Raw genomic sequence first — 139126 nt, 5'->3', positions numbered from 1 at the left:
TTACTTGAAGAGGACTTTGACTCTTTGAAGTCATTGGAACTACTGTTAGAGCACTAGATAAGACTAATTCTGTTTTTTTCTTAGCAAGTATGGTATTTTATTCCCCATTTACTGACCAATGAAAAATATGACAATATTTTTGGCCTTACTCTCGTGCTGGAAAAGTAATCCTGACAGGCACTCTAGCCTCTGGCCACGGTGGATTTCTGATTCTCCTTCAGGTATTCAGAGCTGGGACAGTCTCCTTGACACTGCACAGCCTGTTCCCTCTGCTTGGAATGCCCTGCTCCATTTTCTTCCTAGCAGATGCCTTCAAGTGCCAACTTAAATGTCACCTCAGCTATGAAGTCTTTCCTGACTCCTCTAAAATGTGGAGTCAAGAATAATTTTGAAATCGTGTTTATTCAAATATTTTCTTTGATGAGCCCGTTTCTGAAAAGCGTCACCAGCTTCCATCTAACTTCTGCCTTTCTGAAGTTTTCTGGATGGCTTCCACGTTTTCTGACTGACTCAGTGAGAATGAGCTGACTCAATAAAAAAAAGTGATGAGATTCTAGAAAGAGCTAGCTGGCTGGCTGACTGGCTAGAAAAAAAAAAAGCCAGCAAGGAGTTTGGAATATATTAGTCTTTAATGGGTTAGTTCTGCTCCCTTTAAAGGAGACTGAAAGAAGGCAGGTAGATGAGTAAGAAAAAGCATCCGAGTTTTCTCTCTGATGTTTCTTGAAGTGAATATGCCTTTTCATGTTAGTATTATTAATGATGACGGGGTTAAGGTGTGCAGTGCTTTGAAGGAGTCTATTTATGTCAGGGTCGTCATTTTGTGCTGCCCACAAAATGTTTCCAGCCCTCCCCTGCCTAGGCACATGACAGGACTGCACTCTCGTGATTGGGGTAGGGCCATGTGAGAGGAGCTCAGGCCAATGAGTTGTGAGCAGAAACGATGTGTGTTGCTTCCAGGCTGAAATAGCCAACCGCCTGTGCAATACCCAGCAGAGCTCTCTTTCCCTTTGCCATGGCAACCGTCTGCTTTCAAGATCCATCATCCTGCATCCCGGAGTGAGAAGACATGGAGCAGAACCCTAGCCAACCTTTACTGGACCTGGAGCATAAGTGAGAAATAAACTTTTCTCCCTAAACTTTTATTGTGAAAAATGTTGAAATAGGCAGAAAAATTGAAAGAAGTGTACAACAGAAATCCACAACCCATCACCTGGATTTTATAGTTAACATTTTGCTATCATTGCTTTATCACTTATCTATCCATCCATCCATTCCTCTGTGCTACATCAATCCTTCTTTTTGGAGGGGGGAAGAATGAGAAACTATTGTATAACACTACTGAGATTTGGGGGTTGTTTATTATCACAACATAATCCAGCCTTTCCTTCTCTACAGCATCTGAGTTGCCCCGGCCAGCTACTCTCTTTTTCTGCTGAGGACCCTATAGTGGAACTACTCCAAAAAGAAAAATTGTTTTAAGTTGGTTTTAATTGTTTTAAGTTAGTTCTAAGAAATCATTTCCTGCCAGGGAAAGTTAAAAATCCTGGGATGAGTTAGGAGAAAGATTAAGCCATCTTTTTTCTCTTATGGGCTTAAAAATAAGATAAACTCTGACTGAGCTAGTTTGGATAGGGTTCTGTTTAGAGGCGGGTTGGGGGGGATGGATTAAATGGGGAAAAGAAACACAAAAAATCACATTCACTGTGCGCCTGTTTTGTGGCAGATATTCTATGTATAGGATCTTGTGACATCCTTCAAACCACCCCATAATATACATAAGATTTTCATTGTTAACATGAGGATATTAAGCTCAGAGAGGTTAGGCAGCCTGCTCAAAGTCACACAGCTAGTGTGAGTGGAAGAGGCAGAATGAAAACCCAAATGATTCCAATACATTTATCCTCCACTAGAAGTCAAGGAGGTATGGGGATATAGGTATACGTATAGCTGATTCACTTTGTTATAAAGCAGAAACTAACACACCATTGTAAAGCAATTACACTCCAATAAAGATGTTAAAAAAAAAAAAAAAGAAGTCTAGGAACCCTTGATCTCTGACAGCCCCAGAAACTGACATTTCCCTCCCACTGAAAAGGCTGTCCACAGAGAGACATGGCCCATGAGCTAAGTAACTCTTGCTTGTCTGAGTAGGAAGGGAGAGCTGAGCCAACTTGCTTGGGAAGACAACCTAAGAACCCATTTAGAACTTGGGATTGTGAGAATCTGTCCTCATCCTGTAGAAGTAATTCAATCCTGAATGACCATTCCCTTCAAATATTGAACACAGGTTATCTTCTTTAACCTTGCTATGGAGTTTAACCTTTCCCTAGTGATCTTTATGAGATTTAAGGCCTTAAAATAAAACTTGGATACTCAAAGGGACAGCATGAGGGAGTTTCCTAGGTGATGGAATTGTTCTGTATCCTGGTAGTGGTGGTATTTGCATGAATCTATAAAGGTGTTAAAACTCATAGAAATGGACGCAACACACACATACATACACAGAGTTAATTTTACTGTATGTTTACTTTTTTAAAACCTGAAGACACTGATGCAAAAGGGCCCCTGAGACTAGAAATCAAGCTGTCAGGGTCAAACCATCTCCACAAAGCATCAGGGAATAAAATTTCAGAGGGCAGACCACTGAACAGACTTCCAAGGGGTAGGTGCCAGTGCAGTCCTCTCCTCTTTCCTTCATTTATATAAATCCTTCCGGAAAACTGACAAGTCAAATGTTCCTCATAAACCATCGGAGAAGAGTTCACTGTTTTCCACAGATGGTCTGCTGATCCTCTGTGTGTCTTCATCGAGGCTGGAGTCATGAGGCTGAAGACCAGGCAGGCCAAGGAGGCCATGCCTGAGAAGGCAGGACCTAGCAAGTGTGGGTCAGAGAAGAACCTAAATCAGAAACTGGGTTAATTCAACTGGGTTAACCTCAGCGGATCTGAGGAAGTCAGAGTCTGTAGAGCTGAGAGGCGTTTACCAGAAGGAAAGTCACGGGAATGAGAAGTCAGGGCAAGTCTAGGCAGATCCACGTGGCCGAGGCTGGAACGCCTGGGCTCCCGGAGAACTGGAGCTCCGCCCCCGGTGGACATCTGCTGCCTGAAAGTCCCACCTCTGCACAGGAGCCGAAGCTGTTTCCACCTCTGTCTCTGCAAGAGCCCTTTGGTTAGTGGTTTCGAGCCTTCACTTTGGCCAAATACATGTGGTCCTTGGTAGTCCCGCACTGTCTAGAGCCTGTGAATCTTTTCGGCGCTCATTTATCTCAGGAGGGAAATTGCCTGAGCAGACTTGAAGGCAGGGCTGGGAGCCACCTGCTGCAGACACCAGGGAGCGTTTGGCAGGGTGGGTGGGGAAAGGAGCCGGAACAGAGGAGAGGGGGCTGGGAGCTATCCCACTCTTTCCCTCCCTCCTGCATCTGGTGCCCCAGGAGCTGCTCTGAGCAATGCCTCTCGAATGCGTTGGCGTGAACTTGTACTTGTTCCTCCCTCAGGGAATGAGAGAAGACAGGCTGAAAGCTGCTAAAATGCTTGGAGAACATCCAAGGAGAGACTTGTCAGAAATGCAATATATTAATGAAAACAGCTTGGGCCTGGCTAAATAGTGACTCTCGGAACAAAACAAACAGATGGGAGTTGACGACAATTGATCTGAAAAAGAAAGAGTCCAGCCCTTGTATACATAGAGCCTGGTGCTTCATGAGAGTCTTCACGGAGTTCACTGCACCCTGGTCTTCTTCAGCTTAGGCTAGTATTCATTTATTCTCAGGAGCGCCAACAACCACTATATCAAGGCATCCCTTATGGGCATAAGCACATTCTCCAGTGTCTGCCATCTCCAGGAACAAAGGTTCTTTTCTTTTTCTTTTCTTTTTTTCAGATTATTTGCTTTGCATTAATAATCTGCAAAGGGCCTCTCACAGGCCATCGGAGTGATCTCAGATGCTTGTTAAAATGTAGATTCCTGAGCTCTGCATTTTCACACCTGACAAATTAGGTGGACTCTCTGAGAGTAATTCCAAAGCATCTGCACGGTGGTTACCAAGGGGGAGGGGGTCGGGGGAGGGATGGAGTAGGAGATTGGGGTTAGCAGATGTAAGATATTTTGTATGCAGTGGATAAACAGCAAGGTCCTAGCACAGAGAACTATATTCAGTATCCTATGATAAACCATAAAGGAAAAGAATATTTTAAAAAAGAATGTATATATATATATATATATATATATATATATCTGAATCACTTTGCTGTACAGCAGAAATTAACCCAACATTGTAAATCAGCTATACTTCAATAAGAATAAAAAGCATCTGCATTTTAACAAGCACCTTCATGATCCTTATCGCAGTAAAGTTTAGAAACCACTGCCCTAAGGTCTATTGACTGTAGTCCTTCTTTCTTTAATGTTCATTTACTTGTTCAACAAAACTTCATGTGCCATCTACTCTGTGGGACAGGAAACGGTGAGGGAACTACGGTAAATATTCCAGTTGCTCATCGCCAAATAGTTATAATTAAATGTGGTAAACGCTCTACTGGAAGGGGATACAAAATACATGAAAGGATAGAGGAGGAGCCTGCAGGAGTTGAAGGCGGCTTCGTAGATGGTATTTGAGCTGCATCTTGACAAACGATTCTCTTCAGGAGGATGAGAGAAAGCACATCTGGGGCATAGAGGGGGTGTGACAGGTGAAGGCATATGATCCGCTCCAGAAGAAGGGATTCTGGAGCACAGGGAATGGTGGAGGAGGAAAGAGGCACAGCCCTGACTGTGAGGCGCTTTGCACAGATGCTGAGCAGCTTTGGCTTTGCCCAGGCCGCGGGATGGAGAGGTAGAGGGGCTGGAGCTCAGGACAGGGAACGAGGTTGGTACACATTCAGCAGGGCACGTGATAATGGCCATTCTGAGTCAAGAAGCTCATCCAAGGGAAGGTACTTTCAGTGCTCACATAACTCCTCCAGCTCAGAATTTGAAAGCCAACCTGACACTGGAGCTTGTGAGCATATTGTCATGTCTGGGCCCTTTGGTGATAGTTTCTGCTGTGCTAGGGAATAGGTTTAAAGATATCTGGTAAGTCAGACAACAAGGTCCCACTGTATAGCACAGGGAACTATAGTCAATATCCTGAGATAAACCATAATGGAAAAGAATATGAAGAAGAATGTACCTACATATATGTATAACTGAGTCACTTTGCTGTACAGCAGAAATTAACAAAACATTGTAAATCAACTCTACTTCAATTAAAAAAGATATCTGGGAAGTGGAAAAAATCACCCCATAATATTTAGTTTGATTCCATTTCTGTTTCTAAAAACTAAGTGCAGGGAGACAGACAGATTGGGAGAGAGACAGAGAGAAGGAGAAAGAGAGAGAGAGACAGAGAGAGAAGTCGGGATTTGAGGAAATACACAGCAAAGGCAGGTTACTATTAATAAGGAAGAGCAGTGGGGTTGGGAGAGGGAACAGAAGGACCCTTGACAATTTACTCTGAATTCTTGCGCATTTTTAAACTGTTCTTAACAATGAGTTCTTACTCTGAATTCTTGCACATTTTTAAACTGTTCTTAACAATGAGTTCTATCCATGTATGCTTTTTGTAACTTTTTACAGCAATTTTTAAAAAGATACTTACACATGTTCTTGGCTGCCACTAGGTGGTACCGGCGGCAGGACAGACTGGATGACCTTGAAGCTTCTTGGGCTCGTCCATGACACCTGAATGCGGGTCAAACTTCCTAACTTCAAAGAGTGAAATAAATTAATGCACCAACTATTAGAGCTCAGGGATCCAAGCCCCAGACTTCCCTCTTATTCCTCTTTAGATGTGAGAAGAGGATTTTCTATTTAATTGGTATAAAAATATTTTCAAGTAAAAAAAAAGTTCTTTCCGTATCAATCTAAGTTGTACACAGTTTGGTTCACATATATTCAGTTCATCTCAAGATCTCCACCATACAATGATATTCCCAAGTCAAATCTTAATCAGATGCATAAAAATAATCGAACTCTTCTCTGTGATGCAACCTCATTACCCAAGGTTCCGTAATTCCAGAACCAGGCCTTTCTTTCCATCCACTTACCCTTAATTCTCTTGGGCAGTCACATCTTTCATCACCTCAACTGATGTGGGCAGGAGACAGAAATGTTACACTTATCTTCTTTCTCCATCCCACGATAACGCAGCATTTGTTATTTCAACAGGGCTCTTCAGCAGGGCTTATCTCCTCTCCTATCCTGGACTGGTCTGAACTAGCTAATGTTTTGTTCTTTGTTCTAAAGCAATATTTCATTCCAAAACCACGTGCCTAAGATTCCCAATCCCCAAGATAGCATAGCCTAGCAGGAAGCAGTGAAAATACTCACGTGCTCTCTTCAGGACACCAATGAGGCCAGCCTGGCACACAGAAGCTACTCAGTCCCAAAGGGTGGACTGCCAAGAGGTGTCTGCAGTGGCTCTCGCTTGGCTAAGGCATGTTCCTGGTCGTAATCCCCACTGCACCTGGCATGATTTTTCACCTCTTTACCCCCAACTCCCACCCCATCCTTCCCGCAGGGGCATTGTGCTGAGTTGGTCTCTGGCTAAAACCCAGGAAGAAGGGCACCAAGGTTACAGAGTTGTACTTGACACTCCCTGTGTGGCCAGTTGAGCCACAGATAAATAACAGAGGGCAGAGTCAGGAACATTCCATGCAAAGGACACTAGATATTAAATGAATATTAGCCACTATCCATCATTAATAATCGTAAAGACTACTATTCATTCGAGTTCTTGCTATTTGCCAAACCCTGTGCTAAGTATTTCATACATTTCATCTTTTTTAAAAAATTTTTATTTATTTATTTATTATTTATGGCTGTGTTGGGTCTTCGTTTCTGTGCGAGGGCCTTCTCTAGTTGTGGCAAGCGGGGGCCACTCCTCATCGTGGTGCGCGGGCCTCTCACTATCGCGGCCTCTCTTGTTGCAGAGCACAGGCTCCAGACGCGCAGGCTCAGTAGTTGTGGCTCACGGGTCTAGTTGCTCCGTGGCCTGTGGGATCTTCCCAGACCAGGGCTCGAACCCGTGTCCCCTGCATTGGCAGGCAGATTCTCAACCACTGTGCCACCAGGGAAGCCCCATTACATTTCATCTTATTTGATTTCCTCAACCACCCTGTGGTTGAGCATTATTGCTCCATTTTACAGATAAGGGAACAGAGACTTGGAAACTTTCAAGTGACAGGCTCAGGTTCATCTATTTTCAAAGCTTGTCTTCTTAATCCTTATCCTGTTCTGAAGCTAGTGAAGGGCTCTGATTGTTCAGAGATCTGTTTACACCCCATTTGAGAGACTACTGAGAACCCCGAGTCTTCCTCTTCCCGACCCTGCAGTTCATTATCCTCTCCAAGGGGAGAGAAAATGTCAAGGCGAGAAAGTGAATGTAAACAACCACGTGCTTTGTACTAATATTTAGACTTCGTCATACACTTTTTAAAGGTAAGAACTATGCTTTTCCGTTACTTCTTGTCTCCCCTCGGCACCTCCCAATATGCTCCACCCACAACAGTTTTTTAATACTGTGTTGCCTCAGGGACTGGCTTGCCTCTTGTTCACATCTGGGGTCAAGAAGGTTAGTGATGGGGTATAACCCAAGGTTTGTGATTTTCTGTGGCTCAAGATTATTTTCCCCATCTGTTTTCCCTTACCATGAATCCTTGAAAATGAAATGTCATTTGGTTTCCAAATTGAAATATTTCATCTAATCAGATGAGTCTAATTTCATTATTTTAAGAAAAACTTATCAAGTGTGGTCGGTTGAAAGGAGTAAACAAGAATAAATCTACCACTACCTTCTCTTTCCTAGGAACTTGGAGCTGGAGCTTGTTTTCATGATATAATTAGGCAGGGACTTCTGTGACTTAATTTAAAAGCCTGAAGAGTATAATCACCTTTTTTTTTGTTTGTTTCAAAACAGTTTTCTTCTCTGCTACCCTCGGGTGAACCTGGCTCTGCTTTTCCAAATTCAGGGATGTCAGGTCAGCAGGGAGCAAATTTGAGACTGTACAATTCCCATCAGCTATTAGCTGGGGACATCTTTCTGTCCCTAAGGTCTAAGTTAGTTCTAAAGGACAGGTTTTCTTTTCAACAAATGTGGTTATCCCTATTAACGGTAATGGGTGTTTCACGTGAATGGGCAGAAGACTCCGTACCCCTAAGTTTTTCCCAAGCGTGAATTACGTGAGGCCAGATTAAACACAGTTTGAATCTTTGGCTCCGTTCTCCTTTGTGTTCAGATAAATGTTGATACTCGAATAAGATTCTAAGTAATGAAATGCCAACACATGTGGCTTCTGCATCTGTCATCTAAAGGATGTGCCTTTAAAAATGGATTCCTTTCTTCTCTGTTTAATTCTTGGCCTGGTAAACCACTGTAACCCTGCGAGAGAGGCAAGGAGACATTTCTGAACAGTTTTTTTCTGCTCCAACATCAAAAAAACTTGTGCCAGTGAGTGAGATATACCCAGTACCGCATTAACATCCTATTCTGAAATGCTTGTACCCTAGGCTACCTCCATTGATTTGATCAGTATCAGATACTCTGACGTCATGAAATGAAAAACAGGCATGAAAAAAAAAAAGCGACTGAAATATGAATAACAAACTGTTCAAGAGGAGACAGCCAGTTCTAGAGGGCTGGCTCCACTCGCTTAGAGGTGTGTACCAACGCCAAATAAGACGAAATAAGAGGCAGCCTTGTTTGTGTAGTACTTAATAGGCCCCAGAGGGGAAAGGGACAGCTCAATGAAACAATCTTGCCTAATTTTTTCTTAGGTTCTTTACTCTATTGCATGTAACTCATGATTTAGAAAGGCCTCTAAAATATGACGGTTGTAAGAACATCAATTGGCCAAGGCTCTTAAAATGTACGTTAACAGCTTTGACCTCGTTGTCTACGAAGCTATCTATCGAAGCAATGGCATTTCACATGTATTTAAACTCAGTAACTTCTACAAAGGAAGGCCTTTACTGGCATTTATAAACTCTTCACCGGAAAAAAAGCCAGAAATAATATGATTAATAGTGAGCTGAAGACTTTCATTTCTTCTGAAATTATTTTTAAGGATATAAACAACTCACCCCCTTCTTTGCTGGTATTAACCTACAAAACACAAAAAGTCAACTTGTGGTTATTTTTTCATGACGGTTGACCTCAATTCCTGGCTCAGGAGACAATATAAAGCAGTTCAACTGGTTTTGTCTTGTTTGAGAAACTAAAATTAAAATCTCAGGAGTTATTTATTTTAACCCACAAACAGGAAAGAAAGCGGTCTGTGAGAAAAAGTCATAAAGACAATTTCCCAAATGTGTGGATCTTTGTAACTTAGTACCAATCTAAAAAAAAAAAGTGCTTTTTAAAAATATTTTTAATGTGGGTTTTTTATGGCTCTCTCTAGTTGCAACTGGACACTTTAGGTTTTAAAATCTCATCTTTCAGCTACTGGCATGTCATAATCTACTCTAGGGAATAACTGCTTAAATTACTATATCCATAAATATTCTAGTGGAAAACATTTGCAAGGTTTATTTTCAGAAGTTTGCTGCAGTACCTCGACGCTGAATCCTAGCTCATAAGACCAAATTCAATAAATGAGGAGAAAAAAAAAAAAGACCAAATTCAATTCTATTTTTCTGTATTATAGTCAACAATTTCCAGGTGTTATTTTGAACATGGAAACTCCAAAAGTATAACAGAAAAGAGTTATATGGGTGCTACATAAACCAATATTGCAGTTTATTATGGAAAAAACCCTACCCATTGATGGTGATTTCCATCTTTCATAGTACCCAATACTGATGATCAAGTACCCTCTGTTATTTACTCTTGGCTAGGATAAGTGATTTTTTTGGAAAACAAAATTTGGACAATGTATGTTTTTCTGACTCTTGACACATTCAATCTCTTTCTGTTTTTAAAAAGTCATAAATCAGACTCCTGGTGTCAAAGTTTTAGCTTTAGAAGAAGAAATCACACGAGGTATTTATTTATCAAAGTTAACTGAGCTGAAGTCATAATGGCTAATTCTGGCTCATTCTTCTAATCACAAATTACTTGGTTAAACCAGTAAATGTGTTTTATTAATTGAATATTTGAATAAGTAGCTGTGTATACACTGTGTTATCAATTATAAAACTTTCTATACTAGTCACTGGTCGATCTATAACTGGGAGGGGTATCTGTGTTTCAACCAATAAGTCTTTATTGAGTGCCCTTTAAACACTCAGAAGAGGAGATTGTAAAATAATCTGTGGGTTACCTTACAAGTTACAATGTTGAGCCAAAAATGTAAAAGTAAACCACAATAAACATGTAAATCACTTATCTGCTTAGGGAGAAGATCTTTTATTTTCTTTGTTGCTTTTGATTTTTATTGTTTTTATTCAATTCCATTTTTTTTTTTTTTTTTTTTTAAGGTAGATGCTGGAGTATCTATTTATTTATTTATTTATTATTTATTTATGGCTGTGTTGGGTCTTTGTTTCTGTGCGAGGGCTCTCTCTAGCTACGGCAAGCGGGGGCCACTCTTCATCGCGGTGCGTGGGCCTCTCATCATCGCAGCCTCTCCCGTTGTGGAGCAGAGGCTCCAGACGCACAGGCTCAGCAATTGTGGCCCACGGGCCCAGCTGCTCTGCGGCATGTGGGATCTTCCCAGACCAGGGCTGGAACCCGTGTCCCCTGCATTAGCAGGCAGACTCTCAACCACTGCGCCACCAGGGAAGCCCCTCAATTCCATTTTTAATCCATTTATAGGAACAATTTGAAATTTACTAAGTAAATTTAGATCTCAAAGTTGGAAGTGTTAGTACTACCAACACATGATTTGTGATTGCAGGTCCTGGAAACAAATAGCTAACATTTTTGAGAGTCTCAGGAGGACACATAAACCACTCTCCCTCAACTATATCAATCTAAAGAGAAGCAGAAATGTTTTTATATATAAGGAACGAGTCTCTTCTTAAGTTGTAAACACACAGGGCTCTGATTCCAACCTTCTCTGATTCTCTTTTCTGGCTGGGCAACTTCTTCCACATATCCCCAGGGTAAGTCACTTGGCCTCATGGAATCTTTGTCTCCCTGCCTGTTAAAAGGGGAGGAGGGGTAATAAAGCTGTTACCACAGGGTGTTGGTAAAAATTAATTAATGTTTATAACGTGCTCCATTAATGTCCTCAGGTAATTCATAACTCAGAATTATATGGCACTTGATCACTGCTTAAAGTTTTTAAAACCATCCTTGGTTTTTCGATTCAGGCAAAAAGTATAACAAATCTTTATACTTCCAACAGTAGGATTAAGCGTAGGAACATTTGTCTTTCCTAGGAACAATTATTTTCCTGAGGTGAAAATATTAGCATGTTACAAAAGCTTATTTCCTCAGCTTTAGACTATGAATAGAGTAGCTTTCATTTATAGTTGATAAAAGCCAAAGGAAGAAGGTTTTTTTTTTTATAAAACCCATTTTAATAGCTTATTCTGCCATCTTTGGGGATGTTTTCAAATACTTACTATTGAAAGGGAATTGGTTCATCTATTTTACAATAATTTAAGTCTAGCATTTAAAGGACATCCAAGGGGTTGTTTGGTTGATGTCTCCTGCCTGCAGTAATGGTATTGAGCACCTACTCTGCAAAGTCACATTCTCATATTAGAGATGAGGAAACCGAGGCTCGGTGAGCTTAAATAACAGAGCAGAGATTGAAACCTGCACAATTGGACAGTCCATGCTCTTTTCACCACCTCAAACAGCCACTTCCTAGAAGTTATACCAAAAGCTCCCCTGCTCTGTACAGACATGCGCTTCTTCTCTGTCCCCATCGTCTCTCTGAACTTAAAAATTAAACTAAGATATTCTAACAGAACTTCAGTCCGATCCCCAGAGAGCCCAAGAGCACCTCCAAATCATGTGGTAAAACTTATTTTGAAGGATAGACAGTTTATCACTTTAAAAAAGACACTTTTATAAATTTTTATTGAAGGAAAAAAAAAGCTACTTATATCCTTTCTTGAGAATTGACTTAGTTCACTCAGTCTTAGTAATTTCTTATACCGAATCAAAATGCATGTTATATTATCAAAGTCTTTAAACTTTGTACTGAAGTATAATACACATATAGAAATGAAGTATACTTAATTTTTGAAATGTCTAAAACCCATCCCATCTTCACCTTGTGAAGACAAGATGCCATTTCACATCTCAGAAAAATGTATATAAGGAATAATGAGCTCTAATAATGTATAAATTACCTCATATACCTAAGAGTGCTTTGAAAGGTTAAGCTCATTATTTATATTAAGGATTATTGGTAAAGCATTATTATAATTGTGATTATCACTTAAATGATAATAATATATTTTCTTATGTCTTTGGACAGCAGGCAAGACAAGATAAAGATAATTAAACAGTTGTAGGCACACTATCACTATCTTTAAACAGTGATTAACAACCTATACAATGTATAAATATGCACAAAATTTACCTCCACATAAATGGAATAAATCATCTTCATTGCCTATTATTGGAATGATATGGCCTTAAAGTCCAGAAGTACCTAAGCATTTGAATAGCAATTGAGAGAAGTCAGTCTTAAGTAGATATTCATCTTTGTCCTTTCATTTTGACTCATATTCCTGTTTAACATTCACTCACAGTAAAATGGGTGGAGAGCCTTTATCAAACTCACATCACTGTTCTAAGCTGGTAAATATCAGACCCCCAATTATGGAGACTCAGTGATGCTGCTGGGCTGGGAACACATATTTATTGAAAGATTACCCATGAGCAGAGGTCTTTTATTGTAGTTGGTTGCACTCGTCTTTTCTCTGGACAATGAATCAACTCAGCCCTACCTTTAACTTAAGTAGAAGGACATAGGCCACCAAATATCCTGCCCCATGCCAAGACTCAAATTAAATGAAAACAGAGTAGCCATTCCCCATATATTACCTTGAAAGATTGGCTTGGACTTAATCCCTATTCTCAGTGTCTATTGTGGCAGGTACAACAGCTAAGCGGCCCTCTGGGTACCACGCCTCAGCTGTGCAGCTCCCTTCTGGTCACGGGGCTCTGGCACCATTAGCAGAAAACACCCCGAGGAGATGCCCTGAGGGCCTGAATTCAGCTTTTGTCTGCCTGGTGAAAAACATAATTCTTCTCCAACAATTCCCCTAGGGTTTTCCCCAGGGAGTAACATATAACACTAAACCAACTCAATTTGAAGGACAAGTTAGCTAGATGAGAAAGAAAACAATGTTCCATAAACTCACTGACTGAAACCTCAGTAGTTTGAATTTAACCTGCTATTAGAAGTTGATTAATTATACTCATAGCACTAAATCCTGGCTGTAAGATTTCAGGGGAAAAAAATCATATTTTTAAAGAGTATTAAATATAAATGCAGGTATTTAAAAGATCATAACTTTTTTATTTAAGAGCTTTGTTGAGAGTAACTTATTTATGAAATTTATAGTCCAATATAATGACTTATTTAAATCATTCGATTTTCTAACTTCTCTTTAGAGTTGAAATTTTTACACTGTTTCAGTTCCCCCCAAAATGTATTTATATAGAAATAGGTTTGGGACTTCCCTGGTGGTGCAGTGGTTAAGAATCTGCCTACCAATTCAGGGGACACGGGTTCAAGCCCTGGTCTGGGAAGATCCCACATGCCGCGGAGCAACTAAGCCGATGCGCCACAACTACTGAGCCTGCGCTCTAGAGCCTGCGAGGCACAACTACTGAGCCCACGCACCACAACTACTGAAGCCCGCGCGCCTGAAGCCCGTGCTCCGCAACAAGAGAGAAACCACTGCAAGGAGAAGCCTGCGCACCGCGAGGAGAAACCACTGCAAGGAGAAGCAACAGAGTAGCCCCCGCTCACAGCAACGAGAGAAAGCCTGCGCGCAGCAACGAAGACCCAATGCAGCCAAAAATAAATAAATAAAAGAAAAAGAAATAGGTTTAAAGGTCTTCATTTTGTAAACATTATATGGTCGAAGAATTTAAAAAATAAAACAAATAGCCAATTTAAAAAAGAAGTTACGGGGTGAGGGGTGGAGAGGAATTAGAATTAATCCATTGGTCATATAATACGTCCTCCTGCTAATCAGACAGAGAAATTCCAGGTCAGTGGATAAAAAAGCTATTCCAATTTCCCTTATAAATGCTTGCTATCACTTTAACAAATCCCATGGTGGGTAAGCGCTTTCAAGTATCCAAAATCAATGATCAAGAATGAGGGGTCATTATCTGCAAAGAAACACTGTATTTTTGGTACAATTAACTCAAAAATGAAATTCATAAAGAAACTAAAAATAAGTAAACAAAAAGTCTTTATGGATCTATTTCAGAGACAAGTCTTTTGACTAGTTCAGAAAGTATTGGTCTTCCCTCCCCTTCCAACACTCACTTGATTTCCTTAACTCATCTAGTTACATAACTGATTCTAAGACTTGTAAACAAACAGCCCCATTGCTTGACAATTCTGGATCTGTGGGTTTGTACTGCTGTTTCCCTGTGGAGGTTGAGAGCTGCGTAATGATTTATTCTTTCCCCGCCCCTGCCTTCTTTTCCTATTTTGCTACTTTTTTTTTTTTTTTGTCAAAGTAGGTTAAAAAAAAAAAATCCAGGGGAACTAAGTAAGTGTGGAAACAAACCCTGGTGCTGTAGGATTGAGGCCACCAATTTAAACACCCTAGGCGCAAGGAATGCAAAACGTGAGGGTCTCATACTCAGATGAGCTCCCCAGAAAGAGACTACTAATATGTAGTGTTTTTCAGCATCCCCTGGACTCCAAAGCATATGCTTTTGTATAAGGCAGCTTTGATTCCCCTGATTTCCCACGCATGAAGCTCTCACAGCTTCAAAGAGAGCTCTGCATGCAAAAGGTACATGGGGGTGTAGTTCAGGAGGAGAATGGGGCTAGTAGGCAGAACGTGGGTGAATTAACATTCGCGTCTATGCTTTAATTCCAGTGCTACCTTCCAGTGGTGTACCCCAGCTGTAACACTGACTGCTGCCAAATTAGAAGTTCTTTATTTTGATAATTAGACCTAATCAATTACCTGGAATTAAAACACACCTAATTCCACCATAAAGAAGTTAGATTCCAGATTGGTTCTTAGGTTGTGGATTCGATTTATTTTTGATAGCATAGATTAAGAACAATTTATACTATGGCATGTGTGCCATGCACACACTGTGTCGCTGATGGAATCTTCAGGAAACATTTTCATTGCGTAATAATTTAATACAGATAAAGTAAATACAGAATAAATTAAGTATTTTGAGTTTTTAAAAATCTAGAAATGTATGCAGGCTTAAGTGAAGGAAGACAACAGAGCCTTTAAATACCTTAAGTGATTACATGAAATTTTAACTAATTCTCCTTTTGTGTGTGCTATTTTAGGAGATCTTTATTTATAAATAAACAGATTTTCAAACTGTTTTCTCTCCCATTTATCACCTACTCTTCTAGTAGTACGGGCATTGTAAATTATTTCTACGCCAAAGATTCTCTTGGAACATTAGAGTCTAATCTACTAGTAGACTTTCTTCTTTAAAAAAGCTCCAGGGGACTTCCCTGGTGGTGCAGTGGTTAAGAATCTGCCTGCCAGTTCAGGGGGCCCAGCTTCGATCCCTAGTCAGGGAACTAGATCCCACACGCCACAACTAAGACTTGGTGCAGCCAAATAAATAAATAAATATTTTTTTAAAAAATTATTTTGTCATGGGAACTTTCTTCTATCAGTATATTCCCTAGCTTTAGTTTTAAAATTTATTTTCAGGTGTATATCCTGAATAAGAATGCCTGATTCTCTCTGACTTTGATCCATGTGATCCTGGTTGAAATGAAAGTGGCAGGTCCCAGTTTTGCAGCCGCTAAAATGAGATTCTGAAGTGAAATAGTTACTGAGCCCAAGAAATGAAGAGGAGCCTCTTTGTTCTCTCAGAGGCTGCAGTTGGAGCTTGCTGGGTTTTGTTCTGGCAGGTTTGCAAGGTCTGTTAGAAACAATGGAAGCATAGACCTTTAGAGCTGGAAGGAATGAGGCTTAGTCCTCATTTATTCTAAATCCTTCATGTTAGAGATGTGAAAATGCATCCCAGATAGGAATTGTGATCTTGAGAGGCATGTTTTCTATTTTTATTTTTCTAAAGCCATTTTTAAAATTCCAGTTCATTTCAACAATATCTATACCCTACTAACACACAGGGACCCCCAAATTTGTTGTGATTACTCCATCCACATGGTGGAGGAATTGGAGGGAAGGACTATTTCGCTCCCCTGAAAAAAGAGAGCAAATGCAGAGCAAAACTCTGGATAAAACTTAAGGACCTGGATCTGATTCACCAACCTCCATATTAATAAAATACACTCTCTGATGTACTTTATATAATCACAAACTCCAAACATGAAATATAAAAATAAAACAGTATTATGGAGGACAACATGTTCAAGCAAGGAAACCATAGCTGGGTTTAAAATGAAAAAAAGATAGTTTAAAAATTCACTTTCTTCATATATCTGCTTCCTGTGTATCTTGGAAACACATTTATTTACTGTATAAACAAAGTTGTAATTTTTTTAAAGTTTACTGTTACATATGATTATCTAATAGGTAGAAACACTAGTTGAGAAGACAGTGGAGAAGATTATATTTCCGCTATTTCTACATAATACCCTATTCCAAATGAGAAAATCATTCCAAATGAGAAAAAGTTGGTGAGTCTGTGGTCATGAATGTTCCCAAATGTATCCATGATTTGGCTGTTTTCACAAAGTCAGAGAAGTTGGACCATTGTCTTTCCCCTCATCTCAGCTTCTGGGCTTGCTATCTGACAGACTAAAGGCTCAAGTCATCGGTAGCTTTAGTATGGCCTTCTGGGATGATTCTTTATAGAGGGAATTGACCTTTGTTTAAATATGCTTCTTAGGCTTAGGGTTGGGGCCCTGGAACCATTGTTACCAGAGCTCTCCAAAGCCTAGTGTGTTACATGAACAAAAGAGTTACAAGACAGAATGACCTTATTTTATTTGATTATTATTTTTTAAATTTTTTATTGGGGTATAGTTGATTTACAATGTTGTGCTAGTTTCTGCTGTACAGCAAAGTGATTCAGTTATACATATACATATATCCACTCTTTTTAGATTCTTTTCCCATATAGGTCATTACAGGTATTGAGTAGAGTTCCCTGTGCTATATAGTAGGTCCTTATTAGTTATCTGTTTTATATAAAGTAGTGTGTAAATATCAATCCCAATCTCCCAATTTATCCCTCCCCTCCTTTCCCCCTTGGTGACCATAACTTTGCTTTCTATATCTGTGACTCTATTTCTGTTTTGTAAATAAGTTCATTTGTACCATTTTTTTAGATTCCACATATAAGTGATATCACATGATATGTTTTTCTCTGTCTGAATAACTTCACTTAGTATGATAATCTCTAGGTCCATCCATGTTGCTGCAAATGGCATTATTTCATTCTTTTTATGGCTGACCATTGTGTGTGTGTGTGTGTGTGTATATATATATATATATATATATATATATATATATATATAGACATACACTGCATCTTCTTTATCAATTCATTTGTCAATGGACATTTAGGTTACTTCCATGTCTTGGCTATTGTAAACACTCCTGCAATGAACGCTGCGGTGCATGTATCCTTTCAGATTACGGTTTTCTCAGATATATGCCCAGGAGTGGGATTGCTGGATCATATGGTATTTATATTTTTAGTTTTTTAAGGAACCTCCGTACTGTTCTTCATAGTGGCTGCACCAATTTACATTCACACCAACAGTGTGGGAGGGTTCCCTTTTCTCCACACCCTCTCCAGCATTTAGATCCTATTTTATTTATTTTTTGATAAATTAATTAATTAATTAATTAATTAATTAATTAATTTATGGCTGCGTTGGGTCTTTGTTGCTGCGCACGGGCTTTCTTTAGTTGCAGCGAGCGGGGCTACTCTTCGTTGCGGTGCACGGGCTTCTCATAGCGGTGGCTTCTCTTGTTGCGGAGCACAGGCTCTAGGGGTGCGGGCTTCAGTAGTTGTGGCTCGTGGGCTCAGTAGCTATGGCTCACGAGCTCTAGAGCACAGGCTCAGTAGTTGTGGCGCACGGGCTTAGCTGCTCCGCGGCATGCGGGATCTTCCCGGACCAGGGATCAAACCCGTGTCCCCTGCATTGGCAGGTGGATTCTTAACCACTGCGCCACTAGGGAAGCCTAGTTACTATTTTATTTTAAAAGGAAAATCAAGCACATAAAAACGGTGCATGTGTGCATACACACACACACACACACACACACACACACACACTCACACAGGCATACACCATGGTTATGCACCAAACAGCAGTATAACATAGTGGTGAAAAGCTTGAGTTTTGGAGTCACACAGACCTGAGTTCTACTTCCAGGCCCAGAACTTGATCTCCACTCTTCTTAGACCCACAAAATTATTTTCAGTCAACTAAAAAGATTAAAAATATGGTACGAGTTTCAAAGTGCTTAAGTTTGTATCTCTATAAATTGTTCATACTCATTCCCACGCCCTTCCAGTAACACCTGTGATTCTCTATACCCTGCTAGCCAGCCAAGCTCAGATCCCTCTTTGCTTCACCAACGCTTGGTACTGGAGCACTCTTTTGGGGTTCACAGTTCCTAAACTCAGTCTTTATAGTGCCTAATCCTTCCACCCACCACTGTGTAAACATCCTGCAGACCCTGCCTGTCCGATGCCTATTCACTCTATGACAGGAACATGCGCACTTCAGCCACTAGTTGATTTGAGTCTGCTGAGCCCCCTTTCCTGATCTCAACCCCCTAAGTCCTTACTCTTAAACACACACCCTTTGATCACCAGGATCACTTGTCTTCGTCCTCCAAAGACCCGTCTTTTCCTCAAGGCATCTGCTAAAGGCAAATGATGAATTTCAACATCTCTGGTGTCCCGATGAATGAGGTTTTATTCTACACTGAAAATATCCATTACTAATCAGATCTTGAACATGCACATATTTAGCTAACTTAAAATGACTACTATTATGCAAAAAGTTTTCATTTTATCAAACCTTTCTTTATCCTATATCATTAAGAAGAGTTTCCTGTATTGCTGCATAATTTAGAAAAGGTAAAAATGAGAGATAGAGTCATAGTTTAAAAGGACCACAGGGTTTCAGACTTCTCTGTTAGAAGAAAGTCTTTCTTCTATAGCATCAAGATCGTTTTGTAGTGAATAGCAGATTAAAATATATCATGATGGGTTGTGCTCTTACTTTGCAATTTATTCAACTGCATGACGGACAGAAGGAGGTTCTGTTCAGTCATAGCCAAGTATTTCCCCAGCATTTAGACATCGCAATCAATTTTAAAGAACTTTCTGTAACCTGCTTTCTGCAAATAAAACCATCCTTTGGCTCTTGGGTGGATACATTCTAATTGCTAATTTTAGTGTTTTATAGAATCCCATCAAAGGAAACAAGGAAACAGGGAGACCCAGGGACTGAGCATGGGTTGGAAGAGAGTATAAGGTGAGGATATCAAAGCTCAGAGCTTGGGCTTCCCTGGTGGCGCAGTGGTTGAGAATGTGCCTGCCACTGCAGGGGACACGGGTTCGAGCCCTGGTCTGGGAAGATCCCACATGCCGCGGAGCGTCTGGGCCCGTGAGCCACAATTACTGAGCCTGCGCATCTGGAGCCTGTGCTCTGCAGCAAGAGAGGCCGCGATAGTGAGAGGCCCGCGCACCGCGATGAAGAGTGGCCCCCGCTTGCCACAACTAGAGAAAGCCCTCGCTCGCACAGAAACGAAGACCCAACCCAGCCATAAATAAATAAACAAAACAAAAACAAAAAACAAAACAAAAAGCTCAGAGCTTGAGATTAGTGTAGGGGCGAGAAAGGAGGGGTGGTGATCAGGAAGAGTACAATTAGAATCTGGATTTCTGGGTGGACCTGGATGCAGTTGTTATGCTGGACCGGAGGCTCTACTGTTTCCTCCTTTATTACCCTCCACTGTTCCCCATTGCCTTTTGCAGAGTCCTTTTGTTTCTTGGCAAACTGTGCTTCTAAGGCTACTGATGCTGACACTGGGAAAGGACAAAGGTCCTGCTAATTGTAAATGCTTTGATAGTGAAAGAGAGAGTCTTCTCTGCTGAGAAGTAATTAATGATTATAGTAGTGTCTTGGAACTAATATGAGCAGCTATTTAAGAAAAAAAAAAATGGAAAAAGCTAATTGATACTAAGCACAATCATCATTGACAAAATTTGTAGCTAAGGTGGAATGGGCCCTGAAACTCAATTGTTTCTGGGCAAAGGTGATAGGCTTGTATGTTTTTTTGTTTGTTTGTTTGCTTTAAATTTTTTATTATTCTTTTTTTTTCTTTTTTTTTCGAAGTTGCTTTCTTTTTTAATTAATTAATTAATTTATTTATTTTATTTTTGGCTGTGTTGGGTCTTTGTTTCTGTGCGAGGGCTTTCTCCAGTTGCGGCAAGCGGGGGGCCACTCTTCATCGCGGTGCACAGGCCTCCCACCGTCGCGGCCTCTCCCATTGCGGAGCACAGGCTCCAGACGCGCAGGCTCAGCAGCTGTGGCTCACGCGCCCAGCCGCTCCGCGGCATGTGGGATTCTCCCAGACCAGGGCTCGAACCCGTGTCCCCTGCATTGGCAGGCAGATTCTCAACCACTGCGCCACCAGGGAAGCCCCTGTTTGTATGTTAACATCTCTCTTCTTTTTGATTTGTCACTCAGAGTGGTTAAGAGAATGTTATCTGATTTTAAGATGACCTGAAGATGCTCTTTAAAATCATGAAAAACAGAATTCACTGGACGAAACTTATTTACCAAACATTTCAGCCTTACTCAAAAATATACAACTTTTTAATTAAAACACTTTCTTAGAAATACAATCAACTTCCCCAATCTGACAAAATGCATAAAATATATCTACACTGCAATTTCAAGCTATGACCTTGAGAATTTTAACACTATTGCAATTTGCCAATTTTACCGAACAAGTTCTATTTATAGTATTATAAATTTTTTGTATCTCATATATGTTTATAAATTCTTTTCAAAAGAGGAAATTACTTTTTAAAAAGCATACTCAATTTTAGCGGTACAATCTTGAATATGCAGGCATGGTTCATTTACTGAATATTCTTAATTTACAACATTATATTGTATATTTTTATTTCCACAAGTATATTTCTTTAAAATATGCCTTTTTGTTTACTCTTACATTTTCTGGAAGAACAGCATTATAGAGAATATGCTAGTGAAAAATTCAAATTTTTGTTCCAACCAGTTTGCCCTGAAAAAACGAATTTGTATGATAAATTAATCATTACAAGGAAAACTGATATAACTAGTCAATTCTTTTTTTACAAAAAAGATATTTCTTTTTAAAAAATTTTATTTATTTATTTGCCTGCATTGGGTCTTAGTTGTGGCACGCGGGATCTTTCGTTGGGGCACGTGGGCTTCTCTCTAGTTGTGGCGTGTGGGCTTTAGAGATTAGTTGCCCCGCGGTATGTGGGATCTTAGTTCCCCGACCAGGGATCGAACCCACATCCCCTGCATTGGAAGGAGGATTCTTAACCACTGGACCACCAGGGAAGTCCCCAAAAGATATTTCTAATTTAAAATATTGCACAAGGAAGAACCCATTCCAGCAGAAAAACAGAATGCGAATTAACTACCCAGAATGGATCTTGGGCTTATGACTGTATTTAGTTATGATGTTACTTTTGTTGAAGCAGATTGCTTTCACGTATTCATAGAATGTAAATGTAGAGGAACTATGTTGCAGTTACATTTATGTACAAATAATAGGCTGGTTTAATTTTCTGTAATTTACCTTACTTAGGATACCATGGAGAGAAAGAAAAATATGATATACATTTTTGTGTAATTTTTTGGGTAGTGTATGTACTTGATAGAGAAAAAACATAAAGTAATGTGTATCACACAGACCATTTTATAACCATATACATTGCATAGGCTATGTGTGCAACTGATACAAAATTATGACAAAATAATGCAGACAGTTGACCCTAGGTCATTGACAATTTCAGAAGGTATCTTCAGCTGTTTTCAGTCTCTGAAGATTTAATTTTTGGTTGCGTGTGTAGTTCATTACGTGGCTTTGATTCAACATTTTCATACGTTACTTTCCTCTTCATTGAAGAATATGATTGACAGATCAGTTTTGCTTCTCTTTAAGGTCAAATGAAGTTTTGAATGAATTGGATTCGCTATTCAATAGAAAACAGAGTAAGTAGCCACGGTCAAGTCAGCCTTAATTAACACATACTCTGTAAGTAAATAGTGGTTGGTAATTTACTAGATAGTCTACCTTCCAGTTTAACCATTGAATATATATTCTATAATGTTCAGCATAGGAGAGATAGATTAATTATATGAAAAAAGTTCTTACTTAACTAGAAGGATATTTATATATTAAAGGTATGAACTTTTTAATTGTCATCCATATGTTATTTTCCCCCCATATGCAGAATGGAAAAATAATCTTTAAAAATGCCACAAATAGAATCAAAAGTCAAACTACAAGCTTGGGTGAAATCATCCTAACACATGATAAGGGGATCATGTCCTTCATATACAAAAAGTTTTTATAAATCACTAAAAATGACAAATTTCCCCAAGAAAAGTGAGCAATGAACAGGTATGTCACAGGAATATATTCTCAGCAGTTGAGTTAAAAGATCAAAACTTAAGAAAAATGTTCAATATTACCAGTAAACTAAGAAATGCAAATTATGATGAGGTGCCAGTTTTTTAGAAACCTACATTTAAAAGAAATCTCAATACATAGTTTGTACAGTTGTTGGGAAATATGCACTGCTGGTGGGAGTCTACAATGGGTACAAACTTTCCTGAGAGTAATCTGAGACTGTCTCTCTCTCTCTCTCTCTATATATATATGATACAAAACCTTTAAAATGTTTATACCCTTTGGTTCTATAATTCCACTACTATGAATGTATCCTAAAAAAACAATCAGAGATGTGCACAAAGATTTACAAAAATGTTTAATATACTGTTGTCTGTAATAGGAAAAACTGAAAACCAAAATCAAAATTAAGTTCTAGGAGTCATTAAATAAATTATGGCATACATTAACATTACTGAATATATAAAAATTAAAAATCACATTCTTGAAGAATATGTATAGGTGTGGGAAACATTTCCAAAATAGTAAGTAGAAAAATATGTTATAAGACAGTAGGTCCCAATTTTTAACATATGTATAATATACTTATATATTATATATTAATATATTATATACATTTATATATTATGTATACATAATTTTTTTCCTGTGTATATACATAGAAAAAAGATTGGATACACATCCAAATATAAATAATGATATCTCCTGCTAACGTGATTACAGATGATTTTTCTTTTTTTTAATTTTCTGTATGTAAAACATTTTCCATAATAACCATGTTACTGATCCAATGGTTTTCCCCCAAGGGCCCTTTCGAATTAAGCTCTTCCATTTATGTCACTAAACAATTACCCAGGGTCCAGTGTCACGCAAAAGAGAGAACCAGGCTTGCTCAAAAGTGGAACGTTCAGAGTAGTTCCCTCCAGTGGAAACAATGGAGGTAAAGGACAGGTTACTAATGCCTCGTACTGAGCTTCAGAGTTCCCCACTCTCCACACATCCGTCTAGAAAATGCCATCCTAAGCTATGACCCAGTTATGGTTTACCATACCGTAAGGGTATGGTTTTCCCTTAATGGCACTGCAATGGCATTGCATTGCCTCCTCACTCCCAAGAGAAGTCTGGGGGCACTTCTGAGATCTGCCATCTAAAATGAGTAATCCCTAGCACCTGTGGGTTATAATCTGCAAAACACTGTTCCCTTTTCTAGGGCTTAGCCTGATCCTTGTGACTACCTTTTCATATATCAGCTGGGTTAAGTCAGTGAATGGACATTCTATGCCAAACCAATCTTGTTTTGCCAGTTTACTCCTTTCCTTTCCTTTGGAAGCCAAGGTCTACCTTGAAAATTCCCTGAGAAAAACCCTGATCATTGAAAGAAGAGGATTCAGTATGCTGTATGCTCAAAGTCCTGATTCAGCACTAAGGAATGTTATTTTTAGATGGAATATAAAACTGAAACCCCGATCCCTTATTTACTAAAGATCTCTTAGGAATCTTTGTGAGATGACAGGTTTCATACTTTATCCCTTATACATTCTCTTCGCATTTTAAAACTTCTCTATAGTGTCCTGATTGCTACTTGAAATCTGAATTAATGCTGTGGGTAAAATATGGAAATCAGATTACAGTAAAAAATAAAACTCTTTTGGGCTTCCCTGGTGGCGCAGTGGTTAAGAATCTGCCTGCCAGTGCAGGAGACACGGGTTCGAGCCCTGGTCCGGGAAGATCCCACGTGCCACGGAGCAACTAAGCTCATGCGCCACAACCACTAAGCCTGCACTCTAGAGCCCGTGAGCCACAACTACTGAGCCCATGTGCCACAACTATTGAAGCCCGCACGTCTAGAGCCTGTGCTCCGCAACAAAAGCCACCACAATGAGAAGCCCGCACACCGCAATGAAGAGTAGCCCCCGCTCACCACAACTAGAGAAAGCCCGCACGCAGCAATGAAGACCCAACTCAGTCAAAAATAAATAAATTAACTAATTTTTAAAAATGTCTTTAATGAAAACAAAGTAAATTCACTATTAATTCTATGCAGTTGCTAAAAATATTTTTATAACTAAATTTTTTATTATGTTTGTTGCAATACAGTTAGATGTTGAAAAAGCTACATTAAACATTTTAATATAGAATATATGCATTTTTTGTCAGTAAAAGTACTGACAATAATCTTTAAATTTTTAATTTTTCAGTCTCTCTCTCTCTTTCTAATATATTCACATTGCAGTTTTTTCCTGAGATTAGTACATTTTCATTTGTTCAGATATACTTTTCTGTTTTTTGTGTGTGTGTGTGTGTGTGTGTGTGTCCATTACATGTTTGTTCAAATGCCAAGGGCACCTAAGCTAGTTTCAATTAACTTGTTGTATTTGAAATTTGCTTACCCTCATAATAAACAAACATTATGTTACTGGTTGGTGATGAATATTTTCAGGTAAAGGACTTCGATGAGTGCTGTTCAATAGGACTTTTTGTGATGGCCAATATGATAGCCCTTAGATATACAGCTATCAAGCACTTGAAATGTAGCTAATGAGACAGAAGAACTGAATTTTAATTTTATTCAATTTTAATTAACTTAAATGTAAACAGCCACAGGTGGCTGGAGGCTACCACACTACACAGCACAGACTTAGATTTAAACAACTATCCAAAATTCATAAATGGAAAATTCATAATTCATTCAGAAGTGTACTGGAGCCAGAGGTGGGATTAGAAGTAGGGTCTCACTCTAGTGCTACACATTGTCTTGTGTGGAGCATGTGGGGATAATGTGAGTGTGCAAGTATATATGAGAGTTAACAAGTATGACAAACAGGTTTTCTCTAGTGTTATATCTGTTTTTCATTTAAATCATATTTTCTGTTATGTTTAGGTAAATACTGTTTAGGTAAATGCTATAAGGTAAATACTCTTCGTAAACTAGGAAAATGGAAATACTATCAGAGTCCAAATAAATGGCTTTTTCTTGGTCCTCATTTTTATGTGTAAGAGAGCAAAGAAATAAGTGAGAATTCTAATTCAGAAAAACTATTTCAAGACACACTCTAGGACATCTCAATGGATATGTATGAATGTAAACCAATTGCCTGCGCTACTCCATCTGTCTTGGTCCTCTTTGACAACACTGCTGGACCACGCCTTTCTCTTGAACCCCTCTCCTTCGGCTTCCTGAGCATCCTTGCTGGGTCTCCTGCCCTTCTGCCTAGTCCATTTTCTTTTCTGTCACTTCTTTCTCTTTCAGCCACTTAAATGTAGATGTTATCTTTGGTTCTGCCCTTAGTCTGGCCCTATTGCTTCTATGCTTTCCGATTTCTGTCCTCTCTCTCATGGTTTCAACTGTCATCTTTATGCAGACAATTACTCAATTGTAATGTACTTATCATATAGGAAAATAATCAGTATAGAAATATAATAAAGTGCATCATGTAAAAGGTGTTAACATATTGCCTTTAAAAACACTGTGGATTTTTTGTTCAGCACATGGAATGAGATGTGGATTTAAGAGGTTCAGGAATAAATCTCAGGAAGCTCCTTCACCCCCTTTTCTTTTTCGTCCAGTATATAATACAGGAATAACTTATATAGCCAATTTACCAGGTAATTTTTGGAAACTTTTCCTAATTAAGAAATATTTCTAATCTGGATTTCATCTGAAAAGTAAATGATAGAGAAGATTTTATTTTGAACAGATTCAATATTATTAATTCTCTTTATGGGAATTAGAGAAGTTGCATACGCTCCATAATTTAAAAAGTAGTCATGCTTAAAATTAAAAAAAAAAAAATTCCATCCATCACTTGGTGTACATTTCCCTCAAACTCATTAATTCATAAAGCTATATATTTTTAACAGCACTGTTTTCTATCATTGTGTTTTTAATAGCAAATACAGAGTTTCAGCTACATTATAATTTAAGTAGGCTTTTGTAAGAAGGCCATTGTTTATAGAACTCTTTGTGAAATGGTTTCTATGGAGAAATGAGTTTCCCAGATGGAACTCAGAATCCTTGGCTCATACCTCTGCTGCTTAGCAAGAGGGGAACTAGCCACTTCCCTGCCATCTCAGGTGCCAAGGAACCTTTGCTCAACCACACCTTGGAGCAGGGGGCTAGCTGGCATCCCTGCTTTCTTCTCAGTATAAAAAGGGATTCTGGGAAAGAAGGTGATTTCTTCCCCATGCAACCTTGGTGCCCACAGCAAAGAGAATTGTGCGTGAAACTAGGTGGCAGAAAGGTACAAAATATTCTTAAATCTTGGTTTCTTGAGCTGGGACATATATATTTTATCTAGGAGGAGAGGTAGACGTTTCCTCTAAATGTATGTTAACACATGTGTACTAAAAAGGAACAGACATTACTGATAAGTTGTTTTAATTGAGTCTCTTTTTCAATTGGCATTTTCTTCCCACGTACGCGTATAAAATTAAATGTGGTTTCTCGTTGACGTTAGTCAATATAATCATGAATGAAAGTGGGTATTTTGGGGTAATACTGCACTGGAATGTCTTAAACAACTACAGAAATGGTAATTTAGCTTTTCTGCCACTTTTATATATGATATATAAGTAAATAACAGCAATCAGACCTTTACTATTAGGCAGATTTCTGGATATCACAATGATCTGGGTAAAATTACCTGTGACGTATCTAACTTCTTAAAGATAACCATGGAGATACTGAAGCCTGAAGCTGCTGTGGTCAAATATGACTGTAAACATTACCCTCTCTCTTCCTTAAAACTTAAAAATTTTTTTTCTACTTAGCAGCTTTATTACGATCTTGGGGTCCTTTCTCTTTCTTATCACTAAGTAAGGGGACATTTGAAGATTTCAATTGCAATCTCTGTTTTTCAGTTGATTCCCACATCTCTCTCCCTTTCTACCCTGCACCTCCGGCTTCTTTCTACTTGGGTGCTTCCACAAAGATATCTCACCAGCAACACAAATTTAGCATTTTAAAATCCAATCTCATCTCTTTCACTCCGCAATCAAACTCCTCCTGACTTCTCTATTTCTCTCAATGGTAACACTATTTTCTGTCATCCAAACTAAAACTAGTCATCTTATATTTCTCCCTCTTCTTGTTTCCTACATCCGCTAAGTTGCATAGTCAGTCCATTTTTACTCCATGTCTTTCCTATTGACCCCTTCCTTTGTCCACCATTGGTACCTCTCATTACTGCATGCCTAGCTGTTACCATTCTTGTAACTGGTATCTCTATCTTAAGTGTCTCTCCTTCCAACTCACCTCCATAATACTTCCCAAGAATCATCTTTTGGTTGCTAAGCTTTCTAGGAATAACAATCCACTTATTAGATATGTCCTTTGCCTCTTCACTTTTCTAATTATTTAAAAACATGTGCGTTTTTGGCAGGGCTATTTGGTACCTGTTGCCTCAGTGGAAAATGACAAAAAGGAGAATGATTATTTATCATACTTCCTTTTTTGACCTCAGGGGAAAAACATGGATATTAAAGGTGCATTTTGGATTTACCTCTCTTAATGGATTCTGAATAATTTGTTTCAGTGTCAGAGATGTTACCTGCTACGTGTCTGTATTTTATGCAGTATACACAAAGCTGGGAGAATGTAAGTGGTGAACTCTGGTACATTTGCAGGATGGGAAGAAACAAGTGAATTGGCCTTGTGTCCCTTGCTTTCATCAGGCACAGAGGCTAACCAACCTTTCACAGTGCTGAGCTCCTGAATTCCTGATTTAGGTTCACAGTAGATATCTGTTAAATGATTATACTCTGAATTGGCTCAAATCATGACAAAATTATGGGTTACTCTAAACCTACTGCATCTCGTATAGCTCAAATTCCTTCTTAGTATTTAATCCTCAGTCAAAATGATAAATTTGATTTTCACTGAATATGTCCGAGGGACACACACACACACAAACGCAGTTACAGTGATTATATTATCTCTGAGATGTGGAGCTGAGGGGGAGGCATGCTCAAAATATTGCACTTAAAAAAAATGAGCCTGTCTTAATTATATGATGAAAAACTAATTAAAAATAACATACCTAGAAAACGTAAATGACAATTTGCCTTAGGGATTTCCCCCTGTTTTGGAATACATTTCAGAATCTAAATAGCAATATATCTAAGTCAAGACTCTTAAACGGTGGAAGAAACAGGGTCATTTCTTGGCCTTTCCTTGATACATTCACTGTGTGATACAGCTTGTCATCAAAGTTACTTTTCCTTGTTTATTCTGACAGGGAAACAAAGTAGTTCTTAAAGAAACGGGGGTGGGGTGGTGGGGAGACCTAGCGCACATCACTGAGCTTCTGTTACAAAAGATGAGTGCTTATCACAGCGCATAAGAATAAAACTCTCACATAAGGAGCTTTAACAGACTGCCTTTAAAAACACTATAGCTTTTTACAAAACTACTCAAAAGGATTTGTCGATAAGGAATTTCTGACCACTCAGTAAACATCTCTTGCTCTCTTTCACTCACTCACACACACGCACGAGATTATCCAGACTTCAAAAGGAGTTAAGTGGTTAAAACTGCTGCAAAATGTTTTCTTCATTATCTTTATCACACCTCTCCTGGCAGCTTTTTCGTAACTTTCCTCCTTATGCTTTTCTGGACTCCATTTCCCACCGCTGTCTGAATTTTCCGGGACTGGTAATTGCCACCAAAGTGGATACAGCCCGACTAAAGGGACAAGTGGTCAATCTGTTTTAAAACCTTTTTCCAAAACAAACACTGCCTCCCCGCGTCAAAAGGTAGCCTGGAGGGTTTAAGGAAAATCCAGAGCTGGGTGACAAGGGCTTTGCGGCAGTGGGAAGCAGCCCCTCTACTCGGTTGTCCTGTGACTCCCCGCGCCTCAAGCTGCGGCCAACTCTGGCTCTTCTCCTGTTTTTCCAACCCGGCTCCTGACTGCCAACCCATATTGGAGTGTGGGCCTGCGGGTGCTGCACCGGGGTGACAACTGTCCAGATGCGACATGCATTCTGTAGGGGGTCCAAGCCATCACATTGGTGCAAAGATACCTGTCTTCGAGTGCAAACTGATTCCCTCTAGCCCCAGAGCCGGGATTGTCCTTTTTTTTTTTTTTTTTTTTCCTTAGTGAGGAACCTGGGTGGTTCCGACCTTAAGGCCGCTCATCTGCTCCTCCTCCACGACGAGGCTCCCATTCCAGGGTCCAGGGCTCCCTACGCCCGGTGCTCGCGCACCCCTCGCATTTCCTCCCTCACGGGGCACCCTCGTATTTCCTCCTTCCCCTCCCGGCCCTGCCTCTCCCCTCTTCACCCTCCCACCCCGCCCGCCTGCAGCCACATGACAGGAAGGGCTCCGCCACACGACGTCACCAACGTCCGCGCCCCCGCCCCCGCGCTCCCCCCGCCCCGCACGCAGGGGGCGACCGGCGGAGGGGCGAACGTGGTCGGCGCGCTCCGAGCTCCCCAACCAGAGCTCGCCAGAGCGCCGCCACGGCGGCCGCCGCCGAGCCGGCGCCCGGGTTCCCGGATGTGCGGCGCTCGCAGAAGCCCCGCCCCCGCTGCCGGCTCCGCGCGCGCCCCCGCCCTCCGCCCAGCGCGCCGCTGCGCTCCGCTTTCCCCTCCCTGTCCCGCCCTCCCCCTTTTTCGTGCCTTGAGGTTGCGGGTCAGCGCGAGCCACTGCAGTGAGTCCGTTACGGCTCCTGCGCGGGCGCGAGCACGAGCGCGAGGCTGCAGCCCCCGAGCCTCCTGGCCCCCTTTGCCCCCCGTTTCTGTCTCTCCCCCTTCTCGCCGTCTCTCCTCCCGCGCTCTCCGTCTCTGAATCTCGACCTTAATTTCTCTTCTCCCTGCCCGATCCCGCGTGCCCAGTCACCCGGCCGGCGCGGTCCCCGCGGCGCCGCCTCCCCTCCCCCAGCCCGCACCCCCTCCCCCGCGGGCGTCCCGAGGGCCGCAGCCGCCCCAGCCGACCGTAGTTGGGCCGCCGCCGCCGCCGCCGCCGCCGCAGCTTCCTGCGGGAGCCAGTCTGAGCGCCGACACTCCTCCGCGCGAGCGAGCCGCCGACCGCCCAGCAAAATGGTGAGCCTTTGGCTTCCCCACGCACCATCGCTCCCCGCCCGCCGCTTCCAGGGGCGGGGGCGGGGGCGAGTCCGGACGCCCCGGGGCGGCTTCCCCCAGTGGAAAATTCGAGAGACCCGAAAGAGCCCCAGCGGCCCGGGGGCGGCAGGCGGCCTATTGACAGCACGGCGGAGCCCCCGCCGCCCGCCCCCGGGCCTCCGCGGGGCGCCCCTCCGCACCACCACCCCCCGCACGCCCCCGGGATTCCGCCCCAGCCTTGACCCCCCGCTGCCTGGGCCATCCGCTCCGGACAGTCCTCAGATCGGCCTGCCTTCCGTTTCTCCGGATCCTCTTCCACGTGGAGCCCCCCCTCACCCCCAGACTCACTCTCTCAAGTTCGGGGAGATTCCGGAATCGTATGGAAATCATGTGTGGCAAATGGCCCTTTATATAAGACCCACTTTCTCTCCAGGGCTGCTCTTTCTCCCACTCATACTCTGTTTTCAAGCAACGAGCCTTGGAAGGAATCCTGCCTTACTTCCCCCTCTCCAGGTCGTGTTTATTTCACTGCTGTTTGCAAACGTACGAGGTTTTTTGTTTTTTGGTTGTTTTTCGCTGCTGCTTTACTCTGCAGTGGCGAACCGGAGAGGTCTAAGGTGTAGATTCATGAAAACAAGTCTAAACTCGGTTTGTGATAAACGGAGATACTTGTTTTTTAGTGCTTACTTACTGCCAAGGGTTTTTCCTTTTCTTTGTTACCTTCGTAAGTCTCTCCTGTGCTGGTTGTTTTTGAATCATGGCGATTTAAATTTGTCTTTCCTTAGTCTCACATTAATCCCTAGGTAGAATTCACTGCTGTAGTGTTTCCGACCGACGCTAGGGGTGTGTCTCCCGCCTCTGTCACTGTAGCCAAGAAATCAACGACACTCTTTTAGCCTGTTACCCTACCGGTTTTCTCGCTCTGGCTAGCCGGTGCAGTTTCCTCTTTGTAATCAAGAATTGCATGCATAGTAGAAAAAGTTTGCAGTGCTTTTTCATCTATATCAGATATCCAAACAGGTGATTTGGTCGTTAGGCTTTTTCTATAAGTCTTTAAACAGTTGTCCGAAGATTTTTCGACGGATTGCTTGGCGTAGAGTAATGTCTTGCACCTTGTAATTGCATTTATTTCACCTTGTATGTAGAATTTAAGCATTTCAAAATAGAGCGGTGGGTGAGTGAAGAGAGAAATTCTGTGGACTTCAACTTGGACTTCAGTTTGTGTGATTGGGGGGGAAGAAAGTGACATTAGGCAAGTAAGTCAGCTTTTATTTTAAAACAGGACAAATGATTAAGTGCACCTATTAGTGTCCTTAAAATTCAGATTAGGAGCCGACTTGATTAGTGGTTTTGATATGTAGAGGAAGTTTTACCCTGCCAACTTTGGAGGCAGCTCAGAGACGATTTTGGCCTTCAGAGCCAAAACAGGCTTTTCGAGACTTACAGAAAACAAGTTAGAGCGGAGCCATTCATAGTGCAACCTTTTTTTTTTTTTTTTTTTTGCATAATCTTTTGGAGTTATGAATTGAACTTTAGTGCTTTAATGCAACTTCTTTATACACGTATTTTACCTGAAGGTCCAGATATTGAAGATCTTTGTCCAGTGTTTTTACCTTTATTTATAAATGATACATTTTGAGGAACAGTGACCTAGTCTTGTTGTTTATGCAGTGTATAGCAGAATGATCTGCTTTCCAAATAGTTTTTTTTTCTTGAACAACAGGCTGAATTTTGAAAATTCTCTTTTAGGTCTTAAATTTATCTTCCTGATACTCAGTGTTTCCTTATTTTTCAAAAATATTTTAAAATCACTGTATGAGATTTTTTTCTTCCAGGTCATTATTTCTCTCTTCTTTACAGTTTCCTTTTTAGTATTTATTTTCTGATTCACTCTTGGCTTTTTTTTCCTGCCGTCCTCTCAATAACATTTCAGGACATAATTTGTTGTGACAGTGGCCCCTCAACTTTCAGGATTATGTTGGTCTGCTGAATATAGCACTGGTTCGAAAGTGTCAGGACCGTAGCTCAACTCTGCCATATGGAATATTGATTAATTCAAATAAATTGGACTTTGGAGTGATCTGGTTCATTTATCTTGTTAATTGGGCATACAGTTCTGAAAACTTTCATTCCCTTTGGAAAATCTTTATAACTTTTACTGAGTATTATGGGCATACATTTTTGTCAACAGATTTTAATTTATGAATATCAGTGATTAATTCAAGTAAGGGGAAAGTAAAAAGGCTTAGAGATTGAATTGAGCCTATCAAGAATCTTTTTTGACAGGTATTAATTTTACTTGCTACCTTAAAAGTAGCCTACTTCTTTTTTTTCCTGTTATATCCCTTCATCTCTATTTGGGTCTTATTAAACTGTTGAGCAGGTGGGTTGAAAATTATGCATATGCATATAAAAATGTGAGTACTGAGCTCCAAAGAATTTTTCTTGAACCATTAATGGTCAGTTGTCTGTGATTAAATAAATAAATGGATGTTTATTTATTGAAATAAATATATCATCACAATATTTTCTCTAGGTAGGTATGTATAGTTTTAGATAGAGTACTTCAGTGTTACTGACACACAGAGGTAAAGTAAGAATAAAATAATCGAGTAGAATGTTTAGATCGGTGTGATTGAAAACAGTCTCTCAGTAATTTTTGAAGGAGTAAGTTTTGTAGGGGCATTTTTAGAAACAGTTAACTTTTTATGTATCAGATGTAGTTTTTACTATGTCATTAGTGTAACTCAGAAATATGACCAGGTTTTTTGGTATCTTTTTTTCGTTGGAATAGGTAATATAAATTTTGTTTTAGATGCATATATGAACATAGTGCATAAATAATTAGCTGTTCTTTTAAGTTTTGTTTCTTAGGCCAACCATACATTTCATAAGTGACCTTTTTTATGTTTTTGTGTTTTTAAACTTTGTATTACAATTATCTCCACCATCTGTAAATAGAACCTAAAACACATTTATTGCTGTCTACAATAACTGCACTTGGAGTTGTACACAGTATATTTTAGTTTGGATTCTCTGACCAAGAAAGGCTACTTGAGAAAAAAGCAAGCAACCTGTCTTATGGCCAGCAGAATTAAAATTCACGTCAGTCATAAAGAGAAAATTTCTCCATTTACTATGTCCCATAGTGGTTAAGAAAATAAAAGGGTTCAGAGTACAAGGTAAAGAAGCTGACTAAGGGTCAGTCAGCAGTGAGAGAGGGACAGACAAGTGTGGGAGGATCAGGCATCTGTCACAGGTTGTAAGGCAAGCAAAAGTACAAGGCAGTGTAAGAAGTCAGCTTGGGCCAGGAGGATTAAGTGAGTCAGACAGACCCTGGGCCCAGACTCGGGGCAGTCTGCAGGGATTCATTCAGATGAACAAATACTTGTAGATTTCGTTTGCATTTCACTGGTTACCCTGCCAGGTTGTGGAGGATATCAAAATGATTAAGGCAGGTTTCCTCCCTTCATTTAAGTAGAGAACATAAGACAACTGCCAATAGGTGTGAAAGAAAGTTAGCATGTTACCATATGAATAATATGTACAAAGCTGGACAGAAATTGAGGAAAGCGCAAAATCAGTTTCTTTTGGGATTAGGGGAAGTTTTATGAAGGAGGTGACAATTGAGCTGGGTCTAAAAAGATAAGCATTGCAGGAGGCAGAGTTGGAAGTAGCTAGGAAAAGACTCTAAATCCTGGAGCTAGGAAGAGACAACACAGATTTGGAGCACTGACACTCAAAATGGGATGCCTGGACAGCATCTGCATCATCTGGGAACCTGTTAGGTCCCACCCTGAACCAGCTGAATCTATAACTCCGGGGCTGGGGCCAAGCAGTCTAGATTTATATACCTCTGGGTAATTCTGATCTATGCTAAATTTTGAGAGCCACTGTTTAGAGAATAGCATGGAATGTATTTATTTAAATTTTAGTTGAGTGTCTGTTAATATACCTAGCATTGACTATACAAACAGAAGACATAATTATAGTTTCCAAGGAACTTAATCGACTAGGTGAGCAAGACAATTATTATGCAGTGTGATATGTGCTATTAACAAACTAAACATGGGGTGCTGTAAGAGCACATGGCAGGGGAGAGGTGTAATGCAAACTGAGGTGGGGATTGGATGGAGAGATGAATGAATGTCACTCGAAGAAAGCTTCATGGAAGAGATGGTGCCTGAGCTGAGGCTTAAAAGGATGAATATTTAGCCAGTGGGAAAGACACTCTAGGTAGAAAGCTTTATGTTTAAAGCCACTGAGGCATGAATATATAAGCCAGTTCAGCATGGCTGGAGGGTAGGGGGGTAGGGTGGAATGGAGAGAGAGGGTGGTCAGGTAGATTGATGCAGGATCCTAGAAGAGTTTGCGTATTACATGAAGGAATTAATTTTTTTTCCTTGAAGCCTGTGGGAAGTTATTGTTTTTAAGCAGAATGACATCATCTCATTTACTGTTTTAGAGAGATCAATCTTATGGTCATGTGGATAAAATAGGATAGCTGATTGTAGACATGGGGACCAATTAAAAAATTATTACCGTAAAGTGAGATATTAAGGACCTGAAAGAATGTAATAACAGTGCAGATGGAGAGGAGGGACCAGGTATGAGACACATTTAGGAGGTAGAAGATAGGACTTGGTGACTTGGATTATGGGGAAGGAAGGGGTGAATCTTGCTGTGGCTTCTGGCTTGGGTGACTGGATAGATAATACTGCCATCCACTCAGCAAATATTTATCAAGAGCCTATGTACTTGGGTAAGATTTGATTCGAGGGATACACTAGAATGCTATTCCGCCCTCAAGAAACACCCAGCTTTCCGGGATGACTGTTGTTTCATCTCTAGTCTTCTCTTATCATTTGGTAATTAATGCTTAGAATGCTATGTTGCAAGAGTCTCAGTTCAATAAGATAGAGTGTTGTGAAATATGAACAGTGCCTGCTGCATAGATATCACGGTCTAGGAGGTAGCAGAAGGAACCTGACAGCCTGGAGGTAGGAAGAGGCAGCATATGTCTGAGCAGTGATTCTCAGAATATGGGTCCTGAACTAGCAGCATCCGCATCACCTGGAGCCTTGTTGGAAATGCACATTCGCTGTCTAGGAGATACAGGAGAAGTAGATTTGGAGGAGTGGTGATGATTTCTACCTTGCACATGGTGAATTTAAAGTAGTCATGGGGGGGCTTCCCTGGTTGCGCAGTGATTGGGAGTCCGCCTGCCAATGCAGGGGACACGGGTTCGGGCCCTGGTCCGGGAGGGTCCCACGTGCGGTGGAGCGGCTAGGCCGGTGCGCCACGACTGCTGAGGCCCGCGCGCCTGGAGCCCGTGCTCCGCGGCAGGAGAGGCCGCCTCGGTGGGAGGCCCGCACACCGCGGCGAGGAGTGGCCCCCGCTCGCCGCAGCTGGAGAAAGCCCGCGTGCACCAACGGAGACCCGACGCAGCCAAAAATAAAAATAAATTTATTTAAAATAAATAAATAAAGTAGTCATGGGTCACCTAGGTGGATATGACCAACAGGTAATTGGCTATATCTGGATCTGGAAGAGAAATCTGGGCTTATATTAAAGATTTGAGTGTTGTGTGTATTTGTTCAAGGTAGTAGTTGAAGCCATGAAACTGAATGAAATCCCATAGAGAAAGAACATAAAACGATAAGAGAAGAGGACAAACCCTAAAGAACCCTGCATTTAAGAGGCAGGTAGAAGATGAGGAACCCGTCAGTGTTGTCTGAGAATAAATAGGTAGTTGGAAAATTAGCAGAGTGATGTCATATTTGAAGGAGTCAACAGTGTCTAGATTTTGCAGAGATCAGGAAAGAGAAGAACTTAAAAGTGTCTTTTGGGGACTTCCCTGGTGGCGCAGTGGTTAAGAATCCGCCTGCCAATGCAGGGGACACGGATTCGAGCCCTGGTCCAGGAAGATCCCACATGCCGCGGAGCAACTAAGCCCGTGCGCCACAACTACTGAAACCTGCGCTCTAGAGCCCGCGAGCCATAACTACTGAAGTCCGTGTGCCTAGAGCCCGTGCTCCACAACAAAAGAAGCCATCACAATGAAAAAGCCCGTGCACCGCAACGAAGAGTAGCCCCTGCTTGCCGCAGTTAGAGAAAGCCCACGCGCAGCAACAAAGACCCAACGCAGCCAAATAAATAAATAAATAAATAAATAAATAAATAAATAAATAAATAAATTCATAGTGACTGTACCAATTTACATTCCCACTAACAGTATACTAGGGTTCCCTTAAAAAAAAAAAGTGTCTTTTGGAGGGATCAGGAGAGTTCTGGTGACTTTGGCAATAGTACAGAAGAACACCATTTTGTACTGGTAGCAAGGAAAGCCAGGATGCTGTGAGTTGAGTAACAAATGGGTGGCCAGAGATTGAGTATAGACTGTTCTTTAATGCTTTGACTTAAGGAGAGATGATGAAAGTTAGAAAATTTAGGTTTGAGGAAGAATTTATTTTGGGGGTTAAGGGAACAAGCCAGGAAGGAGGGAGCAGTTGAAGACTCAAAGAGAAAAGATGAAATTCTTAATAGTTTGAGGGCCCCAGGGAGGTAGGAGGGTATATGAGTCTTCTTAGACAAGAAGAGAGATTTTTCTCATCCATTAACATGGGAGAGAAGGAGATAAAAATGAAAACTATTATAGAGGTCGTAATCTTTGAGACAGCAACTTCAATTAAGCCCTAGGTAATGAAAATAAAATTGCAAAGAAATGTAAACTGAGAATGCAGAGGCCTTGTCTTTGCCTTTTTATTGTTATATTCCAAATACTTGATATATGATAGATAATTAAGTAGCGTTTGAAGAAGGAATATGTGGACAAATAAGTAGAATAAAGGAGTAAGTGCTGATGAGACAGTGGAGGCAGTGAGCATCAGTTTTGAGACATTTATGGAAAAATGGACAAAGAAAAGTTAACTCTAGTGGTTTACAGTTGGGGTAATTCTTTGCAGGATAGGAGATGTCAGTATTTTTATTTTTATTTTTTGGCTGCGTTGGGTCTTCGTTGCTGCGCACGGGCTCTCCTCTAGTTGCGGCGAGCGGGGGGCTACTCTTCATTGCGGTGCACGGGCTCTAGGCACACAGGCTTCAGTAGCTGTGGCACGCAAGCTCAGTAGTTGTGGCTCGCGGGCTCTAGAGCGCAGGCTCAGTAGTTGTGGCCCATGGGCTTTGTTGCTCCGAGGCATGTGGGATCTTCCTGGACCAGGGCTCGAACCCGTGTCCCCTGCATTGGCAGGCGGATTCTTAACCATTGCGCCACCAGGGAAGTCCCAATGTCAGTATTCTTTAGAGTTAGAAGAGAAGCCGGGAGAGGGAGCTGCGAGGAAGAGGATGATTAGTGGAATGAACCCTAGAAGTGGTAGAAAGAAGATGGATGAAAGGAAAGGAGGGACATCAAAAAAGAGGGAAGAAAACAAGGTGAGGAGAGTAGGCCATGACGACAGGTATGTTTTAATAATGGAGTTCAAACTAGGTGACCTAAAATCACCTCAGCAACTGGGGATAGTTTGAGGCAAGATCATCTGCTGAAGTTGAGACTGAGGCTGAGGTGAATGAGGTGAGGTTGAGGGTGAGGAGTATGGGAAACGATTATAAATATAGATATTGAAAGACTTGATAGGCAGTTAACAGGGTATTAAGTAAACCTTATTAAATAGTAGGTGGACCCAGGACCTAGGAAATTAATCTAGGAAACAGGAGTTTTAACAAGAAAAGAGGTTAATACTTTGTCAGTCTTTGCGTTAGTAATTTCTGATCAAATTACATAGTTCTAAAAGGAACTGTTTTCTGAGTTCAGGTTTTATGGTAAGGGGAACATCTAGTTGAAGATTAATACTCTTAAAACTTTTTAAAAGTTCTAAACACACAGAACTTCTAAACACACAATACATTTGCTTAAAAAATAATACCACGCTGAAAGGTATACAATGGAAAGTCTTTCCTGGCCATCCATTCTCCTTGTGTTGATCATTGTTAAGTTTCTTGTATATTCTTCCAAGTTTTTTTTAGTGGGTTCCCCCCATCCTTTTTTTTTAAGCTATGCCAGTGTGTGGATTTATTAATTTTTTATAATTTTGCTTTTGTTAAGTAAGATTACAAAGGTCAGACTTAAAGAGATTTTTAATGATGTCATGCTCTAGTTTACAAATTACAGTCAGTTTTATTCCAAAGTTTTGAACCATCTTTGAAATGTAAGCATTGAGTCAAAAACAATTCAGCATAATTTTTAAAATTAGTTAGCAATTTCATAATGGTTGAGGTTGGTACTTCAGCTAGGGTCTGAACTATGTCAGTATTCTTATGAAATTACTCTAGGGAAAATACTATTTTACTAGAACATTTTTTGTACTTATTTTCCCACTTAGCACCTTATTAACAACATGGGTAATGATTTTTTAAATTAAAAAGAGAAAATGATCTCTGAAGTGTAGTGGAGAAAGCATCTATTTTATTTCAAGCTTGCCAGATTAAAATTTCTTCCTCACTTTTGCCCTTCCAACTAAACTTTTTATTCAACAGTCCATATTCACTTTCTCCCTTTGCTGATTTTTCCTTGGACTCCCATGTCGACTTTGTGGTCACGGGTTGACAGTACTTGTAGCTAATGTATAGATCTGGTGCAGGAATGAAATTTTGAAATGAAATGTGACTAATTAATGTTTCTGGGTTTGTCTTTGGTTTTTATAGTCTTGTACTGTAAAAATATTTAAAACATTTGAAGATTTCTATAGGAAATCCTTTAAAGTTTAGCACAGGTAATTCAGCAAGTCATAGGTTCTTATAGGTTACTTTCTCAGAGTATTGTTTTGTTAGTTAAAGCCCTTTCTTATCAGTATCATCAGGAGGGCCACGTGGCAGCCCCATTGCTATCCCAGAAAACATTTCTGTAAATGAGATAGCACTTTGACTTGTGTTCTGGGAGCATTATTAAATTCATCTGTGCTCTAGCCAGGTCTCTCTTGACTTTTGTGAACAATACAGAGAATTCATTTTTACTTGTATGTTAGAATTAGGTATGCAGGACTTCCCTGGTGACGCAGTGGTTAAGAATCTGCCTGCCAATGCAGGGGACACAGGTTCAAGCCCTGGTCCGGGAAGATCCCACATGCCACGAAGCATCTAAGCCCGTGCGCCACAACTACGGAGCCTGTGCTCTAGAGCCCGCAAGCCGCAACTACTGAGCCTGCATGCCACAACTACTGAAGCCCGTGCGCCTAGAGCCCGCGCACCTAGAGCCTGTGCTCCTCAACAAGAGAAGCCACCGCGATGAGAAGCCCACGCACCACAACGAAGAGTAGCCCCCGCTCGCCGTAGCTCGAGAAAGCCCAGGTGCAGCAGCGAAGGCCCAATGCAGCCAAACATATATACATACATACATACATACATACATAAATTTATTAATTAAAAAAAAAAGAAGTATGCAGTTTAAAACCTAGGGATGAGAGTGTGAAGCACAGGCACCTACAAAAAGAGTCAAGCCTTTACCATTGGCATTGTTAGAGCTGTCTGTTAGCACTTTTATTTATTTATACTTTATCTAGTTTCAGGGATGGTTTTCTTTCATATGCTCCTGAGTGCAGTGCCACAAGCAACCTCCTATTATAGGCATGCAGTAAGCTGGCATCCAGCTTATTGCATGCCAGCTTGTAAGGCAATCTTTAATTATTTGCTTATAAGGTAATCTTTAATAAAAATTAGAATGTCAGGAAAAACAAGGGCTAATAGGTAAATAAGGGAAAGCTGTGATTTTATGTGTGCTCACGTTGCAACTGTTTTCCTAATAAATAGAATTTCATGAATTATAAACTAGCTCATAGTAATCTTTCTCAAACAGTGAATTTATGAATGACCAGGTATACTTCAGCTCTGCCTTCCTGTCTAGCTGTCATTCTTTCTTTACCATCATACTTTTGACTCATCTGTATTTGCTTATTTTCTTGTTTTTCAGTCTGCTACAGTCTAGATCTGTGATGTCCAGTTCAGTAGCTGCTAGCTACGTGTGGCTATTTAAACTTTAATTAAAATGAATTACAATGAAATAAAATTGTGAATTCAGTTCTTCACAATATCTGCGTTTCAGGTGCTCAGTAGCTGCTTGTGGCTAGTAGTTACTGCATTAGTGCAGATATAGAAGATTTCCAGCATTGCATGAATGTCTGTTAGATAGCGCTGGTCCAGAATGATTACGCACCTGCATTTCACTGAAACTTTCAGTGTTGGCAGTACTCTTCTAATTATCAGCATGAGGTTGGGAGTTGGGAAGATTTGACTTTAGATTCTGGTTCTGCCATTTTCTAGCTAAGTGACCTTGAACAAATGCTATAAACTCTCTAGACCTTGTTTAGTACATGTGTAAAATGGGAATCACAGCACCTGAGATAATGGTGACAATAGAGAGTGTCTGGAAATCACTCGTTAAATGTATTTGGTTCTTCATTCTTCTTACTTGACTTCTTTGTTATGTTGGGCCTTGTAGGGAACTCTTCAAATTCTCTCCTCTTTTGGCTTTTGTAACGTTTTCTGCTAGTGGCTCCTCTACCTCTCTGACCATTTTTGATCTTTGTTGCTTGCCTCTCATCTGGCTTTGGTCCAGGGCCCTCTTAAATATGATTGTATCACTTTTCCATTTAAAATCTCATACATTGTAGAGACTAAATCCTTAATATGATTGTATCACTTTCCCATTTAAAATCTCATACATTGTAGAGACTAAATCCTTAGCATAGCCTGTAGACTTCATTCGTTCTACTTGCTGTTTACTTCAGCATCTTTCACCATGTTCTGCTTTCTCTCTATACTATAGCCACTTAAACCTTACATTTATGCAGTATTTTATGCTATGTTTGTTCTTCCATCTGTTTATTCTACTCTGAGAGCCTTTTGCGTGGACTATGTTTGGAATGCCTCAAAAGTCCCTCAGGTAAGTGGCTGAGCCTCCCGCCCCCGTGCCAGGTCAGGCCGTGTTCCTGTGTTATACTCTTTTAGTACCTTTTATGTCTTTGTAGCACATGATTGATTAGGTGTTTGGCTGTTTTCTGTCTCCCCATGATATAATGTGAGTTCTGTGGGAGTGGGCATCATGGCGGGCTTGTTCTTCCCTCTTATGCACCCCTAACTGCCAGTGTAGGCGCGTATATATGATATAAATAGTTACTGAATGAGTGAATTGAGTAAATGCATGAATTCTTTGTTTATTCTCAAAGTTTCATCATCTCCTGTGTACTGATGATTCATATTTTCAGCCCACATCATCCTCTTCTTCTCTAGTCCAGAGTTCTGACTGCTTACTTGATATTTATCTAAATAAGGATGTCTGTAAGACGCCTCAGACTCAGTGTAACGAAAACCACATGCATTATATTATCTTCATATTCATGCTTCATTATTCCCTAATTTTCCTTAACGGAAACAGTATCTGTCCATTCACCCCTATCTGGAAACCTGGTATCGTACGTTTTACTCCCCTTCACTACTACCTAAAGCAATCATCAGTTACAGTCTGTACTAAAATTATGGCACAGAACACCTCCTGACCTGGTTTGGAGGTGGGAGGCGTAGTCACTCACTCGAGGGACTTTTGAGGCATTCCAGTCTGGCTCACATACTGTCCATGAAGAAGAAAATGTACTTAACAACGTTCCCAGCATATTAATGCTTCCTGCCGTAAGCAGTGGCCGCTGAATCTAAAATAGACTAACACAGCTGAAAGCAGCAAGCTACTGAAGAACAGAGTTCTGTATACTCTATCCATATACCATATTCTTCCTCTTGACTGATTTTGGCCATTTATCTGCGTTGAAAGAATTTATTGCGCATTTCCCCCGGATGTTTGTGCATTGTTTCTTTGTTTCTGTAACTTAGCTTCAAATACCCTTTACACTTTTTTCTATTACATTTGATCCTCGAACAACGTGGGCTTGAACTACGTGTGTCTACTTACTTAACACGCGAATTGTTTTCAATAACTACACTACTGCGAACGTGGGGGTTGGTTGTGAACCTGCTGATGCGAACCGCGGATACCGAGGGCCGACTATGGGGCTGGAGCATCTGGACTTTGGTGTCTGTGGCAGGTCCTGGAAGCAATCCCTGTGAATACTGAGGGACAGCTGTACTTTGTTTGAGCTGTGCCTTTAGAAAGTGCCAGGCTTATTAGTTACTTAGCACATCTTTAACTATGTTAATATGCTCATTAGGATTCTTGTTGGTTTTGTTAATACTCTGGTTACAGAGTTGCACAGGTTTCGAGTGTCTTGCTTCCAACTCTTTTCCTTAAGCCATGTTATTTTTAATGTGCGGTTGTTTGTTTTAATGTGTAGTTTTAAGAAGATGGAGATTTTTCAGGAACATAAGTATCATGTTATGGTAAGTGTGTCCTGTCATTTAGATCCCCAAATATCTCTTGAATCAAACTCTTCTTTATCCCCGCTGCCACTGGCATCACTGCAGTTTCATTTATTTTTCACCTGGACTATTTCTATAGCCTACTTGAGGCTTTGCTCTTTTTACCTCCAAGTTCTTCTTCATTCTGTCTTCCATACTGCCGCTAGTTTTTCTTCTGAAAAGGAAATCTAGTGTCACTACCTTATTTAAAAGTCAGTGACACATCTTCAGAATTAAACATTTAAACTCCTTTTCATGGCACTCATGTTCTGATCCTTATTTCTAGCCAGGCTTACGCTATAACCAAGTCAAACTACTTGGTTCTCAAATGCCTCATCATTTTTCACTTATCGGTGCCTTTGTATGTACTTTTTTTTCCATCTGCAATGTCCTTCCGCTTGCTTTCTCTGTCTGGCAAACATCAAGATCCTGTCCCAGTTGCATTTCCCAGCTCCTCCAGGCAATCAGTGGCCGTTTGTAAGTAACTGTCGTTATAGTACACCCCATATTTCATTGTGTTTCATTGCCTCCTCTCCCAAGCCATGGGCAGAGCATGCATTTTTCTTCATCTTGGTAAAGCCAGTTCCCTGTGTAGTATCTCTCATGGAATGTAAATGCTAATGCAGGATGGGTAGGTAGGCACTTGTCCTGGTGGCTTGGGAAGCTAACTGAGGTGCAACTGAATTAGTTATATCTGTCGTCTAGGGATAGGGAGGTCTTTGAAACTCCTGTGAATAAACAGAAAGCACAAGTGTGTTAGGCACAACGGGAAAGCTACCAAAAAGGAAACTGCTGTTGATTCTAAAAGTTATAGGACTCTTTTATGCTTTAAGATTCTTTTTACATATCTGAGTAAAGTGTCAGCTATATGTGTGAGAGTGTTACTTTCATTTGTTAAATGGTAAGCAAACTTTTTCATAAATAACACTCAAAATTTATAAAGAACGTTTAATTTCGTTTACTTAAACTGATTTATCTTAACATTTTCTAGATGTATTCTAGAACAGCTGGTAAAGGGGGACTGAGACTCTAAATCTTTGATTTCTTAATTTAGCAAACATACTACACATATCAAACATAGTGTTAGGTGCAGAGATGTCAGGAAAAAATAAATAGCCCCAAAGACTTCACAGCATAGATTGAGTCAGGCATGTAGAGGGAAAATTTTTAATACGATGTAAGTGCTTCAGTAGAGCTATTAGAAGGTGCTAGATTTCTTCTGGTCACTCTGCTTGCCCAATTTAAACTTAACATATAGCAGCTCTTTGGACATTTTATTATTCATTTTTGTCACATTACTCATCTCATAGAGTTGTATAATGTCAAGCAGTTATTTAAGTGCTGAAAGAATACTGTAATCATTTTGTTGTTGATTATGTTGCTTTTTTTTGGAGTGTAGTTGATTTACAGTGTTGTGCCACTCTGCTGCACAACAAAGTGACTCAGTTATACTACTCATACAGACATTCTTTTTTAATATTCTTTTCCATTATGGTTTATCGATTATATTGCTTTTAATGCATTCTATTTGATACTATGAGACATACTATGATGTGGTGGAACACACATGGGATCTAGAATTGGAAGACCTATACTGGAGGATTATATATATATATCTGTAAAATAGCCACAAGACTGCCTGATTTAGAGTTCTGGTGGGTATTGGGTAAGTTAGTACCTAAGATGCTTGATAAAGTGCAAAATACTGTTTCCATTTTTAAAAATCAAACTACTGAAAACTAGTATGTAGTGTTCTAGGCAGATCTAGCTTTCATAATCACTTCATTCTAATTTCTGCATAGCTCTGTCCAGTAGTGTGCTTACTGACAAAGTAGAAAATGTATCAGAATGTTTTGGATTACAAGTAACAGTATCCTCCCATCTAAAAGTGGCCGAAATAATGAGGAATGTATTATTTCACAGAATAAGAAGCCCAGGGCCAGACAGTTACAGGGTGGTTTAGCAGTTCATCGGTTTCATCAGAGACGTAGGCCCAGTGTACTTTAAAGCTCTGCATGTCAGGAGAGGGCTGTCATGATTTGACACTACCATCTGGCTGAAGAAGAGCAGGGAGCACTTCCTCAAGTTCTCTTTATCAGAGAGGAAAAACTTTCTTGCAAGTCTCATAGCAAGTTCTTTCTTAGGTCTCGTTGTGTTTTTCATGTTTCTTGCATACCACAAAAAAGACCGAATTCCTTATTCAGGCAACTGAGCTTTTATTAGCTGGCTAGCTTACTTTATTACATCACCAGAGGACAGGCCTTATAGTACTGAAAACAGCCTCGTCAATATTTTATTTGGTACTCTGAACAAAAGTCGCAGATTTTTGATGGGAACATTGGCAGTGAGAATTATATCTGGCTTCTGATGTTATACTGTACCTCTTCCCTCACCAATACCTAGCTGTCACCCCGTGTTGTCAGCCTCGTTAACACAGATATTTTCTGTACCAAGTTTACCATAACCAAAATCGTAGATCTGATAAGATACTTCTACCCAGACTATATAACAAATTCTTAAAACTAAACAATAAAAAGACAGCCCAACTAAAAAATGGGTAAAGGCTCTGAATAGATATTTCTCCAGAGAAGACAAACAAAGGTCCAGTAAACACATGAAAAGATGCGCAACATCATTAGTCATTAGGGAAATACAAATCAAAACCACGGTGAGATACCACTTAACACCCCACTAGAACGGCTGTAATCAAAAAGACCAGGTAAGTGTTGAAGATGTGGAGAAATTGGAACGCTCATAACATTGCTGGTGGGAATGTAAATGGTTGTAGCTGCTTTAGAAAACAGTTCCTCAAAATGTTAAACACGGAGTTGCCGTAAGACCTGGTAATTCCATTCCTAAGTATATACTCATAAGACATAAAATGAAAAACACGTACACAAATGTTCCAGAATAGCCCCCAAAATGGGAACAGTTCAAATGTCCATTAACTGATGAATGGATAAATAAAATGTGGTATATCCATACAACAAAGCATTATTTGGCTGTAAAAAGAAATGTATTGATTTTTGCTTCAACATGGATGAATCTTGAAAATATTCTGCTGAGTAAAAGAAACCAGTTACAAAAGAACACATATTGTATGACTCCATTAATATGTGATATCCATAATAGGCAAATATGTAGAAGAGACAGAAAGTTAGATTAGTGGTTGTCTATGGCTGGGGTGAAGCTGGGAAATGGGAGTGACTGCCAGTGGATATGGACTTTCTTTTTGGGGTGATGAAAATGCTTTAAATTTAATTGTGGTAATGGCTGCAGAGCTCTGTCAATGTACTAAAAACCACTGAATTGTACACTTTAGATGGTTGAATTGTATGGTATATGAATTATATCTCAATAAAGCTGTTATTTAAAAAAAATCCTTACAAAGCTACAGTAATCAAAACAGTATGGTGTTGACATAAAAACAGACACATAGATCAATGGAACAGAATAGAGAGCCCAGAAATAAACCTATGCATCCATGGTCAATAAATTAATGGCAGAGGAACCAAGAATATAAAATGGAGGAAAGGACCGTCTCTTCTATAAATGGTGTTGGGAAAACTGGACCACTATCTTACACCATACACAAAAATCAACTCAAAATTGTTTAAAGACTTGAACATAAAGCCTGAAACCGTAAAATTCCTAGAAGAAAACATAGGCAATAAGCTCCTTGACATCAGTCTTGGCCATGATTTTTTTGGATATGACACCAAAAGCAAAGGCAACAAAAACAAAAATAAACAAGTGGGACTACTAAAACGCTTCTGCACAGCAAAGGAAACCATCAGCAAAATGAAAGAGACCTACCAAACGGGAGAAAGTATTTGCAAATTATGTATCCAATAAGGAGTTAATATCCAAAATATATAAAGAACTCATACAACTCAATAGCATAAAAACAGTCTGATTGAAAAATGGGCAGAGAATCTAAATAGACATTTTCCCAAAGAAGACGTACAGATGGCCAACAGGTACATGAAAATATGCTCAATATCACTAATCATCAGGGAGGTGCAAATCAAAACCATAACGAGATGTCACCTTACACCTGTTAGAATGACTATTAGCAAAAAGACAAGAGATACCAAGTGTTGACAAGGATATGGAGAAAAACGGACCCTTGTGCACTGTTGGTAGGAATGTAAATTGTTACAGCCACTATGGAAAACAGTATGGAGTTTCCTTAGTAAATTAAAAATAGAACTACTGTATGATCCAGCATTCCCACTTCTGGGTATTTACTCAAAAGAAATGAAAAAACTAACTCAAAAAGATATATGCATCCCCATCCATTGTAGCATTTACAGTAGTCAAGACATGGAAGCAATCTAAGTATCCATGGATGGATGGATGAAGAAATTGTGGTATATATATTCGTATATGCAATGGAATATTAGCCATAAAAAAGAAGGAAGTCTTGCCATTTGCAACATTATGGACAGACCCTGAGGGCATTTTGCTAAATGAAATAAGTCAGAGAAAAACAAATACCGTATCTCACTTATATGTGGAATCTTAGAAGCAGAAACAAAACCCCAAAACCAAACTTACCCATAACAGGTAACATTTGGTGTTTGCCCGAGGCAAGGGGTGGTGGGTGGGGGAAATGGGTAAAGGTGTCAAAAGGTACAAACTTCCAGGTATAAAATAACTCATGGGGATGTAATGTACAGCATGGCAACTATAGTTAATACTGTGTTGCATATTTAAAAGTTGCTGGGAGAGGAGATCTTAAAAGTTCCCATTATAAGAAAAAAAAATTATTAACTATGTATGGTGTTGGGTGTTAACTAGACTTATTGTGGTGATCATTTTGCAACGTATACAAATATCGAATCATTGTGTTATACGCCTGAAACTAATATAATGTTATATGTCAATTATATCTCAATTAAAAAAAATACTTGAGATGGTAGGCCTGATTTGGCTACCTAACAGATTATTACTTCTGATTTCTCCTGCAAAGTCATTTCTTCTATCTGAACCTTCCTTATTTCTTCTCATTTTTATCATCTAACATCTTTCTGGATACTACAGTTTTTCATTCAGAATTTAAGTACCTGTGTCATATTGTCCCTTTAGTTTCCACTATCACTTTGTCTTCATGTACACCCTTGCTTTAGCAACATTAACCTTCTCCATAACCCCATATACTTTCTCTCTACTAAAACTGTATCCTATGGCCATAGGCAGGGTGGTCTCTTACCATAATCCAGAACTCTTCCACAGCTAGGACTTTATTTCCTCTGTTTTGAGATTATTTTTTCAATTATAATTATTGAGAATGCTATGGCTTCAGAGTTTCCTGTTTTGGGATTGTGTGTGTTTTTAAATTAAAATATAGTACCAAATTAGTATTGTTCTCTACGAGAAGTTGTTGGACAGTTTGTTTCCATGTCAAGTATTCCATCCCTTTACTCCTCCTCTTCTCAGCTGTCTCCACCTATCTCACACCCTCTCATTGTCATGTTTCTGTGATTGTTACTACTGTGTTAGATATATGAACAACACATTTTTAAATGGCTATGTGTGAATTGTCAGCAGCAAGCCACTTGAATTTAAGTGTTCTAAGTAGCGATGAAAACAGTTTCACTAACTTACTTCTTCTCTTGTATAATACAGAAAGGGTGTGGCTTTATGATATATTGGTAAGAATACTATGGGAATTATATTAGCTTGAGTTCAAATTTGATCTCTACTACTACCAAACCATGTGACCTTGTGCAAACTGTTTAACCTTGACATCCCATTTACCCAGAAGATTGTTCGGAGGATAAATGAGAAGGTATATAAAGTCTCTAACAGAGTACCCAGCACATAATACTTCTTTTTTTTTTTTTGTATTCTGTAATGTTAACTTTCCTTTTTCCATCCATGTTTATGTTCACAAAGCTAACTTTTAAAGATTGTTTTCTAGATCCATCAGTTTTTACCTTTAAAAAAATCCATTAGAACTCGACAGTAACAACATTTATTGTATTGCATGTTTAGTTAGTTTGTTTGTTTGTTTTCATGGAAAGGCATTTTATTAGCAGTGTGTGCATGTCAATCCCAATTGCAGGGACCTCCCTGGTGGTGCAGTGGTTAAGAATCCGCCTGCAGTTAGGTGCAGGATGTAATTCACACAGAGTCAGAGTGTTAGAGGTTAGTTTTGTGAAGGACAAATCTAGTTACAGATAATACAGATTAGTAACAGTTACAAGATAACTAGGATTGATTAACTCTTGCAGGCCAGTTTATGCTGCTTCCCTAGCCTGTTCACTACCCCCTTTATTTTCCTTGTTACCAGGAGAGGAGAAACCTCATTTCTATTTTTTGTTGCAACAGGAGCATTCCTTCTTCGATAATGTTAAATGTGTAACTTGTAACATGTGAAACATTTTTAACAGTTTTTCTCAAAGTTTTGAAACACTATTAGCCAGGATCATAGTGCAATAAGATAGAATGTTATTCCTTGAAAAACTTTGTGTGTGTGTGTAGAGTTAAGAAGCAGTTGTACGTTTATGATTTAATAAAATAATTCTAAAGGGAAAAAAAAAAAAAAGAATCTGCCTGCCTGCCAATGCAGGGGACATGGGTTTGAGCCCTGGTCCAGGAAGATCCCACATGCTGTGGAGCAGCTAAGCCTGTGCGCCCCAACTACTGAGCCTGCGTTCTAGAGCCCGTGAGCCACAATTACTGAAGCCTGCGTGCCTAGACCCTGAGCTCCGCAACTAGAGAAGCCACCACCATGAGAAGCCTGTGCACCGCAATGAAGAGTAGCCCCCGCTCGACACAGCTAGGGAAAGCCTGCGCGCAGCAACGAAGACCCAATGCAGCCAAAAAGTAATAATAATAAATAAATTAAAATAAAAAGAAAGGTATCACCATAGACCCTGCAGATATGAAAAAGATAATAAAGGGAATACTATGAACAACTCTACAAACATAAATTTGACAACTTTGATGTATGGACCAGTTTCTTGAAAAATACAGACCACCGCATCTCACCCAATATGAATTAGGTAGTTTAACTAGCCCTATTGCCTTGATACAAAAAAAAAAAAAAAAAAAAATCCCAAGAAGAAAATTGTAGGTCAGTATTACTATATCAATGTAGATGCAAAAGTCCTTAACAAAATATAAGCAAATAGAATTTATGGCTCATTGCAGGGATGGAGCAGGGCTGCTTCACTATTTGAAAATCAACTAATACACCGTATTAACATGCTAAAGAAGAAAAATTACATGATCATATCAGTTGATGAAGAAAAAGCATTTGATAAAATTCAGGACCCATTCATAATTTGAAAAAAAAAAAAACATTTAGGAAAAAGATACTTAGGGGGAACTAACTCAGTTGGGTAAGGAACATTTATAAAAACCTACCTTATCCTTAATGGTATATTGGGAGAATCAAATTCTTAAAATTTCAGTTACTAAAAAACTTTAGATTTTTACTTTCCTTGATGCCCACTTTTATCTTTTAAGCATTTACATGCACTTCAGATAAGCAAGCAGTTACTCTTGTTACTGAAATAATATTTATAGTTCGCAAGGAGAGTCTCTAACCAAATAAGACAATGCTGTCACTTCTTAAAGTCTGCTAGATAAAGATGAATGTCTAAATATTCTGACAGCATGCCCTTTGAAAATATTCTAAACTTTACAGTATGCATCTATAAAATTTATTTTTGTTTTCTCACATCTTGACACTTTAAGAGCAAAGAAACTCTAAACAAAATGAGATAAAAGAGATCCAAAAATATTTTCTTCATTTCTTTGCCAGAAAATTTCTTTAGAACATGATTTTCATATTCTTACTGATTTTTATGTATACCAAAATTGATAAGCATAATAAATTTATTTTTAAAATGCTGAATAATATGGACTTTAGGAAAAAGTTAGAATCAGTCCAAATGTCTTTATTTGCTGAAAGACAAAGCTTGCCAATTTACCACAAATCAGTTTTTTTCTAGGATAAAATCAGACCATCTTAGTAACTTCTAAAACAGATATTCTTTATTCTCAGAAGTATAAGACAAGCGTTAAATCTTTTTTATAGTCCCACAGTTCCCTGAGGCTCTGTAGGTTATTTTTTTCAGTCTTTTTTCTTTCTGTTGTTCAGACTGGGTAATTTGTTTCCCTCCATCTGCCAGCTTACTGACTCTTTCCTCTGTCAGCTCTATTCTGTTGAGTTTACTCACTGTGTTACTGTATCAATTATTGTTTTTCAGTTCTGAAATTGCTGTTTGGTTCTTTTTTATATCTTTTATTTCTTTGCTGAGGTTTTCTATATTTCATGTTTCATGTGTCAGTTATTTTCCTCAAAGTGACAGGCTCACTGTTCAACACATTGATGCTTAAAATTCCACTTAAAACAAGTTCCTTAAGGCTGTATAGATTTTTACATGCACCTGTAAAACTCTTCCTTCAGTAAATTTAGGATAATGTTAAATCTGGCTAGGGATATAAAAAGATAATAAGAGATTGTTGCCATCCTGGACTTTATAATCTGAGAAAGGGACTAAATAAAGGATGAAAAAAATTATAAGGGTCAAGATTACTAATAAATAGTTTCTGGTTCCTCATGATACTATAAGATAATCTGAAAAATATATAATTTGCTATCTTGAAATGCATATGTGTCTTATAAAGATCCCATATGGTTTTAGAATAATAGCATGACAGGAAACTATATTATTATTTTTTAAGAAGTGATAAGATTTTTATCTTAACTAGAGACTTAAATTTATGTGTTATGAAGCAATTCCATTATACCTGGGACTCCTTATTAAGTTTTAAAAATCAGCTTTATTGAGGTATAACTTGCCATATAATAAAGTTAACCAATTTCATGTGTACAATTAATGTGTCCTGATAAATGTATATAGTTTTTTAAGCATCACCACAATCAAGATGTAGAACATTTCTGTTACCCTCAAATGTTACTTGGTACCCCATTGCATTCACCCTCCGATCCGTGGCAACCCCTGATCTTTCAGTAACTATAGTTTGCCTTTTCTAGGATTTATAAATGGAATCATGCTGCATGTAACCTTTTGTATCTGTGCTCTTTTAACATAACTTTTGAGAATTATCTATGTTATGTGTATCAGTAGTCTTTGCCTATTCATTAGTGAGTAGCACTCCATTGTTTGGATACACCGCAGTATTATCTGTTTGACAGCTGATGGACATTTAGGTTGTGTCTTGTTTAGGCTATTAACAATAAAGCTTCTATGGACATATGAGTACAAGTCTTTGTGTGGCCATGTTTTCATTTTAGTTCCCACCAGCAATGTATAAGAGTTTCATTTTTAGTTGAGACTTGATATGTCAACATTTTTCTTTTAGCTACATGTACTGTATGTCTGGGTGTTAGTTTTCTATTGCTGAGTAACAAATTACAAAAAACCTAGTAGCTTAAAACAGCACCTATTTATTGTTTCATAGTTCTGTAGGTCAGAAATTTAGCATGGGGTCTTCAGGGATCACAGGGCTGAAATCCAGGTATCCACCAGACTGAATTCTCATCTGGGGGTTTTCAGGAAGATTCTGTTTCCAAGCTTATTTACGTTATTGGCAGAATTCAGTTCTTTGCCGCTGTAGGATTGAGATCTTTGTTTCCTTGCTCACTGTCAGCTGGAGGCCACTCTCAGCTCTTAGTGGCTCACTCCATCTCCCTGGTGTTGAATTCTTAGGCTTTGAATCTCTGACTTCCCCTTTCTCTTTTTTTTAATAGCTACTCTATTTATTTATTTATTTATTTTTAGCTGTGTTGGGTCTTCGTTTCGTGCGAGGGCTTTCTCTAGTTGTGGCAAACGGGGGCCACTCTTCATCGCGGTGCGCGGGCCTCTCACTGTCACGGCCTCTCTCGTTGCGGAGCACAGGCTCCAGACGCGCAGGCTCAGCAGTTGTGGCTCACGGGTCTAGTTGCTCCGCGGCATGTGGGATCTTCCCAGGCCAGGGCTCGAACCCGTGTCCCCTGCATTGGCAGGCAGATTCTCAACCACTGCGCCACCCGGGAAGCCCCCCCCCTTTCTCTTTTTAAAAGACTCTTATGACTAGAACAGATCCACCTGAATAATCTTATCCTAAGGTCAGTTGTTTTGGAACCTTAATTACATATACAAAATCACTTTGCAGCGGTACCTAGATTAGTGTTTGAATAACTGGGAGATGTTTATATACCAGAGGCGGGAAATTTCAGGACATCCTGGGATTCTGCACAGCACACAACCATTTGTTCTACATTTTCAGTAACACTTGGTATCTCTGTTTTTAAATTTTAGCCACACACACACACACCACACACACACACACACACACACTAGTTGCACATATAGTGGTATCGCATTGTAGTTTAAATTTGCATTTCTCTAACATCTAGTGGTGTGAAATATCTTTTCATGTGCTTATTTGTTATGTATATATCTTTTGTTGTAAAATATCTATTCAGATCTTTGGGGTTTTTTTTCTTTTTTTTTTCTTTTGTATGCTGCTGTCCATTTGTTTTAGCATCACTTGTGCAGAGGTTTTCCCCCATTGAATTACCTGGACATCTTTGTCAGATATCACTTGACTCTGTGTGTTTATGTATTTTTTTTTTCATTTTATTCTGCTCCATTGAACTTTATATCTACTCTTATACCACTGTCACTCTGTTGATGACTTTAGATTTATAATAATTCTAAAAGTCAGAAAGTTTTAAGTCCTTCAACATTGTTCTTTTTCAAATTATTTGCTGTTTATATCCTTTGCATTTCCATATACATTTTAGAATCAGCGTATTGACTTCTATAAAATATTTTACTGAGATTTTAATTGGGATTGTTTTTTATCTGTTAATCAGTATGGGAAGAATTGCCATCTTAATGAGTCTTCTGATCTATGCACATGATATAGCTTTCTGCTTTTTTAGATCATCTTGAATTTCTCTCAGTTATGTTTCATGGTCTTCATTGTACAATCTTTGCACATATTTTACTAAATATTTTGTATTTTTGATGATTTTCTAAGTGAACATGATCCTAATTTCATTTTTCATTGCTTGCAGAATGTAGAAATACGTTGGATTTTATATATTGACCTTGTATCCTGTGACCTTGTTTCATTCATTTATTAGTTCGGATAGCTTTTTTGTAGTTTGTCTAGGATTTGTCTACATGTACAATGATGTCATTTGCAAGTAAAGGCAGTTTAACTCCCTCTTTCCAATCTGTATGTCTTTTATTTCTTTTGTCTTGCCTTATTGCACTGGTGCAGATAACTTTATGTTGTTCCTGATCTTGGGGAGAAGGCATTCCTTCACGATATTAAGTATGATGTTAGCTGTAGGCTTTTTGTAGATAGCCTTTATAGACTGAGGAAGATTCTTAGTTTACTGAGTTGTTCTTGTTTTGTTGCGAAGGGGTATTTAAATTTGTCAGATGCTTTTATTCTATCTGTTGAGATGACCATAGGTATGGTATTTTTTATTCTGTTAGTATAGTGAACCATGTTAATTTTAAATATTAATCCAACCTTGCATTACTGGGATAATCCTCAGTTGGTCATGATTTTTATTCTTTAAAATTTTTTTCTGGATTTAATTTGATCAAATATTGTTAAGGATTTTTCCATCCATGGTCATGAAGAAATATTAGAGTATAGTTTTCTTTTTTGTAATGTCACTGTCTGATTTTGCTGTCAGGGTAAGCTGGCCTCATAAAATGAGTTTAAGAACTATTCCTTGGGGCTTCCCTGGTGGCGCAGTGGTTGAGAATCTGCCTGCCAGTGCAGGGGACACGGGTTCGAGCCCTGGTCTGGGAAGATCCCACATGCCGCAGAGCAGCTGGGCCCGTGAGCCACAATTACTGAGCCTGCGCGTCTGGAGCCTGTGCTCCGCAACAAGAGAGGCCGCGATAGTGAGAGGCCCGCGCACCGCGATGAAGAGTGGCCCCCGCTTGCCGCAACTAGAGAAAGCCCTCGCGCAGAAGCAGAGACCCAACACAGCCATAAATAAATAAATTAATCAATTAAAAAAAAAAAAGTGGGACTCCTGATATTCATCCCACTTTAAAAAAAAAAAAAAAAAGAACTATTCCTTCCCCTTCTGCTTTCTGAATGAATTTGTATAGGATTGGTATGTTTTTCAAACTTTGAATATATGATAGAATTGACCAGTGAAGCCATCAAGTCTTTAGTTTTCTTTGTTAAGAAGGTTTTGTGTGTTTTTTTTTTAACTCAAGTTCAGTTTATTTTAATAGCAATAGAGCTGTTCAACTTTATTTTTTTCTTGAGTCAGTTTTGGTAGATTTTATTCTTCAAGAAACTTGTCCATTTCATCTAAGTTATAAAATTTATTTTCATACTTTTAAAAAATATCCATTTATTTTTCTTTTAATGTCTGTAGAATCTCTAGTGATTTGCCTGGGGTGTTAGTTATTGACCTTTTCCAAAAAATGAGTTTTGGTTTTACTGAGTTTTCTTTCTGTTTGTCCATTTTCTAGTTCATTAATTTCTGCTTTTTTTCTCTTTCTCCCCTTGCCTTGGGTTTAATTTATTCTTTTTCTAGCTTTTTAAAGTGGGAACAGATCATTGTGTTTTGGACTTCCCTTGTAGTAGCGTTTTCCTCAAAGGACTGCTTAACCTGCATTCTTTAAATTCTGATAGCTTCAGTTTTTACTCTTTTCAAAATATTTTCTGATTTCTCTCATCATTTCTTCTGTGACTCATGGGTTATTTAGAATTGTGTTGTTCATTTTCAAATATTTGGATGTTTCTAAAGACCTCTCTTGCTTAATTCCATGGTAATGAAAAAATATATTCTGTATGATTTCAAACCTTTAAAGTTTATTGAGACTTTTTTTGAGGCTCAGAATAATGTCTGTCTTCGTGAATGTTCGTGTGCAGTAGAAAAGAATATTTTGTTGTTTTAGGACATCTTGGTTGATAGTGTGTTGTTCTGATTTTCCATAACTTATTTTTTCCTTTGGTCTACTTATTTTCTGTTATTTACTGTGAGAGAAATGTTAAAATCTCCAAATATGACTATCTATTTAACTTTCAGTTCTCTGTACTTGACACATTTAATTTTGAAGCCCTGTTATTAAGTATATACAGTTGGCCCTTGAGCAACAGATGTTTGAACTGTGTGAGTCCACTAATACAGGGATTTTTTTCAATAAATACTGTAGTATCGATACTACATGATCCAAGTGAATCCATGGATTTGGGTATCTGCCAGGGTCCTGGAACCCATCCCCTGTAGATACTTAGGGATAACTATATATGAAAGGGTTCTGGGACCCAGTTACAATGTATTTTGCCCTACACATCCACAGACTTCTCAGATAGCAGCTGGGTGTCCTACAATTCAACTCAATTCTGACACTATATAGAGATAGCATCAGCTTCCGCGGGTTAAGGGCTCAGTCCTACAAGACTGCCCCCTCCCCCCCTCTTTTAGATGCAAATTGCAAGTCCAGGTTGTTACCTGAAGTTCTGACCAACAGGTTATAGATTGGAGGTTCCAACAACCCCCACCTTGAGTTTGAGTAATTTGCTAGTGCCACTCAGAACTCAGAGAAACATTTTACTTCCTAGATCACTGACATATTATAAAAGGATGTAACTCAGGAACAGCCAGATGGAAGAGATGTCTAGGGCAAGGTACATGGGAAGGGGTGTGGAGCTTCCATGCTCTCTCCAGGTGCTCCAGTCTCCCTGCATCTCCACATGCCCCCCAACCGAGAAGCCCTCCAACCCATCCTTTTGGTTTTTCTGGAGACTTCATTAGATAGGCATGATTGATTAAATCACTTACCAGTGGTGATCGAGCTCAATCTCCAGCCCAGCTTAAATCATTGGCGAATGGTTTAACCCCCAGCCTATCTCTCTTCCCTAGAGATTGGAAGGTGGGACTGGAAGGTCCAACCTCTAATCACATGATTGGTTCTCCTGGCCACCAACCCCTACCTTTAGTCCTTTCCCATAGTCACCTCATTAACATAACAAAAGAAATCTTTATAGCTCACTTGAGACATTCTAAGGAGCTCTTGTGCTAGAAATGAATGAGGACCCAAGGATATTTCTCATTATATATCACAATATATTTAGGATTGTTACATCTTCCTAATGAATTGACTCTTTTAAGGTTATGTAATAGTCCTCTTTGTCCCTGGTAATATTCCTTGTTCTGAATTCTACATTGTCCAGTATTCCTAGCCACTGTATCTTTCTTTTGATTATTACTTGTGTGGTATATCTCCTCCTGTCTTTTTAGTTTCAGCCTATCTGTAAAGTAGACTTCGTGTAGATAGTATATAGTTGTATCTTCTTTGAATTGGAGTTATTAGACCATTTACGTTGAACGTAATTAATATAATTCTCAAAATGCTTGGATTTAAATCTACCATCTTGCTAGTTACTTTGCATTTTTTTTCTCATTTGATTTTTGATCCTTGCCTCCTATTTATCTGCCTTTCTTTGGATTGAGTATTTTTATGATTCATTTTTATTTTTTTATTAGTATGGATTGCTCTAGGGTTTACAATATGCATCTTCAACATCATGCTCTACTTTCAAATAATGTTGTAATGTTTCCCTCACATTGTAAGATCTTGACAAATATATCAATATTTCTGTCTTACATTTGTGCTGTTTTTGTCAAACCTTTTACTTCTACACATTATATACCTTACAGTTTGTTATGTTTGTGTTAAATAGTCGATTATATTTTAAAGATATTTTAAAATGAGGAAAATGTCTTTTATATTTACCTACATATTTACCATTTCTGGTAATCTTCATCCCTTGGTCTAGATCCAGATTTCCATCTAGTATCATTTTTCTTCTGCCTGAAGAATTTTGTCTTCTGACATTCTTATAGTGCATGTGTCTTAAGAAGACATTCTTATAGTGCATGTGTATTAACAGCCTAATTTTTTTAGTTTTTGGTTATCTGGGAAAAACATTTTACCTTAATATTTGAAAGATATCTTTTCTGGGTATAAAATTAGACAGGTTAAGGTTGAAATAAGTTTAGGAGAGAGATGAGGCATTCATTGTTGACGGAAAAGCCCTTAAAGCCCTAGCCAGATTGGTTCTTGGGTCTTGTGGATGTTAGCTAGCAGGGAGTGATACAGGTAGAGGATGGATGGTATCATTTATAAAGAATTGATAACACTGTAAAGGTCAGTGGGCTGAAGAAACAAGGACCTGGTTTCAAAGTCCTCCCTGAAAGTACCACATAACCCTTTTGCCCTCACTTATGAAACAATTACAACATTATTAACAAACCTCACAGTGACAATCTAGGGATCGTTATACTTTTTTGAGAGCCGCATAAGAAACATACTTAATTGTAAGGTAGACTGGAATAATATTTTTTAAAGGGTATTTAAAAAATTTAGACATGAAAGAATATGTGAGACAGTAAAAGATAGGAATCATGGTAAGGTTCTTAAGGTCAATTAAGTAAGGTGCAAAAGAAGTAGAACTCCATCTCTGCTAATTAATAATGTCATTTTTATTAATGTTTGCTACTCCTGTCTCTATTTTAATATATATTTGATGTTTAAAGTGACCTAAAACTAGATTAACCAGTTAAATTATCTGCTATAATTTTCAAGGAAAAGACTAATTATTGTCAGCAAGATAAGAATTAAAGATGCTAATTTACTGATAAACTTTTCTCAGACCTTAAGTTTACTCAGAATAAGAGATACTTTTAAGAGTTTAAAAGCTAGCCAGCCACACTAAAATGGTACTTCTTATTTCAGGCTGCGCTCAATAACTTCTTAGGATACATAGGTATATTCAAATATCAATATTTAAATGTTAATCCCATTGTACACTTGCTGCTAGACAGGGTCAAGATGAGATAGATGGGATGGATATAGGATGCATGGTATACTCAATTTATTGTTGAACTTCAAAAATTCAATTTGTATTACTTTAAATTCTGTAGACTTTTAAAAAGATTTTCTTCATGATTTTTACTTCGTGTGAGTCTGTTATACTTGGAATTTTTACAGTTTTAGATTTAGAACTACTTCTGGTTCCATTGCTAATCAAATGGTGTGATCTTTAACCAGCTTACTTGACCTCCCTGGACCCAGTCATCAAGAATTTTAAATGTAGGCATTGGGTCAGGTCTTTAGTTTTTCTAGAGCACTTTTTTCCTTAAGTGAACTTCTTGTAAATTAGGAGTTCAGGTGAATTATATTGGAGTTTATCCATGAGGTAAGACTTCTCATGAAAAGAAAAATTTGGAGTTCAAGTGGCTGGCTGTCTTCCATTGGACCTACCTTCCTATTAATATTTTTCTTATTTTTGTTGCATAGCGTACAGGAAATTCTGTTTCAATGCAGGTATAAAAGGATTTTTGTTTTCTTAACAGCTTTGCAGTCTCAGTAAACTCTTCAATTAAATAGAAATGGCAGGAGAAGCTTTATTCTGAGCTCTACCCAAAAATGAGTTCATCCAGCAAGACAAGTTAGAGCACTGACAGTGTGTAGTGTGTTAAAATTTGATATACAGTATGTTTAGGGTGTTAAAAATATTTAAAATAAATTTTAATCAAATCTTTGCATAAGTCTTAAGTGACAGGGCCACAACTCAGGCCTGTTTGATGCAAGAGCTCTTTCTATCATACTGTATAATTTTTTTATCAAAAAACATTTATAGATCTAGACACATTCGTTTATGGCTTATTTCCCAATGTTTTGTGACTCAGAATATTTAAGTTCAATCTTTTAAAGACATTTGTGCCAATTTTGTGACTAATTATTATTGTTTTTTTCCTCCAGGGAAATGAGGCAAGTTATCCTTTGGAAATGTGCTCACACTGTAAGTCAAATATTCTTATCGAGAACTTCTTTTATTTTCATTCTATATATGTATGTATGTAAATCTTACACCTCTATAAATTTATATAGCAAAGTTAGCCCTTAACCATTTTAAATGGCAGTGAATTTGACTTAGAGTCTTTCTGAGTTACCAGAATAGGGAAAGATTTTTTTATAGACCTCTTTATTATTAGTGTCTGCACTATGTTGTAATTACAAATCGACCCTCAAATCTGAGTGGCTTAACCCAACTGAAGTTTTTCAGATTAACAAAGCTGCAAGTAAACAGTTAACTTACTTAACTTGTGGTTATGTAAAATAAAGTGCTTATTGAAGGCAAAACTGATAGACTAAGGGGCTATATCGTACAAAACATTTCTGGGGAGGATGAGGAGTATAAGAGGTGTGGGTGGGCTGGCTATTTCTGACTATACTGGAGAACATAAAGAAAGAAAATGACAATCTTAGAAATTCTTGATTCAAGGATCAGAGGACCCAGGGAGCTTAAATAAAAATCAAAAGGTCTCTTGTGTGGAAGTACAATGATTGGGGAAGAGGGAGATCATGAGAATTGGAATGGGGACACTGGTAAATTTAGATACCATCCTGAGGTCCCAGAATTCCCAAACTCTTCTGAACCTTCCTTGCCCTTTCTGCCGTCCCTGTTTGATGAAGCTGGTCCTGCCTTGTTTGGAGGCATCTTACTTTGCAATGAGATGTCTCTTCTTTTTTGTCTCATTAAAACCATTTCCCCATTGCTCATTGTTTCATTAGTCTCCTTTCTTTTCCCAGAACACTTGTCGGTTTCTTTCATTCTCAACACCTTTGCTTGCTTATGAGCTCTGGATAAATGCTTTTCCATCATCTCTTTTCTTGAGCGACTTCATCGTCTTTCAGATCTCAGCATAAATGTCCCCTATAAAATGTCCCCTCTTTGGAGATGTTTTCTCTTTCTCTGCTCTCTTCAGATTCTCTCTAACATGGGCAGTACCCTGTTTATTTTCTTTAGAGCAGTTACCATAAGCTTAAATTACTTGTTTATTAATCCATTTTATTTTCCATTTTGTAATTTCTACAATTTTTTAAACTTTTTTTTTATGGTGATACTCTATGACCAATGACCCATAGTTTGGCCATCCCTTCTACTATTTACATTTTATTTTACTGTTTCCTCCCAGGCTTTCCTTTATGAATTTCTTATATAATTTTGATCATATATAGGTGTGTATTTCTGTTTTAAACATGAAGATAAAATGTTGTATCCAGTGTATTGTTAGAATTGACCAAAACCAAATCTAATTATGACTCTCTAGACCAGAGGTTGGTAAACTACTGCCTACCGACAGTTTTTTTAATAAAGTTTTATTGGAACACAGCCATGCCCATTTGCTCACATTGTCTATGGCTGTTTTTGTTTGACCTCTGAAATGTGGTCAAGATAGAGTACTTACAGACTAGTGCTCCGAGTGTTATCTAGATCTATAATTCTTGTCTGTGCCATAATTGACATGTCAGTTGTATAGTTTCTTTAGAACTGAAAGAGTTCTGCTCAGAATTGTGCCTTGCCACTTACTGTTCAGCTTGAGCCTGTGGTGTTTTCCTCCCGTTGCTAGTGGGCAAGAAGGAGGTGTAGAACCCTGTAATTAGCTAGGATTCAGGCTGCAAATAGAGTTGGGGTAGGCTGTTGGGAGCACAGCTCTGAAAAGTATGAGGTACTAGGAGGTTAGTTTTTGTTCCTTGGTCCGGGAACAGAGGTCCTAAGGGGGCAAGACGTCCCAGGTTCTTACCTTCTGCACTCCTTTAAAATCTGGGACTGAGGGTCATTTACCTGATTGCAAAGAAAAATGTACCAGGGCAAAAGGCAAGATGGATGTTCCCTTCGGTACATCCAAGATGGTGAAAGCCAAGTTTTTTTAAATTGTAAGTATTTGAAATAGATTTCATACACTGTTAAAAGCTATCTCTTTCAGTTTTATCTTCAGAACTTAGTAAGTCTTCTTTCTTATGACTTCATCTGTGCTTTGATGAAACTTGAGCCTTGTCACTAAAGATCTGTACTTGTCAGTGATTGTTCAACTAGATATGAATCTGTCTGAATTCTTCTGTCATCCAGTAAAAATGTAGTTTTCCTCTATTCTCTAATTGGTTCACTAGAATAGAATATATTTTATACATGATTTGGATGAATTTGAACTTATTCACATTAAAACCACCACTTTTTTCCCCATCCACACATTGTAGTAAGTCTTTTTTTGCTCATTTGCAAAACTTCTTTATTAATGGGAGAGCTTAGTGTTATTTGTAAACAGCTGTTACCGTGTTTAAAATGTTAAAACCAATCCTTGAGGCACTTTACTTTTTATACTTCCCCTGTTCAAATTGTGCCTTCTCTTCCCTTCCAGACCTAGCTCAAGGTCTGTGTTCTCTGTGAGGCCTTTAGTAGTCCTCTCACCTCTTTAGTAGTTACTGTCTCTTTTGTTCTTTTAGTATTTAAATTATGCTATTTTTTAAAAAAGGTAGTAAGATTCTAAATTGTATGCTGTAAAGTACTGTTTTTAACCCTGTGACACACAGATAAGTACCCACAGAATGCTTACAGTCTAGCTACTGGGAAAAAGAGAAGAAATGCATTAATTTTTACAGTGGGAACAAACCATTATGAGCAATAAAAGCAAAGGTTCCAAGGAGGGAAAATTACCTTTGGTTAAGAAAATTAAGAAAAGCTTCATGGAAGGGGTGCTGTTTGAAATTGTTTTTTGAAATCTACGTAAGATTTGAATGCTGATTAATTCTTTCACCTGTCTGGTCACTTGTCCCTTTCAGTTTCCTTAAATTCCATCCAGATCTTCAATATTTTATCTAACCGCCTTGCATAATTCTTTCCAGTGCCCTACTTTTAATCAGTGATTTTCGTCTCCTAATGCTGAAGAAAACCGAGAACGTTTTTAAGTGTTAGCCTCATTACCTCCCCACCCCATCACCCCCTGCCTGCCACACACAGAAATTTCCCCATTTTCGTACTCATGCTTAATAACTCCTTCCTTTCAATATCAGAGTTTAGGTTATACCTCTCTTATTCAAGGTCAGCCTTGGCACTTATGCTTTTGATCTCATCCCCTCTCATCTCTAGGACCTTACGTTTTTAGTTTCTCTTTGTTTTTACCTGTGTCTCAGCTTCTTCATTTTTCTTCAGTTTACAAACATAATCAACTCCCCTTTGGTCCTGATCTTGCGTGTACCTCCCAGTTCTTCTCCTTTCTTTCTCATATTTGAGCTTTGCCTGAGCATATACAGTGATCTCCATTTCCTTATTTCTGCCTGCTCAAATCTGGCTTTCATCTCCTACTACTTTGCTGAAACTGTTATTATTAAGGTCACCTTCATTGTATTTATTTATTTTGTTTTATTTATTTATTTATTTTTTGGCCACACCGTGTGGCTTGTGGGATCTTAGTTTCCCGACCAGGGATCGAACCTGGGCCCTCGGCAGTGAGAACACAGAGTCCTCACCACTGGACCGCCAGGGAATTCCCATGGTCACCTTCATTTTATTGGCACATTGCCTAATTGCTAAATCTGATGGAGTGAAAAAACCCGTAAAATAATTTGTGCTATTTGGGAAAATTTGAGCACTGATTATTTAATATCAAGGAATTAATTATTAATAATTAATGTTTTAGTTGTAATAATATTGTGGTTTAAAAGAATACCTTAGAGATAGATGATAAATATTGAACAGTTACAAGGACATGGTACGTCTGGGATTCGCTCTAAAATAATTGAAGTGGGTGTATAAATAAGATTTCTAATGTGTCAGTGGTTGAAACTGGGTGATAGATATGTGGGATTCATTATATGAGTCTCTCAACCTTTGTATGTGTTTGAAAGTTTCCTTTATAAATTTTTTTTTTTTTTTTTTTAATGAGTGGAAAAAGGAGGCGGGAAATAACTAAGAGTAATATCAAGGAGAAGTAATTATTTAATTATAGTTAAGTATGGCATGCAGCACAGCAAGCCTTAATAATAAGAGGCGGTTGAGCTCATTTTCACCCGTAAAAGAATTGAGGTATTGACAGTGGAAGTGGAAGTGCGATGCCTGGCATAGAGCAGATACTGAGTAAGTATCTGTTGACTGAATAAGCTAGTAAGAGCTCAGAGCTGGACTGTGGAGACAACTAGTTGGATAATTTTAAAGGCTGTATCTTTAGAAAAACCCAGTAGTTACCAATCACCCCATTTGTTTTCATAAATAATAACAAGTACTTACATGGCATTAACACATGCCAGGCACTGTTCTAAGCATTTCACATACATTTATTTACCTTCTTAATCCTCACAGCAGCCTCATGAAAGAGGTATTGTTACTTTCCCCATCGTATAGATGAGAAAACAGGCATCAATAACTGGCCTAAGATCACACAGCAGCAGGTAGAGTAACAAAGCCATGATTTGATCTCAAGCAGTCATGCTCTAGAGTTATATTTTTAATCACAATAGTGTACAGCCTCTCTTATAGTAACTCTTACAAGATTAATGTTATGTTTGTCTACATGAACGATTTTAGGCAAAACTGGACTTGTCTAAGACATAGGTATTCTCTGATTTTTTTTTTTTTTTTTTTTGTCTCTTAATTGAGTGTTTGCTTTTTGTTGAGTTAAATTATTCTAGGCCATTGTGACTTTGTTTCTGTCTGTTGGCTGACCTGTCTGGAGTAGGAAATGTATACTCTGTTGGGGTGATTCGCTCAAAGTTGAGACTGTGGTTGTAACTTGGCATGATAATTTGGAAAAGTGGCTGAGTGCAAGATACTAGGTTAGATAGTTCAGCAGAGGGCTAGATTGGAGCACGGGAGGAAGTGTGAGTGGAAAGTCAGATTCAACTAATATGTTTTTACTGTTGATAAAACCAGTATAATTCTGAATAATTTTGATAAAATTGGTGAACAGAGGGCCTATTTTGTAGATTGAATGTACATGAAAGACTAAAACAGTCTTTTATCTGAAGAGCTTTCTCAATTTTCTTTCGTTAGAAGGTGACCCAAGAGGAGCTTGGCAGCCTCTGAAGGAACGTTTCCCTTTGCATAATGAACTGTCTGTAGAAACCTTGAAGACACCTTTAGCCATTAGGACACTGCTCTCATTTTGAGTAAACAATCTCATATTCAATCAGTTTTGTTTCTGGTTTAAATACTTACAAGTGACTTGAAAACATAGAGATATTGACTTCAATTTGTGCTGTTAATTTCTGCTCACAATCAGTTGTCTCAGCGAGGTTTACATGTTCATATTCTTTGCTTAGACTAGGGTTTTTCTTTGTTTTGAAAACAGAAAACTTTTTCACAGAAAAGGTTAATCTAAAGTTAATTTGATTTCCTCCTTCATTTCTGCATTCTTCTGTTTCCTTTCTTATATGTACTAGCTTAACTCACTTTAATTTTTTTTGTTGTTGCTGAAATGATTTTAATCTGTAGGTGAAACACTCTTTAAATGATACTCAGAATACATTACAATTTGGTTTTAAGATAGATTTGAGTTTAAAACAGGTCTTACAATGATTCCAGTAAATCAAGTGCTCCAGAACACAATTCAGAGATGTAACAATTATGTGATGACTTCTTAAATGTCCAAGGGGATAAAGATCTTCTTCAAATATGGAAAGAAATTAAATCATTCTATAGTACTAACCTCCAAGAGTTCTTCTCTTTTATAGACTACAATATTATTGTCAGTTTCATATACTTTTACTTTATGAAGAACTCCCGCAGGAAGAAATTCCTGAAGGTCTTCCCAGATATAAACAGCTACATTTTCTGTCGTCTAACGACATCTGCAAAATACGGCACATCCAGATCCAGATTCTTATGATCAAGGGGCTTCATAATTGCCTCCTGTGGAGCCGATGGATCGCGCTGAAGGAGAGCAGGCGGGACACTCGTGCCCACCGTCGAGGGCCCGAACCCGCTTCGCTCATGGTTTTGCAGGCCCACGTCCCGCCAGCGCCTCCTGCCCTCCAGTTCACTTTAATTTTTCAGTGATGTATGTTCTAAAGAGTAATTTCTGGTTTACTCCCAAATCTTTATTTATCATCTCAGAAATCTTTGGAGGAAACTTTTAATATCCATAAAAACTTTATGTCACTAACTTTGAAATTGACTTGTACACTTGTTACTTTAGATTTAAATCTTCATAAATGTATCAAATAATTCATGCTTTTTAATCTACCAGCCATGATTTATCATTTACTTAGCAATTAGTGATCCTGAACTCTAATTTATTTCACCTAGTCCACTGAGAATTACTTATATTCTGTTTTCTTTCAGTAAAGCTTTATTGCTGAGTAATGAAGTATAGTGCACAAACTTGAATGCCTAGGCTTGAAGTTGCTACCTTGTTTTGCCATCACAGTACCTTTTTAAAAAACAATGCCTGGATTATTTACTATATTCTAAATATTTCAGGTTTTTAGATGAGTAGTCTTAAGAAAAGTGAAGTGCTAGCTCTGTTTTCTTTATCCATACTGTCAAATTTTGGCATCATGGTAGCACTTAACAAATTTGTAGTTTCAGCAGTGAAGTCCATGGCATGTAGTAATTTCATAGTCTCCCACAAAATTGAGTAATTTTGTAGCTGGTATGTAGAAGACAGTTACTTCAGCTGGTTTAAGAAAGCCTAGCTAGCCATTTAGCAAAAGTATAAATTCTTGGATCTCCCTCAGAATGTTAGAGCAAAAGAGGTGGAAAAATATGCAAGAAAAAAGGAACTTGGAGAACAAATACAGAGTGTGATAGCATCTGTCTAAAAGACATCTCAAAAGTTATATTACATGAAATAAAAGCAAAAATAATCAGTGAAATAGTAGGAGAAAATTTTCTTCACCTAAAAAATCGTATCTTCTGATTGAAAGAGCATTCTGATACTTGGGAAGTTTAGATGAAAAAAGATCTCCATTTGGTGTCAACCTCTTTTGTAGTTTTAAAAGTCCAAGAGCAAAAAGAAAACCCTAAAAGCTGCTAGACAGGGAAAAGGTTGGCCTCAAAAAGAATAAGAGTCTACTGGCATTGGATTTCTTAGCAACAGCAATAGATGTTAGAAAGCAATAGGGCGGCTAATTCAAAGTTCGTTCTGAGTTCCTAAATCTAGAATTTGATAGCAACCAAATGATTACTCAGGTGAGAGGCCAAATTAAAGACATTTCCAGAAATATAAGGACTTGGGAAATTTACCTTTCATACGTTCTTGAATATGTACCCAGAAAAATGAAGGAGAAGTTAGAGAAAAAAGATGAAACAAGATCCAAGAAACGAAATCTCTTAAGACACCAGTGAAGATCCCGGTATAACAACTATGCCAGGGACCTGGAAAGCAGGTGGTTCAAATTAGAGCAAGAAGCCAGAAATGTCTGTGGAAAATGTCATCAAGAAGAAAGTAAAAGTCATTATATAAATTGTATGCTAGAATTTTGTAATGTTAAGGTAAAAGGCAAGGCAGTAAGAAAAAAAAGCAGAGACTGGGGATGCAGTATTACATTCTTGGCGATAAACCAGATTGAGCTCTCGAGAAGCCATAAATAAGTCTTTTGACTAAACGGTGCTGAAAGTAAAAGAAGACTCTTGAATATGCATGCTTTTGTGAAAATACCATATTTGGGGGGGAGTTGGTGGTGGGGACTGATACAAAGCTAAAGAAAAGTCAACTAATATGTTTAACTGCAGCGTATCATAGGAAAAGATAAAAGCTTGGAGAATGTGATATAATGGGTTAGGGTTGGATTTGACGTACAAAAACAGTGGAACTCTTTGAGAGCCACATCTTTTGATTAAGATGTGTTACTGACCTACACAGTATACTTAGGTTAAAAGAAAAAAAGAGTGTGACTTTCAAGCCAGGGTTATTAATAACTTAGTGAGAAAACTTGAAGATGTGTTTTTATGATCTTATAAATATATGCTTATTGCATATTCTCATTTGAACCACAATGTAAATAAACCAAAAGGAGAAGAACAACAGCAATACAAACACCTTCAGCAGGAAAACCAGTAGTACACCAGGAGAACATCTTAAAAATATGTTGTTTGATTTTTATCTACCTGAAGTGGAAATATTCTTATATTTTCTCCCTTTTCTCCATACTTGGCCCAAGAGTGCAGGTTGAGGAACAACAGTGTTTAGTATCTCTTAGCCTAACCTTCTATGTTGACTCTTCTGATGTAACTAACAAGGAAAGAAATTAGATCGGAAAGTATTTCAAGAAATCCCGTCACCCAGCTTTTGCCATCAAGCTTTACAGACTGAGCAACTTACTTAACTCTCTGGGTCTTTATCCTCATCTGGAGTTTTTCATCTCCAAGCTTTCTTCCAACTTTTTACATTACAAGGCTTTTCTATTACAGATTTTCTTCTGAAACTCAGTGAGCTTTGAAGACAATTCTAAGAATGTATTTTTAGGATTAAGTGTGTAGCTTCTTTTGTGACATCTTTGGACAATATTCATTTGCCTTTGTGAGTTTTGAGGTGGTGAATCATTTTTGACTTTATCTTTTACATAAGGTAGGAGGAAGTTAGTGGTACATAGCATTCACATTTTGAAGGAGCATTCTAGAAGAAAGAAAGAAAACACAGTTAACAATATTAGTAACAAAACAACTGAAATCACTTACAGATCCTACAGATGTTAAAAGAATAACTAGGGAATTTTATAAACAGTTTTATTCCAATAAGTTCTACACGTTGGATGAAACAAGACAAATTCCTTGAAAAAACGAATACAGGCAGACCTCTTTTCATTGTACTTCATTTTATCGTGCTTCACAGATACTGTTTTTTGTCTTTTGGCTTTTTTAAAATTTTTAAACAAACTGGAGGTTTGTGGCAACCCTGTATAAAGCAAGTATACTGATACCATTGTTCCAGCAGCACTTGCTCACTTTGCGGCTGTTTGTCACATTTTGGTAATTCTCGCGATATTTCAAACTTTTTCACTATTGTTATCATATTTGTTATGGTGATCTGTGATCAGTGATCTTTGATGTTTCTGTTACAACTTGCTGAAGGCTCAGATGATGGTTAGCATTTTTAGCATAATTTATTAATTAAATTTAGCATAATTTAATTTACCTTTAAATTAAGGTATGTACATTGTTTTTTTTAGACAATGCTGTTGCATATGTAATAGACTACAGTATAGTGTAAATATAACTTTTATACACATTGGGAAACCAAAAAATTCATGTGACTTGCTATTTTGCAGTGGTCTAGAACCAAACCTGCGATATCTTCAAGGTATGCCTGTTCCTAAAACTGACTCAAAAGGAAATAGTAGAAAATCTTAATAACATTATATCTATTAATGAAATTGAATTCTTTCTCACAAAGAAAACTCCAGGGCCCAGATGACTTTACTGGTAAATTCTAGCAGACATTTAATGGAAAAAAATAAAGAATCCTTCAGAAAATAGAAGCTAGTGTTATACTGATAGCAATACCAAAGACACAGAAAACTGTAGACCAGTATTCACCATGAACATATGTGTAAAAATCCTTAAATATTTGTAAGTCAAATCCAGCAATATGTAAAAAGGACAATAAAGCATGGTCAAGTGGAGTTTATCCCAGGAGTATGATTTTATCTAGAAATATCAATTAATGTAATTCACTATGTTGACATAATAAAAGAGAAAAAAACATCTTCTCAGTAGTTGTAGCAAAGTATTTGTTTGACAGAGTTCAGTAGCCATTCATGATAAATAGTTTTGGCAAATTAGGAATAGAAGGGCATTATATCAACCTGATAAAGGGCACCTACCAAAAACCTATAGCTAACATCATACTTATTTAATGATGAAAGACTGAATGCTTTCCATGGGGAAAAAAGTAGTTTTTCACTCTGACCAATTGTAGTCAAAATTGTACTAGAAGTTCTAGCCAGTACGTTAAGTCCAGTAGAGGAAATGTAATACATTCGGATTGGAAGGGAAGGAGTAAAGTTGTCTTTATTCTCAGATGACATGGTTGTGTATGTAGTAAATCCTGTTCCTAGAAATAAGAAGTGAACTTATTATTAGCAAGATTGTAGGATACAAGGGCAATATACAAAAAACAGTGGAATCTCTCTATAACAGCGGTGAACAATTGAAAAAAAAAATGAAATTGACAAAAATACCATTTATAATAGAATAAAAACATTGGGATATTCAAGTGTAAATTTAACCAAATATATGTAAGATCTATACACTGAACTATGAAACATCACTGAGAGAAACTTAAAAAGACCTAAGTAAATGGAGGGAGGTACCATATTCATAGATTGGAAGACTTGGATACTGTTAAGGTATCAGTTCTACTCAGATTGATCTGTAGATTCAAGACAATCCCAATCATTTTCAGCAGGGTTTTAATAAAAATTACCAAATAATTGTTAATTGTATATGGGAAAACCCAGGTCTTAGAAGAGCTGGCACAATTTTGAAAAAGAACAACAAAGTGTGAGGACAGTGTTCCCTGATTTAAAGACTAAAACATAAAACTGTGGTATTGGCATAAGATAAATAAACCAGTGGAACAGAGTAGAGGGTATAAACCCATGTGTGTGTATTCGATTGATTTTTTTTTTTAAATAACTGAAGTCTTTTATTCAGGTATACTTTAAAAAAAAATTTTTTTAAATTTAATTATTTATTTATTTTTGGCTGCGTTGGGCCTTCGTTGTCGCGAGCGGGGGCTACTCTTCGTTGCAGTGCACAGGCTTCTTATTGCAGTGGCTTCTCTTGTTGCGGAGCACGGACCCTAGGCGCGCGGGCTTCAGTAGCTGTGGCACACGGGCTCTAGAGCGCAGGCTCAGTAGATGTGGCGCATGTGCTTAGTTGCTCCACAGCTTGTGGGATCTTCCCGGACCAGGGCTTGAACCCGTGTCCCCTGCATTGGCAGGCGGATTCTTAACCACTGCACCACCAGGGCAGTCCACTGATTGATTTAAAAAAATTTTTTTAATTGGATATTTGACATGTAACATTGTGTAAATTTAAGGTGTACAACATGTTACTTTATACAGTTAATTGATTTTTGACAAAAACATCAAAGATACCATTGTAAGGGGAGCCTTTTGAACAAAATAGCTGGAATAAAAGTTTACCCTTACTTATGTACAAGAAACATGGGTCATAAATTTAAACATAAAAGCCACAACTATGGAACTTCTAGAAGAAAACATCAGAGAAAATCTTCACGACCAGCATAGGCAAGGATTTTTAGTTTATTTGTAAAACATGAATCATACAACAAAAAAATGGGTTTCATCAAAATTGAAGGTTTTTGCTCCTTAAAGGCAGCTTATACGCTGGGAGAAGATACTTGAAATGCCTACACCTGACAAAGGACTTGCACCAATCAGTATAAAGAGAGAATCACACAACTTTTTAAAGACAGCCCACCTTTTAAAAGGGTAAAATATTTGAAGTCACTTAAATGAAGATATATCAGCTGCCAATAATCACATGAAAAAGATGCTCAAGATAATTAATCCTCAGAGAAATGCAGGTTAAAACTATAATCGCATACTGCTGCCACCCAGCAGAGTGGCAAAACTTAGAAAGACTCACAATTTCACGAGTTGGCAAGGAGGTAGAGCTCCTGGAATTCTCAGGTGTTGCCAGTGGGAGTGTAAAATGGTACACCACTTTGGAAAACTTTTTAACAGTTTCTGAAAGTCAAATGTATGCTTACCCTATGACCCAGCAATTCCAGGAAAACATTTGTTTACAAAAAGACTTAAGTATAAGTATAATATTCTTAGAATCTTTATTCCTAATAGTCCCAAACAGGAAACAATAGGAATGTCTGTTAACAGATGAATGCATAAACTGATTGTAGTATACCATACAATGGACTATATATATATACTACTGTGCCATAAAAAGGAAGAAACTACTGACATATGAAACAACTTGGATTAATGTCAAAAACTTAATGAGAAAAGGAAGATGGACACAAGAGTACATATCTATGATCCCATTTATGTGAAATTCTAGACAGAATTTAGTTACAGAAAGCAGAACAGTGGTTGCCTAGGGTTGTGGTGGGGAGGGGGTGCGGTGTGTTTGTGATTGACTGGAAAGGACCCGAGGAAACATCTTGGGATGATAGAAATGTGCTTCTTTTGTCTTGATTGCAGTGCTGCTTACGTAGGTGTATACGTTTGTCAGAACCTGTAGAACTATATATTTAATAATGCGGTTTTGGAATATCAGCTATTTCCCAAAGTTGGTTTAAAATTTCTTTTTAGCATTTTGATTACAACTTGATAATTCTTTTATTGGTGCTGATGTGTAGCTCTTGTATATTTGATAATTAATAATTTTTTAAGTGTGTAATAATTTTAATCTAGAAACACCAAAAGCATGTGTTGCCTCTTGCATTAGAAAATTAACGATATACCTCTAGAATCTAGACCTTTTAAAGTGGATGAAAGTTTTTCATTTGTAAGGAAAGGACACAGCACAAATGTCCATTTTTCATAATATGCCTTTTGATTCTCTTTCAGTATTAATAGGGAGCTTTCTTTGCTTTGTTCTGTTAAAGTATTCTGTGCAGAATATAAATATTAGACTGCTAGTCTAATCACAAGGTTGTTATAAAATTAGGCGGTTTTTTGGAACTGCTTGTGAAGGTTTTATCTGCGCCCCCTGGTGGTTTTGATTTCTTATTTGGGGTAACATTGGAAATACAGTCATTACTTTTGTAGAAGATGAATTTTACAGAAGACTTTAAAACTTTTAAATTAATCTTCATGTTGAAAAACTACCCAATAGCTTCTATTGACAACACTATAAGGCTTTATTCTTGGGGTAGTCTTTTTTTTTTTTTAATAGCTACTTTATTTATTTATTTATTTATTTATTTTTAGCTGTGTTGGGTCTTCGTTTCGTGCGAGGGCTTTCCCTAGTTGGCGGCAAGCAGGGGCCACTCTTCATCGCGGTGCGCGGGCCTCTCACTATCGCGGCCCCTCCGGTTGCGGGGCACAGGCTCCAGACGCGCAGGCTCAGCAGTTGTGGCTCACGGGCCCAGTTGCTCCGCGGCATGTGGGATTTTCCCAGCCCAGGGCTCGAACTCGTGTCCCCTGCATTAGCAGACAGATTCTCAACCACTGCGCCACCAGGGAAGCCCTCTTGGGGTAGTCTTTACAAGGTTATTCAGTACATATTTCTCGGGGCTTCTGGTGGCACAGTGGTTAAGAATCCGCCTGCCAATGCAGGGGACACGGGTTCGAGCCCTGGTCCGGGAAGATCCCACATGCTGTGCAGCAGCTAAGCCCGTGCGCCACAACTACTGAGCTTGCGCTCTAGAGCCCGCGAGCCACGACTACTGAGCCCGCGCACCACAAATGCTGAAGCCCACGCACCTAGAGCCTGTGCTCTGCAGCAAGAGAAGCCACCGCAACGGGAAGCCTGCGCACTGCAACAAGAGTAGCCCCCGCTCGCTGCAACTAGAGAAAGCCCACACGTGCAGCAACGAAGACCCAATGCAGCCAGAAATAAAAATAAATTAAAAAAAAAAACCACATGTTTCTCCATAGGTAATTTTATCATATCTGATGGCTCTTTCCACAGTACCTCTCTAAGATCCCTTATTAGGGATCTATAGTTTTCATTCTATAGTATAGTTCTAAATATCCTGCCATACAAACGAGATTGGGGCATATCTTCTTAGAAATACATAGTCAGGATGAGACTGGAACATTTTATGGTGCCAGAAAATAAGGAAATGCTCAAATTGGGGATTGTTGAAAAGTCACACAGGAGCCAACTTGAGGTAGTACCTAAAGAACAAAGCTGGAATAATTTGGTTAACAGGTAATGACATTGGATTTTAACCCATAAGATAAAGTAAGTACCCATGAATCCATGCTGATACAAATAATTGAATAAAGAAACAAATAGGGAAAGGGGACAGGTTTGTTTTGTTTTGTTTTTTGACAGGAACAGTCCAGTTAATAATGAGGGAAAAAGAAAATCATTATTAGGCAATACCGCAGTAATAAAATTTTGCAAACAAGACCTACCTAGATGATGCTCAAATTAGAGTTTGAGGAGAAAGTAGGATATTTGAATACTCTCAAGAGTATTCCCCCACAATATTTTTTAATACAGAGGGAAAGATAGTAGATTTATAGTGGAGACATCTGGCAGAAACCACCTTGGCCAAGTGATCAAAATTAGCATCACTAGTGAAAAGACATGTTGACATCATGAACCCCTTGATAACGATGCACTGAGAAGGACATATCATTTCTATGGTATTCTTGCCCCAAAGGATTCTAATCATGAAAAAACATCAGCAACTCACTCTGAGGGATATTTTACAGAATACTGGATCAGAAGTTTCAAAGTCATGAAACACAAGGAAAAAATTGAGAGTTGTTACAAATTGGAGGAGACTTAAGGAAAAATTACAAAAATGTTGCAAAAATAATAGAGTTCCCAAATATCACTCACCCAAGCTTCCTCTGATGTTAACATCTCACAGACTTAAAGTGCAATTATCATTATCAAAATCAAGAAATTAACATTCTTACAATACTGTTAAACTGTATATTTTAGTGAAAAAGGAAATTGTGACACTGGAAAGTTTTTCTTCTTCAGGATTCTATTCAGGATCCCACATTGCATTTAGTTGTTTCTTTGAAGATACTATTATCACTAGGAGGATTTGATAAGACTTGCTTTATTTTGTTTTAAATTGTTGATGGACTAATAGGTAATAAATTATTTATAAAGTGGCTATTAAAATAATTTCCTGAAGGAGTAGTCTTGTTGCTACTTATTACTATTTTACAAATTTGGAGAATTGGCTAAAATTTGAGGAAAGTTTATTTTTCTACCATTCTGCTTATTTCTTTTCCTTTTCATTCTGAGAAACCTCAAAATCACGTAACAGTGGAGTAGCAGCTTGGTGTCTGTGTGTACAGTAATAACAGTGCTTGACGAGCCAGAGGCCTACATCTCTTTGCTACTGTTGGGAATCTCTTACATTCTTTTTTCTAAATGATGAAAAATATATGTATAATAAAGAGAGATGGTTAATGTTTCTTCATCTGAGAAGATGATGAATGAATAAGCAACCTTTCTATCGCTATTAATATTATATACTCTCTAGCGTTAATATGTCCAGTTGGAAATATTTATTTAAATTTACTGTAGCAACATGAGCTCTCTAAAAGCAACTTCTTAATTATTTTATGTGGTAATATTAATAAGATTCTTGAAATCACTTGTTAAAATAGGTAACCATCTAGATTTCACATTTATTCCTGAGTATATTCAAGGGTGCAGTGATCTGGGTATGGTCTCAACAATTTAATTTGCTGTTTTCCATGTAAACATTCCATAGTAATACCTATATTATTATAATATATACCTATATTATAAACTCAGACTATAATATCTAAGTTTTTAATATCTTAAATTTTAGAGACATACATATATGTATGACTATAAGATTAACTATTATAATACTTTGTATAATATAATGTAAATTGAATATGTAGGCACTTCCAACTACTAAAAAAGATAGTCCTCCCAAAGGTATCCTTACAAAAAGTGGAAAAACAACATGAGTGTCAGCTTGGCAAAACATATGAAAAACAGTATCTCTGAGTCACAAGATGAGTCAAAAGGGTGAGGTTTGTTTGTTTTTCCTTGTTCATCTGTTTTAAGGGAGTATGATCCCAAGTAGCAGAAAAAAATCTTTGATGAAAGTTGGTGCCAAAAGTTGGAATTCTTTATATTTAGCTTGTACGAAGTGCAGAGCTGAAGCATTTAATGGTGCTGCCAAGGTGGGTTTGATCTGTTTTAAAGATCTGTGCCTGATTTTTAGGATATTGGTAATAACTGTAAATGGAAAATAACCTTTAAAAATTTAACCTTTATAAAATTTTTTCTTAAAAATTTAATTAAAGAATTAAAATTGAAAAATGCTGGGTTTTCTTGGGTCATACTTGCAAAGAATATCTTTAGAAGAATATTCAAGAAGCTGGCAACGTTGGAGGGAGGCTTTGAATATTGAACTGTGTTCAAACCATGTTCAAATTTTGAACCATGAACTGCTAGAAATAAACTAAATTAAAATTTTACAAGGTAAGTGAAAATTAGAGTGCCTGGTACATAGAGATTGATTTAATCTGCCTGGTAAGAACCACCTGACTTCCATGATCAGCTTAGCATTGTTAATCGTGTAATATCTTACTCAGCATACAGTTGGTTGTATGTTATGGCAGGTGCAGACAAACAAAAGGGTAACAAAAAAAATTTTATGATATATTTTCTTTGTTATAAGAAATTAGTCAATCGTATATGCAACTCTTTAAATTGGAAATTAAACTCTTGGATAAGTGGTGAATTTTTTTCCTATAATTATCACAAAATCGTTTGGTAAATCTTGCTGCCTCTTTTTGTTTGCTTTTAGTTGATGCTGATGAAATTAAAAGGCTAGGAAAGAGATTTAAGAAGCTCGATTTGGACAATTCTGGTTCTTTGAGTGTGGAAGAGTTCATGTCTCTGCCTGAGTTACAACAGAATCCCTTAGTACAGCGAGTAATAGATATATTTGACACAGATGGGAATGGAGAAGTAGACTTTAAAGGTAAGGAAGTAGTTTTTTTTAAAACTACAAGTTAGATAATCTATGAATAGTCTTATTACAGCTGTGTGTACAAAAATGTCTGAAAAATTTAGTTTTTCTTCAATGTCTTTGTATTACTGGTTTTCTTATAAAGATAGATTATGTTCAAACCTCAAAATCTGTGATATATGAACCTTAATGGACTAATAAGATCTTTTACTTTTGGGGTCATAAATGATCAAATTGCCCTTTAAGGTAATCTAAAAAAATGAGATTCAGTATTTCTTTTGTTAGAAAATTAGTCTCACTTTAGGGAAACTTATAATATTAGAAGCTACATTTTTAAAACCTTTTATAAAAGAATGAGACTTAATACTAAGTCAGCAATAAAAAGTAAGCTGAAGTAATAAAGATATGAATATTATCATAGAAAGGATTAATTTAGTTAATCTAGATTTTACAAAGACAGTAGTGCTTTTGCTAATATTAACCATTTGATTCTGCACTTTAAAGTAAATAAACATTTCATTTCACCAGGGAATCAACAGATTTTGTTATTTTAGTTTGAGGAATTGGATTATTAAGTGAAGGGCTTTAAAACTGGTTATGATTTAGTGTTTATCAGGCAGTGAAGAAAAATGACCATTTGTTATGAAACTTCCAACAGTTTATTTAAATGATTCTGAATTTTGGAACCAGAAATCCAAAATTATTTTTTTTCTGCCAAACAACGTAAATTTTTTTTAAAGCCCCCCTTTTGTCATATTCTAAGAAAAAAGAGTTAAATAGCTTAAAGAATACGTTTTTGAGTGTTATGCTCTGTAGCGTAAGTAAATATTTGTTTAAATTGATTTGACTTTAGAGAACTCCAAGTTCAGATTAAAATGTATATATATAGAACCTCGTTTGTTGCGAAGTTTCAAATTTGGCTTTTTCAATTTTAAACACCGCTAGTAATATTTTCTTTTGCAGCAAGAAAATATCTTTTTGTGAGCATATAGGGGTTTGTGTGTGTGTGTGTGTGTGTGTGTGTATGTGGGTACGTATTGTTTTTCTTTGTAAAAAATTGAAACTTCTGATTTGTAAACATTTTTTATTCTTATTCAGAGTTCATTGAGGGAGTCTCTCAGTTCAGTGTCAAAGGAGATAAGGAACAGAAGTTGAGGTGTAAGTATTTCTCTTCACTGAGTTCATTCTCCCTCTTAGACCACTACCCCATACTGCATTATGACCTCCTTTTAAAATATTCTAAAAGATGTCTTTTATTCTAGATCCTTAGTAAACATAACAAAAATTTTACATTATGGAGAAAATCCTTTCTGGACATTTGCAGTTTGCATTTTTTAATGATGTGTCATTGTTGCTTTTAGTTGGATAGAAGGAAAATAGAATTTCCTTCTACAGCCATATGAATTACATGTCTTAGATAAGAGATTTATTTTTAATTGAAGTATAGTTGATGTACAGTGTTTTATAAGTTACAGGTGTACAATATAGTGATTCACAATTTTAAAGATTATATTCCATTTATAGTTATTATAAAATGTTGGCATGAAAGTGAGAAGAAATGCTCTAATGTGATTAGGTTAACTTCATTTACACTCGTATTCAGAATTATTTAGCCAGAAGTCCACTATTTTGGTTTATGTAGGCTGCCTCTATCATAGGGAACATCTGATATCTTTTTAAAGCATTCAGCTCTTTTTTTTTTTTTTTTTTTAAACATCTTTGTTGGAGTATAATTGCTTTACAATGGTGTGTTAGTTTCTGCAGCTCTTAACTAGAGAGATGTTGTATTTAATAACAGTTCTCTGAGGTGCTGGCTATATGCAAACATCCTTTGCAAACAAACTCTTTTTGATATAAATGAGAATAATAGCAATAACAGTTGCTGTCTTTGATTGTATATTATCTCATTCAGTACTGTAAAGAACCTGGGAGGTTAGAACTATTATTAGCCCCAATTTTATATGTGCAGAAAATGAAGCTTAGGAAGGGTAAATAACTTACCTCTGGGCTACACTAATTGGCCAAAGCAGTCTTGACTCCATAGCCCATATACTCTCTTTTTCTTTTAAAGATTTTTTTTATGTAGACCTTTTTTTTTTTTTTTTAATTTTTGGCTGCATTGGGTCTTTGTTGCTGTGCGTGGGCTTTCTCTAGTTGCGGCTAGCGGGGCTACTCTTTGTTGCAGTGCATGGGCTTCTCATTGTGGTGGCTTCTCGTTGCAGAGCGTGGGCTTTAGCACGTGGGCTTCAGTAGTTGTGGCGCACAGGCTCAGTAGTTGTGGCTCGCGGGCTCTAGAGCGCAGGCTCAGTAGTTGTGGCGTACGGGCTTAGCTGCTCCGTGGCATGTGGGATCTTCCAGGACCATGGCTTGAACCCGTGTCTCCTGCACTGGCAGGCGGATTCAGGGAAGCCCAATGTGGACCATTTTTAAAGTCTTTATTGAATTTGTTACATTGTTGCTTCTGTTTTATGTTTTGGTTTTTTGGCCGTGAGGCATGTGGGATCTTAGCTCCCCAACCAGAGATCAAACCCACCCCGTGCATTGGAAGGTGAAGTCTTAACCACTGGACTGCCAGGGAAGTCCCATAGCCCATATACTCTTAACCATTTTCACCTAAAGACATCTCTGGGTAGGAAGGAGCTGTCCTCATAGTAGAATTCTAATTGTTTGGCAGCTTATAGTTCTCTCTCTCATTGAAAGTATTCGTTTGTGATTGCCTTTGATTTTGCCATTGATTTTCCTTACTCTCTTTTTAGTTGCTTTCCGTATCTATGACATGGATAAAGATGGCTATATTTCCAATGGGGAACTCTTCCAGGTGCTGAAGATGATGGTGGGGAACAATCTGAAAGATACACAGTTACAGCAAATCGTGGACAAAACCATAATAAATGCAGATAAGGATGGAGATGGAAGAATATCCTTTGAAGAATTCTGTGCTGTAAGTACTTTCATTAGTTACGTTTCATGAAAACATTTTTAATACCACTTAATAGAGAATTCCTTTATTTTGCCCTAGACATTTCTATTTTTGATTTTGCCTAATTGCCCCATATTCAAGGTTTTGAAATGTTCTTTGTTGTAATTGTTACTAATTTTATTCTCAATAATTAATATTCTCAGTGATTGTCTGATAAAACGCCACAAGAATGGTACTAGTAACTTTTACTTATTATTGGTAGCCTCCCAAATGAACAACTAGGTTGTTTGAAAATACTTTTGTGGGAAATATGCGTTCATGAGTTTCAGCTAGGAATCCAGAGGCTTGGTTTCACGAGGACAACAGAAATGGAGTCCCTGTCCGTCTTAAACTCAGCAGCTAGGCATTGTAAAAAGGTGATTTTATTTTTCTAAGCTACTGATGGGTAGGTAGTTCTTGTAATCTGGGGCAAGGGCTCCACAGAGGCGGGGACTACAGTTGTGGGAAGGCCTAGACAACTAGCTCTAGGTGGAAACTGGGGCAACGGCTCAGCTTCCATTTTACTGCTTCTCTTCGTTACTCCTGCCCCTAAAGCAAAGATGCTAACTTTTTGATGTGTTAAAAGCAGTTTTAACTGTAAGCTAGAGATACTGGACAATGCAAAGGAAAGGCAAAGATAACAAAGAAAAATTTTTGAAAAATTTCAGTCATGACTGGGAAATCCTTGTATAAAAGATTTTCCTCCTCTTCTTCTTTTCATTTTTTACTTAGACGACACCAGGGAAAACAAATTGCTTTGGTTGTGTGTTATATAAGGACTTAAGTATCTACTTCAGCATTTAAGTAGAAGTTCACGTGATCCTTTAAGGATCTTTCTTCATCTCAAGGGAATACTATCTTTGCATTTTGTTTCAAAAAGTAGGGTGGTGCTCTAGTTTAAAGAACACTCTAGGGGGCTTCCCTGGTAGCGCAGTGGTTGAGAATCTGCCTGCCAGTGCAGGGGACACGGGTTCGAGCCCTGGTCTGGGAAGATCCCACATGCCGCGGAGCGACTAGGCCCATGAGCCACAATTGCTGAGCCTGCGCATCTGGAGCCTGTGCTCCGCAACAAGACGGGCCACGATAGTGAGAGGCCCGCGCACCGCGATGAAGAGTGGCCCCCGCTTGCCGCAACTAGAGAAAGCCCTCGCACAGAAACGAAGACCCAACATAGCCATAAATAAATAAATAAATTAATTAATTAATTTAATTAAATAAAAAACCACTCTAAGTCTTTTTGGAAGAGAGTTAGATAGGCTTGAGCCTTGAGATTTGGAACCCATGCCAGGTGGTACTGCTCTGTGTCCTGTCCCTCCGTTGTGTCTCCTCCCTCACTGTTTTTTTATAAATAAATAAATTTATTTATTTATTTTTGGCTGCGTTGGGTCTTTGTTGCTGTGCGCGGGCTTTCTCTAGGTGTGGCGAGCGGGGGCTACTCTTCATTGCGGTGCGCGGGCTTCTCATTGTGGTGGCTTCTCTTGTTGCAGAGCGCAGGCTCTAGGCACGTGGGCTTCAGTAGTTGTGGCACATGGGCTCAGTAGTTGTGCCTTGTGGGCTCTAGAGCGAAGGCTGAGTAGTTGTGGTTCACGGGCTTAGTTGCTCCGCGGCATGTGGGATCTTGCCGGATCAGGACTCGAACCCGTGTCCCCTGCATTGGCAGGTGGATTCTTAACCACTGCACCACCAGGGAAGTCCTTCCTCCTTCTCTGTTGCCAGCACTTGCTGAAGGACTCCCGTGGACGGGCATCGCATTGTGTGTGACATGAGACCATGCTGGTAGTGGCATCATAGGTAGCAGCCAGTTTTCGAAAGAAGGAAAAAAAAATTAATTCCAAGACTTGAGGGAACAAAACGAGAAAGGGAAACTCTTGACTGGAGTGTTAAAGGAAGGGATGTATATAAGTGAAGACTACTTGCATTTAGTAAATATAAACTAAAACTTACATGTAAATCACTTACCAGTGAAAGGAAATTAAAATACATTCGTAGGTATAGAAATGATACTAATTACACTGAAGATATAAGCTAAGCTTTGAGTTTGTTTTTCAGCATTTTGTGATAAATTGCCTTTACTTGTATTTTTGGAGGGCATAGTTCAGGAATGAAGAAAAATGTTTTGTGTATTAAGCCAACTTTTGGGAACATTTATCAAGCTCTTAACTTTGGCTTCATTGATTTCTCTTTATTCTGATTTCTTAAGCTATAACAGTGAAAGAGAAAGGACAGTTTATGTATGTATGTATGTATGTATGTATGTATGGCTGCATTGGGTCTTCATTGCTGTCCACGGGCTTTCTCTAGTTGCGACGAGCGGAGTCTACTCTTCGTTGTGGTGCGCGGGCTTCTCATTGCGGTAGCTTCTCTTGTTGCGGAGCATGGGTTCTAGGCGCGTGGGCTTCAGTAGTTGTGGTGCGTGGGCTCAGTAGTTGTGGCTCATGGGCTCTAGAGCGCAGGCTCAGTAGTTGTGGCACATGGGCTTAATTGCTCCATGGCGTGGGATCTTCCTGGACCAGGGCTTGAACTCGTGTCCCCTGCATTGGCAGGTGGATTCTTAACCACTGAGCCACCAGGGAAGTCCCAAGGAAGTTATTTTAAAAGATCACATACTACATATCTACTTTAACATTTTTCAGAATACTTAACCATGCACAAATATTATAAATGATTAGTGACAGGATTAAAGTTGGTGGATTGAACACATGTATTTACTTTTGCTTCCTCTCATAACTCCACTGAAAATTAAATGGGTTAAAAAGAAAAGGTTATAAACCCACAAGGACCAAGTGAATAGCAGAGAGGATAGTAACTAGATTTGGCAGCTTATAAAGTTGAATGGTTAATTGGTTTAGCAGACAGGAGTAAAAATTCGAAGCTAGAAACTTGGAAAGCTGAGAAGCAACTTGGTTTATAAGGTGGAATCCCTGAAAGGCTCAGAAAGTGGTGATACAATGTAACTGAAACTGGGTGTGAAGGTGAGGCTAACAGGAGAATTGCTTAAAAGTTTAAGAAACAATTAGAGCAACTTCCCTGGTGGTCCAGTGGTTAAGACTCTGCGCTCCCACTGCAGGGAGCATGGGTTTGATCCCTGGTCAGGGAATTAAGATCCCGCATGCTGCACGGTGTGCCAAAAAGTAAAAGAACAAAATAAATAAATAAAAAGAAGCAATTAGAACACAAGATCTCCTTCCGACTCTGTTTAACTTCTCCTGCACTTTAGTGCGAGATTGGAGAAAGTGAAATAGGGCTGGGGGTGTGTGTGTGTTGTGTGTGTGTGTGTATGTATGTGTATGTATGTATTGGGGAATCAAGTGAAGATAAGCGTATTTGTATTTTGACACCTCCAGCCTTCTTCTTCTTCCCTAACCTGATTCCCTGGCAGCTAGACTTGTACCCTCCAGGCAAGAGGTGGGACAGCCCTCTTTGGGAAGTCTGATCTCCAGAAATGGTCTTACCTGATCACTCAAAGCACAGCCCACAGTCAACAGCCCCATTTTGTATGTGGAGGCTCTAGTGCCCTTTCCACAGGAGCAGAGAGCCACGGGTCATCAGACATTCAAGGAAAGCCTCTAATATGGATTATAGAGATGAGATCAAACCTGAAAAAGAAGCTTGGAGAAGCAGGCTATGCAAGGCCAGTAACAACTTTCAGAGTAGAACAAAAATCTGTCATGGTTATCCTCAGGGATATAATATATTGGATCTTTGAAACAAAAATTGGAGAATATATAAAAGAGCTCTCGGACATTTAAACTTTGAAATACATTCTAGGAGGTCTAACACCCAGATGCTAGGGTTCCAGAAAGAAAATGCAGGGAAGGAAATGTCAAAAATGAATCAAGAAAATATGTCAGAATCAAAAGTAATTAGCTTCTTTGACCCAAAGGACTTACTAAGTACCCAGCATAGTATATAAAAATAATGTGGGCCTAGGCACATTGTCATGAAATTTTAAAACAGATGGTTCTACAAACTTCCAATGAGCTAAAGTAGAGGGGTAGGGGAAGGGTGTCATACAAAGATTCAGGAATCATAATGGTGGCAAATTTCTCAGCAGAGTTGGGAACTAGAAGACAACGGAAGCATTGCCTTCACCATTTTGAGGGACAGTTATTTCCAAGTGAGAACTCTCAATAAACTCAAACTAGATGGTAGAAATGAAGACATTTTCAGGTATGCAAGGCCTCCCTTTCTGGGAAACTACTAGAGGATGTGCTCCCACTATAAAAAAGTTATAAATCAAAAAAAGAAGACAGTGTGGGATCCAGGAAGCAGAAGGTCCAACATGAAAGAAGGAAATCTCTAGGATGATGGTGAAGGAGAATCCATAGATGACAGGCCTGGATTGGAGCTGGTTGGAGAGCTCTGGGAGTGATTTCAAGACAGTAAAATTGATAGAATTATGTAATATATTTAAGTGCGTTTAGGGCAAAGTTTAGGGTTGAATTAATGATAAATACATAGAACACCTGGCAAAGAAAAAGGTCAGTTATTAACTGTAGCAAAACAAATGTGCAGGAAAGAAAAGGTAACTATAGTACACAGTTCTCTTCTGCTGTAAGTAGTATTCTATATAGTCATAAATAAAATGCTGAATTTCTGTCTAATCAAAAAAAAAAGATACAACTGTTTGAAGCGTGGGAGAGGTGGGAAGTATATGGGGTAGGAGACAGAAGGGAGAGGTGTGTGTGAAAGTCTAATCTTCATCTTCTGTGGTGGGAAGTCAGCAGGTGATGCCTAAAACTTTGAATCCAAGAAGAAGCAATGTAGGGGTGTTATTTGGAGACCTGTAGGTAAATACTGGGCATCAGCTGAAAATTCTAAATGATTGCCTCTAAGTAAAAAGAAACTTGAGGGCAGGATAGCAAACTGCTGTTTTCATAACAGAAGTTGTAGAACTAGCTGGCTGTTTACACTTTCTTTTTCAAAAAAAAAAATTTTAAGGTTTAAAAATAATACAGACGCAGCTATGCACAACAACGTGGATGAATCTCACAAACATAACGTTGAGTGAAACAAGCCGGACACAAAAGATTTCATTTATGAAATGTATAAAAGCAGACCAGAGTAACCTATGGTGTTAAATCATGGTAGTGCCCACCTCTGGCAGGCGGTGGCTTGGGAGGGAGGGGGCCGGCCAGTGCGGGAAGGGGGCCACGGACGAGCCCCGGTGATGCCCTCCCTGGCTGCTGTTTCCTTGGGTGTTCACTCTGAAAATGCGTCAAGCTGTGAACATTTATGGTTTACTTTCTTTATGTAGGTTATACTTAATAGAACTTATCCCCCGAATGATAAGACAGGTAATTGCACTTCACGTGGCCATGTCAGTGTTCACTGAGGTGCCTGCAACAACTTTACAAGTATTTGACTCCATGGGAAAGTCATGTGCAGAAAATGTTATTTATTTGTTACCTTTTGATATATTCTAGAACAGACTGACAGTGAAACCTGCATTTGGTTTCTGACAGGTTTTATGGTAACATCTGGTTATCATTTAATATTAAATTACTAAAGGCCATGTCGAAACGACAGAGGAAAGAGTGGGCCAAATCCTGCATGTGGCCTGTTTTGTATGTTTTTGAGCTAAAAAAAGTTTTTTCATTTTAAAGTGGTGTTTAAAAAAAAAAAAAATGGGAGAAGAAAATTCAAGAGAAACTATACATGGCCTACAGAGCTTGAAATATTTACCGCCTAGCCCTTTACAGAAAAATTTGCCAGCCCTAGTGCTAGAACACAAGAAAATGTTATCCTAGGAGAAAGAAGCCATGAAAGTTCTAACAAAAGGCAATGCAGGTTTTTAAAAACAACAGCTTCTGGAAATGGCTAAAGCAGTATGTTTTTTAAGCTGTAGTTTTGGTAAGGTGGCTAGATTAGTACAAAGGAGTCCCTCGAACCTGGTCAAGTTTGATTTGTTCTGTCTGTTGCAGGTTGTAGGTGGCCTCGATATTCACAAAAAGATGGTGGTAGACGTGTGACTCTTCTGTAAAGAGTACCACCCAACACTTTTGCTTTCTTCTCCATCTCTGAAGATCTGCTCAAGACGTCCAGCAATGCTCTCTGTGTATTTAAATGGAAGTATTTTTCTCTGTGAAGCCACATTTTCCAACATGAGCCTCATGAAGCCAACTAAGTGTTATTGAACTCTTATTCTCTCAATAACTCAGTGTAGCACTTTAAAGCTGAAGGACAGCAGCATGAAAAGAGCATATCAATGTGGTGAAGAAAGGGAAGGGGTTGGCTTTTTAATTTATTTTTCTTCATCTTTTATAACAAGAAAGTATCTATATATACATATGTAAATATTTATATATAGATATATGTAGCTTTCTATATGTGTAGTAGGTTGGCTTTAATTTAATATACTTGATTCAGAAACAAAATGATAGAGTACAAAAGTGCCAAGCAGAACATTCGACATCCTCACTTTTATTTCACACAGTTTTATATATAGATTGAAGATTGTACGATTTGAGCCGGGTGTTGGGCCAGCTATTTTCCTTTTCCTGCTCTTTCTCTTTTGAGAGATTGACAAAGCATTTGTTAACATCTTATTCTCTACCTTGATTACATTTTTGTAACAGAGGAGTTTGTAACTTTATTTATACCTATGATATGTTTCCAGGGACTGTGTCTCGTTGCTGTGCAGCTTTGACGACACCTGTGCTTGAGCAGAAAGTATAGTTCAGGGCTGCTGCTCTTGTGTTCACATAGTAACAGCACAGAGCTTACGGCCGCCTCACTCTGTTACTTCATAACTAGGAGCCGTTACATTCATTAGATGTCCCTGAGTAAGTGTCAGTTTGTTGTGATTTTATTTGTAAAGGACAGAAGCGATCTGAGGCAATCCTGATTTATCTCGGACATGACTTATTGAAGAGTTCCTGAAATAATCATGTTAACTGCTTAGGATATCCGTTTATTTGTTTCATTACATGGGTGGTAAATTGTCATTAAACTTACGTTTAAACCATAAATTTCCTTTCTCTGTTTCAAAAGACTTGCAGCTGATCTAGAACTGGTGATATTTAATGTGCATGTGTGTATCTATACACCCACATATACTTATTTATGACTTACATGGGGGAAACCTTACTAATCTATATGCCACAGGAGAGCAAAATTATATCCAGATTTATACCTCTTAAATTTCTTTACCACAAGGCATAGAGAGTGCATGATGGTGTTCTTGATTTGCCCACATATGTAACAGGTAACTTAATAAATTTGTGTGATATAAAAGTAGTGTACCATGTTCCACCACTTGATATTATCCCTTCCCTTTTCTGCAAAGGTACTATTGGCTGGAAGAAGACATTCTGGTTAGCTTTGTAGGACTGTAGTCTTTCCCTATGTAGTTTTTCTAGAAAACTGGTTTTATAATCATGAGTGGGAAAAGGCAGGTTGAATCAAGAGGAAAGAATCTTAATTTGGGCACACCCGCCTGCCATCGCTGTTCCTTCAACTGAGTGCTGCACGCCATGGGCTCTGTCTGTGAGAGAAATCCCGGTGCTTGGTGTCCTTGCATGACATGGAGTTTTGCATGTAGATCGATTTAAAATATGTACCTCTTGTTTACATAATTTGCATAATTTTAAAACATAATGTTGCCAAACTTTGGAAATATTAATGTTCAAACTGAAAATCTCCACTACATGTAACTTTCTTCCTCTGGATCAGTACGTGGCTTATAATCCCAGCCAGTGGTTTGATCTGTTCCAGTGTCAACTGCCATGTGCTCTGCTTCAAGGGGGGAACTAGTCTTTTGTGAATTTTTTGTACATAAGTATTTGTTACAAATATTTTAGCAAATGCTTTCTATTTCTCTTGCTTGTGCATATCTTGGCTGGCATTACAGAAAAATAGTGCAAACATTATTTCCTTACTGGGGACTGAGGGTTTTTTCTTTCTTTTTTTTTTTTTTTTTTTTTTTAGCGTGCGTGGGTCGGGGGGGAGGGATGGTTTATGTTGAATGTTTAGTTTTTCTTCTGCATGAGACATCATGTTGTGGGATCTTTAGAAAACTTCATACTGTATGAATAAGAAAATAAAATATTTGAAACTTGATTGAGTGTATTCACAGTGGTCTTCAGGCTTTCCCAGCCATTGGATAGTCTTTTTTCATTCTTTCAGATTTTTTAAAAACTCTAGTAAGTTGACATTTGATCTTTGGCTGTGAGCCATAAGTAAGTCCGCTCTGTCACTGGGTGAAAACACAAGTCATCATAATGACCTGCAGAACCCGGTGTGTCACCCTTCCTCTGCTTCCAGCCTCCTTTGCCTCCGTGCTTACCGAAGCCTTTGGCGTGCTTCCTCTGTGGGCCTGTGCACCGTCTCTTCCCCACCCAGGCTACCCACAGGGAATGCTTCCAAGGGTTTCAGCCGTGTCCTGGTTCAACAGGAACTCTACTGGCCACCATTTAAACACACTAATACACCTGATTCTCCTTTACCCCACTGTTTTCTTCCATAGCATTTAACCTCTTCTGACATGATTCACTTAAGCATTTTGTATTTGTCTTCCCCGGTTATGGAAATGACACGAATGAAAGCTCCCCAAGGGCAGGGATTTCTGTCCCTTGTTCACTGATAGACCTGGTTGTCTAGATTCTGCCTAGTTCTTAGTGTTTAATAAATACGTAATCAATGAATTAGGTAATAGGAGACACCTTGTTTCTACAGGTTGTGATGTTAAATTCTATCCACTACTTTCTCACTCTTCGTAAAAGGTAAGCATTAGTATAATTTTGAGACTTATTCATTCAACAGCTCTGTAGGGTTCCTACGCCATGCCTGCGCTGTAATAAGCACTTGAGGTTCTTGTGACGGGAAATGATGTACCTGGCCCAGATGAATGATGGGCTCTTGGTGTTCTATACCCAAGACACCCATATTGTCAGGCATGCACTAGTTATGAGATACTATGCACTGGATTCCTTGGCTCTTTGAACTAGGAGTATAAGTTAGTTAGGCCTAAACCAATAGTTAACATTTTAAACCCTAGGTCTCCCTTTCTTTACCTAGTTCTAATGGTCTTAAGAGTAGAAAAGATGACAAAGTGAAACAGCAATGCACGGAATGGGAGAAAACATTTGTAAATCACGTATCTGCTAAGAGATTGCTATCTAGACTATGTAAAGGCTACGACTCAAAAACCACCTGATTAAAAAGTGGGCAAAAGACGTGAATAGATATTTCTCCAGAAAGATACACAAATGGCCAACACCACATGAAAAGATGCTCAATATCACTAGTCATTATGGAGATGCAAATTAAAACAAGATACCACTTCATACCCATTCGCATTGCCATTAGCAAAAGTGTTGGTAAGGATATGAAGCAGCTGGAAGGCTTGTGCATTGCTGGTGTGGATATCAAATGGTGGTCATTGTGGAAAAATGGTATAATGGTTCCTCAAGTTAAACACAGATTTACCACATGACCCAGCAATTCCACTTCAGGACACTTGCCCAAGAGAAGTGGCAGTAGGGACTAGAAGAGGTGTTTGCACACGCATGTTCACAGCGGCATTATTCACAGTAGCCGAAACTTGAAAGCAACCAAAACACCCATGACAGATGATGGATAATCAAAATGTGGTATACACATACAGTGGGATGTTATTCAGCCATGAAAGGAAGGAAATTTTGACACATGCTGTAACACGGATGAACTTTGAAGACATGCTAAGAAAAAAGAGCCAGTCACAAAAGAACAAATACTGTATTTTTTATACAAGTTCCTGGAGTTGTCAAACTCATAGAGACAGAAAGTAGAATGGTGGTTCCCAAGGGCCAGGAGGAGGGGGAAGTAGGGAGTTAGTGTTGAATGGGTACACTGTCAGATGGGGAAGATCAAAGTTCTGGAAATGGTGGATGATGGTTGCATGAGAACGTACTTAGTGTCACTGAACTGTACAGTTCGAAATGGCTAGAATGGTGAATCATGTATATTTTACCAGTTTAAAAGAAAGAGTAGACAAGATGGTAGAAATCCTTCTGGATACTTTCCAGGACTTACTTAGAAAGAAATGCTGTTCAAGCTCATATATGTCTTGAAACAATTTTTGTTTGTTTTATAGAATGGATTCTTTTTTTTTTTTTTGGCTGCATTGGGTCTTCGCTGCCGCACGCGGGCTTTCTCTAGTTGCGGCGAGCGGGGGCTGCTCTTCGTCGCGGTGCGCAGGTTTCTCTTACTGCGGAGCACGGGCTCTAGGCGTGCTGGCTTCAGTAGTTGTGGCTCGCACGCTGCAGAGCACAGGCTCAGTAGTTGTGGCGCACGGGCTTAGTTGCTGCGTGGCATGTGGGCTCTTCCCAGACCAGGGCTCGAACCGGTGTCCCCTGCATTGGCAGGCGGATTCTTAACCACTGCGCCACCAGGGAAGTCCTTGAAACAATTCTTAAGTCTTCAAAAATTCCCACATGCTCAAAAATCGCTCATGAAATTAGCTCGCATTTTAAGCTAAAGTCCACTGCCACTTCAACCTTTTACTAACCTTGGGCATTATAAATTTATCAGCTAACCAGATCAAATTAGCGAGTCCTTGCTCTCCCAAACCTCCTTCAGATTACTGGTGTCTTTGAAGATTTCTGATTTCTTCCACCAAATGAGTAATTAACATTTGTATAATACAAGCATTTTGCAAGCAAGTTGTAGGATGGTTATGTAATGTACACTGTCACCGTGTACTCAATAATCTAACATTAAGCATGCTGTCCCATGGCTCTGGAATCAGGAAAATCAGGTCTCTTTCCCAGATGCTCAATGAACATGAGCTTTCTTCTGTAGATAGGATGAGAACTGGAGTCCAAATCTTCTGGAATGACTAGGAGGAAACACCAAGGTCTCTTCCCTTACCGGCCACTGAATATCTAAGAAAATACTCCTCTTTCATGCCCGTTCCCCAGCCAAGTAGCAATTAATATGTTAATAAACTGTTGTTTATTATCCGAAATTGTACTAAATACTGAGAATCTAAAGATCAGAGGCTTTAGGGTGGGAGGCAGACACTAAAATAATCACAGGATAGCATGACAGATGCCATAGAAACATGGATACGCATTGCTAAGGTTTTCGGTATTAGATTTCATGTCCAAGCCTTAGAGGAGAATTTGAAGAAGTGATTTGATCCAGGTCAAGATCAACTCCCACTGCAACTACCACTGTGATGCAGTCAGATTTATTACCTCTATTTTTTCTTCATTATTCCATTCCAGGAATTAGCTGGGTTTCCTCTAACATTTTGTTTCCCTCTCAAGCCCCAAGCCAGTGCTGATTCCCTGCGGGGTGGGGAGGTTTGCACAGGGAGAGGCCCAAAACTCAAGACGGTAAAAGTTCAGTATCCCAAATTTTAGCAACTGCCAAAGAAATATATTTGCTCTTATATTACTGACAGTTCTAACTACGTAAGAAATCTTCAAAAGGAAGTAAATGCAAACAATACCAAAAGATTACTTCACTTTAACATAGAAAACCCGTGTTTTTCCGATCAAAATCATGCTCTTTAAGAATCAACACAAAATGTTTATGGTTACGTAGTGATGGTTCATCTCAGCGAAGCGCTTTGGAAACCTGATTAAAATTGTGGACCCATTCCTTAGAAAAGTACACCCTAAGTACTCACAATTTTGCATATAACTTCCTGGACAAAGCGTGGGGGGTAGGCGAGTACCTCCTGAAGCCTTTGCAGGCTCCAGAATAAGACAGTCCCAACAAATTCCTTTTCAAAAGGACATGAGTAAAATGATATCAACATACACATACACTCTCCATGCTGTTGTGTTGCCAAAGGATAAAAAAATTACTGCTGGGACATTTCCAGCAATTTCCCACTGGATTCGCACTGTAATATTACGTATATCTAATCCCAATGCAATGTACAAACTAGTTTGGGACAGTGGCACATGTAACTAATAGAAAGCTTAATAGCCATACTTAAAAACAACACTTTTTCTAGTTCTTACACGTACTTTCTAATACTCCTATCATTAAAGTTCTGGTCAAGGGTTGTAGAGATGTACAAGAGAATAACATCACACAGTTTAATGAAGTGGGTTCCTTTCATTTAAAAAATGCATAATATAAATCAGAACATTTAGGCAGACACCTGTTAAAACAATCTATTACATTTGCAGAATATAGTAGTTTTCTTAGGGGTAGAAATATTCTTTTATCATATTTCACCTTTACTACTTAGAAGAAGTATACCCAAACACTGGTAAGGTCTGACTGCTTTCATTAAACACTTATTTAAAAAATAAAACTCTTTCCTCACATCAACCTTGTGATGTAGTCTTTAATTTTACAAACTGCAAAAATAGGTACAAATATTAGCCTTCCTTGGTTCACAGAGTATATCCAAACTGCTGCTTATGACCTGGATCTAAAATATTCACACGTCATCCAGTATTAAAGGTCACAAGTCAGAGAGGTTTTCTGAGATAATTCTTTTATTACAACTCATAGAGAAGAAATAACTTTTTATAAATTTATAAACAAAAAATTAGAAGCTAATATAGAACTGTTTTTTAAAATAAGTTTCCCTCCAAATGAGAGGTTTATAGACTATGCAAATCTACATGTGATTTAAAATGGAAAAAATAAATTATACTTAATGTGCTAGTATAAATAATGGTATCCATGACTGAAAAGTTCTTCACATGGTGTCTGGTGACCACTTGTAGAGGGGAAAGGCTTTTTCTCTAGAGTTCAAAGACAAGATAAGAAGTCTCTGATTTGAAATCAGAATCGGTCTGCCGCTCTGCTAGCCACAGCACGAATATTGCCATAAACCTTTGATGGAGGATTTCCTGCAGGAGAAAATAAAAAAGCTTATCCACGTGTATACATATAGACGCTACATGGAAAATGGTCTGCAACTCTACAAAGGACAGGGACATGTTCCACTGGATCTACCTTAAATTAACAAAAGAACCATAAAGGAAACCACATAAATATTCTCCAAAGAACATTTTAAATCCTAACAGCCAAAGACACCAAGTTGTCAAAATGTTTCGAAAAGCAGCCAGTCAGACCTGGGCACAACTGACCTGGGCACCGCGGTGAATCCCACACATTTCCCGAGCGAGCGCTACAACCCACGGCTCTGAGCGCAAGTGCCTGTACGTCGTGGTTTGGAAATGGGACTAAGTAGGTCGATTAAGATGACTGACACTACCCAGCAGCTCCCTTTTGGCTGAACCTGCAACAACGCTGCTGCTGTCCTGGAAGGGCTCCCTACTGCACCTCATCAGGGGACGCAGCGACGATGTAAGCAGTGTCATCCAATAAACCCTTTCTCTCGGGCTTGCAGATGGAATCCAAGCAAAAATATTCCTGCTTTCTCTCTGGGCCCACATTTGCCAACCCCCAAGCAAGTTTCTGCTTGCTATCTTTATCATCACCCTGACCCTAAAGTGATCTGCAAATGTGATCTGAGTTCCTCAATTCCCTCTCCTTTTCTTTCAGAGAAAACACCATAGGAAGAAACTGCTGTTACCCAGGATGAGGTTGCAGAGGGCAGTTCTTGCCATCTTGATGTTTTGGAAAGAACCGAGGATGTGAACTTTCCTGCAAGAGATAAAGTGAGACAGGTCAGCAACAAAAAGCATTTCCTTCACTAAGTCCCATGATCCAGAAACTCTGGAAACTCATGATAGACACAGATGCCTAAAGAAAGGTGGTGGTGATGGTTGCACAACTCTGTAAGTATACTGAAAACCACTCTGAAGGGGAATGATAAGTGCATTAGATCCCAGTAAAAAATTATGAGGGAAAGACATGAAAAATTAAAAAACAAAACTCAGTTCTTTAAGACGCTTGGTGAACAATGGCTCCTATCCACTGAGTGCTCTCCAATACGCTAGGGCTTTACATACATGTTCTCATTTCATCCTCGCATGAGCTTTATCAGGCAGAAGTTATTCCCACTTTACATATGAGGAAACAAGTTCGTGAGAAATCAAAACACCTGTCCGAGATGACACACTGGCAGAGCTGGGAATATTAAAGTACCCAGATGCAGGTAATACTGTACTTCGTTAAAACATATTTGTATTTTAACTGCAAAGCTTTCCAAAGATTATTTAGGGACTTCCCTGGTGGCGCAGTGGTTAAGAATCCGCGTGCCAATTCAGGGGACATGGGTTCGATCCCTGGCCCGGGACGATCCCACATGCCGCGGAGCAACTAAGTCCATGAGCCACAACTACTGAGTCTGCGCTCTAGAGCCCGCATGCCACAACTACTGAGCCCGCGTGCCACAACTACTGAAGCCCGCGTGCCTAGAGCCCGTGCTCCGCAGCAAGAGAAGCCACCGCAATGAGAAGCCCACTCGCTGCAACTAGAGAAAGCCTGCGTGCAGCAACGAAGACCCAACACAGCCAAATATAAATAAATAAAAATACATTAAAAAAAAAAAAGATTTAAGATTCTTTAAATTTCTTCACTACTCTCTGAAGATCATCCAGACCTTTTTAATGGGCATTCCTTGCCGAATGGTTCAAATCAGACTGACAATATAGCATTTTGCTTTTCTGAGCCCATCTTCCAAAATATCAGTAAACTTAGTAAACTGACACCAAAATCTTCAGGGGGGGACGTCAAACAGAACAGTCTCCCTTCCACAGGCTCAGGCATTTCTGAAATTGGGGTGAAAATGAGGCTAAAATTAGTTGAAGTCTGTTCAGGATGATCCCCAGGTTTCCTTCCCCACTCTGGGCAGCCAGCCAACCACCCTACTACCCCTCTGTAACTCTGGTAAAATTAAGGGGTGGGGCTGCTCACTGCAGAAGGGGAAAGACCTGGGGTCTGGGCCAGGGGCATCAGGCACAGTGGAAGCAGGAGCACCATGACGAAAACGGGGGCAATGTCAAGCAAACGTCTGCACAATGAGCGGTGAGACTTCCAACTGTCTTCCGTAACTGGGCTCCAGAAGTCTGTCAGCAGAGAGACTGGAGAATACCTCTCTGGGGAACCTGGCCTGCTCAGTGGGAACGACTAAAGATACTGACATCAGGGTTTCCCCAAAGAAACAGCCTGGCAGTCATCCTAAGTGAAGCCGGCAGGCCACCAGCCCCCCATCCCTAGGCCACCCGCAAGCATCCCGAGCCCAGGTTTCTAGTCTGCTCCTTATGGCCCCACTCTTAACATATGACGCCCACACTGAAGAACCAGAATCCGAGGAAAGCATCCAGTGCAAAAGAGTAGAAGGCACAACCAGCAAGCGGAATAAAGCAGTACAGAAACAGAAACTGCAGGGAGAAAAGAAGAAAAACAAACCAAAAAAACCCCCAAACCAGTGAGATGAGAAAAGCAATTTTCAGGCACTCATGAATCAACAACAGGATGTTAAGAAAACTGAATAGAAGGATTAGAAGATGAACTTGCAGAAAGGAATTCTGAATGAGAAGGATTTACAACAGATTTGTATGCTCGGCCAGAATAGAAGACATCTTCCCAACCAGGTCTCACAAAATGTCCTTCCTGTGCTAAGCGAGCTCCAGGACTACCTACGCCACCAAAACAAGGAGGACGCAGGACAAAGAATCCAAGAACCGAGGGGTTCAAACACCAGAGGGGCAATGGTGAGAGGAGGAGCCGGGACAGCAGCTGTGTGCCAGGCAGAGGGCAGCAGTGATTCTGGAACAGAAGGCTCCAGGAGAGATTTCTAAAATGTCTGACGCATCTGAGTCCACCAAGCGGAGATACAGACAATGTATGGCCTTCTATTCAATTAGTACGCTGAAATGTTGAGAAAGCGCACAGAAACATAAGAATTATTTCTTCACGTGACAACAAAGTTGCAGAGGACAGATAAAGTAACCACAGTACACCGCCTGGCTCAGCTGTTAATACCCTGAGCACCGATTTCATGCTCAGGTAACACTGAGCTTGAGTCGAACCAAACCCACAGTGTAGAGGGAGGGGCAAGCAAACGGGACCGCTGGAAAGGGTGAGCATGCGGGCGGAGGTGGGGAAGTCCAAAAGAGAAATCTTCATCTTTCACAGGAGAAAAGCAACAGTGAATCTGAGGGGAAAAAATTAAGCTGCTATACAAAGATATTTGGAAGTACAGAGGAAAAATAATTTTTACAAATTAGCTAGCTGAACTTGAAGACCTGAAATTTCCTCCCTCAGAGGAGGGGGAAATGGAAGCAGACAGGAGGAATTTTTTTAAAGTATGTGTATGAGTAACTTCGATAAAAACAAAATTCTGTGAAGTACAGCATGAAAGATGAGGAGGTACAGAAGCAAGGATACATACAGTGTGAGTAGTTTTGCTGCTAAAATAACCAAAGCAATGGGGCAGTAGTTGGAATGGCATACAGGTCTCAGGACACATAGGCAACATTCTTTCCCATTCGATATCCTGAATGTATCTGGAACAAATGGTTTTCAGTTTCATATTTTGTTCACATTCTACTGTGATCTTTGCCAGGTTTTCAGCAACTCATCAAAAATAACATTTATGGGTGCATAACAGTCCATCTTATGGCTGTATCACAACTAATATAAATTGTTGAACATGTGGATTCCAGTTAGCCTATTTACAGCAAAAACTGCAAGACAGTACATTTCTTTGCCAGTACTTGGCACTGAAAAAAACCTACTACTAACCCCCAACAAAATGGAGAAACTTGAAACAACACGCTAATTAAAAGAAGCCATGTAACAAAGACTACATATTGTGTATTTCCACCTATATATGAATTTCGAGAAAAGGCAAAACCATAGTGACAGAAAGGAGATGAGTGATTGCCTGGGAATTGGGAGGGGCTGAAAAGATGCACAAGGAACTTTTGGGGTCATGGAAATGAGCGCGGTGGGATCACAGGACTGCAGAGTATTTGCCAAAAACCCATGGAATTATATACCTAAAACAGGTGACTTTAATTGTATGTAAACCATACTGTAATACAGCTGTTTAAAAAATTAGTTCAATGAGTAAATTTTAAGTTAACCCTTAGAAATACACTGATACATTTATAAATTATAAACTTAATATGATGTGTTAACCATAATTGGACTAGCAAATCAGTTACATTTTAAAATTTCTAAACTAACAAAAACTTTTAGGGCTGTTTATGATATTTTAAAGTGTGGTAAACATTTCAATTTTTGAAATTTCTAGTTCAAAAGAGCTTTTCCCATGGCTCTGTGGTCCCAACTCCAGGCTCAAGTCATAAAAGGTCAAAATTATAACACACCTGTCTTCGGGTAAACAGGGCCACCAATGTAGTGTTAATAGTTTTCTATTTGCAGTATGAAAAAGAGTCTAAAATTCAGATTCGAAAATAATGGTGAGCCCCTTGGTTCAGAGCAAAGATGAGATGATTTTAAATAAAATTATTTCTGGATTTAGCAGTAGGCAGGTCCCTGCTCCTCTCAGTCAACTGCTTCGTTTCCCAACTTCACGGCATTAAATAATCTCTGCGCCATCTGCCAGTAACCCCAAGCTGGCAACAGAGCGGCTTCAACCGCCGGCAGGGAAGGGTAATCCCAGCTTGACTTCCTGCACCCTTATTTTGAGCCTGTATCATCTTATTGATGTTCACATATAACTGCTCTCTAGTTTTTCCCACAATGTGCAATGCTCACCTTCCTTTTATGAAAGGCCTTTACATATACGTGCATGTGCGTGTATATACATTTATGTTTTTCTTTTTTAAAGGAAAGCCTCATGATGGCATTCAACACACTCCTTGCTCTCCTCTACTGATTTAATAGATTCTCCTGAGATACTATTTCAATCTTCACCTGTCATATAATTTCTTTTAACTGTGATTCTAAACATTTCCTTCATTACTAATTGAGAAAAAAGCTATAATATCTAAGATTTTCTCAACTAAATCTGTTTTCAAAGTAGGTAACTATTCATCCAGAACCATATCCTGACAAAGATTTAGTGGCTACGTTATACGTTAAATACAATCTTTATCACTTCTTGAAACCAGCAAACGATCAACTATAAATTATGACAATAATTTTCTCAAGATCACATACTTACACATCAGCTAAAACTATCCGCGTCCGTGTCACGTTCTCGATGGTGAATTTGGTTTTTCCTCCTTTGCCAGCGATTCTTCCTATTGCCCTCGACAGGTGGTCTCCCTTTAAGGGCTTAACTAAATGAGAAAAGCAAGACCTCAGGAGGGAAGCCATCCCAGCATCACCCACTTCCATGGGAAGTTTAATCATTAGCCAAATTTCCCTACTGAAAGACACGCATTTTTGAAAAAGCTGCTAATAATGCGACTCAACTGATGTGACTGGAAAGCTGAGACTCAGGTAGGTACAAGACAAAGCAATACAAAAGTACCACCCAGTAGATCATGTGAAAAAACCACCATACACTCACCATCTGTAATTTCAAAAGACTCTAGGAAGAGGTCATCCAACCTAATGAGGGCAAGTGCGTCCTACAATACAGAAATACATACTGTGAAGCTCTTCCATTCACGCACCTGTGAATGAGTGTTAAGCTAACTCTCATAAATTGTAGAACTACAACACTCAAATTAAAAAACAAACAAAAAAATGCCCAAATCCATCAAAACTGTCATATGGCGTATTTTCCGAGCCCCCATTTCAGATATCATGAAATCACTCACCTCTACCTGAAACCCAAGAAGAAAGGCTTTCACGAAATCAGCTGCTTTTGTCAGAGCGCTAACATCTTTGGTTTCTTTACAAGTCTGTTAAAAAAAAAAAAAAAAAAAAAAAGGTGTGGTAGGGAGCACAAATTATAGCTTGGAATGAAAAAGATAACATTCTAACAAACTACTAGGGTTGACCTTTCCAATTATTATAATTTCCTTCGCCACCACCCTTCCCCAATATATTCTCTATGACCCAGTTTTTGGTGAGGTAAGTATCGTGTTTAATTTTCAAAACAAAACTTTGCTAACTCCAGAACTGGGCAGTGCCCCCTAAAGACTGTCAAATGACTGACTGTACTCCAAGGCTGATCTGACTCTGGAGTTACCAGCAAGACTCCCCCAATGGCTCCCATTCTGAAGGACCTCCATCCTCGGCCCATCTCCACCCAAGCTGGTCCTCTTTTCTCCTTCAATGCAGTCTCCCTGGGAGTCCTGATCTAATCTCCTGACTTCAGCCATCATTCCTGTGCTGATGTTTCTTTCCCAAAGCAACAACTCTAGTACTAATTACCAAGAATGATTTAAGCAGGGATCCTGCCCTCAAACAGTTTATTCGATAATCACAGATATAGGTGCTATTCATAAAATGCCCATCCCTGTAAATGATGTGTACTACAAAGGTGCTTGACACACTATAGCTCTAATCGTCATGTCAACCTAAATTTAAGTAAGATAAATAGCTTTATATTTGAGGAAACTAAAGTACCAAAAAGTGAAAAAATAAGATTTGAACACAGATCTGATTCCAAAACCATCATTTCTCCTCCCCCACACAGACTCACAATCGAGTTGAGGAGACCACGTATTTGACAAATTTGAAACATACAGGGCTGCGTAATGGCACATTTAAAACTAGACCCCAGTCGCAATTCTATATGTGACTTTAGGCAAGTCCCATGAATGCTCTAGGTCTTAAGTTTTCTCATCTGTAAAATAAGGAGGTTGGAATGGAAGAGTCCCTACTAGCATTAATGACTTTGGCCAAGAAACTCCTTGGCAAGTTTCCTCACATCTGTTAGATGGGGTATGTCATCTACCTCACAGGGCTGTCCTGAAGACCAAAATGATGTAGTGCCTGCCAAACACCGCTATGTGTCTGGCACAAAGCAGTATCAACAAATGTCAGTGGAATCCAAATAGATGGTGCTGCAATTCATAAGACAGTTAAGCACAATAAACGTTTAGGCCCTGAAGACAAGATTGAAAAATGGACTGATGGTAAAGGAGAAAGAACTTGAGCTAGACCCTGAAAGATGATGAAACTGAGGAAGAAAAAGGGAGTAGGGAGGAGAGGGCCTTCAGAGAGCAAATCCATCCATAATGACGGACAGAAAAATGTTCAAAGAGATGGTGAGAGAACTTGGGAATGAGACTCCTACTTGAAAGGCAAATTCAGTCAAAAACTTTTATCTTTCAGAAATACTGAAGATACCAAGATATCAATAAAACCAGTGTGGTCTGAGAAAATTAATCTGGCTCTGGCATAGAGAACAGAGTGGTGAAAGGAGGTTTAAAGCAATGAGGTAAAGGAAACTTATAAGCAAACAAGAGGTTTTGGCAGAAAGCCATAAAAACCTGAATGAAAGTGCCAATGGGAACAAAGAGGAATTCTACTGTCAAGTTCTGTATTTTAAACTTTGCCAACTATTTAGACCAGTGCCTCTTTGCTTTATTCCATTATTCTAGTCTTTCAAGAGAGATGAGTCTATACCAGTCCTGATAATGAATCCTTAAAAAGGAAGACATAATTACTTTTGGTCACTGATTTTGATACAAAATTGGCAGCCTGAAAAAAAAACCCCTGGCTGCGCAGTGGTTAGGAATCTGCCTGCCAGTGCAAGGGACAGGGGTTCGAGCCCTGATCCGGGAAGATCCCACATGCCGCGGAGCAACTAAGCCCGCGAGCCATAACTACTGAGCCCGTGCGCCACAACTACTGAAGCCCGCGTGCCTAGAGCCCATGCTCCCCAACAAGAGAAGCCACCACAGTGAGCAGCCCGCGCACCTCAACGAAGAGTAGCCCCGCTCGTTGCAACTAGAGAAAGCCCGCACGCAGCAACGAAGACCCAACACAGCCAAAAATAAATAAATAAATAATTTTTTAAAAACCCTAAGTTTACTAATTTTATTTGTCTAACTCCTAGACTGACATCATGGAATGAACAAATGAATAAGTAAACACATTTATACATAATTTACACTTATTCTTAAAATAATACTTTTTTCAAAAAAATACCACTAAAATATATAGCACCTGTACTGCAGCAAGTACTTTGGTTGCTTACTTAAATACTTCTGTTTATGGCAACCTCTTTACTAAGCCTTTTCTCAATTAAAACAGAACGTTATTAAAAGTCTTCTAAGACACAGCTGGTATTTTAGTATGATTTCAGTCCGAACTTATGAATTCAACCAATAATTGTGTTGTATGCAGATTTTGAAGGCATTTGAGAGGTTCAAACACTAAAATATATTAGAAAACTGGAAGAAAATCATTCGACAAAATAAGCCTCATTAAGGAAAGTCTATTCATGCCTTTTCATCCCCGTAGAAAAGAGAAACCGCAGTATATTTGAAAATAGTTAATATTATCCTCACCCTGATTTCTATATTCCTCGATTTCAAGTTAAAGCGTATCTGAAGTCCCAAATGCTCCACAATAGGAGTAAATATCTTCATCCAGTTCTCTTTTAAGGGAGTGTATCTGTTAGCTGGGACTGGAATTTTTCTGGTTTCTTCTTTCCCACCCTATGATACAAGAAAACACAACTCAGGAGTTGTCTGGAGGAATAGGGGGTGGGTGGAGATATGAAACAACAGCTGATTATCAGAAAGCCTCCTTTAACTGGACGAATTAAACATCAGGAGAATCACCTCTCTAAGAGCTTCACGCCAGAAGAAGCTTCAACATCACCCAGAGGCCACCGTCCTGACCCGCCTCTGGCCCCTGCCCCGTTCCTGTCCCTCGGCCCCCGCCAGTACCAGAAACCCGTCCCCGGAGAGGGGCGGGAAGAAGGGCCTCTTGGCGGGCCGGGCCTCCTCGGTGTCCATGCGGGACGCGTCCCCGCCCTCCTCCGCCGCGGACAGCTGCTCAGCCTGCCGTTTCTTCGCCCGCCGGCCACCTTTTCGGGTGACCTGGGTGAAGCCGGCCTCGGCCAAGGGACTCTGTGCCTCCATCTCGGTTTGCATCCTCAACAAACTCCAGCGCCAGCGGAAGCTTGAGGCTCGAACACGTGCGGGGCTGTATGGCGCAGGCGCGCCTCGCAGGACCCAGCCTTCGCCAACCAGCCCTAGGGCTCCGCCCCCTTCCCTAAGAAGTCCCATTCAGGGGACCTGAAGCAGGAGTTTGTATGTGTTTGTTGGGGAGGGGGAAGGGCTGTCCTAAAATATGACTGATTCTTATGGTCACCCTCTGCCCCGCCGCTCGCAGCCAAAACGTTTTGTAATCTGTAACCTATATATGTACGAAAGGTAAAAGGTAAAGGCATAAACAAGTCTGTTGTTGGTGAAGAAAAATCTTCTGTGCCTTCAGTAGAGCATACGGCATTATCTGAGACACCTAAAACCAACTTGCTAGGGCGTCTGGGGGCGGGTACGGCAAGCGGGAGAGACAAACTACCCTTGACGTTTGGAGTCTGGTTTCCGGGTTAGTGTTTTGTCCAGGTTTGTCGGCAGTGTGCCCGTTGGCGGAGGCGAAATCAATCGTCTGGACCATGTCGGCCTTCGAGAAGCCTCAGATCATCACCCATATCCAGAAGGGCCTCAATTACACGGTGTTTGACTGTAAGTGGGTGCCCTGCAGCGCCAAATTTGTAACCATGGGCAACTTCGCACGCGGCACCGGCGTCATTCAGCTGTACGAGATCCAGCAGGGGGACCTAAAGCTGCTTCGGGAGGTAGGTGCCGGCTCGAGACTGCCCAGTTCCAAGAACTGGGACTGCCGTTGTGGGGAGAGTGCGGATCTCGGGGGTCGGGGGGGTCTGCATTCCTTTTGGCCAAAGCGTTTGCCCAGCCCCCCAGAGCTCCGCTCGAGCTGCGCGGGAGTAGCTAAGCTGACCGAGATTGAGGAATACTTCGGAGGTAAAACGCTTTGGTTGGACACTTGAATTCTCGTCGGGCTAGTTCATCCGCGCCCTGCGGGTCCCTTTTTCCAGCCACCCCCGAGCGACTCTCCCAGTCTAGCGCGAGGCCCCTGGAAGTGACGTAACGACTTACTGTTTAAATTCGAGGCCCTTCTGGGCAGTGCGCAGTTGTTTGTGGAGAGTCTCTTAATAGGCACAAGTTAGTAGAATGTTTTCTCAGACAAGCAGAGCCAAAGTAGCCACTGGAATGTCTGCTATGTGATTGGAGGAGACAACCTAACAACAATTATTCATTCAACAAGTATCAGCTGATTGCCTGGTATTCCCAGGCATGTAAATGACAATGTCCCCGATATCATGGACTTTATTTTCTAGTGGGAGAGAGAATCAGTTAAAGAATCAAACCAACGATACATAAAACACAAACCGAGATGAATTCTGTAACCTAAAGGAACACGGTTCTTTGAGAGTAAGCAAAAACAAAAACAAAAAACCAGATTTGGGTTGAGTAGAAGCTAACTAGGCCAAATTAGGAGTAGAGGGAGTTCCAGAGGAAGCAGCTCAGCGATGGGAGACGCATTTATCTCCTTCAGAAACAAAAAGAGTAGTAAGCAGGGACCAGACATTGCAAGAGCTGTAGGTCATTTAAAAGATTTATACCTTTTTTTGTAAGAAAAATGGGACATCACTGAAGGGCTTTAAGCGGGGTGTGGCACGATCAGGTTTACAAGTTTTGTAAAAGATTACTGGAAAGAATTGGAGAATAACGATATTAAATAACACTTTTATACCTGTTTACAGTTTTTAAAATGCCTTTATTTGGGTTGCCTGAAAAAAAAAAAGATCAGTCATACTCAGATGTTTAGAGTCCTAATAGACTGCAGGGCAGTCTGTAACTCCAGGGACCAGAAGCTATGGAGAGAATCTGCTTGGAGGAGTTAGGGCTTTTAGGGCTTAAACTGGTAGGTAAAGGATGAATACACTTGCAATAGGAAGGATTAGATTAGAAGGTACATAAGGCCTCATCCCACTTTAAATTTCTATGAATGCCGCTTTTCTTGTTCAGTTTGTCTTCTCTAGCCAGGCACTCTACTCCTAAACATGGCTTGGTCTTTTCTACCTTTCCTTATGTTGTTCATCACTTAGTCTCCAGTCAACACAAAGTAACTTTTCTTTACATTGCATTCCTATGGTACTTATTATCTGTGCCAGAAATATATCATTCTGTCCCATGTATCTCTAATTAGATTGTTAGCTCCTGGAGAGTAAGGACAGTAGTTCTTTCTTTAATGTGTTATGTAAGGAGCAGCCGCTCAATAAATTACTTGTTAAAAGAATGAGTAAATTTATGTCTGTAAAAAGATATAACTTGGGACATTTAAACATTGGTTTATTGATCATTAATCACTTGGGGTTAGGAGTTGGAACAAATAGGAAACATTGGAATTGCAGAAAGAAACTTAAAAGTGAATTATTAAGAACAAATACTAGTCAAAGCTTAACCAGAGAGTATGTATAGACTCCTGACTTTTTTTTACAAGGCTGCATGACTTGGGTACATTTCAGGAATACACTTGTTCTGTAAAGAGAAACAGTGCTCTTTGTTCTAGAGATTCTGGAAGATTCTAGCAGGTTTTTTTTTTTTTAATAACTTTGCTTTTTAATGAAAGTAATGTGTGTTCATGATAGAATATACCAAAAATATAGATAGGAAAAAGGAGAAAAGTAATGTCACCCATCTCAACACTAGGAGTAACCACTTTTTATATTTTTGCCTGTATCCTTTGGCTCTTCTCTTTTTCTGCCATAAACTGTCCATTGAGAACCTATCATTTCAAGGTACTATGCTAAAGAAGGACCAAAGATATTTGAAAGGTGAGTCCTTCCTCCTAAAGAACCTACTGTCTAAAGAGAGGATAAAACAAGTGCACAAACAAATTTGAGAGCTTACATTGTATTTAGCTGCGATGATGCAGTGGAAGGAATACAGGTTAAATACAATCTCAGTGATTCTCAACTCTTACTGTGCATCAGGATCACCCGAATGTGTATTGCTGCTGTTGTGGGGTGTGGGGGGTTGTGTGTGTGTGTCTATGTGTGTGTGTGTGTTTTAAAATATTCGTGCCTTGGTCCCACCCCTAGAAATTCTGATGCACTGGGACTCTTGCCTCTAGACTAGAGTGAGTCCTGGACATCGGTACTTTTTAAACTTCCACCAGGTGATTCTAATAAGTACTAGGGTTGACTGTCATTGGGCTAGATGAATTATTTGTTAAAATATTAGGAACCATACTTGATGATATCCTTGTAGAACTCAAGCCTTGTCCAAGATAAAATGAAGGAAGCAAATGGGTATTTGTTGGTGCCTCCTTATCTTGTTACTAAGCAGATAGATAGGGAGTGAAGGCAGGGCCTTCATATATAGTTAAGCAGTTTGTTGAAGTGCACACAGGTATCTGGCCAAGGGTTCAAGTGAGAGCTGAAATCCATCTCTGTCTCTCATCAAGCCCTGCGTGTGTGAGACTTCCCTCAGCCCATAGCGGGCACCTTTTTTTCTAATTGGCCCAAAGGACTAGGGGTGGCCCTGCAAAGTGGAATCACAGTTGGGGATGTTTACACTTTAAAAATTAGTGATAGGCTAATAAAGTTCTGCTTTTTTAGCCCCTGTGCGCAGAGTTCACTGCTTGTTAACATTTGGGTGACTAAACCTTTTAACGTTAATTAAGTAGTGCCAGGATGTGGAGGAGGAGACACTGACAAGCTGTACTAGACCCACCCACAGACAGAACAAAAATAGCTCTGCTGGGAATTGTGGATCATGGGCTTCCTTAATCAGGTTAACTTATTAGAGCAAAGAGAACCAACAGTTAGGTCAAATATGCTCATCACTGATGGTCATTTTCAGTATCATATGGCAAAAGTTAACATACGCTAAATTTCTTTGTGGGACAAATTTCGCAAAATAGATCTTTATTTTTTTTAACCAGTTTTCCAGCAAGAAAAATTTTAAGTGAGGAATTCTTTGCATCTTTCCTTTTCCAAAGGTAAAACATTTAACAGGGACAGGGAGGGGGCCCTTTTATGAACTATAAAAAAAATTAGCTTCATTCCAATGTCCTCTTAATTTAGCTACTATTATGATTTCCATGAATGTCTAAGGAAAGAGTAAACACCTCTGCTTTTTTAAGTCCACTTGCTAGCGTAGCTCAGCCTTTCTGAGCAAAGTGCAGCCCTTGCTGCAGTGCAGATGACAAGATGCTTATACATTTGAGTTTATTTTTCAGTAGGTTTCTATATTTTGAGTTTAATTTGATTCTTGCAGAACAGACCACTAGTACCTATAAATCTTTGATATAAGTATACAAGGATAAAAGAGATTTGATTTAAGGATGAAAGAGAACATCAGGGAAGCATTAATACCATATATTTGTATTTTATAAAGACATGAATGAAGGTAAAACCAAAGGGCACAAATCTGAAAGTAGGTTTAATTCAGGCCTCATTTACTTCACCAGTCTAGTTCAGGATTGGAACATTTCTTTGGTATTTCTAATGACTCAGGTTGACAGAATGGGGGCTACATAAGAAAATGTTTATTTAATTGATTTACATACAGGCCTGGAGACAGCCTAGTTTAGTAGAAAGAGCTTGGAATCTACTTGGCTCTGGGGACCTTGGGCAAGTCACTTAGTCCTCCGGACCTGTTCCTCATCGGGAAAAGGGGTGTCCCAAACACTTAGTTTGCAGTTGCATGTGTTAGAAAGAGAAGGGATGGTCTAGTACAGAAGAGCATCCAGAATAGTGTCTGATACGTTAGTGTTCCATGTATGGATGCCATTTTCATTATTGCATATAAACGACACCGGAAACTGTACAGTCTGTCAGGTGAAAACATGGTGGGAGAAATAGGAACATGACCTCTGGCAGTGGTTTCTCTCTCCCCAGCACTAGGACTGAGGGATTAATCCATGTTCATTTATACTTTCATTTAACAAATGTTGAGCGCCATCTACGTGTTGAACAAGTTGGACACGGCCCCGTTCCCCTGGTACTCATTCTAGAAAGGGAGGAGATAGATAATTGAATGAATAAAAGAATTTTGTTGATAAGTGAAATAAAGAAGATTAAAGAGGGCAAGTGATAGTGATTTGGGGGTTTCACTTCAGATTGGAAGGGTAGGGAAGGCCTCTTAGAGGTGGTGACATTTAAACTGAAATCTGAGTTGGGAGAAGACATGATGACCTGAGGGAAGAGCAGTCCGGGCAGTGGGAACAGTAAATGCAAATTCCCTGAGGTAGAAACGATGTCAGTGAATCTGAAGAACAAAAAGCCGCAGGTGTGGCTGGAATGTGGAAGGGGAGAAGCAGGAAATGAGGTCAAAGAGACAGGCAAGGCCAGACCTCAAAGGGCTTTGTACATTTTATATACCACAGGCCTTGGTGCTCCTCTTGTGAGTCTGTGCCTCTAAATGTAGATGCATGTTGTTTCATTTCATTCATTGTATTTGCAACAAAACCCACTTTTAGAATCTGTGATGACAAATGTGAAACTAGTATAGGGCCCATCATGTAATGGAGTGGTTCCCAGTTTGGTTTCTCCTAAGGTAGGAATTCTCAGATGTGTTCAGGTGTCAGAACATCTGGACATTGTGGTGCTGTTTTTGGAACACCATGAAATATTGCAATAATCAGTTCCACCTCTGCACAAGGAAGGGTTTTCCCAGTAGAAAAATCTGACTATATTATACATACTCTGATCTTTAGATCACAAGAAGTAACCATACATAAAATTTTTAATCCTCATTTCCAAGTTTTCTTATTGGTGTTTATTAGCTAGTATTTCCTAATAGACAAGGTAAAAAAATTACTGAAGAAAACTTAAATTTGAGTAAAACATATCCATTAGCTGTGTGTGTGTGTGTGTGAGAGAGAGAGAGAGAGAGAGAGAGAGAATTTATGTTGGTGCTGGAAGATCAGTGGTTCCAGTTGCATGGTTTCTCTATTCCAAAGGCCCTAAAGGCAAAAGTTAGGTAAAGCCGTAACAGAGAGGAGAGCTTTTGCTTCCCAATTTTTTATTAGCAGCAATAAACTCTTGGAACTGTGTGCTTACTGTAGGGACTGAATAGTAGGGGTCAGCGTTTATCTCTTCCATGGCCTAGGAAGAATAGAGATCCCATCAGAGGCTCCTGGGGATAGCAGTGGAATTACAGGAAGCAGAATGCTCTAGCTGGTGGAAGAGAAGAAAATGGGTGACCAGTCTTCCCAGGGCTACTTGGGGAAGAATTTTCCCAGAGAGTTATATCAGTGTATGGTGCAAGCCCCCCTGCAGCTCTTAATACCCGAATCCCTGGAAGCATATTCCTGTCCATCAGGACCCACCTGTTTCTTGCCTGAGAGGCCTGTCTTCACCCTCTGCCTTAGACCATGGGAGCCATTATCAGTGACTTGGAGCTGGGGGAGACAAATGGGAGGAAGGGGTGGGTAGCTATTTTATCAGTTGGCCTCAGTTGGAAGTCTGAATTAGTTTAGCCAAAAAAAGTGTGTTCTAATAGTGTGATTAGGTGATTAGCTAAAGTGATTAATTAGATAATTAAGAATGATTAGCTGTATCACTATTTTTTTTTTTTAAGCAAAGCTTTCCTTTTTTTAAAAAAATTAATTTATTTTTGGCTGTGTTGGGTCTCCGTTGCTACGTGCTGGCTTTCTCTAGTTGCGGCGAGCGGGGGCTACTCTTTGTTGGGGTGCGTGGGCTTTTCATTGCGGTGGTTTCTCTTGTGGCGGAGCACGGGCTCTAGGCACACGGGCTTCAGTAGTTGTGGTTCATGGGCTCTAGAGCGCAGGCTCAGTAGTTGTGGCGCACGGGCTTAGTTGCTCCGTGGCATGTGGGATCTTCCCAGACCAGGGATCAAACCCGTGTCCCCTGCATTGGCAGGCGGATTCTTAACCACTGCGCCACTGGGGAAGTCTGCTATATCACTATTAATATGTTATTTCAGGTACTTTTATTTGGGGGGAGGGGATAGTGAGGAGAACATAAGTGATTTGGAGTTGGAAACTGTCTGCTTTATTAAATTGACAAAATTTTGAAACTCCATGCTGCCCCATTGTGAGATACGTTTTTCATAAAATTGGAAAAATAGCGAAATAAATGAATATCAGTTTTCTGGTGTAGTGAATAACTGATGCTCTCTTGGACCACCAGTATTAAAAAGGAGAAAAATAACATTCTGTGGTTCTGGGCTTCTCATCAATACGGTCTTTTACAACCGTGTTATTATAGGCTACTGATTAAACACAATTTAATTAAAGTTTACCGGACAATTCCAAGGAGGCTGTGAATGCTTTATCTTAGACCAGGCTACATAGTAACTGCTAATTTATCCAGATCCCAAACAGTGAGAAAGCTCAGCAAGCTGGGAGTTTCCAAAGCCCTGGAGCATATGTTGATGTCTTTTGAATCATGAAAGAGAAGTTCAGTTATAGTTTGTGTTAAGTGAATTTTATTTTCTTCCTTGAAAATTGCTATGTATATCCTATGTGGAAATGCCCAACCAAACATTGAAAGTGGCGGGGAAATTATTTTCACAAAGTATGTGAATCGGGCCAACCCTAGTGGGCGGAGGGGGGGGGGTTGAAGATTGGCTCAGCAATGGAAGGGTTACAAGAGGAGGTGCCCTAGAAACTGGGGAACTCTGTGGAGGGGAAAAAAGTTCATCCGGATATACCGCTAATTGAAAAAAAATCAAGTCAACGAACAATATATTATGACCCTCTGTATATTAAAACAAATCTATATGTGGTTGTCAATGTGTAGAAAAGGGTCTAGAAGAATGGGGATTACTTATGAGGCCTGTCGAAGGGAAACTTACTTTTCATCCTTCAGTCTTTGGTTTTGTTTGAATTTTTTATTTTATTTTATTTATTTATTTTATACACCAGGTTCTTATCAGTTATCTATTTTATACATATTAGTGTATATATGTCAATCCCAGTCTCCCATTCCCCCCCACCCGCTTTCCCCCCTTGGTGTCCATATGTTTGTTCTCTACATCTGTGTCTCTATTTCTGCCTTGCAAACCGGTTCATCTGTACCGTTTTTCTAGATTCCACGGTTTTGTTTGAATTTTTATAGGGAACACGTGTTACTTTTGTAAACGTTAGGAATAAAAAAAATTAAAATAAATTAATTAAAAATTAAAAAAAAAACGATTGTAAGAGACTAAATAAGAGAAATCGTTTTGCCCTGTTGAGGCTGACAGTAAGTGGAAGGTGCTATTATACATCTAGAGTGCAGTGTGGGGCAGGCCTCAACTCCATATTGCCTAGAGTTTCCGGGGGCCAAGGCAGCCGGACAGGTAGACTCCAAGAGAGACTTCAGTGACTTGGGCAGGTGGAGTTTGCATGTGGTTGTTTTACTGATGTGATTACAGTTGATCCTTGTACAGCATGGGTTTGAACTGCACGGGTCACTTATACTCAGGTATTTTTTAAGAGTAAATACTACAGTACTACACAGTTCAAGGTTGGTTGAATCCACGGTTGCAGAGGAACCTCGGATACAGAGGGCTGGCTATAAGTTATATGCGTATTAACTCCTGTGCTGTTCAAGGGTCAACGGTTACATATAATACTTGGAGCAATAGTTTTGTTTTTGTTTTTGTTTTTGTTTTTTGGCCGCACTGTGTGGCTTGTGGAATCTTACTTCCTCCACCAGGGTTTGGACCCGGGCCCTCGGCAGTGAAAGCGCAGAGTCCTAACCCTTGGACTGCCAGGGAATTCCCAATAGTCTTTCAAATTAAAGAAACCTCAAAAGATTGGCTAATCCATGCTGATAGCAGTGCCTTTGGTGCACACAGGTATACAAATCTCTGTGTACTGAAGGGGTCTCAGAGGACATAACCATTCTCAGTTTATAGGGTTCTGCAGGGAAAACTATAAGAGACATATAAGCATTTTTGTTTCTTTAGTCACTTGGAAAGAATAATACCTTCATTTTGTCCGTATTCTTTGAGGATCTTAAAGAAGAATACCACATTAAATGCTGAAATCTGCATATTTGCAAACCAGTGAAGATGTTAGAGGTGCCAGCATTTGAATGTCTCATCAGCGAGATGAGAGGAAAGGCAAAACTCATTCTTTGGACATACAGGCATACCTCCTTTTATTGCACTTCTCTTTATTGCATTCGCAGATACTGCATTTTTTACAAATTGAGGGTTTTTGGTAACACTGTGTTGACCAAGTCTATCGACGCCATTTTTCCAATAGCACTTGCTCACTTTGTGTCTCTGTGTCACATTTTGGTAATTCTCACAATATATTTGTTATGGTGATCTGTGATCAGTGATCTTTGATGTTACTGTTGTAATTGTTTTGGGGCGCCACGAATCACACCCCGACAACACTGCAAACTTAATTGGTAAACGTTGTATGTGTTCTGACTGCTCCACTGACCGGCCTTTCCCCATCCCTCTCCCTCTCCTTGGGCTCCTTATTCCCTGAGACACAACAATATTGAAATTAGCCCCTCAATGGCCTCTAAGTGTTCAGGTGAAAGGAAGAGTCATAGGTCTCTCACTTTAAATCAAAAACTAAGAATGTTTAAGCTCAGAGAGGAAGGCATGTTGAAAGCCGAAATAGCCCAAAAGCTGGGCCTCTTGCACCAAATAGTTCGCCAAGTTGTGAACGCAAAGGAAAAGTCCTCGAAGGAAATTAAAAGTTCTCTGGTGAACACATGAATGTCTCCATAACATAAAAGTACAAGATGAAGCAGCTAGTGCTGATGTAGAAGCCACAGCAAGTTATCCAGAAGATCTAGCTGAGATAATTCATGAAGGAGGGTACACTAAACAACAGATTTTCAGCATTAGAATGAAATAGCATTCTATTGGAAGAAGATGCCATGTAGGACTTTCATAGCTAGAAAGGAGAAGTCAATGCCTGGCTTCAGAGGACAAGCTGACTTTCTTGTTAGGGGCTAATACAGCTGGTGACTCTAATTTTAAGCCAGTGCTCATTGACCATTCTGAAAATCCTAGTGCCTTTAAGAATTATGCTAAATCTATTCTGGCTGTGCTCTATAAATGGGACAATAAAGCCTGGATAACAGCACATCTGTTTACAACATATTTTACTGAGTATTTTAAGCCCACTGTTGAGACCTACTGCTCAGGAAAAAAATGCCTTTCAAAATATTACTGCTCATTGACAATTCACCTGGTCACCCAAGAGCTCTGATAGAGATGTACCCATGAGGTTAACATTGTTTTCATGCCTGCTAGCACAACATCCATTTTGCAGCCCATGGATTAAGGAGTAATTCCAACTTTCAAGTCTTATTATTTAAGAAATACATTTCGTAAGGCTATAGCTGCCATAGCTAATGATTCCTCTGATGGATCTGGACAAAGTAAATTGAAAACCTTCTGGAAAGGATTCACCATTCTAAATGCCATTAAGAACGTTAGTGATTCATGGAAGGAGGTCAAAATATCAACATGAACAGGAGTTTGAAAGAAGTTGATTCCAACCCTCATGGATGACCTTGAGAGGTTCAGGACTTCAGTGGAGGAAGTAATTGCAGTTGTGGTGGAAATAGCAAGAGAGCTAGAATTAGAAATGGAGCCTGAAGATGTGACTGAATTGCTGCAATCTTACGAGAGAACATTAATGGATAAGGAGTTGCTTCTTATGGATGAGCAAAGAAAGCGGTTAGCATTTTTTAGCAATAAAGTATTTTTTAATTAAGGTATGTACATTGTCTTTTTAGACATAATGCTGTTGCACGCTTACTCGGCTACAGTATAGTATAAACATAACTTTTACATGCACTGAGAAACTAAAAAAGTCATGTGACTTGCTTTATTGCAACATTTGCTTCATTGTGGTGTTCTGGAACCGAACTTACAAATATCTCTGAGGTCTGCCTGTACTTCTAAACTATACAAAAATGACTAAAGGAAAAGCATGATTATTTTTTTAATCAGAAAACGTTTTAATTGCCTTTTTTATTGTGTGCCTTATTTAATTCCCATAATAGAGCCATAAATATCATGGATTATGAATAGCTGCTTACATAAATAACGTATCCTCTCTCTTTCCCTTCTATCAAGATTGAAAAGGCCAAACCCATTAAATGTGGAACATTTGGCGCCACATCTTTACAGCAGAGATACTTAGCTACTGGGGATTTTGCTGGGAACCTTCATATATGGTAAGATTATTGCATCAGTGTTAAGACATGAGATAAGCAATTTTTTTGATAGTCGTGGTACTCTTCCTCTGAAAGAATTCTAACTTTGAAATGTTTTTTGTTAAATTTTAAATTTTAACTATTTATAAGAATATGACAGTTACCTCATATATATTTTTAGATTTCATGTTCAGTATCCATTTTAACATACTAACATATTTTTCTTTAGCTATTTCAAATAATGTTTTTAATATTTATTTCCACACCTGCTATTTGGTGCTAGCATTTAATATCCATATTTGTAAATAAAGGGCTCTTCCCCTCCACCATGAAGGATACAGTATATAAAAATGCTCGTGTATAACACTAAAAAATTAGATATCATTTACATTTTGAAAAGATACTTGACATTACAGAATGAAACACTGTATTTTTGTATGTTTTAATTTTTTAACATAGAACTCTCAATTCATTAAATGTTTTTCTTTTTCTTTTAATGCTTTAGCTGAGCACAAGTTTTTAGGAACACATCTGTTGAGTAAATCAAGATAAACCTGTTTTGAATGAGCAAAATCACAATTGTGCCAAATGCTTTTATAATTTTTTTAAAATAAATTTATTTATTTTTGGCTGCATTGGGTCTTTGTTGCTGCACGCAGGCTTTCTCTAGTTGTGGCAGGCGGGGGCTACTCTTCGTTGCGGTGCTCGGGCTTCTCATTAAGTTGGCTTCTCATTGCGGTGGCTTCTCTTGTTGCGGAGCACTGGCTCTAGGTGCGCAGGCCCAGTAGTTGCGGCACTCGGGCTTAGTTGCTCTGCGGCATGTGGGATCTTCCCAGACCAGGGCTCGAACCCGTGTCCCCTGCATTGGCAGGTGGATTCTCAACCACTGCGCCACCAGGGAAATCCCCCAAATGCTTTTAATTTTCGTGTTTTACCTAGAGTTATTTCTTGATATTTAAATTAGAGTTGAATGAATTGAAATTCCTCTGTAATTACTTTTCAACAATATCTCTTAATCATGTAAAGTATACAGTAATGTTCTAGGGGAACTGTCTTCCCTACATTATGTATTGTGACCTTTCTTGATTCTAACTTAGAATTTGCTATTTGTAATTAAATTACATTGACATATTTATCTGTCTTAGAGTCATAACGTAGAATGAAGCTATTTTAATTCCCCTTGCTTTAACTACTTAATAATTAAGTTAGCATTTATTAGAATGCATTAGTTTTTACCTGCTGTGTCATAAACTTTCAAAGAACTTGGGAGAGAGACCAGTCTGAGTGTTATTTTTTAAAATAAATATATTTCAACACAAGAATATGCAACAAATATAACGGTTGACTATCTCCCTAATAGAGCTTCCTAGTATAGTGCACGTATTACTGCTTTATTTTCATTGGTAAGTCATAATTTCATGTTAAAAGAAGTGATGTTTCAAAGTCTGTGGAAACAGTAAAACAGTTCTTTTAAATAGAACCTCAGTCCTGTTTAGTCTCTTGATGCTTTCACAATTACACCACAAAGATGAACATCATCTCTAAACTAGGTTGAACTTCTCAAATTTTGATTTGCAAGATTTTACTGATAAATCTGGGCCCAGTAATAAATTGGGATTACGTGTCATGAAGAGCTACATTCATTAAAAAAGAAGAAACATAAGTTGTTAAAAACTGACTTGTTAAAAAGAAATGTGGAAGGAGGCTCCAGCAGAAAAGCAGAAGAGGTGGGGAAGGGCTGGGAGGCAAGAGGAGGGTGTATTAGCATAACCTACTTCAGCCACTCACCCAGCCCTGTAGTGTAGTCTTCAGACACACATAGGAGTGGGTACTTTTCTGCATTCCCTTGACTTAACTAACCTAGAATTAGACAAACTTCATCCAGTTTGACTATAATATTTATTGTGACCAGCATGATGATAAACTGAAAAACATAACTAGTTGAAAATCAGTGTGGAACTCAGTGAGAAGATAATATATTATTAAGGAAGAAAGGTATACAAAGTAAACACTGCTCATATTTTAATCTCTCAAAAGATCCCAAAATCAAACTACCGAGACTACTTTGGAAATATTCTGAATCACTTTGCATTTACTCTGTATTTAAAGCAGTGATTATCAGACCTCAGTGTACCAGAAAGTCAGCAGATTTGGGGCCCCATCCCAGAGATACTTATTCATTATATCTGGGGAGGAGCCCGTGAATCTGCATTTATTAACAAGCATACGTGGCAATTCATGTGCAGAGGTCCTAGATCGATCATCTTTGAGGACCACTGAGTAAAGTGGGCTCAGGATTTAGAATTCCAAGTTGAATGATGACAACTCTCATTGAGGCCTTGAAAGAAGCTAAAGTGGAGAGGAAAATTTGGAAGTAAGTGTGTAAATTACCTTAACTGCAAAACCCTTATTTTTAAACAAAAATCCCAATATGGCATGCATTCTTAAATTTGAGTAGTGTACTAAACATTTGGGGCATGTGTAAGTAAGAAGCTGTATTCTGTTGTTTAGGAATTTGGAAGCTCCAGAGATCCCAGTATATTCTGTACAGGGCCATAAAGAAATTATAAATACTATAGATGGTGTAGGTGGACTCGGAATCGGGGAAGGGGCACCTGAAATTGTGACTGGCAGCCGAGACGGTAAGTCAGAATATTCTGTGTATTTTCATTTTTTTATTTTTAGGTAAGTCTCTGTGCAACAGTATATTCTATGTGGAAATCTTCCTCAATCCTTGATCCCCTAAATCTAACATTCTACTTTTTTGATAGGCAGGTTTGATTGCATATCCCTCAATTGTTTCAGACTTTGGGGGTATTTCAAGTTAGAGGCATAGCACTTACTATTTTAGTTTTGAGCTAGTTCAACTATTAACAACCATAGTTTCCTCTGAACCTTGAGGATTTAAAATGTCTCTACAGGTTTTTGAGGCAGCTGATGATATACTGTGGGTGGCAGCTTTTTTCTTTTTTTGAAAAGCAGAATTAGTACTTGTGAAAATGGTCATATTGACAGCTGGTTGAACACTGCAGTTCTGTGGTCTTTGCGCTGAGCATTGTAGAAAGCTCCAAGAGCGCCAACTCTCCTTTTCCCCCCTGCAGTGACGAACAAGGGACAGGTCTTTCGGTGTCCTGAGCTGTTCTGAATGTAACAGAGTCAGAATTTTTGTTGCTTCACAACGGGTATGTAAGTGATTTGGTACCTTAGTTGGTTCAGCTAGTTTTTTAGTGGCTGCTCAAGACCATGAGGAAATTGTTTTCAAAGAAAAGTGGAATTTAATTTTCTAACAGTTTCTCAAGAGCAGCTGTGTTTTAGAAATCAGGTATTTTTTTTCCAATCATAGAAACAGTGTGGAATATAGAAGGAAAAATAACAGTCTGCTACACCAGCGTAACTATTAGATTTGTTTTCCTTTCCAGTCATAGATACAATTTTACATGTATTATCAGTGTTAATACGATTTTGTATCTTAACCTTTTTATTTATTTAATGTTTTGTCCTTATGTAAATATTGCTGTTTCCATGTGGTTTTCATAATTATCGTTTTAATGACTTCATAATATTCCATCCTATGGATGTGTCACAGTGTCCTTAGCCATGCCCCTGTTAATGAGCATTCAATTTGCTTTAAGTTTTTGTTTATTGTTTTGGGAGAGCGACTTTCAAATAATGAAGAAATGAGTATCATGTATATAGCTCTTTTGGAATAATCATACTTTATGATTTAAAAAAATTGTCAAACTGTCCAAAGTACCTGTTTACCTTATCAGCTACAGTAAATGAGGTAGGTTTCCAGTCTACCCTACCAGCATTGATTTCCTTTTTTCCCCCCCAATTTTAGAGATAAAATGGTATTCCATTCCGACTTGTGTTAACTTCTTTCTAAATTTGTTTATTAGTTAATTTTGCTTTGTGAATTGTCTATTTGTGTTCTTTTAACTGTTACAGACTTAATATAAATGTTATCAATTTGTATGAAGCCTGTAGAATGATGTAACTCTTGTCACATTTGTAGGAAATTTATTTCTCCTTGAAGCAGCCTTTTTAATGACCAACTTTATTTTATCCCTGATGATAAGTCTAGTGGAATATCTTCCCTTTTCCTGGATTTATTATCCTTTTTAATAATTTTTTTTACCCTTTTCCTGTTCTCACTTAGGCCTTTTAGCCATTTTATTACGTCTTTGTGTTTCTCAAAGTTAGTGACGCTAGTTAGTTAGTTATCCTGTAATTTGCATTAAAATGAGGGAGTTGAAATTAAATTGAGAAGAATTATTTGTTACTTTTATTAACTCCTCTCTTCTTTATTGCCACGGGGAAATTAAACTTAATTGTATATGAAATGGTATTCTAAAACTCCATATAAGAAATCATAGACGTAAAAATTACTTTATTCATCTGCATAAGAAAAATGGCAATGATTATATGAGTAGTAAGGGAAAAACATTAAAATGACACTGGCTTTATTCTAAATAAATACTACATTTGTTCTAGTCTTCAAGAAAGTAAGGCATGATTTGAATTACATAACATTTGTGTTTGCCTTGTCAATCATATCTTGTTGATGATGGCTTAGGAACAGTTGTTGGCTTTTGTGTGTATCTCTTAATTGTAAATCAAATCAGGCAGTAACATGTGGGTTATATCTCTGATATTAAGTGCAACTTGCCCAATTGGAAGTCAGAAAAAGGTGAATATTTTTCAGATATTTTAGCATCTGTAATATGTCCATGTACATAGGAAGCCATATGAAGAGAATGCAGAAAGAAATGTCATCATTCACTATTGAATTTTGCCAACTCACTTTTTTGAATGTCAGGAACCGTGAAGGTGTGGGACCCAAGGCAAAAAGACGATCCTGTTGCTAATATGGAACCTGTACAAGGAGAAAACAAGAGAGACTGTTGGACGGTGGCATTTGGTAAATTACTGAAGTACCCTTGCATTTGAAGTTTCAGATTGTAAAAAGGACAGTGCTTCGAGAAAGTCCTAATAGTCTCTTTATAGTCTGCTTTGTGGATTATCTGACAGTTTATTGAGGCAAATAGACGTGGTGTTTAATGGCAGCCCCTGGGGCCTAGGTTTGAATCCTCACTGTGCTATTTCTTGGTTTTGTGACCTGGGGCAAGTTATCAAGCTTCTCTGTTTTTTGCTTGCTTCATTTATAAAATGGAAGTAATAATAGAATTTACTTAATAGTGTTGTTATGAGGATTCAGTTAATACATGTAAAGTGCTTAGAATTGTGCTTAGATATTAAGTGCTCAAAAATATTTGCTATTATTGTGTACTTCTGTTTAACTTGATAATATTGACCTAGTTTAGAACCAAATGCCATTAGTGAAACTAAGTAGAGCCTCAGATGCGAATGGTAACCTAACAAATCCTACATTTTACTATATACAGAGTATGTTTATTTTCTAGAAAATAGTAATGCCATTACAGAATTATTTCTTATAAAGTGGTTAACCATGTTCCTCTAGTAATAGACTTAAAATGAATATTGATCTTGTAGGACTAATTGATTTTTGCCCTTGTGTCTCTTACTGAGCACCAAAATTACAATCATTTTTGCTAATAAAGGATACGGGCCGGGACTTCCCTGGTGGTCCTGTGGTTAAGACTCTGCCCTCCCAGTGCAGGGGGCACAGGTTTGATCCCCTGGTCCAGGAACTACGATCCCACATGCCATGCAGTGCAGCAAAGATTTAAAAAAAAAAAAAAGGATATGGGCCATATTTCATTTTAAACCTTTACTTTCTTTCCCCTTTTTCTCATATAATCCAGTGTAGATAACAGACATAAAAGTGAGATTAAATGATATATGTGAACTGTTTAGTTTTTTATGTTATTTTTAAATTGAATTGTTATTTAATCAGAGAAAAGTTTTAGATTTCCGATTTTAAAAATAAATTACCACTGAAATTGAGAGGAGATTTCATTGTGTGTGTATATTATAATTACTATGTGTATATATATGTTACAAGCAATAATATAAACTGAAGATATGCACACTTGTGCAGAAATTTCAGAGTTAGTGTTTAGAATCATATAAAAATTTATGTAATAATTAAACAGTAATTAACTTTGGGTCCATTAAAGGCTTTTTATCATTGATCTAAGGGACATAAGTGCTATTTTAAATATAGGACATTAAATTTAAAGAAAGAACATTTATCGATTGATCTGACCATTTTTTGTTTGTTTGTTTGTTTTTGTAAATGCCAAGTATGTGCATAGCTATGGTCATACAAAGGTGAAACAGACTCATATTCTTGCCTCAAGAAGCTTGTAATTTTAATAAAGAGGGCATGCTATCTACGTTAATTATAGTACGAGGTAGGAGTGAGAAAAGGTCACGGAAGCATGCATAAATGCAGAAGGAATCCCAAGCGAGTGATAACTGGAGAGGAAGAACATACTAACCTCAGACCAAGGATATGTAGCATTTGAACCACTGAAATTGGGAGGGGATTGCAAGCATTGGGAGGAAAGTACATAGAAGGAATGGTGGTAGGAATAGCCTTAAAGCTGGCACAGGGCCATGGCCAGAGGTGTTTCGATGGTCTGGAGGTAGTGGTAAACCTTTGGAGGCTTTTGCAAGGATGAGATATGATCAGAGCTTTAGGAAAACTGAACTGGTGTCATGTACGGGAGAGAGGTTAGTGGCAGTGGGAATATGAGTTCCGAAGCTCTTTGCAATATTCCAGGAAACACGTAGGTTAGATGCAATAAGAAGGGAGCAGAGCGGGTCGATTCAGAAGATAATATTGTGGCAAAAGAAATAAAATTTGGCAGGTTTTTTGAGATGAGGAACAAGGGAAAGGATTATGTCCAAGGTGACTGAATCTTGAGGCTGAATGTAGGGTGAATGATGTTATTAATTGAAGAAGTGCCACAGAGGATATGATGGTTTGTAAAGGAAGATGGTGAGGTCAGTTTTAGAAATCATGAGTTTCAGATGCTGTCGTGTCATCTCGGTGGAGCCTACAGTGGAAATGCAGGGCTGGAGTTTATAAGAAAAAGGGAGTTGCAGGCAGCAGAGAACAAAGGCATTGGGTTAAGATGCCCACAGAGCCTGGCACAGTTAACAGGGGCTTCCCTCTCACCTAACACATTTTCCTCAGCAAGAGGTACTCTGGAAAAAAAAAATCCCTGGATCCGAGCAGGATGTGTTCCACTGCAGATTATAGAGTTACTTTGGGTGTGATCATCCATACAACTAAAAATACATCGCAGTGCACCACAGCTTATCTGAGGTTTCCTTGCAAAGACGAGATGACACCAGAGCAACATTTTGCAAAATATAAATGAGTTTAAAGTAGTTTCTATTGGCATTCAAATATAGTTACTGCCAAAGAAAGCAATGGAAGCCTAGCTGTATTTATTCTACCGAATCCTACTACCATTTGAACTGTTAGTCTTTGCGAATAGAGAGTAGAGAGAATTTGAAATCCAATAAACACTTTCATATATCCCTTGAGTATAGAATCTCAGTGAATGAGCTTTCTCTTGTAAACAATATTAGATACCAAATTAATAATCTTGATGTCCTGTCAGGGTTAATAAAATGAGCTGAGATTCTACCTAATGTGATTTCTTCATCTGATTTGGTACAGGTTATCTGTGTAGTTTCGTAAGTTTTTTTTTTTTAGCAGTCTCCATATGAGCATTTATGAAGGTCTGAAATGTCGTGTTTTGATTTCCAGGCAGTGCTTACAATCAAGAGGAACGTGTAGTGTGTGCTGGCTATGACAACGGAGATATCAAGCTGTTTGATCTCAGAAATATGTCTTTACGGTGGGAGGCAAATATAAAAAATGGGGTAACGTACATTTGGATTCTTTCCAGATTCTCTGAATGTGTTTTCACCCACCCTGAACTACTACAAAAGGAAAGCTCCTCTAATAACTCATTTCAGTGAAACCCCTCTGTGCATGGTTTTAACCTTTCGGGGCTTAACCTTGGAGGGTCTGATAAAAATCAGGGATGCTCTCTTCAGAAAGTGAACACACACCCAGGTGTGGTGTGATGTACCAGGTGAGTCATTACGCCTGTGGCCCATCTGTGGACTCCTGTGGGCCATGCAGTGTGGTATTAAAATGACCTAGTAAGAGGCCTTCTTCTGCTAATATCAGGAAACTTGAACTTGTAATAGCCTCCCAAGTACTTTCAGGTTTTTGGTTCCCAGGTTGTACATCTTTAGTGAAGAATGTGGTTCCCTCCTGTTTTCTCTAGTCAGCCTTGACTTAACTTTATAAAATAATTACATAATAACAGTAAAAAGTTAAATTATGGCTTTCCAAATGTTTTTATAGTTACAAGTATTTGATATATGGACTCAAAGATAAAGTGATTATTTAAAATGCTTTTACATGAGCTGATAATGTTAAAGTTGTTTTACTTAGTTTGAAAGAACCTCTTGAATAATAATCATTATTAAATGAATGATCACTAATAAATATTCTCTATTTTCAGGTATGTAGCTTGGAGTTTGACAGAAAAGACATAAGTATGAATAAGTTAGTAGCTACGTCTCTGGAAGGAAAGTTTCATGTTTTTGACATGAGAACACAGCATCCAACCAAAGGTTTTGCTTCTGTTTCAGAAAAGGTAAATATGAGGGAAATGTCTTTCTATGAAGAGGAATATTCGCTATAGCTTGTTTTAGACTGATAAATAGAATGAGTCACCAAGTTCCTTCCAGGTGTTTACATGAAGGGAGCTATTTTTAATATATTCTTGTAGGATCTTGACAAGTTTTTCTGTGCAAAGAGTACTTTTCTAAAGTTTGTCAATTTAGACTTTTTTTTTTTTTTTATTGAAGTGTAGTTGATTTACAATGTTGTGCCACTCTCTGCTAGACTTCTTGATTATAATAAAGGCCTCAGTTGGTAATGACTCTTATTTTGTAGTTTAGGAGCAATCACAAGAAAACTAGCTGGTTTAGGAATTTGGTCAACAAAACCTAGCCTGGTGTTTCCTAATAAATATATATTTGTATTAATACCTAATTATATACTTCTAGGTATATGCCAATATATATTGAACACTAATTATATACTTTGCAAAGTATATCAACATATATACATTATGTCATTTCATCACATTTTATTTTATATTCCAGTTTGATATATTAAATGAGATTATTTAAAGTGCTAATCACTGTGATTGGTACATAGTAGCAATGTAAATATAAAGTTATTTGTTCATACATACATACATACATATATGCATACTTTGCCTTGTTCCAAATAGTATTTTAGGTAGCTTAGAGGGAAACATTTGGTATTACAACATTAGAAAAATTGATGAAGAAAGCCGCACAAATGGAAAACACTGGTTTAAAAAACTGAAGTTGATGTCTGGAGTAAGGGGATTGCATAAAATTCATGCTGAAACATCCTGTCATTTGCAAGAGATGGGTTGGAGTCACTCTGAGCTTTCTTGAATATAAAAATAAAGAAAAATCAGTTATAGATTTGTAGTTTCCATAAGATTAAAATATGTAAGTTGCTCAGGAAATAAAAATTCACTCCCTTGCTCCCTTTCCCTACATCATGGAGTCAGTAGTACTTCCCAAACCTTCCTATTTTGTCTTATTTCATTATTAAAATAATTATTATTGCATGTAAATTACTGTTACTGCCTGATGAACTGTATTCTTAAGGTAACTAACTATACACTATAATATTGTTTTGCCTTTGTCATTTCAGAAGTATCTATCCACAACATAAAGCACTTACTAAGTTGTTCCAAATACAAGTGCAACACAGTTCTCATTAACTGGAAATTACAGTGTGTCTCCAAATTTTTTTTGTTACGTTTAGTTAATCCAGTAATTGCTAAATCTGTCAAATAAATGACTGGTGTATTTTAACAAGTCATTTCCCCTCTTTTTGCTTTTTATCAACTTCCAGGAGAAAAAGAGAAGTTTAAGTTACAAAACAAATTAAGGTTTAACAGCTTGAACCTAATCGCTTGAGGACTGTCGCACACTTAAAGTGTGCATTTTGAGATATGTGTTTTTCTTTGCTAGTGGTAATTCTCTTAAAAGACTATTAAAATCAAATGTCAAGACTGATCATCAACTAAATTGCAAAGTGTCTTATGTGTGGCTTAGCTCAAGTTGGCTGGTCTCATTGCTTCTATAAAGCAGAAGTCTTTCCTCCCTCCCTCTCTCTCTCTCCCTCTCCCTGTCTTGTTAAATTCCCCACAGTGAATGTAGCATTATTAGGATTGATTTACAAGCTGTTAACCTTCATCCAGTTGCCATTTCTGTCTTTTTGTTTAATATGACTGATAAAGGCCTGGGCTTATTATAACCGTAAACACCGTCTATAAGTCCACCTGGTACTTATTTTGAAGACTAGACAAGTCAAATAGTGTAAATTGAAGAGAAGACTCTTGAGAGCTTTACATTAAAATTCATTCTGTTTATGGGAACTCTCAGTACTTTCCACTCAGTTTTGCTGTGAACATAAAACTGCTCTAAAAAAATAAAGTCTATTAAAAAGAAGTTCAATCTATCCTTTTTTTCCCTTTAGGAAGAAGTACTTCTTTGTATTTTGAGGCGTTTTTCCTCCTTAGAGTGAGCTAGAGATATTTAAATGTATAAAATCTATTTGTGTAATTTGTATGATACTATAAGGTTAAATGTTAAGACTTTTCATCTGATAATCTTTTTTTTTAATCCAGCAGAACTTTGTTTTGTAAAACAGTAAAGAGGAATGGTTCTTTTCCTAATTCCTGATGGGCCCCTGTAACTCTCTGTAGCCATTATAAAGAGAAGTGCCAGAAAATAGTTACTTTTATAATAGTAACTATAATTGAAGTGATAGAAGCTGTTGAAATTGTTGTTGAAGTGATAGAGGTAAAAATCTTTTTTTTTACAGGTTTCTCTTCTAGGACAGTCTTTTTTTTTCCTCTATTTTATTAAAGTGTAGTTGATTTACAATGTTGTGTTAATTTCTGCTGTACAGCAAGGTGATTCAGTTAACATATATATACGTTCTTTTTCACATTCTTTTCCGTTATGGTTTATCACAGGATATTGAATATAGTTCCCTGCGCTATACAGTAGGACCTTGTTGTTTACCATCCTGTATATAATAGTTTGCATCTGCTAATCCCAAGCTCCCAATCCTTCCCTCCCTCACCCCTCTTCTCCCTTGGCAATCACAAATCTGTTCTCTGTGTAGGATAGTCTTTCTTTATCATATAAACTTATAAACCACTGTGTGCCTCTCATTCTGTTCAGGCTCATAAATCTACTGTGTGGCAGGTCCGACACCTGCCACAGAGCAGAGAGCTCTTCCTGACAGCGGGAGGCGCCGGCAGCCTGCACCTCTGGAAGTAGTAAGTCCCTACCAGTGCACAACGCTCCTTTTTAAGTTACTTGTGGGTGTAAAGTAGGATTCGACTGAACTTTTTGTCTGTGTTTCCTCCTTTGACTTGGTTCATTTTGATATGATTTTAAATTTCATGGTATTACATAAGCATTATTCTCGAAGGCTTTTTTTTTTTACTAATATACTTATTTTATACTTTGTAAATATTAACCTTCTTTTGACACACCAAATATGTTTTTTAATGACATCTTCCATATATTAGAGTAGCTCATGAACAATTCATAGATTTGAAATCATGGTTTTTGCTAGTTTTTTTAAAAAATAGGAAAACTTTGACCAAAGGCTTTTGTGAAATATTATAATTCAGCCATTAGAACAGTACCTCTAGAAGAAAGGAGAAGGGTTGAAATTCTTAGTTTTGGTTCCTGGTAATTGACTTGCCCAAGTTCAGGTAACATCGCTATGATAGAACAGACACAGAGCATGAGGGCCCTGATTGGTCTCCAGGAAAAGCCTTGTCATTGCGATTGAGCGTCAGCCCTTACTATATATTTGCCTTTTCCAGTGGGATTTTCTCTTTCCTATAGATTCTTTCTTCTTTTCCACTTAGAAAAGACCCTTTAACATTTCTTTTAAGGTAGATTTAGTATTGATGAACTCTTTTAGTTTTTGCTTGTCTGAGAAGTTTTTTTATTTCTCCTTCTATTCTAAATGATAATCTTGCTGGGTAGAGTATCCTAGGTTGCAGATTTTTCCCTTGCAGAACTTCGAATGTATCATGCCACTCCCTTCTGACCTGCAAAGTTTCTGCGGAAAAATTAGCTGGTAGCCTTATGGGGATTCCCTTGTATATGACTTTTTGTTTTTCTCTTGCTGCCTTTAGAATGTTTGTACACTTAATGTTATCCCAGAGAGCTCTTAAACTGTTTTCATTTTTTTTAAATAAATTTATTTATTTTATTTATATATTTTTGGCTGTGTTGGGTCTTCATTGCTGTGTGGGCTTTCTCTAGTTGCAGCGAGTGGGGGCTACTCTTCTTTGCGGTGTGTGGCTTCTCATTGCGGTGGCTTCTCTTGTTGCAGAGCATGGGCTCTAGACACGCGGGCTCAGTAGTTGTGGCTCACGGGCTCTAGAGCGCAGGCTCAGTAGTTGTGGTGCACGGGCTTAGTTGCTCCGTGGCATGTGGGATCTTCCCGGACCAGGGCTCGAACCCATGTCTCCTGCATTGGCAAGCAGATTCTTAACCACTGTGCCACCAGGGAAGCCCCTGTTTTCATTTTTTTAAATTTGTTTTTCTTTTTGCTCTTCTGATTGGGTGATTTTCATTATCCTATTTTCCAGATCATTTATGTGTTCTTTTGTATCACTTAACTGCTATTCATTCCTTCTCGTATCTTTTTTTTTTTCACCTATTGAGTTCATAATTTCGGATTGGGTCTTTTTTTTTTTTTTTTTTTTTTTGCTGCATTGGGCCTTTGCTGCTGCGCACAGGCTTTCTCTAGTTGTCGCGAGCGAGGGCTACTGTTCATTGCAGTGTGCGGGCTTCTCATTGCGGTGGCTTCTCTTGTTGCGGAGCACGGGCTCTGGAGCGCAGGCTCAGTAGTTGTGGCTCATGGGCTTAGTTGCTGCGTGGCATTTGGGATCTTCCCGGACCAGGGATCAAACCCATGTCCCCTGCATTGGCAGGCGGATTCTTAACCACTGCGCCACCAGGGAAGTCCCTGATTGGGTCTTTTTATATTTTCTAGTTCTTTGTTAAAATTTTCACGTGTACATCTATTCTTTTCCCTAATTCAGTTAACATTTTTATTACTAGTGCTTTGAATTCTTTATCTGGTAAATTATTTGTTTCATTATTTATTTTTTCAGGGGTTTTCTCTTGCCTTTTCAGTTGAGTGCAGTTCCTCCGCCTTTTGATTTTGCTTAACATTCTCTGCCTCTATGAATTTAGTTGAAATAGTTACTTATTTAAGTCTTAAAGGGGTGTTCTTATATAGGAGACTCTTTGGTGAGAGAGCTGGATTTGACGTGGACACAAGTTCCATCTTTGGGGTGTACTGGCAGCTATCACCCTGGTCGGAGATGTAGCTGGAGATGGAGGGGCTAGAGCTGGAGCCAGGTATGAGGTGGGATGTCCCCTCTGTCCAGTGGCCATTATTGCCCTATCAGGGTAGGGGTCTGATCCCAAGTTGCTGGAACAGAAGCCAGGAGGGTCGGCCCGAGCTAGCTTTATTCTCTTTAAGTGTGTTTTTTCCTCCACCGGCACCCTTGCCCTGGAGTGGGAAGGTGCTGAAGCAAGTGCGGCCTGTGCGGGCTCTCGGCTTGTGTTGGCCCTGGACCAAGGTCCAAGCTGTCTCTCATGCGCTGCCTGTGGGGGCGCCCACAGTTGTTTTCCCATGCTCTGTTCAGATGTATGCACGGGTGCAAGTCCCCTTTGACCCTCGCAGCTGAGCACTGTCCCCAGCCCCCTCTGCCCCGCGCTGTTGTGGGGCTGCACTGCAGGGCAGGAGGGGCCTGTGTAGACTCTTGGCCTGTGTCGGGAGGGGTGAGCTGTGTGGGGCAGCGGCCGCCGTCAGAGGTACAGGCCGCTGCTGGTGTGCTGCTTGAGTGAAGAGCCAGCCAGGGGCACTGCTGCCTCACCGGCCTCCGCCCTGGGGCTGCTCGCCTCTGAGTTCCAAGATCCAGTCTTTTCCCTGATCACAGCTGCCCCAGATCCTGTGCCGTGCTGTGCTGTGGAGTCAGTGGGGCTGGCGTGTTCGCTTGTCTTGGGCTGGGGCGCACGCCAAGGCAGTTGTGGGAAATCCAGCAGCTGCTAGGGCAGACCTTTCCGCCCTGCCTTGGGGGCAAGCCAGCGTGTGGACACTCCTCACGAACAGAGCCTAGGCTTCTGACAGCCTTCCTGTTGGTCCCGGCAGCCCTCCAACCAGCCAAGGGGGCTGGTCTCCCCAACGTAGGGTCTGGGGACTGAGGGTGCCCAATCTGTAGCTCTCATCAGTCACTCCCCAGGGCGGGTGTCCGCCTGCGTATTCTCCCTTTTCCTGAGTCCCCTCCCAGGGGCACAGGTCCTGACCTGATCGCTTTTCTTCCCTTCCCACTTACCTGTGTATCTCTCTTGCAGCCCTGGTTGTACAGGAGCCCTTCTGCCAGTTTCCAGTTAGTTTTCAGTGAGCTCTTAAAACTTTAATAGATAATATGGAGGATTAGAAAAAAAATCTTTGTTATCTTATAAATACTAAATAAGTGCAGCCTTTGCTAAGAGACATGCAAAATGTTCTGTAACCTATATCCATCTGAATGTTTTATTCCTTTTAAAAAATCAAAAGAAGGTGTAGGGTCTGTGAGGAAGAAAGAATAGAATGTTATCTGCTTATCACAACTTCTGTTTCTGTTCTCCTTCTGAGTTGCTTCATGCCTTTTAAAGTCTTGGTCTTTATTAGCACTTTTGAAATAAAGGTAGTGTCATAGTTGATACCTAACAGGCTTTAAAAGACCTTCTGAGGAGGAATACCCCTGTATCCCTCCATGGGGGAGGGGTGTTTCATTTTTCCTCTCTCAAATCTAGACCAAGTCATAGTTACGAGCTGTTAACCTTCAGCCCTTCTTATTTTATAAGTTTATATTTTCAGCTGATAGAAAATCAAATGTTCTAGGAATCACTGTTTTCTTTTTTGAGGCAGTGACGTCTAGAGCACCAAGTCAATTTATTAAAGAATGCTAGATCAACCTAGAACTTTCATAGTAAAAGAAAAGATACCTACTCATGCTGAACAGAAATGATGTTTAAACGTTTTTAGTAGATCGAATGCTTCTTTATGAGACTTTGGGGGGTTGGGATTGAGGTTGAAATATTGTCTCCTCATTTCCATACAACTCAATATTAGAAAGATGCCTTAAGTATTTATCAGTTCCAGTAGTCAAGTGAGAAATAAAAATAGTTATTGGAGTACATGTATAAGAATAAAATGACGAATGCTAAGATTTATCTCTTCTTACCACTTTGATCTTGTTTTCAGTGAATACCCAATTCAGCGGTCAAAGAAAGATTCCGAGGGTGTAGAGATGGGAGTTGCGGGTTCGGTCAGCCTTCTGCAGAATGTTACATTGTCTACCCAGCCCATTTCAAGTTTGGACTGGAGTCCAGATAAGAGGGGTCTGTGCATCTGTAGTTCATTTGATCAAATGGTAAGAGTACTGATTGTTACAAAACTCAACAAAATTTGATCTGAAGTCTTTGGACTTGAAACCTTCCAAAGCAACACTCAGAGAATTTAGACTACGTTCTGGGATCCTCTGATTCTCATTGAACAAAGTGGGATTTGACTGAGGAAAAAAGGCCCCAGATGCAAACCTCTGGCCAGCATCCCTCCGGGTGAAAGGCCACACGTGTGTCCAGCGACCTGACTGGATGGTGGTTTGCTGTTGCACATGCGGGCACCACAGTCTCCAGCGCCAACTCTGTTCCTCTCCCCTCCATTTCTAGTAAAAAGTTGAAAGTTTTCTATATTTAATTATTTTGAATTCGTTTTGCATCCCCAAAGTTCCATATTCTATAATAATACTTGTGTTGCATTTTAGAGTTTACAATTTTGTAGCAGTGACTTAATTTGGTTTAAAATAGTTTGCCTTGGTAAGACTATTGTGAACTAACCTTCATAAATAAATACACTTGGAGACATTTCAGTGTCAGTAAATCTCTGTAAAGAACATTACTTTATAAAATACCAAAATGGCATGATCAGCCGAGATTTAGGCCGTTGTTTTCGACCGTTTAACTCATAAAATGAAATACTATGATTGACAAAGACCTCTTTTTTAACTTAAAAAACAGGAGTTGAATTCCTGAGACTTTCTGGTTGTTGACTGTGGTTATGTTGTTTGAGATGTATAAGATTGTGAGGCTTTTGTAGCCTTGTTTTTTGTCAAACTTTTTAATATATTTTGTGAATAAATTTTGTTTTTGAAATCTGTAGAAGTTTTGATTCTTTTTTTTTAATAAATTTATTTATTTATTTTATTTTTGGCTGCATTGGGTTTTCGTTGCTGCGCGTGGGCTTTCTCTAGTTGCGGAGAACGGGGGCTACTCTGTTGCAGTGCACAGGCTTCTCATTGCCGTGTCTTCTCTTGTTGCGGAGCACGGGCTCTAGAGCGCAGGCTCAGTAGTTGTGGCTCATGGGCTTAGTTGCTCCGTGGCATGTGGGATCTTCCCGGACCAGGGCTTGAACCTGTGTTCCCTGCATTAGCAGGTGGATTCTTAACCACTGCACCAGCAGGGAAGCCCTAGAAGTTTTGATTCTTTTAACAGGAGTAATAAAGCCAACACAATCCCTTCTTTTGCTTTATAAATGCTTAATAGGTACCTCTTAAGTCACTTTGTTTCTCCAGTGCCCACCATGTCAGTAGCTAAGCTCAGAGGAATTGAATTCATCACCCTTTAATTAAGCACCGCCCCCCTTTCAAGAGACAGAACCACCTAAAACATTCATAAAATTCATGTGATTTCGGGGGTTCTTGGAAAGTCACTTGTTTGGAATATTAAATTCAGAAAATTAAACTTTAAAAAAAATTCCCAAAGTGTTTATAGAGCAATACTATGGACATAATTACGAAAGTAAAAATTAAATGGAACTTTAAAAAAGCCTATCCCTGATGGATTTTGTTTTTGTTTTTAATTTTCAAAGAAAAAATGAAAAATTTGTGAAATTCTTTTAGAACACTTAACGTTTGTTGATATAATTAGAGAAGCTTAACTCAAAAACAAACACTTGAATTTCATTAAATCTAAGATGTCATTGATTGTGAGGTTATATATACCACTGAGAAAAATATTGCCAATGAAACTGATACAATGCTTTCTTATTGCTTAACATTTCTTTAATATTCATTGAGTGTTCTTTTAAACTTATTTAGGTGTAGGTGTTTTTCATTATATTGTACGTCCTTTAAAAGGAAAATATATACACAATAAATTGCATATGGTATTCCTCAAATTTCTTCCTACTCAGAGGAAGAAATTTTTGAATTGAGTCATTAATGTTCATGTTTTTTCTTATAATATTGTCAAATTGTTGGTGATGGGACACTTCTTTAAAACATGCTTCTCTGTTGTCTTCAGGGAGTCCCTTGGACATCGGGCACATTTTTACTGCAAGCTTGTCTCCACTCTTCTTTTGTGTTAACATGTGGCACTTTGCTAGGTGTGGTGGTAAATTATGGAATGTTTTGGTAAGGAACCCCAGGAATAATTCTCGTCATGGGGCCTAGGCCCGTCCAGGCAAGGGCTGCTTCATAGAGAGATGTTTTTCCTTTGGTCACCAGATTGTCCCCTGAAGTAGGTGAAGCATGTAGGCTTTGGATTTTATAAAGCTGGCTTGTGCAACATGAGTATACTACCACCATCTGCATTCAGATGCTGTGGCTAGTTTGGAAAATAAGTGGGCCACTGGCTTTTAGCTCTGTCTAAAAGGGACTGGTTGCTTCTTTTTGCCCAGGAAGTCTCCTCCCGGAATGTCATCGTGTTGTGCTGTCCCACCTTGTCACTCTGGATGAGATGAGGCTGCTAGGCCCCTGTTTGCACGGAGCTCTCCCTTAGAGCTAGGCTGGACCCAGCAGGCCCTGTAAGTCGTATAGTAAGTCCCTATAAGGACCCGCTCCTGCTCCTGAGAGAGCCTGGGCATTGGGCACATGCTGCTCTCAGATCCGTTGGGACTTGCTGACAGAAGTCCTGTCCCTCATCCAGCCTGCTAAGGACTCAAGGCTGCTAGAAGATGTCCTCCCCTGCCCCACTTGACCTCACACCCCTGGAGTGGTGAGAAATCCTTTGGCCCGTGGACTCCCCCCTCCATCTTCCCTATGGGGCTAGCGTGGACAAGGGACAGCACGAGAACTCATTTATTTAGAATCTGTGACACTGTGTAGGCATCTAGCGGGAAAATAACCTGCCTGTCCTCAACCTAGAACCAGAAAAGTGGTTCTTAATCAGAACAGCACAGAGGGAGCAGATGCATCTTGGCCTCACAATGCCACAGCCGTTAATGCAGTGTGCGTGGGTTTTGCATGTTTTGCATCAAACATCAGCCTTGAAGGGAGGAACAGGCTTTTGACTTTGTGTTCTTAAATCACAAAGAGAAATTCAGGATAAGCACAACCTCTGCTCCCAGGGAGAACACAGCTATGGCTGTGACCACATATAGCTGCATTTATACAGTAGTGCTGGAGCAATTTTCTTGAAGGATTTTTTTTTAACAACTGACCTTTGCTTATGGTGTCCTGATCCAGCTCCATCCTTAAGGATAACACCAGGTCACCCAGCGTTGTCCTTCACACAATGTTCAATTAAGCGTTGATTGGCGATAAAAATTATGAAATAACGACAAAATGAGTAAAAATTCCATCTTACCTCTGACCTGTTTTCTCAAGATACCTCTATTGATGTAGCGGTTCAGCTGCAGGTAACTAAGAACACGAAATATTTGTATTTTTCTTCTTTATAAAAATCTAGGTGGGCAGTCCAGGCTGCTATGATGGCTCCGTAATGATGAGAGACCTGGGTGATGAGAGACCTGGGTCTCTCTATCTTGTTTCTCCACCCTCCTCATGATCCACCTTTCTCCTCAACACCCAGTGTGGCTGCTCCGGCTCCAACTATCACATCCACATTTCAACCATCAGGAAAGTAATGCCCTGCCACTTTAAAGAACACCACTTCTGCTTTCATCCCACTGGCCACGGTTTGGTTACACCTACAGAGTAAGTCTGAGGAACATAGACTTAATTCTCTGCAGTGATATACTCAGCTGACAGCTGGGAGCTCTGGTACCGAGGAAGACAGGGAAATGGGCATTAGGAGACATAAGTGGATTCTGCCACATAGTCAAGCGTAAAGTCCCCCTGGCTAAGTTCTCCCATGAAGTGAAAACTATGGAGTGATCAATTCATGTTGCTCTAGGCCAGATCTGGGTCTTGGCACCTGATAGGCCCTTCGGTTTCTCCTTCAGCTGGTATAGACAAGACACAGTAGAATCACTTGTTTTCCTGACCTGTTGAATCATTTTATTATCCTTTACATACATTCAGTGGAAGTACAGCCCAGTACAAAAATATGAAAGGGAAATTCCCCCTAAAAGAAACCCAAAAAGCAAAACTCTAATTTTCTACCCTAAATTTCTTTTCTTGGGAATTTATTTTTACTCAATAACGATTTACTTCAAGTCTTGAGCACTCTTTCCATCCAGGGCTCCTCCAAAGACACAAGCACTAGAACATGAATGAATTATTTTAACTCATGCATTTCTATAAATTCACAAAAGAAACTTGAAGGGAAAACAATATGTTTATGATTCAGTGTGTATTGGTATCTACCTAAAATCACACTTGTTGATGGTTTAGGTGGACAAATTTTGTATTTATATAGGAAGAATAATTTGTTTCTGTCTGAGGAATGTCCATCACACAAAATGATTTCATCCTTTCTCTGCAGGAGAAGAGCCAAAAGTTTTCTGGCAAATATTGTACTTCGGGCTTTCGGTTTGCCAAGGCACCATCAGATCTGCCTCTGTTCAACTTTTAGTGAATTGTCTTCCCCTAGGAAGGAGGCACTCTCGCCCAAGGCTGTGCATTCCCAGCCCCAGGCCTTTGCTGTAACTAACTACCCTGTGGCACGCTTCCGCCTTGTGGAAAAAGGTGGGCATTGCAGACCTTTCATCACAGAAGAAAATGGATTTTGCCTTCAAATGCACCTGAAAAATCTTCACTATTCAATTCACAGTAGGCACACAAGTCACACTGGACCTTGAGAAAGACTATCTTACAGAAATTTATCCCCCAAATGTGAGTGTGTTTATTACAAAAAAAACCCCCAACACTTTGTATATAACACTGCATAACATGGCTGTGTTTGTTTTACACAATGGGTTTATTACTCAAAAGTTATCTAATTAGCTTTATTATAGTGTCAACCTTACTTTTAGTGCACCATGAGAGCTGACTTCCAAGAGGAGACATCTGGCTTTTTATAAATCATAAATCTGGCTTTTTATAAATCAGGAATCATAAAGTAAATAAATAGTATATGCCTCCACCACCCACCACCAGTTCATTCTGTAAGTTCTGTTTGTAACATGAAGTATTTCTTAAGGAGTTCTTTATGCCATTACTTAACTTCCTGCAGTCGTTCTAGAATTTTCCCCCACCTTGTTTGGGATTTGCATGGGATATAGTCATTGTTTTTACAAGCTATTTCTTTTCTTTTTTTTTTTTTTTTGCCACATCTTGTGGCTTACGGGATCTTAGTTCCCCAACCAGGGATTGAACCCGGGCCCACGGCAGTGAAAGTGCCGAGTCCTAACCACTGGACCACCAGGGAATTTCCCTACAAGCTATTTCAGAATGAACAAGTCAATGAGCGGGAAGCCTCCACCTGCCCACTTTCGGCGCCGTGGACCACACAAGCTAAAACAAGCAACATCAAATCCACGGTGCGGTCAAGAGGGACTCACGGTTTTCCCTCACTAGGAGGCTGAAGGCACTCACACTTCCTGCTCCTCATTTTAAATCTTCTTCAACTTTTCTTCTTTGGCCTGTCGACTGAAAGAAAGCCCACCACCTAAAATTTGAGAATGATGTTTTATTTGGTGGACTTTCTGAGGACTCAAGCCCAGGAGGCAGCCTCTCACGCGCTCTGAGGGACTCTGCCCCGAGAGGTAAGGGAGTAGCCAGGATGCACAGGAGTTCTGCAACAAAGACTGGTTGTTGAAGCATCAAAAGGCTACTGATAATTCAAGAAAACCAGACGTGTCAAATTAATGAAGTTAGCGCTTTTTTTTGTACGGGAAGGTGCAAGAGTCTGGGCTTGTTGAACTCATTCCTTTGACATGCACCTTAAGTATCCAGGGCCAGTATTCTGCTCTTCTCCATCCTGGATCCCCTCAGTGTGCACAGTCTGGACCGCTGCAGTGGCTGAGGGCTTGATGGCTGCACCATCCGTTGTTTACTGATAACGGCAGGCGACACTCCTCATCCACAGGCCCTAAGAATGCTCACACTGGGCCTTTTGTAGTAAATCAGAACGTTGTTGGCTCTGGAAGAAGCGTCAGAGACCGCTGAGCCCAATCCGATCATTTAGAGGCAGACTGGGTGCTGCGTGTCCTGACCCCTGGCCCAGGGCTCTTCTCCCTGCACTGCCCGAGGAGGCCGCTCCACACTCCCGTCCCCTAGAAGCAGGGCACCTCTCAGGCCGCAGACCAGCATCTGAGATCCGGTGTGCAAACCACGCCGCGGTCAGAGGCGATAAGGGTAGCAAATAAACGACCTGGAAGAACAGAAGCAGAGACTTGGCGCTCAGCAGCCTGCAGATAAGCAAGTGTTTGACCTGGGCTGAGCTCATCCCTTATCTGGTGACAGATAACATTCACACTCGAGGAAGCCTGTGCCTGCAGTAAGAATGGAGCTGGCCTGGTCCTCACAGCCACAGAACAATGGGTCTGCACAATGGACTTGGGAACAATAGATGAGGGGAAATGTTAACACCCGCCCAGGGGGTGCTGAGCTCCTGGGGGGTGGTCACAGGCTAAGAGGACATACCCAGAAGTCTCAGGAGGGGAGCGCTTGCGGCCACAGTCCCTACTCATCCGCAAAGGGCCATCAGGCTTGCTCCGGATTTCCCAGATCTGCTCAGTAAAGCTTCATAGGAGAAACGTCAGAAGCCTCGTTCTCTTTCTCACTGTTCAGGCTACTGAAACTGAAGAAGCCCGTAAAGGGTGAACCCAGAGGGGAAACCATTAGCTTGCTTCTGGAGAGACTTGACCGAGATAACATATATAAAGATAATAATATTGACAATAATAGCAGCTGGTATTTACTGTGCACTATGCTAAGTGTCTCCCATTCTGCATTAGATTCTTCAGTCCTCACCACAGAACTTTGAGGTCAGCACTATCGTTGTGGACATTGGCAATTGAGGAACAGTCTTCAGGAGGCTAGGAGGTTTGCCCAAAGCCCCATGGCCAGGAAGCAGGAAGTAGAAACATGGTTTGTCCATCTCTAGAACCCAAACTGAACCTCACCTCTTTGATACATTGGTGGAAGCTGTTGGTGCATTTTTTTTTTCCCATCAATTTTGCCACTTCAACTTAAGGATATAAGTCCTATTAAAAAGTGTTATCAGAGTGAAGGGAGACTTTGGGAGGGATTCTGGCGCAGGCTTCTCATTGCAGTGGCTTCTCTTGTTGCGGAGCACGGGCTCTAGGCACGCGGGCTTCAGTAGTTGCGGTGCGTGGGCTCAGCAGTTGTGGCTTGTGGGCTCTAGAGCGCAGGCTCGGTAGTTGTGGCGCACGGGCTTAGTTGCTCCGCGGCATGTGGGATCTTCCCGGACCAGGGCTTGAACCATGTCTGGTTCTTTCTTCTCTCCTCCTGGCTACACATCCTCAATTATGTTCACGTCTGCTCAGATGCCTCAGTTATCAGAGTGAAGGAGACTTTGGGAGGGATTCTGGTGGGAGCAGGAGGGAGCAGGGAGCACGGTAAGGGGAGGAGGGGAGAAGGAAAACTACCCCTCATGGGTGCGCTGGCACCAGTTTCCACCACACCTAGCGACAGCCCGTGCCCACGATCTCCCCCTCCCTCAATAACAGGAGTCCAGTCTTTATTACAACACATGATGAAGATTACACTTGCCGGCCTGCCTTTCAGGTAGGTGTGGCTACCATGGGGAGGGGGGGACCCTGAGGAAGATGGGAGAGCCTAGCACGTGAGGAGCCTGGGGCCTGATGACCGGGGAGCCCCCAGGCCTGCCCCAGCCTGTTTACTTTGCTGCCTGAAGACAAATGAACTCGTTTCTTTTTTAAGCTAGTGACAGCTTGGGAATTTCTTGTATGCATGGATACTAGTGCTAACTACTGACTTTCACCCACTTTTTACAAAGGGGGACTCAGGCTCAGAAAGAGTAAGTATCTTTATCCAAAGTCGTACAAGTATTAGCTGGCAGAGTTCAGATTTGCATCTGTCCGTCTGACCCTAGAGTTTTCGTCTTTCTAGCACAGTCTATACTAGCAAAAGGAACAGGAACATGCATGTATGTAGTGCTTTATAATTTGAAAACATTTTCACATGCATTATGCAATGTGTATGGTTTGGGATTTGGGGGCTGCAAGCAACAGAAATAGACTCTAGATAACTTACATTAAAGAGGACTCTATTAGGAGGATTGGGGGTGGGTGTCAGTTGGTGTTCAATCAGAGAAGCAAAGTCACTAGGGCTTGTTTTAGGGATTTGACCACGCGCAATTGTGGAAGCTGGTTAAGCGGTCTCTGTAAGGCTGCCGTCCTCAGGTCTGATGCTGGATGCTGGAGCTTGGTGTCCACAGGGCAGACTGTGACCCAGCCTTCTACATGCATCTGCGGTCTTGGCCGCCCAGCCACCGGCCTGCTTCTCTGCGGGTGTAGCCTGACTTTCCTGTGGGAACCACCCCAACCTTCACGTTGCTTAGAATTTGTGGGCCTATGATTGGGCCTTGTTGATGAAAATAATCAATAAACGATCTATAATAGGAATAGAAGGAGTTTTATTTGAGCCAATTGAGGACAATAGCCTGGGAGACAAACTCTCAGATAAGTGCTCTGGAGAAGCATGGTTTCCAGCACAGTTTTCTATGTTGTCAGAACAAAGAACATTAAACAAGCCAGGGATATATTCCTTCAAGGTTTCAAAAAAACAGAACAAAACAGAACAACAAAAAAAAACAGATCAGCACGTACACAGTGGGTCAGTATGACCTTGGCACCTGGAAAGGAAGTCTTATCATGGAAGGAGTACCAGCACTGGTGTCCCAGAAAGGGAGGCATTTAATCTTTATCTTTTTTTTTTTTTTTAATTTTTATTTATTTATTTATTTATTTATTTATTTATTTATGGCTGTGTTGGGTCTTTGTTTCTGTGCGAGGGCTTTCTCTAGTTGTGGCAAGCGGGGGCCACTCTTCATCGCGGTGCGCGGGCCTCTCACTATCGCGGCCTCTCTTGTTGCGGAGCACAGGCTCCAGACGCGCAGGCTCAGTAATTGTGGCTCACGGGCCTAGTTGCTCCGCGGCATGTGGGATCTTCCCAGACCAGGGCTCGAACCCTTGTCCCCTGCATTGGCAGGCAGATTCTCAACCACTGCGCCACCAGGGAAGCCCAATCTTTATCTTTAACATGGACAATCTTTACTTCTGGTCAATGTGCCCTTTTCTTTAATAATTAAAGCACATGTACACCGTATGCTTGATAGGCCACAAACAGGCTGTTTTAGTTGACATAAAATTCAAGTTAACTCATGGCTAAGCCAGAACGACTTCCCCAGACCTCAGTACGTGATCATTTCTTTTATCAGCCTGGGTCACGAGATGGAAGCACTCCTTCTCTCTGACCATCCTGATCAGCTCAGGAGGGCCCAGGCCCAGCCAGGCCAGTGAGCTTTGGTCTCCAGACTTCTGTTCCTTCCCCTACAAACAGGCTAAATGACTCAGGTGGCAATGAGTCATTACTCAGAACAGAGATCCCCTTGGTTTGATTGCGCTTTTGCCACACGTGATTCCCATTTGACAAGTTCTGTAGGACCCCGTGGAGATTGAAAAGGAATTTTATTTGCTGTCTTTGTTTACCAGGAAAAGTGAGATTTGGTTTGGGGCTAGGAGCTTACTTGTCCGGTGCTCTCTGTGACACCTGTCGCCAGCAGGGTGGGGGTCCTGACGTGGAGTAGAGATGACCCCGGGGAGGGAGGGGATGTGATGGGCCACTACAACGGTCCGGAAGGATCCTGCCGGGAAGGTCACTCCTGCCCGATCCTCACCAGGGACATGAGAGGCTCAGCTGCTGATAAAGGCCCGTCAATCTTTGGAAGGCCACAGACACCACATTTATTCAATAGCAAATACAGATTGTTAGGCAAAGCCAACCATAAGTTAGGACAGTAGTCTCTTAATTGCGCTGTTGATATTCATCACTGTAATAAAATTGTCTAATTGAAAAAGTCCACATTGACAAACCAACAAGAATTGCATTGATGTAATAGTAGTTTTGAATTATTAACTCTGCACATTTTTATTCCGTAGAGCGTCACATTTGTCATCAGGCAGGACGTCTCTTAAAGCAGCGGTCCCCGACGTTTTTTGGCACCAGGGACCGGTTTCGTGGAAGACAATCTTTCCACGGACCGGGGTAGGGTGTGTGGTGGAAGGGTAGGGTTTGTTCAGGCGGTAACGCGAGCGAAGGGGAATGATGGAGAGCAGCAGATGAAGCTTCGCTCGCCCGCCGCTCACCTCCTGCTGTGCGGCCCTGTTCCTAACAGGCCACGGACCGGTACTGGGGCTTGGGGGCCCATGTCTTAAAGAGTGCTGAAGGGTTATTCTGGAAAATTCCTGAGACTGGAAGATAAGGAAGTTTTGTGGATCCTGCGAGAAGCTGTTTGGTTTTCTGTATGCACTGGTGTGCGTGTGTGTGTGTCTGTATCTGTGTGTGCATGTCCATAGACTGATCTCCTGAGGTGATCTGAGCCAAAGATGAGAATGTCAAGTTTGCTCGGTTAGTCCTGTGGATTGAGATCACCTTTGAGGGAGAAAGGATGGGGAGTCAATGTACAAGGTCACATACCTGGTGGCACTTACCCCTCCAAGAATGACAGCCCAATCTGGGGATGGACAAGGGCACTGTGATGATAATAATCCACAGCACATGCCTGGGCTCATCAGAGCAAGTACTCAGTAAAGACAGGCTTCTTGGTTAAATGTTTGGAAGGAAAGGTGTCATTTAGGAATTGCATTCAGTTGCATGTAACACAGACCCAGAAAATCCTGGGTTTATTCTCAATACAGTGGCAGTCAAGATGTAGGCAGTGTAGGGTGGTAGGATGGTGCTCTGTGGTTCTGCCTCCTTTCTTTCTTCTCCACAATGCCTAGTGCATGGTTTCTATTCTCATCACTTCATGGTCCAAGATGGCTAGGGGGATGCTAGCCATCCAACCACCATGCATGTTGGAAGGAGGAATAAAGGCAGAAGGGCCAAAAGTGGCATAACTTCCAGTAAGCAGTATTCCAGAATGTTCCACACAAACATTTGCACTCACAGTTCCATGGCCAGAAGGTAGTCACGTGGTCACACTTAATTGAAAGTGAGGCTGTGAAATGCAGTTTTTAGTTAGGCAAAACACCATGCTGAAACGAAAAAGGGAATCTCTTACTAAGGAATTAGGGGAAAATGGATACTGCGTTGGCATTAGTAGTTTC

General features: G+C 39.4%; 3 protein-coding genes and 1 non-coding gene across 4 annotated transcripts; 2 read left to right on the top strand and 2 right to left on the bottom strand.

Moving 5' to 3' along the window:
- Positions 1-30343: 30343 nt before the first annotated feature.
- On the top strand, positions 30344-86837 carry PPP3R1 (protein phosphatase 3 regulatory subunit B, alpha). Its single transcript, XM_068565108.1, has 6 exons — positions 30344-30783; positions 59982-60021; positions 76475-76651; positions 77738-77797; positions 79396-79580; positions 85523-86837. The coding sequence occupies exons 1-6, from the start codon at positions 30781-30783 to the stop codon at positions 85568-85570; spliced, it is 513 nt and encodes a 170-aa protein (XP_068421209.1). The 5' UTR covers positions 30344-30780; the 3' UTR covers positions 85571-86837.
- A 5032-nt stretch (positions 86838-91869) lies between these two features.
- Positions 91870-101527, bottom strand: PNO1 (partner of NOB1 homolog). The gene is made up of 7 exons (XM_068565107.1): positions 101234-101527; positions 100850-100999; positions 98204-98287; positions 97951-98011; positions 97600-97717; positions 93091-93161; positions 91870-92401 (listed from the first exon to the last, which is right to left on the bottom strand). The coding sequence occupies exons 1-7, from the start codon at positions 101438-101440 to the stop codon at positions 92334-92336; spliced, it is 759 nt and encodes a 252-aa protein (XP_068421208.1). The 5' UTR covers positions 101441-101527; the 3' UTR covers positions 91870-92333.
- Positions 101528-101869: 342 nt separating this feature from the next.
- DNAAF10 (dynein axonemal assembly factor 10) lies at positions 101870-128847 on the top strand. The gene is made up of 8 exons (XM_068565106.1): positions 101870-102147; positions 112445-112545; positions 115036-115166; positions 117344-117445; positions 120233-120348; positions 121002-121136; positions 123784-123881; positions 127889-128847. Exons 1-8 carry the CDS (start codon positions 101965-101967, stop codon positions 128094-128096), a joined length of 1074 nt encoding a protein of 357 aa, XP_068421207.1. The 5' UTR covers positions 101870-101964; the 3' UTR covers positions 128097-128847.
- A 4316-nt stretch (positions 128848-133163) lies between these two features.
- On the bottom strand, positions 133164-133236 carry TRNAE-UUC (transfer RNA glutamic acid (anticodon UUC)). Its single transcript has one exon. It is a non-coding gene; the product is annotated as a tRNA-Glu (tRNA).
- Between the last annotated feature and the right edge of the window lie 5890 nt (positions 133237-139126).

The sequence above is a fragment of the Eschrichtius robustus genome, chromosome 15, assembly GCF_028021215.1.
Source record: "Eschrichtius robustus isolate mEscRob2 chromosome 15, mEscRob2.pri, whole genome shotgun sequence".
Classification (NCBI taxonomy): domain Eukaryota; kingdom Metazoa; phylum Chordata; class Mammalia; order Artiodactyla; family Eschrichtiidae; genus Eschrichtius; species Eschrichtius robustus.
Note: the sequence above shows the minus strand (reverse complement) of the source record. Positions and strands in the feature narration are given on the sequence as shown.

Coding starts and splice junctions, on each gene's coding strand:
- PPP3R1 (XM_068565108.1), top strand. Junction 60,022..76,474: donor TTTGGAAATGTGCTCACACT/GTAAGTCAAATA, acceptor GTTTGCTTTTAG/TTGATGCTGATGAAATTAAA. Junction 79,581..85,522: donor CCTTTGAAGAATTCTGTGCT/GTAAGTACTTTC, acceptor TGTCTGTTGCAG/GTTGTAGGTGGCCTCGATAT.
- PNO1 (XM_068565107.1), bottom strand. CDS start 101,440: ATGCAAACCGAGATGGAGGCACAGAGTCCCTTGGCCGAGGCCGGCTTC. Junction 98,288..100,849: donor CGAGGAATATAGAAATCAGG/GTGAGGATAATA, acceptor TTTTTTTAACAG/ACTTGTAAAGAAACCAAAGA. Junction 98,012..98,203: donor TTCTTGGGTTTCAGGTAGAG/GTGAGTGATTTC, acceptor TCTGTATTGTAG/GACGCACTTGCCCTCATTAG.
- DNAAF10 (XM_068565106.1), top strand. CDS start 101,965: ATGTCGGCCTTCGAGAAGCCTCAGATCATCACCCATATCCAGAAGGGC. Junction 115,167..117,343: donor TGTGACTGGCAGCCGAGACG/GTAAGTCAGAAT, acceptor TTTGAATGTCAG/GAACCGTGAAGGTGTGGGAC. Junction 123,882..127,888: donor AGCCTGCACCTCTGGAAGTA/GTAAGTCCCTAC, acceptor TCTTGTTTTCAG/TGAATACCCAATTCAGCGGT.